The sequence below is a fragment of the Toxotes jaculatrix genome, chromosome 21 (genome assembly GCF_017976425.1).
Source record: "Toxotes jaculatrix isolate fToxJac2 chromosome 21, fToxJac2.pri, whole genome shotgun sequence".
Lineage (NCBI taxonomy): Eukaryota > Metazoa > Chordata > Actinopteri > Toxotidae > Toxotes > Toxotes jaculatrix.
In genome coordinates, this window is record NC_054414.1 from 14201881 (window position 1) to 14341929 (window position 140049).

At 40.5% G+C, this 140049-nt stretch overlaps 14 protein-coding genes across 20 annotated transcripts; 9 read left to right on the forward strand and 5 right to left on the reverse strand.

Moving 5' to 3' along the window:
- Positions 1-1061: 1061 nt before the first annotated feature.
- On the reverse strand, positions 1062-3370 carry LOC121175459 (leucine-rich repeat, immunoglobulin-like domain and transmembrane domain-containing protein 2). The gene is made up of 3 exons (XM_041029225.1): positions 3261-3370; positions 2280-3061; positions 1062-1849 (listed from the first exon to the last, which is right to left on the reverse strand). Exons 1-3 carry the CDS (start codon positions 3368-3370, stop codon positions 1062-1064), a joined length of 1680 nt encoding a protein of 559 aa, XP_040885159.1.
- Positions 3371-4788: 1418 nt separating this feature from the next.
- Positions 4789-8087, reverse strand: lrit1b (leucine-rich repeat, immunoglobulin-like and transmembrane domains 1b). The gene is made up of 4 exons (XM_041066737.1): positions 7966-8087; positions 7177-7637; positions 6521-6826; positions 4789-6387 (listed from the first exon to the last, which is right to left on the reverse strand). The coding sequence occupies exons 1-4, from the start codon at positions 8085-8087 to the stop codon at positions 5318-5320; spliced, it is 1959 nt and encodes a 652-aa protein (XP_040922671.1). The 3' UTR covers positions 4789-5317.
- Positions 7981-65633, reverse strand: LOC121201093 (poly(ADP-ribose) glycohydrolase). 5 transcript variants are annotated; one of them, XM_041066730.1, is made up of 24 exons: positions 65121-65633; positions 64936-65024; positions 64098-64852; positions 63608-63730; positions 62958-63044; positions 62645-62719; positions 59650-59742; positions 58436-58590; positions 56107-56186; positions 55930-55990; positions 55729-55804; positions 54299-54446; positions 51071-51149; positions 50604-50712; positions 49454-49559; positions 48216-48344; positions 47829-47929; positions 46553-46624; positions 45311-46217; positions 36509-36634; positions 26172-26277; positions 25002-25109; positions 8177-8244; positions 7982-8047 (listed from the first exon to the last, which is right to left on the reverse strand). In XM_041066730.1, the coding sequence occupies exons 1-18, from the start codon at positions 65225-65227 to the stop codon at positions 46574-46576; spliced, it is 2424 nt and encodes an 807-aa protein (XP_040922664.1). In that variant the 5' UTR covers positions 65228-65633; the 3' UTR covers positions 7982-8047; positions 8177-8244; positions 25002-25109; positions 26172-26277; positions 36509-36634; positions 45311-46217; positions 46553-46573. The 5 variants fall into 5 exon arrangements, with proteins under 5 accessions (XP_040922663.1, XP_040922664.1, XP_040922665.1 ...); XM_041066729.1 differs by having other exon boundaries at positions 7981-8047; positions 45311-46624; XM_041066731.1 differs by lacking the exons at positions 7982-8047; positions 8177-8244; positions 25002-25109; ... (2 more) ...; positions 45311-46217; positions 46553-46624 and having other exon boundaries at positions 46927-47929; positions 65165-65633.
- On the forward strand, positions 11452-15020 carry rgrb (retinal G protein coupled receptor b). Its single transcript, XM_041066736.1, has 7 exons — positions 11452-11925; positions 12345-12501; positions 12863-12984; positions 13079-13232; positions 13443-13560; positions 14159-14272; positions 14603-15020. Exons 1-7 carry the CDS (start codon positions 11850-11852, stop codon positions 14738-14740), a joined length of 879 nt encoding a protein of 292 aa, XP_040922670.1. The 5' UTR covers positions 11452-11849; the 3' UTR covers positions 14741-15020.
- On the forward strand, positions 19776-22374 carry slc18a3b (solute carrier family 18 member 3b). The gene has a single exon (XM_041066735.1). It carries the CDS (start codon positions 20279-20281, stop codon positions 21845-21847), a length of 1569 nt encoding a protein of 522 aa, XP_040922669.1. The 5' UTR covers positions 19776-20278; the 3' UTR covers positions 21848-22374.
- LOC121201095 (choline O-acetyltransferase-like) lies at positions 23412-33061 on the forward strand. Its single transcript, XM_041066734.1, has 15 exons — positions 23412-23526; positions 24088-24203; positions 24948-25142; positions 25827-25945; positions 27025-27078; positions 27262-27442; positions 28823-29000; positions 29117-29286; positions 29363-29463; positions 29572-29700; positions 29789-29911; positions 30001-30142; positions 30400-30462; positions 31211-31348; positions 32795-33061. The coding sequence occupies exons 2-15, from the start codon at positions 24159-24161 to the stop codon at positions 33059-33061; spliced, it is 1905 nt and encodes a 634-aa protein (XP_040922668.1). The 5' UTR covers positions 23412-23526; positions 24088-24158.
- Positions 65634-66115: 482 nt separating the features above from the next.
- Positions 66116-73868, forward strand: zgc:174164 (uncharacterized protein LOC570656 homolog). Its single transcript, XM_041029624.1, has 22 exons — positions 66116-66255; positions 66555-66661; positions 66749-66825; positions 66917-66995; positions 67082-67158; positions 67653-67845; positions 67973-68035; positions 68265-68336; positions 68453-68622; positions 68809-68896; positions 69345-69475; positions 69810-69981; positions 70323-70412; positions 70559-70754; positions 70903-71014; positions 71322-71502; positions 71657-71743; positions 71831-71936; positions 72519-72648; positions 72779-72863; positions 73048-73085; positions 73210-73868. Exons 1-22 carry the CDS (start codon positions 66189-66191, stop codon positions 73331-73333), a joined length of 2445 nt encoding a protein of 814 aa, XP_040885558.1. The 5' UTR covers positions 66116-66188; the 3' UTR covers positions 73334-73868.
- A 191-nt stretch (positions 73869-74059) lies between these two features.
- LOC121175659 (L-seryl-tRNA(Sec) kinase) lies at positions 74060-76086 on the forward strand. Its single transcript, XM_041029468.1, has 6 exons — positions 74060-74357; positions 74629-74884; positions 75132-75333; positions 75441-75516; positions 75626-75719; positions 75793-76086. The coding sequence occupies exons 1-6, from the start codon at positions 74139-74141 to the stop codon at positions 76005-76007; spliced, it is 1062 nt and encodes a 353-aa protein (XP_040885402.1). The 5' UTR covers positions 74060-74138; the 3' UTR covers positions 76008-76086.
- A 19-nt stretch (positions 76087-76105) lies between these two features.
- On the reverse strand, positions 76106-79354 carry LOC121175660 (zinc finger protein Pegasus-like). Its single transcript, XM_041029469.1, has 4 exons — positions 79302-79354; positions 78843-78998; positions 78566-78754; positions 76106-78343 (listed from the first exon to the last, which is right to left on the reverse strand). The coding sequence occupies exons 1-4, from the start codon at positions 79327-79329 to the stop codon at positions 77403-77405; spliced, it is 1314 nt and encodes a 437-aa protein (XP_040885403.1). The 5' UTR covers positions 79330-79354; the 3' UTR covers positions 76106-77402.
- Positions 79355-80018: 664 nt separating this feature from the next.
- On the forward strand, positions 80019-85733 carry acadsb (acyl-CoA dehydrogenase short/branched chain). Its single transcript, XM_041066431.1, has 11 exons — positions 80019-80101; positions 80406-80568; positions 80652-80752; positions 80855-81061; positions 81235-81405; positions 81825-81950; positions 82036-82128; positions 82245-82334; positions 82444-82581; positions 82930-83029; positions 83530-85733. Exons 1-11 carry the CDS (start codon positions 80069-80071, stop codon positions 83604-83606), a joined length of 1299 nt encoding a protein of 432 aa, XP_040922365.1. The 5' UTR covers positions 80019-80068; the 3' UTR covers positions 83607-85733.
- Positions 85734-86816: 1083 nt separating this feature from the next.
- LOC121175401 (homeobox protein HMX3-B) lies at positions 86817-88367 on the forward strand. The gene is made up of 2 exons (XM_041029165.1): positions 86817-87112; positions 87492-88367. The coding sequence occupies exons 1-2, from the start codon at positions 86836-86838 to the stop codon at positions 88079-88081; spliced, it is 867 nt and encodes a 288-aa protein (XP_040885099.1). The 5' UTR covers positions 86817-86835; the 3' UTR covers positions 88082-88367.
- Positions 88368-89859: 1492 nt separating this feature from the next.
- On the forward strand, positions 89860-94590 carry bub3 (BUB3 mitotic checkpoint protein). Of its 2 annotated transcripts, XM_041066424.1 has the most exons (8): positions 89860-90016; positions 91044-91238; positions 91336-91405; positions 91532-91683; positions 92256-92414; positions 92616-92793; positions 93011-93227; positions 94203-94590. In XM_041066424.1, exons 2-8 carry the CDS (start codon positions 91044-91046, stop codon positions 94210-94212), a joined length of 981 nt encoding a protein of 326 aa, XP_040922358.1. In that variant the 5' UTR covers positions 89860-90016; the 3' UTR covers positions 94213-94590. The 2 variants fall into 2 exon arrangements, with proteins under 2 accessions (XP_040922358.1, XP_040922359.1); XM_041066425.1 differs by lacking the exon at positions 94203-94590 and having other exon boundaries at positions 93011-93231.
- Positions 94591-103152: 8562 nt separating this feature from the next.
- Positions 103153-118146, reverse strand: si:zfos-911d5.4. Of its 2 annotated transcripts, none has more exons than XM_041066449.1 (7): positions 117996-118120; positions 117463-117593; positions 116933-117033; positions 116423-116571; positions 115492-115720; positions 115014-115234; positions 103153-104650 (listed from the first exon to the last, which is right to left on the reverse strand). In XM_041066449.1, the coding sequence occupies exons 2-7, from the start codon at positions 117579-117581 to the stop codon at positions 104483-104485; spliced, it is 987 nt and encodes a 328-aa protein (XP_040922383.1). In that variant the 5' UTR covers positions 117582-117593; positions 117996-118120; the 3' UTR covers positions 103153-104482. The 2 variants fall into 2 exon arrangements, with proteins under 2 accessions (XP_040922383.1, XP_040922384.1); XM_041066450.1 differs by having other exon boundaries at positions 103154-104650; positions 118024-118146.
- Positions 118147-132459: 14313 nt separating this feature from the next.
- LOC121175427 (G-protein coupled receptor 26-like) lies at positions 132460-136684 on the forward strand. The gene is made up of 3 exons (XM_041029195.1): positions 132460-133127; positions 134033-134146; positions 136456-136684. The coding sequence occupies exons 1-3, from the start codon at positions 132460-132462 to the stop codon at positions 136682-136684; spliced, it is 1011 nt and encodes a 336-aa protein (XP_040885129.1).
- Positions 136685-140049: the final 3365 nt, after the last annotated feature.

Below are 140049 nucleotides of genomic sequence, written 5' to 3' on the forward strand. Positions count from 1 at the left end.
GGTACTCACACAGTGGGTTGTCTCAGTGTCGGGCTTGTTTTTTTTTTTTTGTTTTTTTTTAATTATTGATCCGTCCTGGGGAAATCACTCTCTGCATTTTACCCACACCAAGTGAACGAAACACACACACAAGCATGCGCATGCACTAGAGACGCTGGGGGCAGGGGGCTGCCTAGTGAGGCACCCGGGGAGCTGGGGTGAATTGGTGCCTTGCTCAGGGGCACCACAGCCATGGTCGCAGAGGCAGGGGAGGCACATCTCCTTCACCACCACCGTATCCGTTTTTTGCGCTTGGTTGAAGGATCGAACCCACGACCCTCCGATCTCAGGCCGGTCCAAAGTCTAAAGCTGCACTCTTAACATACTGCGCCCCCAAATTTTGATAAAGAATGTAGATATACTGATTTATGCCTCTGCCTATGTCACTGCTCACAAACAACTATACAATACCTGCTTAAATACGGCCAAAGATGGCTGTCTAATTCTGAGCTGGAGGGCTCAGGCTCACGCTCAGCCGACGTTGGCTCTGGGTTCATGTTGATGTTGCATGTCATTTCTTCTCGCTAGAATCAGGCCAGTCCACTAGCTCGTGCTGCTACCAAATGCGCGCTCTGCCATCATTGGAGGTAATAGAGCCACCTGATTAGTTGGCAATGGCAACCAACGCCTCAATGCAATCAGTCTATTTTTTTCATGCAAGATTTTGAGGAAATTATGTTCATAACGTAACGAGTAACGGCATAAATTGTAGAAATGTAGTGGAGTAGAAAGTACAGATAATTGCTGCAAAATGCAATGGAGTAAAAATCAAAAGTATGCATTATTATTTTTACTTAAATAAAGTACAGATAGGTAAAAAAAATACTTAAGTACAGTAAGAAAGTACAAATACTTTGTTACATTCCACCACTGGTCAGACATGACATATGTCCTTGCTCAGTTTGTGCAGCTTGAAATACATTTAAAGAACTCACTATTACCAGTATTTCTCTGTACTGATGTTGCTTTCTAGGCACAAACTGGGGCTATACTTAAAGGTATACATTTACCTGAATTTAATTCTAGTACAGATAAGCTGCACTCCCTCCTTTGGGCCGATCCTCAGATTTCCTTTTCTTTTTGGGCTTTTCCTCCGAGTTCTTGCACAGGCCTTCATCACTAGTCGCCTGTAGGCTGTCAAAGGTGCCCTGCCTTTCCATCCCCTGCAGGTTCTCTCTGTGCAGCCTGCGCTTCTTGCACAGATCCATGCAGCGCTCCACACAACTGAACCTGGCCTCCGTGGTGCAGGCGTACATGCTGGCTGGCACTGCCAACACCATGGCACACACAAGGACTATGATGTGGATAAGCCTCTCTCTTTGCTCCAGCTCACTGATGTCACTTCCTGTCACAAACACGATGCACTGGCCTTCCCTTGGTGGATGGTTCTTCAGGGTCACACAGACTTCATATTTGGTGACAGGAAGTAGGTCACTGACTGAGTAGCTGTTGATGCCAGGGCCAATGTAGATCATCTCCTTTTTAGGTGAATCATATTTGCCAAAGTGGATAGTGAACCAGGTCTCTGCAGGGTTGTCTGTCGCTGCATACCACTCAAGGGTGATACCGTAAACTGTCTGCTTGGCAATGCGGATGTCAATGTAATCATTAGCATCAGACGACAACATGGGGACAGGTGGAGGGAGAGGAGCAGAGGTGTTGGAGGCGCTGATGTTCACCATGATGCCGACAGAGGAGTTGCCAATGAAGTTGTTGGCCACGCAGGTGTAGAGTCCTCGGTCTGCCAGGTGAAGAGAGGGGATCACCAACTGGGAGGTGACAGTGTCTGAGTCCACTATAGTCTCTGTAGCTACAAGGAGAAAACAGAGCATGACTGTACTACTTTTAAATAAGAGGCTTGTTTACATTTGATAACAACATCCAATACAAAGTAACCCTCTAGAGCAGACTGGGGCAAACAATGCCTGCATCCATACGTAAAACGTCACGCTTTTGGCTTTTCAAAATAAAAGCATCACAGTTGTATTGCATGCAGGGCATGAATATTTTTTCATTTATATTCTAATTTATGGTTGGCTTCACTCGGGCTGGACAGGGACGCACAAATTGCCGGATGTGGCCCGTGGGCTGTAGTTTGCCCAGGTCTGCTCCAGAGGGTATTGTTGCCACATCTTTTCATAAAGCAGATGCAGGCTGAAGGTTCAAGATATACCTCACTAAGTGCTCCCACAGCAGGTTCACAACAGTTTAATGGATGGTAGTAATAAAAAAAATCTTACCAGCAAATCCTCTTATAATCTTCAGACTGTACATCCACTGAATGGTCGGGCCTGGCCTGGCCTTGACTAAGCATATGAGTGTTGCATTTGCTCCAAGAGGTAAAGTGATGTTAGTCTCTGGGGCAGATGCCACTGGCTTCATGCATGTTTTTAACTGGATCTCATGGAAAAACTTGTCAGCTTTGGAGATGGGGCCTGAGCACTTCAAATAAGAGTTCATCAGAATGATGGGAGGGCTGACTGCCCTGATGAATTCAACAAAGCCTTTGAGGCGACAATCGCACAGCCAGGGGTTGTCATGCAGCGCCAAAACCACATTGGAGACCAGCCCTTCTTTCCCCCATGCTTTCTCTGCTGTTTGGTAAAGAGGCCAATTGATGAAGACGTCTTTTGATATGACACTAAGCTGATTGAAGGATAAATCTAAGTAGGTGAGGGCAGGTAAGTGTCGCAGAGCGTGTTCAGGTAGGACGTCCAGTCGATTGTGCTTCAAATCCAAAATCTTGAGTTTGGGTGTGTCCTGAAATGCTGTCCACGGGACTGAAGTCAGCTTGTTCCCTTGTAGCCTCAGCTCTGTCAGGTTGGCAAGCCCCTCCAGGCTTTTAATGTTCATCAGGGTGATCTCATTGAAATTCAGCCAGAGGAACTCCAAGGCACCAACTTTAGAGAAAGATCCTTGCGGTAACTCAGTCAGGTGGCAGTTTTCAATTCGGATTTTGGTGAAATCATGAGGAATATCCTCTGGGATGTGTCCCATGGAGGTTTCCATACACAGTAAAGACCTGGAATGGTAAGACGGAATATGTTGGCAAGTGTATATTTCATCTTCACAGCTAATTTTCACATGGCATTTACACAAATTTATGGAAAGCGTTTGCACATTTTATCAGGTAACATTAAAGACAACATTCATGTATATAAAAGGGGGGTTACAGCTAACACATAACCTACTTTTAAGAGTTTGTATGAGTGGCAACTTACCTTCCCAAGTTATCATTTGTGCAGGAGCAGCCAATTGGACAAGTTGACAATCCAGGGGTGATGAGATAAAATACCAAAGAGATATGTAATGCGACATAAAAGGCGTCCATATTCCTGGAGGAGCATGTGAAATAGGCCTGTGAGGGCAAGACATGCCCATGGCTGCATGGAAGAAAGCCTATTACCTTAATCCCCCTTGACGTAACACTTAAGACACCAAATGACATTTGAGACACACAGGAAAGGTGTATTTATAGTAATGGTCCACTTTGTCTATATAAAATATTGTCTGATTTGCTCGGAAGCATGAAAACAATCTTCACAAATGTCGTTCAATCCAGATTCAGTAGGTTATGTTTGATTGTACTGCTCTACTTTCAGGTATGACCCCAAAATACTTTGCATCAGTCTAATTTAATTTATTTGTCCCCCACCAAAGCACAGGCATTGACATGACAGGAGGCCCATCTGCATTAAGTGGGCCGGAGCCAGGCTTAGCAGCCTAGAGAGGGAGGGCTGCTGAGAGACAGAGAGACAGATGTCTGGAGAGGACTGTAACCTGACCTCAATAATCTGAACACTGGTCGTCTCTCAGGTTGTTAAAGGCCAAATCAGCATTCAAAGTAATTGTGAAAACAGACAGTGTCTGCAGCACTCTAGCAGCACTCAATCTCTAACACACAGTTTTCCTTTATTGCCCAAGCCTTTTATAGGAACACCTTCTAGTTTAACAAGCAAAAAGATTAATCAGATGCTCCGTAAAATAGACAACCTCCCAGCTGATAGAAGACTCAAATTAAGGATTTCATATTTGGTGATTCCTTATTGTTTATCTCCTTTCATTACATATCAACTTAAGACATTTGCCAAGAAGTCTTTATAAATGTCTTTTTTAATGGTATTATTTTCATCTGCTTCAATACCAGATGCCTGTTTTATCTCAAAGGACAGAACGTTTGTTGTTGACAGATATACATGTGGATTACTCACTATACGCACGTATGTATACTAGGTTCTCAAAAGTTTCATTAAATCATGTGCATTACTGATGCTGCTTTATGTGTTAACAAGACCTTAGAGTCTAAATGCTCGCAGCACTGTGAGGTAGAGTGAAATGCTAATGGCAATCCATTTAATCATTGATGATATAGATCAGTCTTGACCAAGGTGGTGGACTGACCATCTAAAAGATAACGTTGCAATCCATGAAGCCACCCCGCTACCATGGCAAATAATGAAAATTTAATATTATGGTAAGAAGATCTTCACTGACACTGTTTCTGTGAATTAGCAGTCTACATGATGTTTACCTTCATTAAATAACACCTTTTAATACACGTAACAGGCTAATTTCTGCTTCAGCCAAGATGAATATTGATCTCTTAAAAACTATTTAAAAAAATAAAATTCTGAGATGCAAGAAAAAAGCTTGTAAGCATTTTTCAATATAAAAAATATTTATTTTTATACAGTACATTCATACATACACATATATTTCAGGTCACAAATATTTACGCATTATAAAATGTACTGTATTTTAGGTTTTTGACCCAACAATAAACCTGGCACATTAACATCATACTGACATACAAAATAGACTAATAACTGCTGGTTCATTCCTCTAAATACTTCAGGCTATGTTTTAAATAAAGATTAAAGATTTTAACACAATGCAGAGGTTACATCTTGGAAAAACATGTATTGGGTTTTAGACAGTTTAGGGCAACATTTCAAGACATTTCTCTCTGCAAAACATCAACTTTAAAAGTGCATGATCAATAAAAAAAAATTATACACATTTACACCACATGTAAATATTGAAACCATTGTTGCGTATATTCCCTTTTTTGCTGGCCACCAAATGAATGGTGGTTTTTATTCCCACAAGGCTGTAAAATAATGTAGTACATCCAATGCTGACAGAGCTATCAGTGAAGACCCTTGAAAGAGGATCATTTGAGTCTTTTGAGTCTCTGAGCACTGCGGCTTATCTATTCACATCACAGGCTGTTAGAAAACAAAGTGCATCCTCTGGAAGTTGAGGCATACCTTTGGTTTTAGCAGAAGTACTCGTTTGGTGGCCCCTCAGTCCTGGCTGTGGCCTCTGAGTCAACACTGGACCTTGCTGAGAGCAGCCTGTTGGATTCATCAGGGTTTAGCCTGGTCAGATACTCGCCCTCCATCCCTTTAGCTTTGGTCCCAGGGCCGAGGGTCTCAAACGTGACATAGGAGTCCTGCATCTCCTTGGACTGCCGCCCAAGCAGCTTTTGGCAGCGTTTCTTTATGGCCCCGCAACACACAATCAGTGTCAGGGGGACAGCAATCACGCATGCCACCGTTATCACCACCACATTAATAAGCTTCTGAGTGCCACTGGCACTGGCTGCCTCGTCTGTTGAGAAGATTACACACTGCTCCTTTTTTGGGATCAGGCCTTTGACGCAAACACAAGCGATGTACTTTGTTTTTGGCACAAGGCCGTCAATGGTGATTCGGTTTTTTCCGGCACCCACGTTGATCCGACGCATGTCTCTCTCACCAAATATAGCATATAGGACACTGAATTCTGTGGTGTTTGTGGCTGTGGGGGCTCGCCAGTTCAGGGAGACAGTATGGTCGGTGTCGCCAATCACCTTCACTGAGCGCACTACCCTTTTCTCTGGAGCTTGCTGCAAGGACGAGGCATTGGCTGCCAAGTTACCCAAAGCATCCTGCTCCACCTCCACTGACTTCTGGGGGTCTGAAACCTTGCCTCGTCCCTGAGAAGCACCGTCAGAGATGCTGTAGCTCTCAATCTCATACTTCCCAGTCACGCCTTTGCCATTGAGAGGTTCGATAATGGGCTGTCCAGCTGTGGTTGTTGGTGGAGGAACATATCTGGCAATTAGTTTCTCCTGGTATGCTGCTCTTCCAATGCTACCAGGTTTCTTCCCCCTGTTCCTCTTAGAAACGCCACCACCTGTCTCCTCTGACCGAAAGGAATCTGTGATCACCAAGGAGATGATGGCATCAGCAGTGCCCACAAAATTGGTTGCTTTGCACACATATTTCCCAGAGTCACGGTAGGAGACTGCAGGCACACTCAGGATTGACCAAATGATGCCCTCCTTTGAAATCTCTTCCTGAACTGAAAAATAAAAAGGCAGAAGTTAAGCAGATTAGTACAAAAAGAGTAACTTTATTCTCATTGACACCTTGACTTGGACAAAAATAGATAGTTCTAATCTAAGCATATCAAGAATTAGTTCAGCAGACCTCACCAGTGCCATTTATTTTCTTGCCATCAGCCCGGCTCCAGGACAGCTCGGGGATGGGGACTCCAACTGTGCCACAGCGGAGCAAAACATTGTTGCCCAGTGAGCTCCGAACACGAGCCACGGCTGTGTGCACCCGAGGGCCCTGGCACCTCTGCAGCTCTGCCTCAGTGAAAAGAACCCCTGACAAGCTCTCCGGATCAGCGCACCTAAGTCTGGTGTCGATTAGGGCCACGGATGATGATGGGGACTTCTGAAATTGAACCAGATCATACAGCCGGCAGTCGCACAGCCACGGATTGTCATGGAGGCCTGTAGAGGAAACAAAATGTGACAAAGGGCTGTCAGTGAAAAGACAAAAACCTGTTTTTTTTTTCTTTTTTCAACTCAGCATCCTCATATCAACTGCCGTCACTATGTCTGCCCTTAATATTGTCCTTTACACAACACCAGCAAGTCATCTTAAGACTAAGACCATGTGGCTGTAAGTTGCAATAAATAGAATTAGTCTGACAACTTGACACACTGCACACAATAACTATAATTAGACTAATCCCTAACTCAGCTTTAAATGTTTCTGTTGTCAAAGAAGTGGTCAGCATGCAAGGCAGCTTAAAAGGAATACTTTTCAGTATCCTAATATGTCACAGGCTGATCCTCACCAAGAATTAGTTTGGAGGAATCACTGTCCTGGGATGGCTTCACACTCAGCCACATTGTGAGAACTTCAGCAGGAACTGTTGTCAGACTGTTGCTGGATAAGTCAAGATAGGTGATATTCTTAATATACACAGTGGCTTCAACAGGGATGGTGGAAATCTTGTTGTTGTGCAAGTCGAGGAGCCTCAAGTTTGGCATATCAGTCAGAGACTCCCAGGGGAAGGAGGTGAGAGTGTTTCCGTCCAGCCTGAGCTCATCCAGGTTATAAAGACCCCGGAAACTGTCAACATTCAGTGAATTCAGTGAATTGAAAGACATCCAGAGGAACTCCAGGTTATTGAGGTAGTGGAAGTTGTCGCTAGAAATCCTTGTGATTGCTGTTTTCTCGATACGAAGCTTTGATGTGTCAGTGGGGAAATTTGGGGGGACCACTGTGATTTCTGGATCATTACAAAGCACACTCCTGCAAGAAAAAAAATAGACATTATTATTGCTTATTATTAATAAGCACAATATTACGGCTACTTTCAAATTGTATGGGTTTGTAGAAGTGAATTTAGTAACAAAAATAACATATTTATATATTTTCTCCCTCGGTTTAATAAAAAATTACAGTTCAGCCTTTTAAAACATAGTAACCTATTGTTCAGTAACAAGCAAAGGAGATTAAAGAGCAACCTCCAAGTTAATCCTCTATTATATAGTGACTGAACAGAAGAAAGCTACAGTAAAAATAAAAAGCATGTATAGAATAAAATTCAAACAATAGAACGAGTATTTGCTGCACTTGCCTCGCTTTGGACCCGTCGCTTAATTTGTGGAAGAAGCAGCTGCATTGTGCAGGACATGAACTTCCCAACAGAGGAAGAAAAACTAAAGCCAAACAAAAAGCAGCAGTTAAATGTCGACTCATTTTTTCTGCCGCAGGATACTAAACGCTATGCAACTAAACTACAATTTAAAAAAAAAAAAAAAAGAAAAGAAAAAAAAACTCGATCTAACCGGACATCGGATTCATCGTGGTTGTTCTGCAGGCTCCCAGCTCCATACTGCTCCGACTGGTCTGAATCCTGAGATAAAAAGGATAGGCAGGGATTAGAGAAGGACTTGGGTTATTTTCATTCACACGATTAGGCTATTGCTTCCTGGAAGCTGATAGGCTGCATAGTTTTCACTTTCATTCTCATGGAAGTTCTCTCCAGTAGTTGATTGGATGGTTAATTATGGACACAATAAACTGTACACTACATCACCTAAATACAAGTAGACACAACAGACCTACACGCAGGATAGAAAGACAAAATCTACCTAACTGTAGCCAACAATCGTGCATAGTTATTATTTTTTTCTTTTCTTAGAGAAAGATTTTAAATTGAGGAATTTTGTGACAGCTGTAAATAACTTTAGATTTTCATGCTGCCATTTCTATGGATGTCATACAGTTGCAGGTCCTTTTAACATAGTTCTGGACTCCTCGAGTACTGGTCGACGTGGTCCATGAAATGCTCAATACACTGGCGTACTGTGGTTTGCACGACGGCTATAACTTTGTTTCGAATGACCACTAGATGGCAGTGAAGAGTTACTAAGTGTACTGGGTTAGTCACCTTCTTGTTATCAGATCCAAACTTCAAACCAGATAAATGACCGTGGACAGGACCAGGCCATCCAACCCAGGTGATCCTCGGGTTTAAATACTTTTTTTTTTTTTTTTTACCATTTGTCTTCCTCTTATGTTTATAATTTCAAATTTACACGGAAAGCATAAATTCACGTTTCACAAAGAAAATTAAAATAAGCCTTGGACGTAATCAAATCCTATAAACACTCACGCATTGTTTTCTCATTCACAGACACAAAGTCCAAGAATTATGAAAGAATAAACTTCAGTTTTTAAGATCATTACTATACTACTTTTACAATATTATGTGGCAATACATTACACATTGATATTTTGCATAAAACTGCATGTTTAAGTGTGACACACTTTGTGGCTGACAGACATGTTGTCACAGTCTCTGAGGGTTTTTCACAGGTGCGGGGGTTTAGAGACGGGGCTGTCCGGCGGGATTTCAAATCCTTTAATCCAGTCATCTCTCTGTCTCTTATTAATACATCTTTGTTCCATTTCTTTCAGGAGGGTTGTCCCAGGCAGGACCAGAGCAAGAACTACAACCCTGCACGTCTCACTGCCTCCCTCTCCCCATTTGACCTCCAGTGAGACAAATCTTGGATCAGGGATGGGGAAGGAGCTGATATATTGTCTCAAGGCGTTAGATTAAAATAGGTGTTTTTAGAAAAAGTAAAATTGTATTTGCAACAGTAAATGTTCTCCTAACGGAGAATGGCCCCAGTTTTAAATTACGTATGTATAGGTGAGTGAAGGTATTCAAATATTTCTCCAGATTTTTTTTTTATCACTTGGTGCTTTAAAAGGAATAAACCAAAACTTTCTGTGGGTGCAGATGCACTTTCAACAGTGAAACCTTTGTTTCATTGCAACATTAGCAGATTAACTATTTGCCAATGTGCCAATGTACAACCACTCCAAAGGTGTGAGCACTTTGGAGAAAATATTACAGCCAGGTCAGTTTCAGCCATGGGTTTTATTCTCAAATTTTCATTCCCAGCTAAACAAGATGAGGAGACTCCCACTGTTGTGACATCAGTCAATCCTGATGTCTTACAATAAGTCAAGGTTGGACTGTACTGGCGTTTGCAAAGGACATTTTTCAAGTAAACCTTCCAAGAGACTACATAGTGCAGAAAGAGAGTAGAAATATGTTGCACAGTGATTTTCAACTAGAAAATGTTGTAAATTTGTGACTTTAGCATTTTGTTAAAAATTGAGTTTTTAAAAATACAAATCAAACTTCTTCAGGGTTAGATTATAATTCCACAAGTTGATCAATCCACTGCATTCACGTTTTCTGTGGCGCTGGTTCAGCCTGGCTCTTATTTCGTCACGCTCAGCTGCAGTAGATTAAAAGAATGTTTTATCAAATCTTTTGCATTGTGAAATTGGCACGCTGCTGCTTTATGTTCCCACCTGGCCTCACTCTGCTCCCTCAGCTCCTGACAAACACTTTTACAGGCAGTAGAAAAACATGCTGATATACAATTCAGATGTTTATTTATTTATTTTTCTGAAAGTGAGGAAGCCTGGATGGGATGCTGAGCTTTTAGTCAGGACAATATGGGCAGTTTGAGAAAAGGGTATTATAAGTCCATTGGGACACATCATTACTTCATAGTTAATGAGTTTGTGGTAATCTGTGGACAGATTAGTGGTGCAATCAGACTCTGCCCAAATGTTACATTTTAAAAGCTTCAGGCTGCTGCGAGAGCCAAAGGTCACTTTTCCAGTGTCCTCGTTTTTAAGGGTTATTTTGGTCAGCAGTTCAAAATAGATAAATGAGTAAATGAATAAAGTCCTGAGGCTTTCATGGACTATATTTGACCTTTTACACATAAAACAAAAAACATACTGAGTTAAAACAAACTGGGTAAGAAAAGAATGTAGTGCACGTGCCATGTGTTAGACTGCACAGTTCTTTGCTGCTTGTTTATAATATTAATGGCAGTTGGAATAAATTTTGGAGTAAATAAATGATATTGGAAGGGATGTGGAGGGTCCTGTATAGTGATGTATGTTTTCAGTGTAACTGACTTGGCAAAAGGATCTGAATGGTTGATGATCCAAGGGAGTTTTGGTTTGTTTTTGAGAAGTTGTAATTTTTAAAGGTAGAAGTACTGACTGTGTAAACTGTTACAAAAACTGACTTTAAAAGTCTTGAGTTTCATGAGCAGAAACAGACACTGCCCTGACGTCTTGTGCACAAAGTCACTGTGTTGAGAAAAAGACAGGAGTCTGTCTGTTGCAGTGTAGATGAAGCTGCCTCCCACCTGCTTGACACCCTGGCTTTTTGGTACATGAATTCAGAGTCAACTGGATTAAGTTTCTGTGGAAACATGTCCTAAACTTGAGCAATTTTTAAATAAAAAATCACAACACTCACGTGTGTGTACTAATAATAGTGAAGCAGTGGAGTAATAATTCCATCACCATCTTATTATTTCAGACATAATAAGCGACACATCTTCTTTTGGAAAAAAAAAAAAAAAGAAATTTAGAATAAAGCTAAATAACCTCTGGACAGTGATTTCCCCCTGTAGGCAGAGTGATTAAGGGTTAACACTGTGATTTGCTTTGGACTGGTTTTCTGGCTCCTTCTGAACAACAGATGAACTGGCTGCGTTACCCCACCTGAGACTGTCCAGCCCATCCACCAACTTGAAAGACAACATTTCCCATGTTTCCTTTCTCTTTTCTTATCAGCCACAACAGTTGCAACTAGTGAACTAGTAGAAGGAAAGTTCGTCTCTGCACCGAAGATTTTCTGCAGTAAAGTTTCAAATTCATAGATCAGAGAGTTGCGCAGTAAAGGCGCAAACTTTTTCGATCACAAACTTTCCTGAAGTTTGTAGGTCGTCTGCTCGTTAGGACATTCTTCGGGGGATTGCAAAAGGGGGTTTACCAAGATTAGTCTCTTTATGCTTTTTCACGTGAAAGAGCCTTTATAAAGGCGTCATTTTGTTGGAGACGGTGCTGGGCTACACAACCGGAATAAGGACTTGTCTTTTTTTGTGCAAAGTGTAATTTGTGCATTTCAACATGGCAGCGTATACATTACCGGAGGGATTCACGGAGTTTGATATGTTTACATTTGGCACAGCGCTTCTTGTTGGGGGTAAGTGGACCGATCAAACAGGAAGACATGTTTATACAAGAATTAAAGGGACAGTACACTCTGAAAGCGTTTGTTTATATAGGAAAAGTATCATGAGAATCCAGACTTTCCATTTCTTTTTATTTGTCTCACTATGTTTAAAAACTCAAGTATTGTCTTAGAGTACAAGTTTACAGTCTCCCAACCAAAATCATGCAAAGGTCCAGTACTTGGTTTTAGAAAACTCTACCTTTAACTGTTCCTAATAAAGCTGTACTAAATATATCCTGTTTCAAGGCCTTGATGTTTGCAGACTTTTAAGTTTAGGGTAAGATCAGGGTTATAAGACTGTGCGGATAAATTCAAACTGACAAGTGGGGTTAAACTTCAGTTGGCTGTTGAAAAGTAAATACGGATCTCGCTTTCTTTTTCACATTCAGGCCTGCTTGGATTCTTCCTCAATGCCATCAGCATCCTGTCTTTCCTCACAGTGAAGGAGATGCGGACTCCCAGTAACTTCTTTGTGTTCAATCTTGCTGTGGCTGACATCTTTCTGAATATTAATGGACTCACAGCTGCCTATGCGAGCTACCTCAGGTATCATTTTCCTTTCACAGGCACTTTTTTATCATTGTGGTAGTACTGCTACATTTCTACATACTACATTTCTTTTGACAACCCCCTCCCCCACCTCTAAAAAAAGGCTGAGTATTTGATGTTACCCATGGGGTATCACACGCTGAATAAGCCTCTGAGTTTCATAATCCGATCCACAATCCACTTCATTGAGTGTGTAAAGTTCACATTTTGCAGCCGACTTGTTGGAAGTTACCTAACAAGTTTTTACTGACTGGAAAACAAATGACAAATGAAGAAGAATAAAGCAACAATTACATAAAGTTTTTGGTTCCTGTTTAAACATGATGGAGTATGACTGAAGTTTTGTTGTCTTCTCTAGATATTGGCCATTCGGTCAAGATGGATGTGGCTATCACGGTTTCCAGGGGATGATAGCTGTCCTGGCCTCCATCAGTTTCATGGCTACCATCGCTTGGGACAGATATCACCAGTACTGCACCAGTGAGTACAACAAATCACCCGTACTGCACATTCAGTTCACTCTGAAGACGTGTGTGGAAAATACATGAACGTTATGAACGTTTTAATTCTGTAGGACAGAAGCTTTTCTGGAGCACAACTCTGACAATGAGCAGCATAATCTGGATTCTTTCCATCTTCTGGGCTGCTGTTCCTCTAATGGGATGGGGCGTCTATGACTTTGAGCCCATGAGGACTTGCTGCACGCTGGACTACACCAGAGGGGACAGGTAGAGTTATAGAAGTATGGGAATGATACTAAAACTTGAATCTTGGCTTGGACAAATGACCAATTTGCTGTTGCTTTGTTTCTCTGTTGTTCTCTCTATTGTAATGTTTTTGGTCAATTCTGATTACTTACAGTGTAAAAATACTCTCGGAAACAGCAGCTACATGGAGCGTTTTGACAGATATTTTTCCTGTTTATCTCTTTTCGACAGGGACTATGTGACCTACATGCTAACCCTGGTGCTGCTGTACCTGATGTTCCCAGCTTTCACCATGCTGTCATGTTACGATGCCATCCACAAACACTTCAAGAAGATCCATCACTACAGGGTAAATGTGCCACAAAGAAAAGGCATTTTCGGCTTTACCTGACCTGGATTGAGATGTTTGAGCTGTGGTCTTAGTACACAGAGTCCTTTGTGATTATTATATTTGGGAAAACAGAAACAGAAGTCTTCTTTGATTACCAGACAAATGTACAAAAGACTAAACAGTGACCAATTTGGGGGAAAAAAAAGCATCTTGAAAATTATGATGGGAATACAGTTATCCACTTTCTTGCTGAGAGTTATAAACTCTACATTGTTTCCCATGGCTACAGATGACTGGCTAAGAAAATACCAGAAGTGCATAGCTACTCCACTTGACTGCCCTGTGTGCCCTGAAGCTTGATTCAGGGCACACAGGGCATGAAATCTGCACTGTCTGATATCTGCGCCTGAGTGGCCAGATAATGTACAGAACTCACATATTACAGACAAACACATTATTAGGCTAAACTTTCATTGTTTCATCTTGTTCTTTTCAGTCTCCAGGAATGAGATTTTGTTTGTCCTTATTTGAAGCTGCATTGTCTCATCTGCAAGTTCTAAATCCCCTAAACTGCATGCATAATATCTACACTAATATACCAAATTTTGTTTTCTAGTTTAACACCAGTTTGCCCTTGAGGGTCATGCTGATGTGCTGGGGCCCCTATGTCCTCATGTGCATCTACGCCTGCTTCGAGAATGTGAAGGTCGTGTCTCCAAAGCTGCGAATGGTGAGTTCTTATTTTAATTCAGTCTAACAGTTTGAGGGAACATACAATCAACATAGTGAAGAAAGACAGAAGGAAGGAACCTCCAGCTGCTGACCAGGGTAATTCTGGTTTACTAAAAACCTCTGACGTCTCATGTGTCTTGCTCTGCTGAGACTTCATTGTAGCGATGTTGCCATGTTCCTGTAGTAGCAATTACTTTGTTGAGAACAATGTTTTCTTAGCCAACAGAACCAATGATGGCCAGAACTATAAAAATAAGACCCAGGTTGTAATAAATCAGAGCTATAGCTATACTAATTCATGTCTCTAAGTACTTGTTTCCTCTCTCAGGTGCTTCCAGTTGTTGCAAAGACAAATCCTATCTTCAACGCTCTCCTCTACTCATTTGGAAATGAGTTCTACCGAGGTGGCGTGTGGCACTTCCTCACAGGACAAAAGATTGTTGATCCCGTTCTTAAGTCAAAATAAAAGGAAACTCATAATCTTCTGTTAAAAATCCAAGACCATCATTTGCTCTTATGATAGGTTCTTCTTATTTCTGGTAGGGTGTGGTAAACTAAACATCACTGAGCCATTTAGAAGTCTGTACAGTCTCTACATTTGGAGCTGCCACTGTAGCCTTACGTTGGATCTGTGTTAATTTATCTATTTTCAAATTATTGCATTCTTTCTACAGCAATGTGTCTTTAACCTTCCCTGCTCCTCCGTCTCTGTTAAACAACTAACAATAAAAACATTGTGTTGCTGCTCTTTGGCTATACGTGCCATCTATTTTCAAAAGGTTTTCAACTTGCATAACTGAGCTGCTTTAAGTAAGGAGCCTAATTTCTACAGTTGAACAGCATCCTTAGATGCCCTCTCAGTACACGGCTGTCTAAAGCATGTTCTAAGAAGATTAATGCATTGTGTTTTTGTAAGGAAGACTGTTAGAGGTGATGTAACTTCTATACTTAGTAAGGAAGCATTCACTGTGTTAAGACTCTATTATGCAATTATGCTGTTGTCAATACCTGAGACATACTGAACTTAATCCCATTTGTCGGTAGCTGATTATTTAGGTCCATAAACTTATAAATAAATAGATAAATGTAGCTAAATTAGATAGAGTATTCCTTCACATAAAGAAGTCATTGTACAACTGTTTACCACAGGAACTACATATCAAACCTATAAGACCTAAACATGAAAATAAAAGGTAGTTTGAATGATAGATAGGAAGTTATGCAGGTAGACCAAGAAATTTGAGGAATTAAATCCCTGTTGACACTGATTAATCAGGGCAGCAACATTAATGACGCCAGCATTAAAATGTATTTTGCTCTGTTGTACCCATTTCCTTGGATTTCATGCACGCCATTTTGTCTTCTCTAAATGTGAGCCAAGTGTTACAGCGTCAGCAGAGAAGAAGAGACTGCAGCTCTCTGATCTCTGAGCTGCTAAATACATGCACTCCAGAAATAAGCCACAGTGAGACAAAGTCTTTGTCACACTAACCTCAGAGGTGAGTGACGCTCTTGCCAGGCAGTCGTCAGCAAGTGAAATCCTCTCACCGTCAATGGCTGCCTGTCTTAACAGAGGAGGAGTCGTCATTAATGAGCAACAATCAGGCAGATTCCGACTCCGGAAATAGTCCTGTTGACTGCTTAAATTAGAATAAGAATCAAATTTGCATAATAATACATTTTAAGTCTCCAATTATAGAGTTACCAGCATGTAGCAGGAATGATACTTTGCCTAATGAAGGCATCACTTTATAAATTATCAGTGCCAGAAGGGAAAGCAGCAAGGGATGGTATTTTTTTGTTTGTTTTTTTTTAAATAACAGAGATAGAAACACAAGACTTGAACCAACCCAAAATCAAAGTATAAAAAACAGTATTCAGTAAAACTACAAATTAATTAATTTAAATGTAAAACATGCTTTAGTAACCTCTGTGCCTAAGTACAGCCTCACAGAGTCATTAGCGTGACAATAGACACTTTGTGACTTCAGGAATTCTGTTATGCAGCTGACTCTTCAGTGTTAGATGTTCTTCCAACACATGCACGAGGCTTTGCTCATTAGCAGGTATTAAATGCTGGACATAATCGTGTACTTCCTCATAAAGTCTACTGCTCTGCGTCCACCTGGGACGATCAGGGTATTTCTCAGGGAAGACTGAGGAATCCGACAGATTAGCATCAGTTTCTTGGAAAGAAACGTTCCTTTGACTGATGGCTGATTACAAGACAGTGTGTGGACTAGTGATCTAATTCAGTCAGGGCTGTAGATAGAAGCAGCAGTAAGAGCAACAAGTGCACAGGAAGAAAGCAGAACGGCTTGTCACAGGCAGATATAGCCTCTCTGAGCTTTCATCCAAAACGTTGTTCAAATAAATAAATCTGATCGCCGCAGTTTTCATTTCAGTCGAGTCAGGATTTAAATTGCCATTCACCCGCAAGGTGAGGTGAAGGTGTTCCTGGGTGGGCTTGAATGTTACAGTAAGTGTGTTAAATCTAATGCTATTCAGACAGATGGTGTTTTTAAAAAAAAAAAAAAACATCTGTCCTTACACAGCAGAAAAAGCAGCCCCACTCCACATGGATCCACACGTGACATGTTCAGAGAGATTTAGTTTATCAGGGTCAGATTTTGACCTTAAGAACTCATGGACACCAGAACCATAGTCAGAAATTTAGAGATACTGAGGCTGTTAGTTCCCCTGGTGCAACCACATCCCACTCTGTTTAAGTGCACAAGACAGCTGCTGAGTTACGGTTTGGGAAAGAAAAAAATCAACAGAACATAACAGACTTTACTGAGTAGAAGTGGAAGCACAAAGGTCATTTGAAGGAAAGAAGTTAAAAGTTAATGATCAACAATGTTTTTGGTCCAGTAAGCACAGTGGTGGATGTTTATGCTGAATAAACATTAAATAATCATGATGAGTATTTCATCTCATTCTTGTGTAAAAGACAAACCAGGTCAGAAGTGAGAAACTACTCATTTCTGACTTATCTGTTTTTTTAGAAAAGAAAACCAAAGGTCAGAGTAAATCCTACATTAAACATTACAGTATACAGGCCAGGGGTCACATTAGATGACACAATGGAAGGAGACATGTCACATGACAATAACAAAGCTCTTACATAACAATGCATGTGTCTGTTCCTAAACCCTAATGGTTTCTCATTCACCTGACATTTTGATTTGATGTATTACAGCACAATCTGTGTCAAAGAGGTGACATACAGTCCCTTTGTTGCTGACGCTCTGCCAAGTTACTAGAATGAGTTTGTGGAGATTATCCATGTAGTCACGTCTCTGCGCCGTCACTCGCATGAAATCTGTATTTAGAAAAGCTGTAGTGGGCCTGTGGTATAAGGGTATAATATAAACAGTGTTTATCTTAACCCGCTGCCACCACGACCCGGCGACCGATAAGCAGCAAAAATGGATGGATGGATGGATGTTTATCTAACAGCTGCTGCTGTGCCAAGCCTCTCTCATTAGTGAAATTGGGCAGTTATTTCCTGTGGTGTGTTAATCCTCCCGTTGGTGTATTAATGTTGCCTTTTCTGCATCAAATCATCCACTGACCACACTGGAGACTCCACTCCACTCCACTGCTGACTGAGACCATCGTCCAATCTACGGTTTTACATAACAGCAATCATCATAAGTGTTTATCTCAACAACTAGAAAATAAGATGCCGTCTTGGCTGTGGTTATTACCCATAATAACATCTGTAACAGAGGTACTGTAACACAAGTCACGTTTGGTTAAGGTAAATGTAAATATAAATATATACTGTCACATTAAGTATGTAAATATGCAAATAGCAAGTGGGAAATAATTTATCTTAATAATATAGTTAATAATAATATACACTTGTGTGTTTTAATTGATTTTATTGCTTGTATTCTGGGATTGTTTTTAATGTGTGTGTGCTTGTTTGTGGACTGAATGTCTTGTCCCTTGAGGGAGGAATAAAGCATTTTGAATCTTGAATCACATAGATTCATTTAAAGAGTTTTACAGTCAGATCATGAATTACACATTTTTTATCATTTGCAAGTTTTCACTGCCCTCTACTGGCAAATGATAATATATCTAATTAAGAAGATAGATATACTAAATTAAAATATTAATATAATAAAAAATAAAACCCAAATCTTTTATCCTTTTAACATGATGCAGAAAATTAAAATTAGGTTTTTTACACTAGGGTAAAATAACCAGTTACACTTTAAGCCCATCTATTTTGCATTTATAGGCTCTATTCAAACATTTAATAAAAGTTTAGAACACCATAAGGCAGTAATACGAATATTTTAAGTTCTTATTAATGTACAGTATTTGTCACTAATTATAAACTCTCACATTAAGACATTTTTACAACAGTGTTTTACTATGTTGTCTTTTATTATCTCCCTCCATTATCTGCTTCTACAGGAGTGGCAAAGGGCCAAACGTACACTGATACTAAACATGTGCACAATTCATTTATTTTAAAACTGAAGAGGACGGTATTACTCCGCTGAGGTACTGGGATGATTTTTCATGGGCGTTGGTGTGTACTTGTAAATTTTCACCACAAGGTGTCGCCGGTGTCTTGTGCTAAATTAAAAAGGATCTCCACATGGTCCGTACCGTGGTTGGCACGATTCCATCTCAGGACATGAAAGCTGCGGGCAGTAGTCTTTATGTGAACACACCGTTTTATTAGTGTTGTCATTAACATGAATCGGTTCCCTGGCTACATTTTAACTAAGCAATAAACAGGTAAGGTGTGGACAAGCTGCGCAGGTGTTTCCCACGTTTGTCCCCGGTGACGGGAGCTGTCCACAGCCGCGTGGTGTTGAAATCTCTGCTGCAGTGGGTCTTCTATGAGTTCATGGCAGACTGACAGCCTTTTTCAAAACCTTCTTATATTTAACTACAAACTTTTCCTTAAGACGTCAGTGAATTCATTCACTTGGACATTTTATTTAGTTTTAACGTTGTGTCAGTAACGCTTGACTTCCCCAAATAATATTTAAAGAGAGAGATTTATTATCTAGTGTAGTTATTTTTTATGATGGTTTGTAGTGTTCTTTAGTCTCCTGAAGACGTTTCTCTTATGGTTTAGGGACTTGTACCCATTGTGGGCGTGTATATGCGCACGCTGTTATTTGAATCTTGAGATTAATATCGGGCTGTTTTCTTTAGTAAAGATTTATCTGATGCCTCAGCTCCGCGTGCGCATAGCCTATACTGCAATACATTAATATGAAACATTATATTTTTCCGTAACATTAAACTCCAGAGTGACACACTGGACATTAGGAATAAGAAAGCCTCTTTTTTTCCCTCCCTGCTGTTGTAGAGGGGTCGTGATGTGGTGCTCATTGGCTCTTATTGGTTGAAGTGATTGCTGCCATGGTTGGAAATTAACATAAAGGAGGCAAGTGACGAAGGGATCCACTTGGGGGCAAGCTGGTGATGCGTCATAGCTCTCGGTGAAAAGGGGAGACAAAAAAAGGACTAAAATAGCGCCGAACCTGCGGGTTAATGTGCACCAATGGCCACGAAGTCACTCGTGGTCTCAGAGCTGAGCGCAAAAGTGCCACAGGTGATAAGAGGTATGAACACAGAGATGAGAGACTCGGAGCGTCTTCGGTGCCGCAAATAAGTAACAAAATCGCTCCAAACAAACTTTGCCATGTAAGATTAGCGGCCGAAAGCTCTGCACGGTGCAGAAAACCTGCGATTTCACCACGTCACTTCTCGGGAGATCATGAAACAACATCGGATGTGGCTGAGGCGAGGACAAGTTGAGGCAGCTGAAGAAAGCCATCTTCACCGATGAAGCAGCCAAGTTCCTCTGCGCCTCTCCCTTTACGCACAGGCGAGGTGAGGACGGAGAGCATCACATCAATGTAGAGAAAACACCAATGAGTCATCCGAGGTGCTGAAAGATCGGCAGCAGACGGGAGAAGCACAACTAACATTCTGAACCGAAAAACATCAAAAAAAGCACACTATGGATGGAGAAGGGGGATCCTCCGGGCTGGCTAAATCGGCCGCCGTAAAACTGTCCGAGATGGGCGAAAGAACCAAGCAGTTAGGCACCGCGATGAGGGATCCTCACCAGCAAAGACGGATCATATTAGTGATAGTCTGCGTGGCTCTCCTGCTGGACAATATGCTCTACATGGTAATCGTGCCAATTATTCCAGACTATCTTGCTGATCTGGAGAGTGAGCAGTCAGAGCACGTCCACGTAGTGATGCACCCCAACACTTCAGCCAACAGCACAAGCCAAGACAAAAGCAACAAGGACAATTTAGATATCCAGATAGGAGTACTTTTTGCATCTAAAGCCATCCTGCAGCTGTTAGTTAACCCGCTGTCGGGAACTTTCATAGACCGGGTTGGATATGACATTCCACTGTTAATTGGACTGACTGTTATGTTCGTATCCACCTGTATATTTGCGTTTGGGGAGAACTATGCGACGCTCTTTGTGGCAAGAAGTTTGCAGGGTCTGGGGTCTGCTTTTGCGGACACCTCTGGAATCGCGATGATAGCTGACAAATACACGGAGGAGGCAGAGAGAAGCAGGGCGCTCGGCATCGCTCTGGCGTTTATTTCTTTCGGGAGTCTGGTGGCGCCTCCCTTCGGGGGCGTCCTGTACGAGTTTGCGGGCAAGAGAGTGCCCTTCATCGTGCTCGCCTGTATCTGCCTGGCGGACGGCTTTCTGATGCTGACTGTGATCAAACCGTTCTCCAACAGGACTAGAGAGAACATGCCAGTCGGCACCCCCATATACAGACTCATGATCGACCCGTACATAGCTGTGGTAGCCGGGGCGCTGACAGTGTGCAACATCCCCCTGGCATTTCTAGAGCCCACCATAGCCAACTGGATGGAGACCACCATGCACTCCACTCAGTGGGAAATGGGACTCACATGGCTCCCAGCCTTCTTCCCTCACGTCCTAGGTGTGTACATTACAGTTAAATTGGCAGCACAGCATCCAAATTTGCAGTGGTTCTACGGAGCTTTAGGCATGGTTATCATAGGAGCGAGCTCCTGCACAGTCCCCGCATGCAAAACTTTTGGACAGCTCATCGCCCCGTTGTGCGGCATTTGTTTTGGCATTGCACTTGTAGACACTGCCCTGCTTCCCACACTTGCGTTTTTAGTTGACGTGCGTCATGTTTCTGTGTATGGTAGTGTTTATGCTATAGCAGATATTTCCTATTCTGTCGCATATGCTATGGGTCCTATAGTCGCCGGGCAGATAGTGCACAATCTCGGGTTTGTACAACTTAATTTGGGTATGGGTCTCGTCAATGTGCTTTACGCACCAGCCCTGCTGCTGCTGCGCAACGTATGCCGAATGAAACCGTCCTACTCAGAGCGAGATAACCTGTTAGAAGAGGCTCCGCAGGGGCTGTACGATACTATCAAGATGGAGGAGAGGAGAGCTAAAAAGAAGGGCTACAGTTCGGCAGGGAACTGCCTGCCAGTAGATGAAAATGGGTTTGACCCATTTGGAGCACAGCGGTCCTTGTCAGAAGAGTCGTCCGGTCCGGAGTACACTTAGACCGGCCACACTCTGACCCCCCCCCGAAACATTCCCCTAAAAAGATTTGAGGCCGGCAGGCTATAATCTAGTATTTTAAACTTTTCTGTAAGTACCGATGTGCAATATAAACACCCAATCACCAAAATCATGATTGTGTGACCCGTTTTCCAAAGTTTATATTTTCTTTTTTTGACTGTGATTTCATTGTGTCGAACAAGTCTATGTAGCGTTTGTCATGGACGTATAACTGGAGTTTTGTGAGAGATCTATCAGCTACTGTTGAATTCGTGTGTATCACTGAGTATTGTAAAAAGATATAAATAGATAAATGTGCGTACAAGATTATACGGGACCAACTATAAGCAGCACATTTCCCCCCTCACACAAAAATAGCCTATATTTTTAGTCTCTAAGGAAACTTTTTTTACTTGCACATCAAAGGCCTCATTTTCTTGATTTTGTTGTTGAAAAATTCGTGAATCTTAATTTTTCTAAAAAAAAAAAAAAAAAAAAGTGGGTCTGTTTGTTATTATTTTGATTTCAGAGATGTTTTTGTTGTTGCTGTTCGAAAATAAATGTATAATAATAAATGGATTTTGTACATATGTGGATATATGCACAATGTAAATTGTTAAAAAATATATATATACGTGGACCTCTACAAAGTGAGTGTCTGTGCGCGCGTGCGTGTATGTATGAAAATTTTTGTCAAGACGTAGCCAATGAAGTCAGTCTCCTTCAGATGAACAAATATGTATTCATTTACCAGTTGTCGTTTTAATAAATCTCTGTTTGGATCTGTGACAGTGGTGATTTCATTACTATTTAAAGCTTCACACGAATATAATAACAACATAACTGTGGGACGTTTTTCGTTAGAAACATGATGAATTTAGACTAAAAAAGCGATTAAAATAGTTATTTTGCTACTTAAGAAGCATTAAAATACTCATAGTATCAGTTGAATTTTGTTCTGCATGAAAGGTGAAAAACAACACGGAATTTTGTTAAATTAATGAAAGATTACGATGAAAAGTTTCATTAAGACATCGGATTCCTACAAGTTCCACTCTCTCTGACACAACCAAAAACTAAAAGGACAGAGGGAGCGAACACTGGTTGCAATTTGAAAACCAAAAAATACATAAATGAACAGATCCAAGTGCGCAATAGTTTATGAAACTGGCCTTCAGCCGCAGAGCAGATTTATTTTCCGCACAAGCGCAGCCCGTAAAATATAAAATCAGACTGACAAACTCTGCAGACTTAAATCTAAACAGAAAGGGCACCACACAATAGCTGCCATCTCTGTCCACCCGCACGGCCATCACAGGACCCATGAATGACAAACCAAAAACTGACTCTCACTGCTTTTTTTTAATCTATTAAAATTATTATCGGATGTGGGCAGGAGGGGGTGGGGGGAGAGCAAGCAGTCAGATAATATGTTCCTCGAATAGATTTCGATGGGAGGAGTTTCGTGCCTCAAGGGAGTAGGTAGACGCAAACACCTTCAGCATCTTTTCCAAGGCGCGCTTTAATGTGGAATCACAGCCTTATGGCGAGGCGTGGGGACGGGGGAGCGGTTCAGCGCCGGAACGGAGCTTTACTCTAATATGGAATTTCACGGCATGGACGTGGGAGGCGATGTGAACTTATGCACACTTCTCTGACCTCCTAGGTAACACACCGATCAGGTAAACTTTACTCTCTCTCTCTCTCTAAACTAACAATAAAGGAGATTTTGTGTCAATTAAAAACTTATTGTCACTGTATGAGCCTTTTTGGCGCACAGCGAGGAAGTTATCTTAAAAACTCTTCTTAAAAGTCAACTTTGCTCTGACAACGAATTCAGCAGTTTTCTGATCGTTTTCAGTCAAACCAACCTGCACCCAGTAATACAAAATTATAATTTCACATTTATTTTTTGCCTTTAAAAAGTTAAACTACGTCAAATAGGTACAAATGTTCTTGGTTTATTGGCTAAGATTTTCTTTAGGAAAAAAAGGCTTTTAATACTGAAATAGAGATGAACTGAGTTTTTAAGATGCATATCTCTTTACAGTGGTGAGCTATGAGGTGCAGCTGGAATTCAAGGACAAGCAGCAAATTGCATTAGGCTGCAAAATGATGAAGAATGAAAGCCTGCTGGTTCACTTTCAGACAGCAGCACTATGTAGCTCCCTTTCTCAGCGGGCCTAATTGTATTTACTTTCCTGTTCTCTCTTTTATCAAATGTCTTAACATGCTTCGTGCAGGGGAGGCAGAACTCAAACCACCTCTAGAGGGTTTCCACATTATTTTCCCTTGAGCGGACTGGAATGCAAAGATGCCAGTCTTGGAGAAAGAGACGGCCAGAGACCGAGACAGCCAAGTATGAAAACATGCTGTTGCTTCTAAGTGTTTTTTTTTTCCTCACATCAACACTCATTCCGTATCTTCCACATCCCATAAAGTTTTCACACTGTGCGATGTCGCTGTCCACGGTGCTGAAGCCGGCAAACTAACGGTGCTGGATTTCAGCACCAGAGACAGCGTCACTTACGTTAATTGACCGCTAGGGGCCAAAATTGTATAGCAGGTATCCATCAGAGGTGAAAAACATGATTCTAAACACTGATACAGAGCATCATTTAATCAACACTGAGGCAGTGGTGGTCTATATTATAGTGGAATTTGCATTCTGATTATTGTGGTTTGATTGAATTGTTTGTTTTTTAATTTGTTCATTTTATGCGTGTCTGCTGAAATTTCTACACAGTCCTCATTTCAGGGAACCCACAGTTACAACCTATTTTACAATTACAATGTACCGGTCACTATTAACGTGTTGGGTTAACTACAATATCCAGTACGCTGATGATCAAACATCAGACAGAAAATATAATTAGTTTGCATTTTACAGTAATTTACATTTTTTAAAGTCCCATGAGGCTGTGGAATTTATTCTCAAACAGGTCCTGAGGCATTTAAGATGAATTATTAACTCTGGTTCTAATAATAAAAGCTTAGATGTGAGAGAATTCTTTCTTTAACAAAAGATAAGAAATGCTGAGCGACTGCTGTCCTTTCATTACTCTTTATGAATATTTACACCAATTTGTTGTTTTTATGGCAGCAGGTGTTGCAAAAGGTCCCTGTGCCCCCACTGAAACAAACCCTTGACACGTACTTGAAGTGCGTCCAGCACCTGGTGAAGGCGGAGCAGTTTCAGAAAACAAAGGCCATCGTGGAGAAGTTTGGGGCTCCTGGAGGTGTCGGAGAGGTTCTCCAGAAGAAGCTGTTAGAGAGGAGGGACAAGACGACCAACTGGGTAAACGCTCAGATCACAAAAAATAAAAAAATTCAACAAAATAAATAAATAAAATACTACTCGGCTTCCTTTCCCATATCAATAAAGATTTTGGGTTTTATTAGCCTTTAAGAGTAGATATCTATGTTTCTCTTTTGTACCTTCTTCTGGTTCATTAAACTTTAATTTAAAAGATTCCATACTGAATATACTGAATTTCACCTTTTATAAAAGAGTATTTTTAATTAGCGTGAGCTATGATTATGGGGTTTTTGTATTAATAAGGTATTGAACTATGAATTTGCTCTATTTAGTTTGAAAATAAAAATGAAAGTTGTCTCAGATTTTGTCTCCAGTATGAGTTCTATAATAATATATAACCCATTCATAAAAGAGCGAAAATGGTGAAACACCGGGTGATAAAGATTTATCGGAGCCTCTGCTGGTCCTTTGTTGCTTCAATCTCTCCTCCTGCATCTGGGTGATCGGTCAGTCCACAACTCATCCAGCTCGGTGAAATCTATCACGCTCCCACTCTCACACTGACGCACTCTCCCACTCTCCTTTTCATCTGGCAGTGATACACTGTAATGGTTTTTTACTCCACTGCCCACAGGTCTCAACTCTGAAAGTAATAACTTGAGTCCAAAACGTTTAACGACGCAGCATTTCTCAAAAAAAAACGCCCCCTGTGTTTTTATTTAGGTCTATGACTACTGGCTGGACGACATGTACTTGAACAACAGGTTGGCCCTACCGGTCAACTCCAGTCCGGTCATGGTGTTTCCTAAGCAGACGTTCAGAGATCATAAAGATGCCCTCAGGTATGTGCCAGACTTTTGCTTCTGCTTTTGTTCAGACTATATAATGTTTACATGTGGTGAGTTTTTAAACTTTTATTAACTGTGACACACCAGAGACACAGATGAAGGTGAGACCCTCTTTCTCTGCTATTACAACCTATACAAGCCTATCTGGGAAATGTAGTAAATTCAGTCTGAAACAGAGGTACATATATGCACCATCACCACCACCAAAAAAGTAACTCACGTTAGATTGCTTAAGAATATCTGATAGTCAGTTCGATGGTTTTAGAGATTTGGAAGTTGGTTGTGTCAGCTCAGCTCAGCGTGTGCCCTCTCGGTTCTATAAGGCACTGAAAAAAAAAGTGAAAACAGACACCAGATAGCAAAGGTTAACAAGACTGAACACTGCAAACCATCACCAACAATACAAAATATGCATATCATTCTGCTCTGTGGACGCTGACAGGGTTTATGATCTTCTCAGCAGACTCAGATTAAGATCTGAAACACAGACATGGAGAGAATCACTGGCATCATCTCTTGGCCAAATCTCTGCCCATTATTAAATGAGCCGTGGTCAACCAGACATTACACCAGTCCGTCAAGTCCTATAACTCAGCATTAGCTTTTGTCAGCTCGTGCAGCACTAAGTGAATATTTCCAGAGCACCCCAAGCAGCTGGTAATCTACTGACACAGCCACTTATTAAATTGGGAGTGACAGGGCCAAGCTCTCCGCAGAGACTGCTAGTCAGGCCTCATTTCGGGGTGTGGTGCACTGTAGCCGCCTCCTTTGTATTGATCTAGCTTTGAACATAATAACAACAAGACAAATGACATACAACATAAGACCTGACAGGGCTCTGTGTTTTCCCTATTTGCCCACACCGCCCACTCACACATACAAGACTGCCTTACTCACACACACACACAGCTCGTTCACTGTATCCTAGTAATTTACCATAATGTGATTACTGAGTCCTTTGAGAGATGAGAGTATATTCAATTATAATCGCCGGCCAGTCCGCTGTATGTGTTCAGTGTTTTACAGAAAACACCTGGCTTTCTTTTAATTTCATCCTTTTTCATTCTTTTTAGATTTGCAGCTCGTCTCATCAGAGGAGTGTTGGAGTATAAGCGACTCATTGACGAGTAAGTTTAACCTCTAATAGATTACCTGTCACCCTGTACCCTGAGAGCTCTACATCTCATCCACGTTACCTTCCCAAAGTAAAGTCAGTCAAATGAAGATGAAAATAAAATGAAATGACTCAATGATGAGTCGTGAAGTCAGAGTCCTCGGAGGTAATCTGATTTGTGTGATGTGTTTCTCAGGCGAGCACTACCATTGGATTTTGCTCGAGGCCAGTTAGCTGGAACCCCTCTGTGCATGGAGCAGTACTACCGCCTCTTCACCTCCTACCGCTACCCGGGGCTAAAGACAGACACGCTGAAGGTCCAGATGAATGCAGCCTCCTCAGCACAGGAGCACATTATTGTGGCGTGCAAGAACCAGGTCAGGACCCCAGCCTCTGGGGACACTTTTCACTCTCAATCGCACTTCTAACTGAAGACAGTCCTCAGTTCATTTGAGAGAAAATATAAGTAAATGTTAAGGATGTTTTAATGCAGCATTCAGTTTTATCAATAGATGCTTAAAAAGCAGAGTTGTTCTCAGTACGTCACATCAGACATGAGCCAGAACTTTCTTTTCCTTTGACTTCCCTTTTCTTATCATCAGAGATGTGGTAGATATCTCACTTCATGAGAAACAGACTTCATGAGAAGTGAGATATCTACTGGCCCAGAGCACAGATAAACTAATCCTTCAGTAGACCGCAGAAGAAGCATACAAACATCTAAACTGGCCACAAAAGATATAATGATCTGCTCTGTCAAGAGTGCCATCTCTGAATATCACACGTAACATAGGAGCACTAGCATTTGTACCCAACTGAAAAAGTCAGAACCTTCCACCACATCAGCCTCTAAAGGTGACTTTTTATCCAATTGTCACAGTAGACCGGGCAGACTAACAATATCACTTCTATTGCAATGGTGAACGGGCACTCATTTGACTGTTTATATCTATGATTTACATTTCTAAAAGGATAGGAGAACCAGGCCTGGGTATGAAAAGCTGCATTTCATAGCTTCACTTTGAAAACATAGAACCTTTATAAAATTGCTTGGGGTAATGTTTTTATAAGGATGTTAAAGTGTCTATTTGACTATTTAAACTGGTGAGAATTATTTCCGCATTAAAGTGTACAGATATCTACAGAATGCAAACACTGACAGCTACATTGATCTCTGGGGCCTGACTGATCAGGAAGTGGTAGACAGAAAATGTTATCACAGATAGCACGGCATGGTCATGTTTGTAACTCATCCAGCTTTCTGGGCCATAGCCAGTCTTCTCTCACATCCCCAAGTGTCCTGTGCATTTTTTAAAAGGAAGATTTTCTATTCATAAGAGTTGTTTTGTTTTGTGTGTTTCTCATATATAAACTGATTGTGCTTTTAAATTACCACAGAACAAGGCACAGTGGGCGCTCTCACCTGGAAATGGGTCTGGGAACTATCAATCTGCGGCACATAACGGCCTGTCCCTATGCAGATACAGGCAGTTAACTAAATTACTGTTGACTGAGTCTGCCACTTCCCTAAGAGCATCTTTAACCGATCGCAGCTGAGGAGCCATACTTTCAATAGCCCTTGGCCATTTTTTGTCCCTGCCATTGTTAATAGTATCCTAGTTATCTCAGCTACACAAATATTGCACCACACTAACAATATGTGGACGGAACGATGATTACGTATCTTCCAGGTAATAGTGTGCATGATGGAATAGTTAAGAAACACGTGATTTCTGTAATCTGTTTTTCCTTGCTAGTTTTTCGTGTTGGATGTAGTCGCAAAGAGCAAGCACCTCAACGAGACGGAGATCTTATCCCAGCTGGAGAAGATCATGAAAATGGCAGAAAACGCTGAAGAGAGACTCCCTCCTTTTGGTATCCTGACGTCCGATGGGAGAACAGAATGGGCACAAGCCAGAGATGCGCTAACAAAAGGTCTCAGCTCAAACATGTCTCTAATTTTTTATCACGTTTATGATCCCAAAAGTCTTGATCAACCATAAACCATTACTAGATGGATAATCCAGAACATGCGTCCCTCCTCCACACAGATCAAACTAACAGGGACTCTCTGGCCCTGATTGAGAGCTGTCTGTGTGTGGTGTGTCTGGATGAACCCAGCGGTCTGGTGCCCAGTGATACCAACAGGGCCCTGCTGATGCTCCATGGTGGCGGTCGAGACAAGAACGGGGCAAACCGCTGGTATGACAAGTCAATGCAGGTAGGACCACGTTCAAGGCACTTCAATCCTCCACAAGTAAAGACTTTGTTCCATTTGTTAATCCAGCTTCTCTCAGTTTGTTGTAGGAATGGACGGGATATGTGGAGTCGTGTGCGAACATTCGCCATTTGAAGGAATAGTTCTGGTGCAGTGCTCTGAATACTTGATGAAATATATGTAAGTCGGTCCGCTGCAGCAAGACATGACCAAAAATCTGAGAACTTATCTCAGTGAACGCTGCAGAGGTTGACACGTAGGAGGCTTAAGTGTTGTTGTTCTAAACAGAACGGGGAGTCCCTCCAAGATGGCAAGTACATCCAGCATCAGAGAGCTCCCCCCTCCAAGAAGACTGCTCTGGAAATGCAACCCGCACATTCAGGGACTCCTAGCAGCATCTGGAGACAGACTCCAGAGGCAAGACCAACACAAAGCCACATCCACAAATATTTCCAAGTTCTTCTACAGACACAAGGTTTCATATCCTTTGTGCGTTCTCTTTCAGGCTGGTGAATAATCTTGACATGGATGTTTTCAAGTTTAAAGATTATGGAAAAGAATTCATCAAAAAGCAGAAGATGAGTCCAGATGCATTTATACAAGTTGCCTTACAACTTGCATTTTACAAGTAAAGAAACTTTATTACTTCTGTGTTTAAATTTTATGAAAGGTCTCTTGGCCAAATACACTGATATTGCCATGATGTCATCTACTCAGATGCAATAGAAGGCTCGTATCCACTTATGAAAGCGCGTCCATTCGGCGCTTCCAAGAGGGTCGGGTGGATAACATTCGCTCTGCCACCGCTGAGGCCTTGGCCTTCGTGATGTCCATGACAGATGAGAGGGCCACTTTCACTGTGAGTCATTTTTCTCACTATGACCCAAATTACTCAGTAACTCCCATGTCACCGCTCATCACGCCTGATTAAACGAAACAGGTGCAACCGGCCACCTCAGCACGCCAGTCCCAGTCTCCCTGTTCAACAGATGATCTCCCTGCAGGTTCAATGGATCTATTAAAAAAATTACTAGATGCTCTGCTCTCTTTTTGTGCAATGTGAAAAATGCCCTGTACTTACTTTTTTCTCTAAATAATTATTTACTTCTCCAACAGGACTCAGAAAAAACAAAACGACTGAGGGATGCAATTAATGCCCAGACAAATTACACAGTTGCAGTAAGTACTTTAAACCAGTTTTAAACATTTAAGCTAAAGGACTAATTATATTACAGTGTTGCTCCATCCAAAATTTATCACTCGCTCCCTGGAGGTTTTAAAGAAATAGCTTGATGTGTTGGATAATGTACTTACAGGCTTTCTTGCCAAAAGTTAAATCCAACATGAAGCTACGACAAACAGACAGATTAGCTTAGCACTGGGAGCAGGAGGAAACAGTTCGCCTGGCTCTGAAAAAAAAAGAAAAATCTGCTTACCGTCACCTTTAAAGCTCACTAACTGACACATTATATTTCAGTTCTTTAATCCATGCATAAACTGCAGTGTAAAAATGACAGTCTGCGGTTTTATACAGGACTAACTCTTTGCCGAGCACAGTGACTTCCTCAAGTGCAGGAAAGACTCTGAGGAGTCACTGCACCCAGCAGTTTACACACATATTAACCAAACAAGAGTTAACGTATTAATTAGTGAGTATTAAAGGACAGAAACACACGAGGGAACGGAGCTATAGTTTGAAATTTTTAAAGGCAGAGCCCACAAGTGGAGTGGAGCACACTTTTTATCTCAGCTGTCACATTCCACATGATTTGTGATCCAACTGCAAGTTGGGTAGTTCACTAAACATCTGCAATCTTCTATGTTGCGACCATTATGGTGGAAATGTACTGTATACCAAACAAGGACTGGGCCTGTGAAGCCCATCTCTGCTCATGGGGCTCTAATTGAAAAGACTTTATTCTTTCAGGCTATTACAGGAATGGCAATAGACAATCATCTCCTTGGGCTTCTGAGGATTTCAAAGGAGCTCAACATGGAGAAGCCAGAGATCTTCTGTGATGAGACGTATCTGGCCAGCAACCAGTTCATCCTCTCTACCAGTCAGGTAACATGAAATCCCATTATATTCTAACACTTAACATTTTCTTGCATAATATTTTCCATGCTTATGCTTATGCTTGCCAACAGAGAGGAAATACAGTATACGTACTTCCCCAGAAGCCTGACTCATCTAATTCCACATACGCAGGAGATGCTGTTGCAAAAAAAAAAAAATGATGATGTTTTGCTGCTTTACATATCATATCTGCCCTGGCAGGTGAAGATCTCCACCACCACCACTTTCTCTTGAAAGGCTACACTGACTTTTAAACTATTCTAATTTTATCTTTATGGAAAGATAACCTGACAGCCATCTACAAATTTCTTGCCACCTGAAGTCAATCCTGCTAATCCTCACTGAGGGATCTGTGATTGCTGATGCAGTCTTTTTAATTGGAGACCGTGTCAGACTCACCTACTGCCTGCGACACTGAGTTTATCCACTTAGACCATCTGTGTATTTAGGTGTAGCTGATAGTACTTGAACCTCGCTTAAAATAAATATTATTTTTTAATATACATTGCTTGAGGATGCCACATGCCTCAGCTACATGAAATACATGCACTCTCTGAGCTATACATTCATAAGTGCTAACAGTTGCATTGTTATTCAAGTGAGTGAGAGGTGCTTGAACAAATGCGTGTGAAATGACTATGGGATGACTCCTCAGCTTTGGTTTCCTTTTCCATTTCTGTTAACAACACAAAGACCATCTGCTGTTTATACTCAGCAGTGACTTGTCAAATTCACATTGTTAATACGTAATCATTAGTAATCATGATATTTTGAGCGAAATGAATGTGCATTTTTTTTTTTACTCTCTGTCACCAGTTAGTGAACTCCAAAAGTGATTCAGCCCAAGTCATGTTCACTGAAACTTTGTCACTGTAATTTCATCTGTCAGCAAACTCTGTCGTACAAGTGACGCACTTTAGATTTGCAAGGAACACTGCCTACAAAAAGTTTTCCAAGCGCTAAGCATTCACAATGTCAAAGGAAAATCTATTGAAAGTGTTGACATCAATTAGATCGGGTGAAAGATTTCCACCTCTGTAACGTATGCAGGGTTACAGCAGTCATCACTGGCAATGGTGGGATGTAAACTGATTCCAGAACAATATTAACGGTCTCATTTAGAGCTCAGTTAATTAATTAATCAACAGAAAATGTATCACCAACTATTTCAATTACTGATTCATTATAAATATATATAAGATATATTATAAATGAAATATCTTTGTGTTTTGGACTGCTGGTTGGACCACATAAGCTATCAGAAGATGTCAGCTTGGACTCTGGAAACTTTTAATGAGCATTTTTCTCTGTTTCTGGCAGTTTATAGACTAAATGATCATTAGTTGCAGCCCTTATCTGATTAATTTTCGTCAGACACTAAACATTCTTTCTAGCTAAACTGGTCTAACCCAGGCTGTATCCTCCTGTCTCCAGGTTCCTACCACAGTGGAAATGTTCTGTTGCTACGGCCCAGTGGTACCCAACGGCTACGGCGCCTGCTACAACCCGCAGTCAGACCACATCATCTTCTGCGTGTCTAGTTTCTGGGAGAACACAGAAACGAGCTCGGCCGTTTTCGTCAAAGCCCTGAACGAGGGCCTGCTGGAAATCAGGGACCTGTGCAATAGAAGCAGCGCTGCAGCTACCAAACTGGCTGATAGCAGCCAGGGAGCCAGCCAGCCTCATAAATCAGGGAAGTAAGCCATACTGAGAGAGCACGCCCACTCAGCTGCTCCTATCTTCACTCTTAGACTTAGATTTTAGCTTTAGCCTCAGTAGTCGAGATGCCTTCATGTGTCTTTGTTGTCTGTGCAATAGTGTTCCCTTCACAACAAAATGCAAAGCCTTAAAAATTTGTATATAGTGTGTAAATATTAAAAAAAAAAAAAAAAGTGAACAAAAACTAACTGGAAAACAAGTTTTCTTTTGAATTTGTATAGACATCAGAATGATTTCGGGTCCAATAATGACCCTGCTTGACTCGGCAGACTGAGATTAACTGGTCTGCTGCCTTTAGGAAACTAAAGCCATGTCTGCTTTGTAGAGTTGATGTGAGGGGAAGCTCCTCTATCAGAGAGTGAATAAACTGAGGGATCCCAATATATATCTCACAAACCTGTAGAGTAGTAACGTAATAAACATGTCAGAATTATGTTTAAAAAAAAATGTGTGCCATTATGTTAACAATAAACTGGATCAGTGGTACTGTTAGACCCATTTTAATGTGCTAAAGTTATTTTTACTCTGGTATGTAAGCTGTTTGTTTCTACTGCCACCATAGGGTCGCCAAAGAGGCTGTGCGTATGTGAAGTCTGTCTGACAAGGCACTTTAAGATATTTATATAAAGATATGAATGAATATCTGTAAACAGAGAGGACTGGTTATAAATAATGTGTGCAGAGGGAAAATATGTGTGGTATGGTTTCATTGGCACATCTGAAGTTGTCTAGTCTCGTCTGTATGTGTTCTATATTATAGCAATAGTTAACAACTGTAAAGTGTAATGACCAGTGCTACTTTATAAGCAAGATACAGTCCAGTGGTGACTAGGCGAGGCAAACCACTGTGTTCATGTGTATATAAGTGCTTTTTATTTGCACTTAGAGGTAGAATGAGGGTAGTGATGTATTGTCGTACTGTAGGTACTTCGTGCAATAAAACAATAATAGAAAGTCCAGTGAGGGTATATGTGCAATTTACCAAATCAACTCATTAGATGCATGGAGCTTATGTAATATGAAATTAACTATCATTGCTATTTTTGATATTCAAAAATAACATTAGTAACTAGTAATTAGAATGCATTATGGCAATCTACATCATGCATGCTGTTTTGGTCATTCAAAGTGAACTGTGACTTGGGTTGTGGGTCTTGTTTCAATCTCTGGTGGTTCATGTTGCAGCAAATCGAATCAGTGGTCCTCAGTGGTGAAAATGTGAGAATTTGTTGTCCTGTGTCCAGATGATACTTGCTGTTCGTTTGTTACGTATCTGTGTATCATCAGCGAAAGTGAATGTGAACCATGTAGACAGTTTCCAAATCCACCTCAAGAAAGGACACACATGCATGTTTATTCTTACATACTAACTGTATTTTTATATGTCCACATGAAGAGCCTATGTAATGATATAGTAAAATATGAATAAAGGGTAAATGTGAGTAACAGAAATGCCTTAAGGTAAAGAAATGCAAACTGTTTTCCATCATTCCTGACAGATGTAATATTAACTATAAATGTTTAATGTGTTACCTCAGATGTTAATTTGATCTACTCTGTGTTTGCTGTCTAATCTGACTGATACATGTAAAAGAATGTAATATTTGTCATGTGTTACTCAGTGGATTTTCCCTTTCTCTTGTTCATGAAAAATAACTAATAATCGCTGTGAGTAAATCAGGCTGCTATATTTATTGCGCCACAGTATAGAATTAATGTGGTGATACATTAATGTTACACTCATCCATGATACTCATCCATATTTTTGTCAATGGCAACTAATGTGTAACGCATAATTGACAGGGAGAACATAGTGTTTTATTAAGCCATTTAAAATTCAATGAATGTTCAATGAAAACATTCATATTTAACATATTTTTTTTAAGGCTACAACACTTTTTTGTGGAAAGAAGACATTGCCAGTTTAAGCTGGAATAACACTGTTGTGTAGCCAAAAGCTGATACTCAATTCCAGAAATAAAATTAACTTCAAACAATTACATCTAGCACTGTCAATGTTTTCTTAAAACTGAAGCGTTGTATGACTATCACAGTAAACCCAGTGACACACACTACATACTCTAGCTAACATTGTGTTAAATAACCCCATCCACGATGATTGCTCTCAAGAACAACTGTAACTGGAGAAACAACTGGACTCGTTTTTGCATAGCTGACTGTTTGCAGCATGGCCACATCACTAGCACACTCCCAACAGATGGCCTCGTTCCATTGCCATCTGATTAGGTCTTCGGGGAGAGACCCAAATTTAATTCTCCATTGGTTAAACCACTGAACCAGGTCGGCCAAGAGTCCAAAAAACATTAAACATTTTAGTCAAGCTTCCATGAATTGGTCCAATTAAATATGAAATACAAACTAGGCTGAAAATAAATCATTCAGACTCAGAAGGATTAGAACAAATTAGAATAAACAGTTCAGTGTGTCAGTGGTAACAAACACAAAACGTTCCAGTTCTACAATACTACATTTTCTCACTCCTATTCTATACTCAGCGTCTGTGTTTTGTTACATTATCACTGCTGACCAAATAGGCCGGTTTAACTAAATTTGCATAAATGTGATTTGCATTAAAGCTCACAATCTGATAACACGCTGCAATATTTCAGCAAATTCATTTAGACATGGCCTCAAAAAAGTTCACAGGAAAGCATCTTCTAAAAGGCACCCTCATCAGATATCTGATCTACAGTATGATGCTCACCCTGTCCCTAACAGTAAGGAGGACATTGATGCCACTGGATTCAGTCTTTCATATGAAAGGTAACAGAAATAGTTGCTTTAAGAATGTAAAAAGAGCTGGAGAGCGGGGGGGAGTCAAACTCAAGCTGCTTCCACACCTGAGTGGCATGTGGTGGAGGTAAGGGACCAGAGAACCCAACATAACTACATCACTGGGAAAAATTTAGAGGAGCACTCCCAATGCCCACTGTCAGCCCTGCTTTACTTATACAAGAACACAGTGGAATGGATGGTGGCAACAGCCCCTGCATCTCATATTCCCCACAGACAGATTTAACCCATTTCACTGTATTACAGGAGTCCATGCTAACTGACAGAGATTGGAGGTCAACATCCCAAGCTTCATAAACCTCAACGCTCTATTCTGTTTTTCCAGGCTGAATTTAGGTATTGAAGACCACTGTGAGGAAAAACATCTCACACTGCTGTGCCAGTCACCTCACAGGTCTAATGCTGGCTGTCCAGCCACGAGACTATTGACAGAACATTAAGCTGGGACATCTAAAACCAGTGCCGGAGGCGACCAGTGCTTTCACTGCGTGAGGAGCAGCAAGTGACAAGCCTTGGCGTCGAGATCAATGGCGGAAGCCCACCTGGAGATGGATGATGGGAGAGCATTACCACTAATAAGTGTCTGCCACACTGCAGACAGAGACAGAGCCTTACCTGCTGGCTGATATCGACTGGAGAGGGGAGCAGAGCGGTCCATCCAAGTTCCCTCCTTCCTGCTTAGGGGCCTGCTAAAGTCCAAGGGAAATGGAAGGGGCCACTGAAGCTGGGCTTCTACCTAAACTGAGAATGGAAAAAGCAAAGCACAGGCTGTGTCTATGCACAATAACAGTACATTCATAGAAACTTTCCCCTCTAGGTAGGATGGCTAGGGTGAGTTACAAAGAGATCCATCAAACAATGAAAAACTGAAGATCTTAGCAGGAACTGGTAGGAAATGATTAGTAGCCTCAAGGCTGCGATTTGAGTTTGTGCGCACAAGTGCAATTTAATACTAAAAATCATGAAATGCAGAAGTAAGCTTTCTGTCCAGCTGACCAGTGGACACGCTCCAAACCCATAAGCATGTCAGCTCTCACAAATCATGTGCTGTAATCACTCATCAGCATGTAGTCTTAATGAGCCTCTGTAATTGAACATGTGCGCATGAATCAAAAATAACAGCTGCGAGATTACAATCTGACTCCATTCAACAGCCAATTAGTTACACTGAACCTGTCATCCAAATGTGTTCCCCACACTATTAATATCTTAGGTAATTCAGAAGCCACATGCAATGATGCAGCCATCTTGGAAAACGAAACTGAGGTTGACATTTTCCCTCCAAAATGGAATAGGAAAAAAAAAGCAGTCCCCTCTGTCTTGTGTTTCAGATATTGACATTTAAGAAGAAATTCAAAGATAGTACCACTGACATTCCTACAAGCTTTCAATTAAGGCTGAATCTATATTATACCTGTCTGTTTTCACTCACAAAGGAATTCTGATAATGGCCATTCTGGCATTTATGAGAGAACTGCTCCCAGGGCAGAAGCTACATTTACACACCGTCTTGGAGCCTAATTGGGCAAGAAGTGAAGCCCCATTAAATAATACGCCACAATATAGTATATGACAAGAGCTGAAATGAAGTACTTCCATGGATCCCGTCCCATTTCAGTTAGATGTAGATAAGAGAACTGATTCTGCTGTGACAGAAACCTGTGTATTTCAGCTTCATATAGTGACTGAGTGGCTTCCATAGCAGTTCTATAAACAGGGAAAGAATCTGAATTAAGAGGTATGCAAATAAATTGTTTTCATCACATAAAAGAACATTTGCCAAAATACAGCAGTTCAATTTTTTTAAAGGACTGCAGTATAATAATATCAAAGGCAAAGCAATTAATCCTGAAAGAAAATATTAAAATGACGGCAGTCATAATCACACATTGTTGCATATCACCACAGTACAAAAGCCAACTTCAAGCTCTTCACTTCAGCAACTGTCAACAGCGTCTTCAGCTGTTTTGATATGTTATAATGAGGCTCTGCTGGATGACAACATGATACCTATTCATCTCAAGTAGACTGCTTCAAATTTCTTTGCCTATTTACTCCCCGTTCAGTGCAGGTACTTGTTTTCTCATGGTTCCTAAACAATAATCCATCCCCAGGCTGCATATCAGCCATAACACAAGCCACGCTACTGTAAACGTAGTACCTAAACAGTGTTGGCAACGTATGATTCATTTTGTGATTGGAAGATCAATAACCAATTTGAAGATGACCTGGTGGAGAGGCTCCAGATTGCAGGGCTGTGCTTCGATGTGCAGCGTAAATCTCGGGTGGTGGATGTGCATCTAGGCCTGCCACAGCTCCTGCTCTGGGGAATGATTTATGCCTCGGTCCTGCGACATGTCCTGTAGCTGTTGGGCTCTCATCGAACGGCCGGGGCTAATTTGAGTGGCCTCAGTGAAAGAGGTTGGTGAGTGAATAGTGGGGATGGTAAGCGAAAGGGTCAGGGTGTTACAGTAATAGAAAGTGCAGAAAGTTGAGAATGGTGTGGAGGAAAAAACCTCAACAGTCATTAATCATTAGCTTTATTAACAAAATTATTATCATAAGAACATTGTGCAGCTTACAGGAGCATAAATGACTTCTCTCCAGCACACACATGCAAGATCTGAGCAGAAATATAAAAAAAAGAGAGATGGAAAGTGAGATTTCATGACTGGATGTGAGTTAAGACTCTGGAAGGTAAATGGTTGTGCCAGGCCATCATCTTGAGACCAGAGTCAATCATCCACAAAAGCGCTGCAAAGAGACAATTGCTTAAATGCCCTCCTCACATCGGAGTAACAACCGTTTGTCCGCCTGCGTGGCCTCCCAGTTCGGGATGAAAGCCAGTTGCATAAGAGCCAAATATGAATAGATCCAAGAAGACAGGAGGGAGACAAGTTAGATGGAAGGAGCTCATTAGGAGCGCTGTATTCTCCTCACACAGCCCATCTCGGTAATGCAGAGGAATTTGTGAACTGGCCATGAGTTCTGAAGGATATCTCTTAATGCTTAAAGAGTGAAAACCACCACCAGGCAGCTAATAGCTATACTGTCATGAAGGCAAATAAAAAGGCATGAGCTTGCATGCAAGGCTTTGTGGCTCTGTTCAATTCCCTCACTGCCTTAGTTCCCCAACAGATCTGTTCTGCTGCCTGGCCAGATGTGAGATGGAGGGACTGTTGGCGTTAGGAAAAGGGGTTGATTGAGGAGAAGAGGAGTAAAAAAAAAAAAAAAAAAAAGGTGTGCTTCATTAAGTGCTCAGCTCCCAGGTGGCCATTTGTCCCAGTAATATCATCCCTGTGGAGCAAAGCTGTGTGAGGGGGAGAGGAGATGAACAGAGGCCCATAGCGAGCAGCGGCGGCAGCAGCAGCAGCAGCAGTTTCCTCGAGCCCACAGCTGCCAGTGGCTCCATCACTCTCAGGACTCCAGTAACTAAACCACACGCCATGGAGCGGCGCCCGCTTCCTGACTCCGCCAATTACAGTGACCCATTACGAGGAACGAAGGCAGCTTCAACAGATGGGTAAACGGAGGTGTGTTCATTTGCTTGTTGGGCAAATGAAAAGACAAAGCCTGTCTTGATGCTAATGCACTTCCTGTCTCTGGTCTAAAGGGACAAAAACACTTTTTAAAACTTCCATAATGAACCATTCTTATTTTTATGTGGCATATGGTTAGTTTGCCAAAGTCATGACATATTTAGGTACTTTAAAGAAGAAATCTAATGGACAAAATGTTGCTGATGTTTGCACATTTGACCTTATTCTAAATCTGTGCAGCCAACACAGATTTCACTATCAAAAATGATACACAACAAACTAAACAAGGAGAGATGAACAGGTTCCCTGACTATTCTGCTCCGACTGGTGAAGCAAACAACACAGCTGAAATACAAACAGCACCATTGGGGATGCACACACTATGATCAGCAAACACATTATGCTGCATAGTTCACAGGGGAGTTCCCTCTCAAATAAACTTAATCCTACCACAAAGAGATATTATGAGAAATAAGATCAGAGACATTAGGAACTTAATGTGCCGCATAGCTGTGAAGTTATACTGTGCGGCCACCTTTCACACTCAGGTTTGGCTTTCTGTACATTTTAGAGCTCATTTGTGTTTATCTACATCTAGGGTGCCGTGGAGGTGGATGAAGGAACAGCAGAGAGAAGCGAGCCGGAGCTGTAAAGTAATGGTTCCATTTCTAATGAGCGGCTGGGGACCGCAATATCTGGTGACAGAGAGGGCCCCTCTGCCGAGTCTCTGTCACAGTGAAAAGGCTCATCCTAAATCTCGCTCTTATTGCTTGGACCGGCGTGACAATATCTCACTGCGGAGACAGAACTTCAGGTTTTTATGGGTGCTTGGGTAATTGAACAGCAAGAGGTAAAAAGGTCTAATCCAGTTACCCGTAAAGGAAGTGTATCCAAAATAAATGACTTGTGAATTGATATTGGTATTCTCTTAAACCCCTCTCTGTTGCCTTGCACTCATAGTAGTTTGTCAGTGAGATATGTTTGTGAACTAGCAGCGTTTGGAACTGGAGCGATGGTATCATCTAGGCTACATGTGTCCTGGTGTAAATAAGCCTGTCAGTTTAGCCACTAGTTCATATGTAACAGAGGACAGGACTGAGGGATGGTGGCAGTGCCGCTTTATGGCCCCTAAAACCACACTTGTCAGGGAAACTGGCTCCACAAGACAGCTCGGATGGGTACGACAAATAGGCTTTGTCTCTGTAGTTTACAATTACCCAACACAGAGACAGGCTATATAGCATTTTCAGTCTCTGACCTGACTTAGAGAAATATCAGCTGACACAGACTCACTGTCGCTTTTGCCAGTGTGAAAGCGAGCTTTAAGTAAGGCTTTCACTTCCACGCTCAAACAAAATACTGACTAGTGTAAAAAGCACCAAAGTGGTTCAAATGTGAGGGACCCCAATATGACGTCGAGCTGCTTGGGCCACAATATGATACTACTGGACATCTTGAAGTTTTGCCCACATAGCAGAATATGAGCAATTGTTCATCTGCAACCAGAAAAGAACAAAAATGCTTTCCAAAGGAGGTGCAAAAACAAATCAGCTACATATGTAAATGCAAGTATTTTCACATAGGCCCTGGCATCAAATCACTTACTCTTTTTTTTCCTTTTGATGTTCTTTAATATATTGTCTTAAACTCAAATTAAGTATTTGATCGTGAATAAGATGTTAAGCAGAGTGCAAAGATAAAAGAATCTATCTGTGCACTTTTCATCTTAATTAGAAGTCATAACCCCCCCAGAGTAATGATACTTGCAATCACTTTAGTATGTCTCATTTATGTTTTGATTAAAAAGGATGTCTCTGTAAGGACTGGAGGGCTTTCACAGATGAAATCCAATTAACATTCAGTAAAAAGGCCCAGCAGGGATTCACTTTCTAACCAGGAAATCCTCAACCCCCTGTGCAGTCTTGTGTTCGAAAAACTGTGCTTTCAAAACACTGTATTTACAGCTTTGTCACCAAAAAGACAAATACTGAGAGTTTGGTTCTTGGTTCTTTGTCAATGAAGCACAAACGGAGGTCCAAACAGAACTCACTTTCTTGTGCCTTTCTTTTACATCCCTGTCCAGCGTACAGGAAAGAAAAGCCGTTGCATTGTGTGCTGCCACCCTTACAGTGACAGCTCCATAACAAGCCCAGTGCATGGCAGAGCCTAGAGGTCCACTCTGCCAACGCTGCTGTGAAAGGCACTAAAGGCACATGCAGACAGCTTCCCCACTCTCTACGGGCAGTCAACCTGTGACATGTGACAGGCCCTCGCCTCAAGTCGCTCTGCTCTGCTGTTCCCCACAGTCCACTGTCACAGACACCTCACATACATGCAGCAAACGACATATCAAGCACCCCGATATGTTCGGAAAAGCTTCCAGTCGAGGTTCTGGAAGCACTAATTGTAAAATCAAAGGGCTGCAGTTAATGATCAGCTACATTATTGATTAATCTCTTTTTTTAAAGATTAATCAATTAGTCATGTGTCAAATTAATGTCAGCATCATGAAAACAACTCCCAGAGCCCAAGGCGATATCTTTGCATTGCTGGTTTGTTTGCTTAATTTACAATGAGATAAAACAGGAAAGCCACAAATCCTCACATTTGAGAAGCTGGAAACACCTACTGCTTGAGATTTCAGGGTAATAAATGTTTTAAGCGATTCTTCCACGTTCAAATTGGTTGCTGATTAATTTTCAGACGAATCAATTAGTCGACCAGTCATTTCAGGAGCTACATCTACAAACGAAAAATACATTCAACTTTATTTGCCTTGTTTTTCTACCAGACTGTTGCCATGAGTTGGAATCTAATCATATCCTGAAAATGATCAAGGCCAAAAGTCGGTCTCCTTTGAAATGTGCACGAAGCATCTGTTTCTGGCACCTTTGAAACCAAGAGAGAGAGAGAGAAATCTGTCTGATGTGGGAACATGCCCAAAGTACCCTACTACCAACATACATGAATTAATCTATACATCTCGTTCTAACACACCACCCTCTCCAAATCATGTTATAGTTTTAAATATTTTTTAAGCAAAAATAAAAGTTGTGTTGCGTATTCCCAAATAAGCTTCCGGTAGCACTTTGAAATCTTTGCCAGGGAACGGAATATATTTTTCTCTTTTTGAAATTATGATTGGTCTTGTGCGGACAGGGAACAGATGGTGTTATCTGCCTCGTGGGTGGAAGGAGCAACAAGTGTGCAATTAAAGGCCTGAAGAGATGCCTTCAGTTCAAAAGAGATAAACTCAGGAAAGTAAACCAATTCAGCCACATACCGCAAAATTAATAGTTCGTACCTGGTACCTTCAGAGCGTTAAATTTGATGTCTAGAATTCTAATATATGGTAAAATGAAATCAGCAAGCATATTTCAAAGCTAATGAAGGGTTCATGCAATTTTAAGTGGTCAGCAATATGTGGACTGTCCCTAAATTAACAGCGTTTGAAAACACACTTGGAAGTAATCATCCTTCCACAATTGCCTGTCCAGCAGGTTTTTTTTTTTCCACTAAAATGGAAACATGCTGAGTTTGTAACTTTTATAAAGACAAATGTATGGAGTAAGAACTCAGACACTGGATTTCAAAAAAGTTTAAATGAGAAATGGTGCAACACGAGTAGTTAGCAGTTCACTAGCACATTTTTCTACCATATATCCTTCAAGGGCCTCTTCCTCACAAGGTGCTATGGCGATCAGGCTACTCCTTACTCTTGCGTGCGAGCAGAGATGGCCTTGCTCCATCTTTCATTCAGGCTGAGTCAGTATCAATCACATGATACTCGAATGATAGATAGGCAATCTAATAACACTAGGAGCAAAAATAACTTCACTCACTCAATCCTTGACCTTACGGAGCGAGCAGTCAGTTTGGTTAAAAGCTACAGCTATCGCATAAAAATGGATTTTTCTTTTGGATCAATTGCTGTGGAAACATTTGAACTAAAATGGCCATAAAAAACTGTCACTAATAAATAATTGCTGTTGTTATGGATTTATACACCGCCTCCGCCTCCTCTATAGCAGGCCATATTTAAGAGTGTTTTTGACTGCAAGCTATTTAGACTGAATAAAAAATAAAAAAAAACAACGCAAGCAGGTTTTAGGAGCAGTGAAGGAACTGCCTTTGGATGAGGAACCATCTCAGCATGTGTAGAGCCGGAGGAGAGACACAATTACCATCAAACGATAGCGACTTTGCCACTGCTGAGGCACCACACAGGACACAGAGGAAGTGGTGAAACATTTAGGTCATGCCGAGTTCACAGATACAGCAGTGTGAGTTAAGGACATTTACAGAGGATACAGGCTTTTTTTTTTTTTAATTGTGATGGCACAAATTTGATTTAACAGAAGAGCAATGTTTACATTTCAAGAAAATGAGCATTACAAGGCAAACATCCTGTCTGCATAGAAATATGCTTCATTAATGGTTTATTAAACTTGCTGATGGCTGGGAGAAAATACTGATGGGTGTGGCTGTAATTTGTTCCAAGATAACAATCGTTATTGCAGTTTGGACTCTGCAACTGTTTTTCCTTACCAAAACTTTGAAACCCATTTGGTTTTATGTGCCTTGCTAAAGTGTATAACAACAAATTATACTCTCAGATTCAATGTTAAGCTCGGTTGACAGTGTCCCACTCCCGTAACCTAGCCACTGTAACAAGATGCACCTGTGCAGAGGGTCTTGCCAGAAAAACATTTCTTAATAAATCCCTTTGAAAACTGCAAGTGCATAGATTAATTAGAGTAGGCAAGAAATATAACCACCTTCGAGTGAACTCTTTGATGTCTAAAACGTAATTTTTAATTCCAAACAGGTGACTCCTGGAATATCATGGTCATACTGCAAAGGTTTTAAAAATTAACTTGAAAAAAAATACGTCACCAGCTTGAGGGATGATCTAATCCCTACCCACGTTATTTTTTTTATTTTATTTTTTTTTGTCTATTTAGGTGCTATCAGTGAGGACCACTTCAACAGTTCAACCATCTCTGCTAGAAGCAATACACTGTCATAATAATTCAGGACTAATGTTCCAAGATTAGAATCAATGCCAAATTAGCTGCACCCCACAAGTACCATGCTGCCCCAGGTGTATGTGCAGCATCTATCTTTTCTTTTTTCATAAAATAAGAATTTTATCATGGAAAGGACAGTATGAATAATGAGCAAAAAGAGAGCTCATGACAGCGAATCCTATTTTTGTCTTACGTCCTCAGTCCAAACAAATGTAAGCCGCAGCTCCCAGGGTTTCATCAAACATATCAATATTCAGCTGATAATGCCTTTAATCTGTGGCCAAGAGAACCTCGTATAACTCTTCCAAACACAACAGGGAATTTCCACTAATGATTAAAAATGACAAGGAAATACGAAGTAAATAGCTGATAATGAATTTAAATAGGCCTCCCCATTTATAATACAGCACCCTACATTATCAGAGCTGACCTTCTTAGATGGAAACAAAGCAGAAGTAGAAAAAATAGGTGGTAATGTCATTCCAGCTTCAAAAAGAATCTAATGATGAACTGTTTGATCCATTTCACTTGCTCTCTGAGGTCCATTGATAATTCATACAGTAGACCAAAAGAAAACTTGGCAATACTGTAGTGCTGTACTGTGCATGATCACTCAGTTCCAATGTATGAGCACACTGTATCTGTTAAAGGCTGTTTGATCCTAATATTCCACGCAGCACTCAACTCAAAACCAAATTTGCCACCTCAGCTGTGAACAGCTGACCGTTGCACTTCCTCCATGCTTCAACACACTTGCCCCGGATGCAGAAATTTAACAATACTAAGTAGATTTCTCTTTGCTACACCTGAGGCAAAGCATTTATCAGTTGGGTTATTGTTTTGCATACCTTCATCCATTAGTAACGGAGTAAAATCACAAAGTTTCCACTCTCTGCTGAGGTACTAGCCGAGCAAGCTATCCAATAGCTGAGGAGACATTTAACAAAAAAACACAAATGTTAATCACTAACAGTCTGTAGGACTCGTCTTCTTGGAATCATTAAAGACTGGGCAAAACTTGGGCCAGTCCATTAACCAGAAGCTGAGGTATTTCACTGAATAAATTAAAACTTTAACCTGCTGGTAGTGCCAGGGGAAAGGTCAGGGGCTCACTGAAGTCAGCAGAAGGATTTCATGACAATACCATGGTTCATGTTTCAGTCTGATTTGACTGACTAAACAAGAGGCATTGCCATCCCTAGCGCCACACCTCCAACACTGCTAAAAACAACAGGAATTTCAGTCATGCATTAACAATATAATTGGGAGGGGTATGTTGATTCTCTGTGAAGAAACAGAATACTGACAGAATGAGATCCTCAAAACTAAACAGGAGTTAGATTATAAATCAAAATAAAAATAAATAAGTATTTTTATACTTTTTTTTGCATCTACCAATTTACTCAGCTTCTCTGCTTTACTAAACTGTGGTAGAGTGATTATGTTGGACTACAGTGTAAAAGACTAAACACTGTTCGTGTTCATGACTTTATGACAGATGGTAGCCAAAAGGTCAAAGACACACATGAGGCTTACTGTAGAGGGATCAATCCAGTAGGATACCCCTGTGTGTCTATGGTAGATCCCCTTGAGAGAGATGCCACCAAAGGCTTTTTTTGAACTCAGCAAGCTACAAAGAGAGACCCCCTACTTCAGGTCCTGATTCCATGAGGGCAGACAGCACCAGGCTTACAGACACCTACACCTCATTCATTCACTTACAGGTTCCCAGGAGTCCATTCAGCAGCGCACGCTCTGGCGACAAAACAAATTTAACATTCAGCTAAAAATATTAAGTCAATAAACTCCTGCTGGCTGGCTAATCTGTACTCTGACAGATAAAAGCTCATCAGGCATGTAAGCAGGTAATCACACAGAGAAAAAGTCAAAACATACATCACTGTAATACTAAGTATGTGTCTACAATCATCTAATCAAACAGTAAGAATCTATTAAACAGGGTGTTACATTTTTGTTATATGGTTTTAGTATATATATCAACTTCAACTTGTGTTTCAAACATTTTTACATGCCTGTAAAAAAACACAAAAGATGTATGCTGCTTAAAAATTTGTCAAATGTCATCAAACCTGAATACAAGGTGTCAAAGGTCAAACCTCTGAGACGTCTGTCAGGCAGCTTCTTCTGATGCAAATGAAGCTCTGTTTTGTCAAACAGACAGAGAAATCACACAGGAGCCCCACTGCTTGGCTCTCGCCTCTGACTGGATGTTCTATGATCTACTCTTTACTTAATGAGGTGTCATGTACAGTTTATATAAAAGGTATGACCTTATTAAACTGTGAGTGAAAGGGTGAAGCAAGAATAGCTGGGGAAAGATAAATGGCAAGGCTGTATGGAAACTCATTTAGCCTGTAACATCCATGGGATAAAGAAGCCATCATTCTGATTGTTCAGAGATGTATTACTGACATTTGTGGCTCCATTCAAATGGTGCTACAGAATAAAATATACTCAATATTAAAAATTTGAACATCACATTAACTTGAAACCCATCCATTTTTATTAAGGTGGTTTGAAAAAAAAATTGTCAGTAAGATTCCTTAATTTTCCCTTCAAGTGTACCTATTAGCAACAGATTTACTCTGAAATCAGTTGTAAAATAGAACAGAAACAAATTAATATTTTAAGTGCAACTGAGTTCTTTGCAATGTTTATAACATAAAACAAAGAACCCCAAAAAATGTATTCATGGACCCATTATTATAACGAATATTTTGCTATAAAGGCGGGAGGTAAGATTATTCAGGAAGAGCCAGGCCGTTTTATAAATGAAACCGTTTTCCAGAGACCGCTTCAAGCTTTCCAAACCCTGTTCTTGTTATTCTTCTCCTTTAACTTGATTTCTGACAGCCAATTCAATTAGGCTGGATATGTGTGGGTGTAAAAAAGGCAACATGACAAACTCAGAAGATGGATGGCAACCTTTGCTTCACCATTAAAATCACAATTGCATCGTATTGAAGCTCAATCCATCGGTGTAATACCAGCAGCAGCAAAATGAACAAGGCTTGGACTGCAGCGACAGATAGGGTCATAACTAATCACCTCCTGCTATTCTGCAGTTTTTTTAAACAGATCTGATGCCAGATTTTCACTTTAGGCTGCCAGCGGTGGAGGCCACATTTGGTACCGTTAATTTAAAGTTTGTCTAACAGAAAAATTAAGATAAAAAAAAAAATTTAAGCTAAAGGTTGACTGAGAATTTTTAATTCGGTAAGTGTTCCGTTTTATGAAGATAAGGCACGGTGACTCATCAGCCACCTGACCTTAATGGCAGTCTGTGGGGACATGTTGTCTGGCCGAGCGCCTGTCGGACTCATCGGGCGCCAGGGAGGAGCTGACCTGTTGGTAGATGAAGGAGTAGAGGCTGACGTCAGGGCGCCGACTGAGGCAGCTCTTGCACACCGAGCTGTAGTACTGCCCCAGGAGATCATACACCTCCCCTGCGACAGAGACAAGGAGATTGTGTATGTTGTCTAGACGCCATAGTTCACTGATATCACAGCAACAAAAACGCGGACAATTCTTTAGGATGAATAATTAGCCATTTCATTGTGTCATGAGTTCACATCATTTACAACAAGATCAAAAGAGAAAATACTATTCCAATATAAAAAAAAGAATCACACGTTGTATTATTTCATGCATCACACCTTTGGCAGTGCAATCAACAAAACATAACACAGCGGCATATAAACAAGAAGCAGCCAGGACAGTTGTTTGCCTTACCGACACCGATGTTCCTCTGAGTGAGGAAAGAGTGCATGTTGTGGACATCTGTCATGAGCTGGCTGTCACCAAAGGTGAAATAGGCTACATCTCGGCCCGCCTCAGCAGCTGCCAGCATCTGGAGCAGAGCTGGAAGAAAATAAGCCCGTGTTAAACCTCAACAGTGAGTGACACAAAACCTGTTTCGATGCAGTAGAGGGACTGGCCTTTACTGCACTGAAACATGGCTTATATTTTTCAGATTTGTGCACACACTTTAATCTTCTTACTTGTGAAAAGCACAGCAAAGGTTAAATAAACGGAGGTTTGAAGACTCATCCAGTAGCTGATGTTACAATTAAAAGAGCAGTATTAGCCTCTATGGCAAGTACAGTAAAAGGTAAATAATCGGGGGAATAGGTCTCACCCCCACTGAGAACTCTGGATTAGTTACAAAGAGAGGCCAGGTCTGGCCCCAGAGAGCTGTGAATATTTTAAGAGACTGGAAATATGTCTGCTGATTAATGAAGGTTGGGACAGTGGCAAGTTAATGAGCAAAACTGAATCAACATTTTAAGGAGAGGGCTAAGCTGAATATGTCTGCACTTCAGCAATTTCTGTCCGCTGTTCCGTTGCAACTGCTTTCTTCAAAAATAATCCGACAATTAAAAAATAGGTGGCTATGTGAGGCCACACAAGGTAAACCCAGGAGGAGAACAGCATCTGAATTACGATGCTGTTCCCGGGAGGCATGTCATTAAGCAGACAGTAGGTGATTGTGCCTACAGAGGGCTGTACCTTGCTTCAGCTAATTAACAAATATGCATGGATGTATGTACAGTTTGCAAGCACAAGGACTCGACAGTAAGTCAGGTAGAAAGTGAGAAGCAGAGCTACTACTGCAAACGGTTAGCATAAAACTCTCCTTAAGCTCCCAGCTCAGTGACAGTGATACAAGGCTCAGACAAAGTGCTGTAACAGATTGATGGACTCAAGCAGGCGATCAATTTCACTATTAATGAAACATATTAACTTTGTCATTTGATCAATAGAAGGAAGGCAACGAATAGGCCTTAAGTAAATGAATGCATTCCTGGAAGACAAATGGATGCCCACACTGATCTGCTGGAGCTTTTCAATCTGAAATTTATTCAGTAATAACCAGGAAGACAGTCAGCTTAGACTGCTAAATGCACAAAGATGATCCGAGCACACTTCCCCAGAAGATCTACTGACGGCAGTATTACATCAACGCTTACCTTTAAGACGTGAGTCACCTCCAAAAACCCCACAGCCCCAGTTCCCTGTTGCCACTGCGGCAAGGTTTTCACTTTGTTCCTCAGGGCGAGCAAAGCCACAGTAAGCCTAAATGATGACAGAACAAAGGGATGTGTTATGTCTTTTGGTACATAAAGCCAGAATAAGCTCAGATAAGCCCCAGGTCTTGGGATCGCCCCACTGTTCCAGATCACTAGTGTGTTTCATAAGAATCAGGCCTACAGAATATCTAAATACCGTCAAATGTAAATTAAATATAGAAAGAAAGCAATAAGGTAATTCCATTTGACTGCAGGCCTGTGATTGACACATCATTCAGTGAATGACCACATATGTTGACTGGCCTGTCATTTGGCAACTTCACACCTTCCCCTCACCGTCATGGGCACTAGTGTGAAATTTGTGTGGGTTTCACATATTTATACTTGCACACAAGAACATTTCACATGACATGTCAAGTGGGTTATATGTTACGTATGTCAGATAATTTCAAAGAGAAGCACATGTTAAATAAAAGACCCGAAGGGGCTCTGGACATTAGTTTTCACATCGGAGATGAAGTGAATTGTGAAAATGAATTGTAAGAGCCCATCCTCACCCTGACCAGTCATAAATTCTTCCTGTGAAAGGGCAGATATGACAGTTAGCTAAACAATATTTGAAACAGGATTGATCTTCATGTTGGTGCATTCTTCACACCCCTGTCAGAGCTGTCAAACTCCTCCATGCTTTCTGACGGCAGACTTGACAACATTAACATCTTGATTTTCTATTACGAATGAGCATCTCTGACAGAGAAAACTGCACATATGGAGGGATTTCTATTTTTTTTAATCTGTGATGTAATTTTAATAATTGTGATTAATCACCCTGAGGTCAATTATGTTCATTAAAATTCATTCTAAGGACCTAATGGACAGTTTAATGAAAAAGGTTAAGCTTACTTTCAACATATATCACAATCCATCACTTTGATACTTATCTTTAATTCAAATAGTTACCCTGAGAAAAGGAAACGAGTCAGTGTCATCTCAGCTGACATTTTGATGAGACAGACAAAAGAAAGAAACAAAAGCACTTTTCAAAAAAATCAGTCAGGAAATACAGTTGACAGGGAAAATAAAATATAACCTTGTTGAGTTCTCGGTTGAATTTCTCTGGGCTAAACTGTTCCAGAAAGTTCCTGAAATGCAGCGCATCGATGGCCACAATCTCTGTGCATCTTCTCTGCCAGCCATCTCTGAAGCAAGAGATAGTTTTGCGTTATTAATGCAAATAGATCCATAATTTGTCATAGAAACATCCATGTCAGAAACAGGAAGCTGCACAGAAAGTCAATGAATCCTGATAAAACCAAGCTTTGGGATGTTAAAAGTCATGTCTCAATTTAGCATAAGTTTACCATTTTCTAAAAGAAAATTCACATAATTAAAGCTTTAAATGAACATTCATACAATGAAAAGCTGCAGAGATTATGAACATTTTCATATGGTGAGGCTGTATCTAGACACAGTAGTGCTTAAATACTAACATGAGCATAATAACATGTTTATTATGACAAAGGTAACATGCTGAGGATTAACAGGTGCCATAAATACCTTGGAGTTGTGTCCTGGTGGCTGCCACTGAATTGGTAGGTCTGAGCGTAGCCTGTATATTTACTGTACTGCTGTGTGCCTGTCGATAACAAATAGGAATATTAGCCACACACCACTGCAAAGAATTAACATTTTCATCTTGATTTTTTGAAACATGGTCAGAATTAAAAAAAAACAAAACATCCTGCTGTATTTGTGTAAAAAAGCTGAAAAGGAAGGTGTAACAACACTTGTGTAACTTAAATCAACGTGTAATGTAAAATGTACTTTTACGCCAAACAACCACCTAAATATATTTTAAAACTGATACAGTCACATAAATAAAAAGCAATGACACACAGCAAGAGAATCAACCAAAAGAGTCAACCTTTGAAAAATTTTAATAGACATCCAACAACAGATTTCTTTAAAAATTCACTGTAATAACAAACAGCTTTCAGGGGGTGTGTCAGTAGTGATTCAGCCTGATGTGATCAGATGAAACAGGAGCAGCTGTCTTCTGACAAGAGGAAGGTCAAGTTATTGACCCCCTCAAAACGATGTGAGAAGCAGCGACTGACCGCCGGCCCACAGGGGAACACTCAACACCTGTAAAAGGGGAGCAGGGGGTGGGGAGGCAACAGCACAGTCAAACAATCGTGGCCACCAATTAACTTCCCATTCATTAGCGCTCATTAGTACCAGGCTGTCGAGAGCACTCGCTGAGATGCTTCACGCTGCAAAGTGAATAAACCAAGTGATTAGTAGTGGGGTCTTGGTCAGCAGGTATTAGGAGGTGCACATGGGGGGAGGGAATCTCTACAGCACACTCCACTTGACATGGATTTTACTAATAATCAGCCTCCCTCTCACTTTTTTATAAAGTAAAAAAGCCAAATTACTGCCTGAGTAAGACACTGAAGCACCTAATCTAGTTCACCAGTATGCTTCAGTCCCCACTGAAGCTTACGGATTTAGAGGTGCAGACTTTATCCCGGCTAAAGAGCCAATGTAACTTTGTGGTTGATGCCTCAGAAGCCTGACAACTGTGACACTGTGAGAGAAAACTGCCGGGCTGCATTTGAACATTTGAATTTGGCCTTGTGTTGACTATGCATACAACTGACCTTTACTGGTTCTCCAAAAATATCAAACTCTGCATCTGAAAGGAACAACCTTCAGGAACAATGTAAATAATGCTTTTGATTTTTTATGCAACTCATTTGTCATTTGGGAAGCAGATCAATCCTGGCCAGGAAAAGATGTTTCTGCTTATTAGAAATAATTTATAAATAACAAATAGGCTGCATAATGATCAGTAGGTATGATTCAAGATGTTCCTGGAGGTTGTTCCATTCATGTGTAAATACGTCAAAACAATGCATCTCATATTTGCGGTGGACCAGAGACTGTAAAAGGTCAGAAGCGCAACTCATTGCCATGTCGAGGTAAAACGAAGCAAATGAAGAAATTTTACTACTGTATTATTGCCAGGGTATTATTGTGAGGGTAACAGTGCTTCTAAACCTAAAAGCTGTAAAACCACTGTTCCTGCTGGTAAATAAGACGAAACAAGATTTTGTGCAGCATCAAGCAAAATGTCCCTGTGCAACTATTTCCTGCTTGTGTTAAGCTTGCACCGTATTTTCTGGTCAGCACTGCCATCAATGAATCATATGACTTCTCCTTGATACTATTTATACTTTTGACCGCCCCAACAGCAGCCAGATACCTAGCAATCAAGGAAAATTCAATTAGGCCTGGGCACTTTTGCAAATTTCAGTGCAGAGGTAAAATCCATTAGCCTCCCTACTGTATGCCAAAACGTATCACAGGGGAATATGATTTACCACATGGCCACAATGCAGCAAAGACTTGGACTTTTACAACGGGGGACAAGAGATACAGGCTGGGTTTAATAAAGATGATGGAATGGAAGAGTCCATTAGTGGAGCAGGTCTTGGGCAGGTCTTCCAGCTATAATTAATTCTGGGCTCCAGTAATAAAGTTAAGTGGCGTAAGTGGAGACGAGGGAGAGATGGCCAGCAAGAAGTCTGAAGGTGACTCTGCCAAAGCGAGAAGACCCGATGCAGTGGTATGATTGGTGATGAGGAGGGCGGAGGTTCTGTCTTCTCACTTCCTCCCCTAAACCGTTCATCGATTTATGGGTGATGGGCATTTGCTACGTAACAGTGGATCAAGTCATGGACTTGCATAACATGATATTACGTAACAATGTAACAGGGAACTGGAAATCCATATTGCCACACTGATATTAGCCTGCGACAAAGACCATTAAACCACCAGTAAACCATTAATCCTGTATAAAAAGCTTTTTTGGGCACTGAGGAAAGAATCTTGATCCATTGTTAGCATAAAATATTGATGACAGCTGCTTTAGGGCAACACCAGACCACAATGAGATGGTAACTCAAGTGTATTTTTACACTTTAGGCTTAAATGTGATGTAAGGCAAAGGGCTATAATTTTCTCTTGCACAAATCCATTTAATACATGTCAGCTATAACATGTTTTCAGACATGGCATACTGGTAATCCAGCTGTAAAATCCACACATCACTGATTTAAATGGGTTTTTTTTATTGTTAAACAGTGACAACTGGATTTGCGTAGGCTTCCTTCACTTTTGACAAGCTATTACTGAATTACATAACACTGGTTTTCTAGCAATCAAGCAGCCACAATAGTATAGACAAACACTGTTGGATAAAAAAAAAAAAAAAGAAAGAAAACAGACAGGCGCCATCAGCCCCCTGCTGTGGCTCCTTAAGACTAGCTCTTGTTAGTGGGTCTGCTGGCCTGTCCCAACCTTGTCTGTTGCAACCACTCAATACTGAAGTAAAGTCTGCGGGAATTACTCAACATAGAGACTCAACAGAGCAATCAGGAGAGCCCACTCTCCAACTCCCGACTGATGCTACTTTTCCCTTTACAGCCAATCAAAAGGACAGACAGAAAACAGAGCAATTGCCACAAACATCCCTTTGCCTCTTGCTGAGCCAGGATGGGGTAAATTGAAGGAGTGCGATGTGCACTCCATGCTGTGTGCGACTACAAACACTCACTATGTTGCTTCTGTCAAATTATAGGTCAAGCATGAGAAAAGTGAACCCAGGGCATTATTGATCTTATCTGGATCAACGAACTAAATCATGAATAATTGAAGAGTAGGATTCCTTCAGCGGAAATTATGGTTTAACAAGGTGTGGGAGGATTTCTGATCACTGACCTGTGATGATCAAACATTCATTATGGTCCAGGGCTTCAGTGAAGAGCCGAGAAACAATAAGCTCAGGGTTGATCAGAAAACGGATTTCCTCTTGAACTAGACCTGAACTGGTGACTCCTCCTCCAACAAACCGATTGGCAAAATCCACCTGCAAATCAAGACAGATGGATGAGAGTGAAAATATGAATGAATATGAATATGGACTCTTATATAACAAAACCATAAACAACCTAATCTTGATGAAATAAGCTAAACATTTTCTTTGACTGTGAAATGTGTAGCTTCCCAAACTTGGACAACAGGAGGAAAACACCTCATGAAAGGGTATAAGCCCTTTTTCTTTTGTGACAGAATACCAGACAAGCTGACTGGGAAAGTAACCTGAGGTGTTCACATTACTCAGATATCTGTCCCCCCATGCCAAAACAAGCTCTCCCCAGGAGCACCACTTCAGTGTGCTGCTGCCAGTAGCAAATATCAAAACAAGAGCACAGGCCTACAGTCCAAAGTAAACATCTTCCTCCAGTCATAACACCCATCACACCCATGTGTTATGACTGCTAAATTGACTGCTGACTGATGCCTGTGATATCTTCTGCTGCCTGTGTTCTTTCAGGTTTGTGCACAGATCTGTGGATGACACTGATTTACTTGTTTATTTTGGTCTGTTTATGATTCAAAAGAAAATACGCATCTCATCGCTTCAGCTCAGACACAGACATGAGAACTCATTGTTTTAGTCAGAAAGCAGCCATGTGGAGCATACATATAATTCAATTTCAGGACTGACAGTTGCTGCTCACTGGCCTGTAGAAGAACCCAGACCAACCCCGTCACAACCTCAGGAAGAGGCTGCAAAGGGGTGAGCCGCAGTCTGAGAGCAGATCTCCCCAAACTGGTCACTCAACTCTGGGACAGCAAGCCAGCCTCCAAAGTCTGCTTTGACAGGCTGTCAGCACCCCCCCACCCCAGCAGAGCATCCATCAATCCGGACCGCAGCGTGCCCCAGAGCTGGTCATGTGTGCACATCAACTGTCAGCTTGTGGCAACTGGAGGCAAACAAAAGGTGAAAGGCAAAGCGGGCCATCCTGACAGTGCACAGAAAGCATGGCCGACACATTGAGCAGAGGAGGCTCAGAGGTCTCGACCCCAGTCCCAGCTCACACTCCCTCTGACGTGTCACAGGCTCCCTCATAGGCCTTTTCAGCAGTAGTAAGCAATCTGGGTGAAGGAGTCCAGAATGAGGTGGCTCAGTGACTGACTACAACGGGGGAAAAGAGGAAAGGAACCAAGCACTAGGAGGAGTATGTCTCCAACTCCTTTGAGCAAAAAACAGGATTCTGCATATTTAAGGCCCTCTAAACCACACTACTATGTTGTCTTTCCACAAGTAAATACTACTGGGACATTTCTCCTCTTCTGTATCTTACCTGAAGCATACCATCACCATCGTCCTCAATAGTTCCTTCATAAGTAATGTGGAGCTTTGTGAGCCGAGTCCGTGAGCTGAAACAAAGAATGAACTGTTTTCCAGTTACTGATTACGGGTGAGATGACGGATCTTTAATTGCTTCCAAACAGCCTACTGGATTTAGCCTACTACAGAAATAATCACCATCAACATACTATACCTTTTCCAATCAAGGGGTTTGTCCAAACTTTTTCGTGTGAATGTTACAAGTCCGGTAGGCACTGAAAAGCAAACAAAAAAAAAGCAAATATACAAAATTGCATCTTACTTTACATCAATAAGAGTGTATTTCTGAAAAAATTTAAATTACTCACGAAAACAAAATCCAAACACCTACTTTGCTCAGTGACACTTGTGAAATAGCACATCAGAGTCTTCAGTTTCTCAGTCTTCTTTGAAGAAGACCCTTCAAACAGCCTGAAGACAAAGAGAAATTATGAATTTCATTAAATTCTTGTTCAAACCAGACTAAATGTATGCTATATTATGCTCCTTTCATTTTTAAACAAGTGGATTATACATGGCATCCTTGCCAACCACAAACTCTTACAATCAAAAAGCTACAGACCTGGAAAAATGACACTCTGTATAACCAGTGCCATAGAGACACAAGACCTCCACTTTGGCCATGTGAGTTCAGTCATGCTTTAACTTTTGATATGAATTAGTTCATCTCTCACTCAGCTTCTCTTTCAGTCACTAGCCAATTATGTAGGAGCTCCTTCGCTGTTACGACAGTGGAGTCGCCCCAGGCTTACCATCACAGAGTCACACTCATGTGCCACTTCACAGCACTCACATAAAAAAGGAACAGAGAGGGAAACAGGGCTCCCTCCTTGGGGATACATTAAGAAGCCCTGTGTCCCTTTTAAAGAACAGAGTCCTCAGGAGGCAAAAGGTCAGTCCCCCTGAAAAGTAACACACAATCGCGCACACAAAGCTGCTGGTAGGGAGTTGCAGTTGGCGGGTTTGAATGCACTTTCAGCATTAAGCCCACCATCTCCCTCTCGAGCAAACTCTAAAAAGAGCCCCACAGCCCACCTCACCAGCCACAATAAAGAGAAAGTAATTTCATGTGAGTGAAAGGAAATAATGATAAAAGCTTGATGCACTGAGGGCCCTTCAGGGGCTGAGAAACTCATTCATCGAAGTCAACTCCTGCATTCATTTCTGCTTTTTGTCAACGTGGCCCCTAGAAACAATCATACATCGTGTAGTCCTCAGGGCAAATGCCTTTGACATAAACTAGCCACTAGTGAGAGCAGGCTTTTAGTATCAAATCGCAATAGGGTCTTTGGGGAAATACAGAATTAATACACAATTATATAACATCAATATACCCCCCACAGATGTACAGAAAGCTATGATGTAAGTCAGGAAAAGGGTAGAAAAGACTACAGTAGTTATAACAGCTGGGTTTCTGTATCATCAGCACAAGAAAACAGAGCTAATGGTATTTCATGGCAAAATAAGAAATAAAGCTTGCCGAGGAATACTTTGAATGACTGAGCCAACAAGGAAGCATAAGAGCCTTTGTAGTCAGTTTTATCTCAATGCAAATCAGAAATCTTCTTTTATCTCTTCTGAGATGAAAGTGATCGGTGACCGGCAGGCTAAAAAGGTGACTGGCTTTTCTTTCAAATCTCAGCAAAACCTTTATGTGAATGAAATACTGATGCAACTGAACTCTGTTACAGCCTTCTGCAAAACAGCCAATGGCCTTCTCCATTGTCAAAAGCAGCCATCTGAGTCAATGTTAATCTAATTCCCTCCTCCATTTAGGTAATTACACTGCGATGCCAACAGAGATGGGGGACATGACTGAGAGGCAGTCTGCAGACTGATTTTGCATTACACCACCAAGACGATCTCTCTCCGGTGAAAGTTTGCAGGGATTCAAATAGATACCCTCCTGCTTGTCATATTTAATAATATTGAAAGAAAAGATTTGCCTGTTACCTACACATAAGGAAAGATTCTGTTAAAACTCATTAGTGCAGTTAAAACACCAGCTTGTTCAGTAAGATGTTTGATAAAAGGGTCGACTCCCACGCGAACCTTCTACTCCGTGTAACCTTTACTGTCTTGTCATTCATACATTCTCAGTTAACCATTTTAAAAGTCAAAATCTCAGCCTTGAACTTAAACAATGATATAATGTTCATTTTGCCTTTTTCTCAATAAGCTGTACAAAAGTGTACAAGGGTGTACACAAGACAAGCTGCACAGATGTGGTTAATAATTTCTTCTGTAATCATTGGTGTGGTAGGTAGAGTAGGCTAATTAGGCTTATTAGGCCCTGTGCATAATAAGAAGATTGCACAATAAACAAACACGGTGACTTTAAAAAATTCCCCCAATGAACAGTGACTGATGTGGTCAATGTCTTTTTTTTTTTTTAAAGGTAAAATCTTTCAGATCAGTGTGTACGGAAGTCAGACTGATCGCTGTCTGATCAATACGCTCTCGTGATAAGATAGCGTTTGCTCATCTGTAATTAAAACTACATGCAATGTAGTTGTAACACCCAGCCAGAAGATAAAATGATTAGTGAGGAAAGCATATACAGTAGTGCCCCCTCATGGAAATTAAGCTAGTTGTCACAGCAGTATCATTTAGATTATGTAACTTTAAGCATCGTGAGAAGTACCACATCCCTACATCACCTGACAAAGTTGATGTCTGGGTAGTTGCAGTACTCAGATTTTCTAGAGTTGCGTCGTGGGAAGGTGCAGAAGAAGGCGTTGGCGAGGAGACATGCCACCTGCTCCTGAGACATAGTGATGGAGTGGTTCATGCCTCTCTTGAGGAGGGGTATCGGCTGGAGGAGGAACAGAGGTACAACTGTAGAAGGTCAAAATCATTTGTTTTGTCAATTTGCCAAATGAGACGTTGAAGTATGTTGCATTAATGGACTAATTTTGAACCACTCTGTGCTTCTTGAATCAGCCATCATAATTACAATCAAGGCCCATTCATGCTCACACGAGATCCATTCCCCCAATAAAAGATTGAGAATTTATAAATAAACAATGCATCTGTGTAAGCAAATCTGTAAAGACAATGGATTGAGCTTGCTGCTTTAAAACTACAGACCAACAAGAAAAATGGCTTTGTTTGGATACAAGATGCACGGTCAAAATGTTGGAAAATGATCAATTTAGGAACAAGACAGAAATCATGATGGCTAATTCTCATTTTAAGTTCTCCAATAAAACATATTTAATTCAATTAGCAAACTATTAGTTTTCTCTTCATCTCGTGCCTCAAACAAAGAGCAGTTTTCAACACAATCAATGGAATTTTCAATAGACTTATTTTAGACTAGCTACTCAGTCTTATATCTATTAAAATAGATTTTATTTATTAGAAAATAATTCATTACAAAAAAATATATATATATAGGTGACAACAATGAACTCAACACAACTTTCTACTGCATGCTACACACTGAGGTGTTATTTTGATGGTCTACAAGCTTACCAAATGCATCCATGAATAATGTTTTAGCACAAATCTGTTTGCTTGGGAAATGTTTTTAATTGTGTGGGTCACTTTGAGTTTTAATTAATCAAACTAAAAACAAATTTAACGCACATATATAAAATTAAAATTCAATGACTGTGGCCAGATGAACACACAAAAATCTTTTAATGACACTTTTTGAGCTACATCTACATGCCAAATAACCACATGACCACAAGGACTATAAAGCATCTGACAAATGACCATCAATGGCTACGTGCCTTGACCTCACCATTTTTACTACCATTTCACTAGATTATTTGACATGTTGTGACCTTTGGGATTAACCTGCTGCAGTGATCTACTATGTCGCAGACCAGTGAGTCAGTGTCCACTGGTTAGTGATGGCTGTTACCTTGGTACAGAGCTCAGATGCTCTCAGTGCTAATTGCACCATGTCTGGCAGCAGGGAGTCAAACAGATGTTCAGCAGCATCAGGCTCCAGAACCTTGGAGAGAGCAAGAGATCTGTTTATGTTTGTTGTTTTGCCACAAAACTCAGCTGTGACATTATTAGCTGTTTGGGCTGAATAGTTTGAGATGGACAGATACAATTAACAGCTCTGGTGTATTTCAAAATATTTGAGACCTTATGCACAATTTAAGAGAAACAAATATTAATGAAATATAAGGACCTTTAAAAGTGGATGTGAAAGATATGGCTTCATATTAAAATAGATTTAGCTTAAGTTGGACTGTTCATCTATAATAATATCACCAGAACCAAATATTAAAGTAAAATACCAAGCAGCCATGACTCCACAACACTGCACTAACATATCTTAGATAATATACTATACTCCCTGTATTTACACCCATATTGGCTGCAAAATGTCAGAATGATCAATCACAAAGCAATTTCATCAAGGTTGCAGGACGATGCCAGCTGATTAAACAGTCTTCCTGGAACAGATGCAAATGACCGAGGATTGGAATAGAAAGGACAGTGTGTTCCCAGGACAAGGAGCCTTGACTGGTGATTTAGCCCAGAACATTTATATTATGGCAAAAGAAGCCTGACTAAACACTGTCATAAGTAATGACCTGGTTGACATCATAAACCGCTCCTATGGGCGTAATAAATGAAGGCAGTTGACAGGGCGAGACGGAGGATATAGCTGAGGTAGTATAAGCCAAACTCTTTAAATCAGCAGAAGACAGTGCATCAAATCAACTGAACTAACTCTCTGTTTGACATGATACAGGTCTGTACATCACACCAAACTGACAAAGTAATCAAGCAAGATATGGGGATTTCAGGCAGTAAGAAACCAGAGCTCCCATATATATTTAACACAACGCCTAACGCTCCTGTTCCTGTTCTCCACAGGTCCGAGCAATAAAGCAATCTGCCTCACTGCATCTGTGGACGTGTGACCATGTAAAAATAAAACACATGCATGCTCATAACCGTAAATACAGCACTGGCTTGGCTGGAGAAAGGGATGTAAACAAAAGTGATGCTGTCCATCAACAGTTTCTCAGTTATTCATAAGGTGTGAGTGCTGAGATGAATATTCGATGAAGGTGCCCAGCCCGTCACTCTATGCCATTCATGTCTACTTTTCTCTGACACTCAAAAATCATCCTGCTACAGTCTCTCCATTCTGGCATCCACAGTTCTAAGTAACAAAGAGAAAAATGGAGCGCGTTACATAGCATTGTTTGCCACTTGCCCATTTTACTTTTCTGTTGCACTGGAAATAAATCAAACATATAAGATCAATCCTGTGCGTGATAAAATGTTTGATGTAATTAGATACAATTTACTGACACCTCACTTTAAATTCAACTCTGTTTCTGTTTGATGGTACCTGACACTTTGCAGTCCGAAAAAAAATCTAAATTTTAGTCCTGACACAATCCAAATCCATCTTAACAACAAAACTTGACCTATCTTAACATGTTCAGATTTTATCCAATAAAACTCCCATTCTAACATGATTTATGACATACATACAGCACACAATTGATTCAACAGCATAAGGCTGGAGCAGAGCATTCTCCAGGATATAATGCCAGCCATATTCATTTCTGACAAGTCACAAATTGTGACCTTTTGGCGAAAGATTAAATTATTTCTGTAGACTTCCACTTTGCCTCTGAAGGGCTGCAACATTCACCTGCGCAAAATCCATTACTGTTCTTGTGAAAACAATGACAGAAACACATTTGACATACTGGAATTGCATGTACTTTTTTCCTGAAATGTAAGATATCATAAAACATGTGGCCAAGCTCAGAGTGGATGAGTGCTCCCTTACTATGAGGAAAGTAAAGCCTATTATTTGTCTTGTCTTACGGGCTCAGGATATCTTATATCAAACACTCATGTCATAACATGGCTCTCATCTCCCCAAATGGAATATTCCCATCCCCTTCATGATCCAGACAATAGTACAGCCCTCCCTGATTCTCTACACAAGATGACGCAGAATGCATCAAGAGAACAGATGATGGATGGCCTCTAAACGAGGCTGGAGAAGACACTGACAACTCTGAGCAATGACCAATGAACTAGCGGTGCTCTAGCCATCATGATGCAACTCAGAACAAAACACATAAAAATTCCACCTTTAAATTTCAGCTTGATAATCTGAGTCTGAATCCCAATCAATTAACTATGATCAAGTCTCAGGAATTTGTAATATATTTATGTAACACAGCAAAAAACATAACATAAACATGACAAAACACATACACAAAATTGAGAATGCCATGTAATAATACAGAACAAATATTTTCACAAAATATATTAAAATTTACTTCCATACAAGTAGTTAAAAATAAGTATTTCTGACTCTACGTAACAGGTCCATTATACTGTTGTACTGTTTGAATTCATGACTGGATTTACAAGCAGTAGGAAAACCAATATGACCAAAATGTCTGCGTCACTAATTTCTGCACATGGAGCTATGAAGATATCAGGCCTATCTATTAATACACAATGCCAATTAAATAGTGTTTATATCAAACTAAATTTAATCTTGTGTCAAATGAGACATTCACATCACTACATCTCTTGCAAACTTATCATCACTAACTAATGAGCCATCTGCACCTTCTTTGACCTGAGCTCTGTAAGAAGCACAAACACTGGTTTATAATGCCTTCTGCTGGGCAGTTAAGAGCAATGATTGGACAGCTGATGTTTCATTAGTCTACAGTTAATCCTTTAACATCTTCAATATGTGTTCCCATCTGTGTTTACATGTCTGTATGCCAGTATTGATTCAATGACTCTTCCAAAGACGTCATTTTTGAGACCAGAAGAAACTTAATTCACTTCTGGATTCAGTGAAATTCATAAGAGGATCAGTAATCATAACAGATATTTATATTGCTTACCTCAGTGCAGTACAAACGTAATGCTGTGAAGTCCCATTTCTTTGCGTGTGAGGCACTGTATTTCAAAACTGCATCCTGTACCAAGCAAATTCCATTATCATATTAAAGCGACAAGCAAAATTAAACACTTTAAGTCAGAATTACTATATTCATGTATGAAAAGAAATTCTGAGAGACTGTATAGTGCCTCACAGTTCCTGGGCTCATTGTGCCATCTTGTGGCATAGTTTGGTCACAACAACTACAGTGCCTGGGGCATGAAATGAAATAAATTAGGTCCTGCCAGTAAAAAAAACACATACATGAAACTTACCTTCAAATCAAGTGGACTTGTAAATGTCTTGTTTAAAGTTTCCTTGATCAACTCCCACCGACTCTTATTTTGCAGTTGTTGTGTTTCCTGTGGAGGTGCAACTTTTGTTAGGTCTCTGCAGGGTGAATAAAGTTCAGATTTAAAAATGCAAAGAATAATAATTCTGTGTTGCTGTGCCTATTTCTTGCACTGATTTCATACCTTCATTTAATAAGTACTGTGCCCAAACATTTCTATACCATCATTTGCTCCCCACTGTGTGTTTCATTTACGCACATGTAAATTTGAGAAATGACTAGCTGCTCTGAAAAATTATAACCTCAGTCTGAATGGATGAGCACTGTGACTTCTAGGATCTTCTGGCAGAAATGATGTTTTAACACTCTCAAAAAAAAACTAATTACAATTAAATATCACAGTGCTCATCCTATTACCTTCATTGGTAACAACAATAAACTGAATATATATTCAGTGAGTCATATAATGGGATTGCACTGTTTACATGACCTATATTAAATCGCTAGTGTTAATCTGTGTAATTAAAAGCAGTCTATCAAATATTTGAATATGCTATTTATGTATCTTTATAATATAATCCATGACTGCAACTGTTTTCATACTGACAGGTCTACAAACATGTGAACCATTACCTCATCCTCCACAGGAAACAGGTTACTACTGGAACAAGGCATCTTGACATGGACATCGTCCCAGGTGTCCTTAAACCTAGTAGGATATGGAACAGGAATTGTACCTTTCTGTAGAAGGTCTGTCTGTCAATGGGCGTGGATGAAAAAATGGCATTAATACATGCTATATCTGTATGTAAACCAAACAGTCGTATTAACAATTGTGTTTCATTACCCTACTCCATTTTGGATCAGGTTTTAAGATTATAAAATACTGATTTGATAAGATGCCACTCTACACCAACCCTGGACATGTTAATATTTTAAAAAGACTTTGAAGGGCTAAACTGCACTTAACATACTAATATTACTGTTGCCATTTGATATATACAAGATTCTGAATGACTTATAATCATAATGAAATTACTGTATGTTTCTATGATATAACCAACCAAAGTGCTGTGAATAATTAAAAAATAATAATTAAGAAAATAGAAAGAACTGCTCAAACCCTTATCATCACAGTGTGCTGGCCAGGGACATCCTTGAGTGGAGGAAGCAGTCTGCCACATCCAGGCATTCTCTTAAGTTCACTGATTGGAGTCCCCAGCCATTTGACTTCAGGCTTGACATCAGCAGATGTATTTTCCTTATCTGCATCTTGTTTATCTGAAGACTTATCTGGTCTGCCCCATCTCACAGGTGCATGTGGAGATGAGGTCCCTGAAAAGAAATCTGTTATTTTGGTGTTGTGTTTGACAGAGCCCTCTGAGCTTGCTGAGCATGCTTCCATTTCTTGTTTTCCAAATCCACCATCATTGTGGGACAATGTCTGCACAAGCCCACTCCCTGCTGAGTCCTTGGAAGATGGTGACACCGGACTGTCTTGCTCCAGGTCTTGTGACGTCAAGGGTTGGGTTTCTTCATCCATGTCAGAGACTACAGGTTCTTCAGCATTTTGGCAGTCCAGAGACTGAGTTGAAGTGCTTTGAGAGCTACCGTCATCTGTAATATCTGCATCTTGGGTTTGGCACAATTCAGCTGTATTTGGGTTTTTTCTGGGTTTAATCAACCACTGCTCAAGAGTATTTCTGAGCTTCTGTTGGTGTTTGGGGCCAGTTCTTTGATGAGAAACCTTTGTCTTTATGCGTCGCAAACCACCTGCTTCAGTCTTCGGCTGTATATCCATTTTCACTGCTGTGTTGCTTTTCCTCTTTTCTTCAACTATCGTCTCATCTTCTTTGCTCTTGCTACATAAGGATGGGACTGCAGAAAAAAGAAAAAAACACTGTTTTACAAAAGAAGGAAATACTAAACACAGCCGGGAAAATATTATATAACAAAGTTACCTTGGAGGGAAGATGAAGCAGAATTTGGGGCACTAGTTTCAACCCTGAATCTCTTTGCTAAAGGTTCAAAGTCTGTCAGTTCAGTCATTCTGAATAAAAGAAAGAATGACTCACATGAGAAACGTCCATATTGAGACAGACGTCTTGGCAGTTTAAGCATGAAAAGACACAACATGTGAACTCACAATACAACGGGAGCTGACACCACCAATGAGGCGTTTGTCCAGACCTGTCTGTTAGGCAGTCCTTTCTTCAATAATTGAGCAAATCTTGAAGTATAATATGCAGCCATATATGACACAGTGTACTTAAAGAAAGAACATGTCGGTGCTTCAGTCAGGGACGAATTTTTCCCTGTTCCTAAATGCGGACTGACCAAGTGACGTTAACTTTTAAGCGTTAGCGAAATACTTAACGATGCACGAAAATGCTGCTTTGTATTTTAATAACTTTCCGACTTTAAACGACTGTTAGCCAAACATAGCTTATTAGCTTACATGCTAACTAGCTTATTGACTACACCGGGTTGTTAAAACTACTGATAAACAACCTGTTTCAGATAAGCGCTTGAGCAGGCACCGTGTAGAGTGACAGCTTTCTATTACAAAAAGCTTCAAAGTGCCCTCTACGAAACTTTGTTAACCTTTAGTTAACGTTAAAACGCACACCTGTACTTTGCTGCTGTTACTTGATTTTGCTAAAATTCAACAGTGCCGCTGCGTCAAAAGACTTCCGAGGAGCGCGTGACGTAACAACAACTAAAATATCGCGATATTTCCAAATCTGCCCTCACCGTTCATACATAGACTGTATGCGTTCATATTATTTTCTCTGTAGTAAACAATGGTTAAATTTTCATTCAGACACCATCGAAACAAAGCTCGATTTTATTACATATTTACAGTGCCTTTATATATAAAAATGCTAATGAAAGGAAAAATGTCAGAAGGCAGAACTGCACCCACTTGGGTCAGTTAGTGTTGATACAGCATTGTTAAACCGTCAGTTAAGAATAGCCTAAGTATGTTATAACTGTCTGAGAAAGCTATTCACAAATATTTGCAGTCTTGTAAACCTACCTTTGCCCCTTGTTTGTTTTCTTACGCATCCTGCAGGGTAACCTGTCTACCACTTAGCCACACCCATCATCAGAACGCACCTGACCAGCAGGAAGCGAAAGCACAAACCTTGAACTCATTGCAGGCATAGCATAGGTCTATTGAGGGCATAAGCTAAATACTTTAACCGGGATCATGGTCAGAAAATACATCGTTCTTGTTGGTCTCTTACTTTGTTGCTTTTCTGGGATTTACAGCAAAGGTGAGGCACGGCTGATACAGGTTATATGTCGTGTAGTCCTTCGATGGAGCAGAAAAAGGAGCTTGTTCTTCTTCTTTTGTACATGACTGTACAAAAGAAGAAGAACGAGGTGGATTTTTTCCTGATTCGTTTTATGATTTTATTATTTTAAAGGGCACAATTCATTCAGAAGAAAGAGGCCGAAATATTTTTCTATTCATTTTCCTGTTTTGTGTTATGGTTGAATTATTTGTGCTTGTGTCCTGAAAAGAAATTGCATTTGAGAACAAGAATAACTTTTGCTGTCTATTTTCTTCCAGACATTTTAAATGGATTTACATCAAAACTTTCCAAGTACTCAATAGTAAATCCCCAGGTGATTCACAGATGGACAAGGAGTGTCAACAGACCACCACAGTCAAAGGAGGTAGGTAACAATCCTGATTAAATCATCTTTTTATCTGACATGTTAATGTGACACCATTGAGAATGTTTTTTTTTTAACCAATTTCAGGACTTTGGAGAGGACACAATATCATATGTGCTCAACATAAACAACAGAAAGCACCTCCTTCATCTAAAACGTAACAGGTATCCACCCAAAGTTATTTCACACTGACAATATTGTAATTTGTTAGTGCTTCAGATCAAATATCTCATGATTTTTTTCTCCCCTTGCCAGAGACTTTTTACACCCAAACTTTGTTAAGTATTTACTTGACGCAACTGGTAACCACAACTCATCATATCCTAAACTACATGTGAGTCATACACTTCACTTCGCATCTGATACATAAGCCTGATTTTACAATCAAACCTTAACCCGCTTTTACTTTCCTTCTCCCAGGTGCATTGCTATTACCATGGAGAGGTAGAGGGATATGAGAATTCAGTGGTGGCGCTCAGCACATGCTCTGGTCTCAGGTCTGTTGCTGGTTTTAGTTCCTCCCTTGAGTGATAAATTGGGCTAGAGCTTGGCTCTGATCCTACATTAACATTTACTGACTTTCAGTGGATCAGTATTATGATTTATTTATGAGTTATCATTTCACTATATTTTGTTGACTAAATTAATAATTCAGGGCGACAGAATCACTACATTGACGTTTTGAACACAATAGTGTCTTTTTATATATATATATATATATATATATTTATAGAGAGAGAGAGAGAGAAATATTCTCTTAAAGATGTGATACTGATTTTAGCCATTTTACAGAGCCACAATAATCAGCTCAGACAATTTTTTTCCACTTATTACAATTGATACAAAGGTTCTACACAAATCTATTTGTGTCCCCATGCTTTTCCATAAGTATATCATGCCAGGTAATGTCACAATGTAGGATTGCAGCGCCACACCCTGGCTTTGACACAGACTAAAAGTGGTGTGTCTGCTATGCACTATTTCTCTTTAGGGGTGTGATCATCTTTGGAAATGAGAGTTACGGTCTTGAGCCTTTGCCACAGTCTGCCACCAGTGAGCACCTTCTGTACCTACTGAAGGACGTCCAGACTGAGCCTGTCGTCTGTGGGGTCGTCAGTGAGGCTGCATCAACACAAAGCCATGAACCCTTTGAACCTGGCCAATCGCTGACTTCACTGCTGCGGGTTAGGATGCTCTCTGCATTCACTTCAACATATTTTCATAATGTGAACAAGTTTTAAAATGGATGGCTGAAGGTTTAAGTGACTGCTTTTCCTTATTTTCTGTTTGTCCTGTTTGTCGTTTTAACAGAGGAAGCGCAATTTACCACAGACCAGTTATGTGGAGTTGGTGCTGGTTGTCGATAATCTCAGGGTGCGTGTGTACATCTGTCTATGAAATCACTATTTCGTAAGCGAGAAGGAATTGCTCAGATGCAAGTCAGTAAGCATGACTTGTAAAGCTTTTGCCTTACTCTGACTCATCAGCCTCCTATTGTTTAGCAAGTAGTATGTTTTTCCCCCACAAATGTTGCAGTGCTTTTCGTATGCTGTGCATTATATTGTCAAAAGTATTAACCAGACTATTCTAACTGTATTTACAGTATAACTTTAAGAAAAGAAATGAGACTGCAGTACGAGATGAGATGGTGGAAATGGCTAATCTACTGGATGGGGTGAGATTTTAAGTTGTTTGTAAAAGAAACTATTCCAACTTGAATTACTTCTAATGCTGTTTTTGTATCAATGCAGTGCTATTCTTTAAAATCTTTTATTTTCTGTTCTGTTCTAGTATTACAAACAACTGAATATCCGTGTCGTGCTAGTGGGCCTGGAGATTTTTAAGGACAGTAATCCTTTTGATGTGGATGGCTCTGCAGGAGATGTGTTGGGGAGGTTTGTTAAGTGGAGGAAGGAGACTCTTGTACCAAAGATCAAGCATGACGTTGGTCAACTTATTGTGTGAGTAATACCTGTTCTTTGTATGTATGTATGTATGTATGTATGTATGTATGTATGTATGTATTTATTTATTTATGAGTAATTTAATGCCATCAGATGACATTAATTGATACAAGCTACAGTCTCATTTTTTCTGAAATGTAGAGTCAAATTTGTGACTTATCTCTTGGTCCACTTGTTTCTCAGTGGTCGACCCAGTGCATATGGAGGTGTGTTAGGCATGGCCTTCGTGGGCACTGTCTGCTCTGTAGCGACCTCTGGAGGAATCAACGTGGTTAGTTCAACTCCTGTTTAACTTCTAACACCAGCTGACACCATGGTGGTTTGCCAGCTTGAGCTTTTGTGTAGAAACTGACACTGTCTGCATTATTCATTTATAAGTGCAGCTCACTTTCAAAGGCTCTGAATAACACAGGAGTCAAACAGGTTAGACTTGCACACAGTCTTAAGAAGCTCCATGACGAGGCACTTTTTTGTATTATTGGATTCCTTAGATTCTTTTGCTTCATGTTTTATTCCTTTTACCATCACACTGAAGGGAAAAATGACTTCCTGTTCTACTAAAAATAATAACACCTGTGCCCAAAATCTAATTAAATAACATGATGGAACTTCCCATCTTTCATCTTTTCCCATCAAATAAAACAACATTTCTTCATGTAACTCATATCATAAAGGTTTTAAAAAGATCCCCACTGAATGTACTTGGTGTGTTTTTACAGTTCAGCGATAACAACCTGCCATATGTCTCCACTGTTGTGGCGCATGAGATGGGGCATAACCTGGGCATGAGTCATGACAGTGACCGATGCAGCTGTAATGGAGGAAGCTGCATCATGGCAGCCAGTGCTAGGTAAAACATTTCCTATAAAATATTTCTTAACTACATGGCATGAAATGAAAAAAAAACAGTAGTTAAAATCCTATAACACATAAATACCATACAAAGTATATCTTGTGCCTTTGTGCGTATTACTGAATATCAGCTCTTTTATTAACCTGTCAATCGTGGTATTCTTCTGCATAATGTAACCTCTCTTGGAGGTACTTCATATTGAACTGACAACTACAGTTGCATATACACTCAAACGGAAACACACAGTATAATCTTGTCAAAAAAAATTTTAGTAGTGTGAAGCCTGTCCAAATGGACATTTCCATTAATGGTTTATCCTGTTACTCTGTAGTGGTTCCACCACTTTCAGCCGCTGCAGTGGAGAAGACTTCGAGACGCTGATCCTTCGAGGAGGAGGTGTGTGTCTGAGAAACCAGCCCTCCCCATCAGATGTGGTTGGTACTGCTGAATGTGGCAATGGTCGCTTGGACAAAGGAGAGCAGTGTGACTGTGGCAAACCAGAGGTAGAGTACTGCCTTCCAGATAAATTCATACTCTCAAGAAGTTTCAGAACTGAACACATGTTATGTACTGTGTAAGGTTTTTTTTAAATACATTTTTAAATACATGATTATCATGTATAATACAACTAATGACAATTTTTTAAAAAGCACTTGAAATTTTTATGCAAGCATTTTTGTTTGTAAATCAAGAAGAAGCTTTTGCTGTAACACAAATGGAGTCTACGGTTCACAACCTCAGGGATCTTAGAATAGAAATATTCAGACTGCATTAAATTCTTGCACATATTTCTGTCTTTTCTGTGTGGTGGTAACCATAGTTTTGCTGTTTCCATTTCATACAGGAATGCAATAATAATTGCTGCGATGCTGCCACCTGCAGATTTACACGTGGGGCCGCCTGTGCTCAGGGGAGCTGCTGTGACGACTGTCAGGTCAGCGTTGTGCAGGACTTCAGGCTGGAGTTATGTAGTTTAGGCCAGCACTGAATAGAGGCAGTCAGTTGTATTCGTGAAAAATTTTTTTGAACTTAAAAAAATATATAGTTTCTGTTGCTGTACGTGATGGGTTTTTGTTTTAGATCAGAGTTTCTGGAACGCCATGCAGAGAGTCTGTCAACACCTGTGATCTTCCTGAATACTGTGATGGCAAGAGTGAGTTCTGTCCCAGGGACTTCTACATCATGGACGGCCTCCCTTGTCAAAACAATGCTGCATATTGCTATGACGGCAGATGCCAGACGTATGATTTCCAGTGCAAACATCTCTTTGCACCAGGTACATTCCTTAATGGCTGATATGGATAATTCAGTGAATAATGCATTACTCCAAAGTTTACCAGGAGGCAGTGGTCACCTGGCAAGATATAAGTTAACTTCTCTTGTCGGCAATATTTTATCTTGGCCATTATATCTCTCTTGTGCAGATCCTGCAACAAAGGCAGCAGATATTTGTTTTCAATATGCAAATACTAAGGGAAACTTATTTGGAAACTGTGGCATCACCAGCAATGGACAATACATCAAATGTCCTGTAGCGTAAGTACTCTGGTTTTTAATCACTGAAGAATGCAGCAGCAGTCATGCCATAGATAGGATCATTTATTTCAAGACACAGCAACACAAAACCCACCGACTGGCCTTAGTGTACTCTGGTGGATATGACTGTGCTGTGTTTCATCACTGTTGCCATGTACTTCGGATGATCATTTTAATCAAAATAGTGTAGTGCAGCACTGAATAACAGCACTTATTCAGAGCTGTTAATTTACAGCACTAAATAACAGCACTGCTGTACTGTACAGCACTTGGGAACTAAACGTTTTCTCTTGAACCTGAACTGCAGAGACGCCATGTGTGGAAAGGTGCAGTGTACCAACGTGGATGTCAACACCCCCCCTCCTGGTGCCCATGTCAGTATCCAAATTGTTGAAGGGTCAACTTGTGTTAATGCAGACTTCAACCTTGGCACAGATGTGCGAGATCCTGCCTATGTTAACCCTGGCAGCCCTTGTGATAAAGGAAAGGTAAGCGGACTTTGACAACTATAAAGAACACGAGAGAGAATGTAACCAGGAACCTTTGTGATATGACTTGTTCAAGGACACTGCTGCCATTGTGAAAGCGACATATAATAACTCATTTTGATCGCATGAACAAGTTATAACTCTTCTCTTTCAGACCTGCCTGGACTTTAAGTGTGTAAACGCTTCTGTTCTGTTGCCCAACTTGGACTGTCATGCTGAGACCACCTGCAACGGCCGAGGGGTAAAACGGCATTTTCGTTACTTTCTTTACTCAGTTACCAGCCACTAATAGCAAGTCTGACTTTGCTTTTATAATGTTTTTTTTCAGGTGTGTAATGACCAAGGACACTGTCACTGTCAAAACGGGTGGGCTCCACCCAACTGTAACACCGCAGGGCGAGGTGGCAGCATAGACAGTGGTCCAGCTCAGATAGGTGGGTTCAAATTGATGCTATCAATTTGCTTTTCAAGACAAAATAAGTTCTCACTGCATCATTGGTTATGCAGTAATCTAATACAAGATTGTGTAGTAGACCTTATAGTAGTCCTACATCAAGGCTTCATATTACTCATATATTAATCATTCATTGCTGGCGTGACCGTGGTAACAGTGGTTCCTGTTTACATCTGTTGTTGAAGCACTCAGATGTCAATGTGTTTTGGCCTTAGGTCATTTTAATAAAATTGATGGTTCAGAAACCACAAATACTGTTTTCATTCATCGTTAATTGTCCTCTGAGCCTGGGATCCATCTCAGCCAAGAGCATGATAAACTAGAAGGAACCAATCTGGTTCTTAAACTACCATTAACGAGTCTGAGTTGTCATGTATGTTATGTTGGTCATGTCATTGAAAATGGGAAATAAAAACTTTACTTGCAGAAGTAAAGTGCACTGCAAAATCGGCAAACCATTGATATAATAGGGAATCTGCTCGGAGTGCCTGTTGACAGTGTTGTGTAATTAATGGAGATAAATAAACTGTTCCTTTTTCACATCTGACCATGTCTACCTCAGACTACTCCCTCAGGAACGGCCTGTTGATCTTCTTCCTGTTGGTGGTTCCTCTTCTGGTCCTTCTCATTCTGGTGCTGCTCTACATCTTCAGGAGAGATTCCCTGGACCCCTGCCTGAAAAGAAGTCGCAAGTAAACATCAACTCACATTATACAAAATATATTGATAGATATTTTTAGGCTCCAGTTGTAATGTTTTTCTATTTTCTTGAAAAGATTATTGCCTTTCATGCGTTTCTTTTTGTTGTTTTTGCTTTTACAGGTCACGTAATGCTCAAAATGGAAATTCAAATGGACAGCCAAACAGAAATGTTCAGACAAGTGCCACAACCCAGCCCCCAGAGCGGGTAAATATTTGAGTTTTTGTTGATCATTGCTGCAGGGAAGGCAGGTGTTTATTTTTGCAGCACAAAAATCAGGCTTGCATTTCCTGAAAATTTAGTCACAAAATAAAACAGGTATCATTTGTTTTATTTTCAGTACATCTTTAAAGACTGACTGATTAGAAGTTATTTTTTGTTCTTATTCTAGCCTGGAAATCCACCAGCTACCTCATCTCAAATTCCTGGGTATGAACTTATTTAACTTTCTTTATTTCACTCAATCCCTATTTCCCTCACATATTCAGAGGAATCAGAGCTTATAAGCAAACCTGCGTAACCGGTTGAACTGAATTTCTGCATAAATACTCAGTTTCAGGTTTGGAGAACTGGATTATTGGAATACAGAACCAACAACTGCACCAGCACGGCCACCACCTCCTAAGCAGGGTCCCGGAGTGCCCAAACCAATCCCGCCCAAACAGCTGCCGAACTGATTCTCTTTTTATGCAAAATCTTTTCAATAGTATTGTGAATGAATGGACACTCGCTGTATGAAGAGACAATTTTAAAACACTGTGATGATAATAGAATCACTGTAACTTTTTGCCAGCACCTTTATAAGGTCGACTGTAGTAACGTGGTGGTAGATGAGGCAGGTAAATGTGTAAATATTTAAAGGTATATATCTGTTTTATTAGATTCCTGTTAATTACTCAGTGCAAATATGTGAACATAAAATGTATAAAAAAAACTTTTGTATTTTTAATTTGTATTGTGTTTTTGTTTCCCCTAAAAAGAGTATTTTAAGGATTTTGTGTTTGTTGATTTCATGGATGTTGATTGTAATTAAAAACAAATTTATCAGTAAGTTTTATTTAAAGCTTTTTTAATGTAAGAGTTTCTTGGAACTGTACTGTAGGCTGTAACACTAGTTTATTTTATTCTTTAATGTATTGGTAACAGAGGAGAAGCATAAATGGAATTATGTAGGTATCAGAAATAAGCATGGAGTAAAAAAAATTTTTTGGCAGTGGCTTTGCTTTTTGTTTTATGATTTTACTTTTTCAGTTTTTCCTCGTTAATTCAAAGCGCTTCGGTATTTTCCCACTTCTACCGTGCATCTGACTTCTTTTACCTGCCTCGCTTCACTTTTGTGGGCTTTTATTCTGAAATGATTATGACCGAAAGTCACATGTTTTCCTCCTGGTTCGACACCGGAAGTCAGCTGTCAAAAGCAACCGTCCATGGGCTCTAACGCTATGTAGAATGCTGGGTTTTAAAGCGGCTCTCTGGTAGCGCATGGCAGCAGAGGGGGATGCAGGTGTCGGTTGGGCTCCGGCCTGTCTGTGTGTCCTCTGCGGGCTACCTGCAACTGGGAAGTCCACTCTGGCCCGCACGGTCCTCAGCACCGCTGCGCAGCGCGGATGGAGAGCCACTGTGGTGCCGTATGACGACCTGATCCCCGAGCACGCTTTTCAGACCAGGGCGGTGGAGGACAGTGTCAAACTTCAAGAAACGGTAAAGACAACTGATCTAAATTGGGAGATTTTTACTGTGAGTTCAGGGTTCAAATTGATCATTCGTAGGCTTTCCCTAATCTAGTAATTCCGAACCCATAACAGTAAGAGGAAAAGTACAATAAGAGCTGAAGTTTTCTCTTTAAGTATCAGACATTGCAAGTCATTGTCCTCATTTAGGTTTCTGTGTTGCTATATTAATTCATTCATATTTTCAGCATCCATTAAAAGGTTTTATTGACCGGAGATCTTTTTTTTTTTTCACTTTCCAGCACACTGAATGGAAGTTACACAGACAGGCAGTGTTGCAGTGCATTGAACAGTTCTTGCAGAAACCTGAAGTGTTGCCAGAACTGCCAAGTAGCTGTCAGATTAACTGTGATGCATGGGAACAATGCATTCGTTCTCTGCTGCAGCCTGAAGCTTTGGACCGCTCTCAGGCTGACCGGGCACCACTTCTCTTTCTACTGGATGACAACTTCTACTATCCAAGCATGAGATACGAAGTGTACCAACTTGCAAGAAAGTGTAAGCACTCTGTTTTTTGGGAACAGCATCAGCAATATATTTCAAAAGCCATCATCTTGCAGCAGAAATTTGATGTTAATAAATTTGGTGCATTGAAAGGCAACTACATGTTTACTGTGATGAATTAGTTATTCCATACACTATGGAAAACTAGAGAATTTCTTATGTTCTAAAACATGCAAAACCACCATTATGTAGTAGAAATAGTGTCCCTTTAGTTGAATTAATTTGTCAGTTGTCTTTCCAGATTCACTGGGGTTCTGCCAGGTGTTTCTACACTGTGATTTAGAGTCCTGTATCAGCAGAAACCAGAGCAGGTCTGAGCCCATTCCCACTAAGGTGATACAGGAGATGGTGAAGCGTTTGGAGTCTCCAAATCCACTGAAAAACTCATGGGAGACAAAAAGCATTTTGCTCAACACTACAGACAGTCTGTCCAAATGTGACATGTAAGACAGCACAATAAGCAGTTAATAACACTTTTTGCTGAAGGACATTTATCAGGCATTAATTTGCTGCCTCTGTCTGTTTCACCTCCTGTGTGGCTTGTCCTCAGACAGAAGGTGATGGAGTTGATCTCCTCTGCATTGAGCAACCCACTGAGCCCAGTGGAGGACAACACTGAACAAAAGGTGTGCCAAGCTACCCCCTCTCCCCTATTTAAAACTGTTAACAGTGAATTTTAAATGTGCAACAGTAGCAGTGGAGAATTTAGCTGCCATGTTGTCTCATACCGTGCAGGAAGCTGACCGCCTGAAATGTGCCTCCAGCGTGGTTCACCAGGCTGACCAGGCCTGTCGGCGCCTGATCTCTGAGGCCATAAAGACTGCAAGGGGTCAGTTGAGAGCTTCATTATTACACATTTGGCTTTTTACTGCATTATGATAATTTTGTCGCCTTAATTTCAGAAAATCGGGTGTCCTCTGAACACATGAGGTCTTTGGCCACTCAGCTGAATGAATCCAAAGCAACATTTCTTCACAACCTGCGAAAACAGCTGCTTCAGGAAACGTCTTTCACTCAAGAGGACATTGATGTGGAACGTGTGGTGAAAAGAGCAGTGGATGTTTTTGACCATGAGAAAACGGAAATCTTATTAAGAATTATGAATGACTGTAAATGACTTTTTCACGCAGCCAGATTTAAGTGCACAAATGAACGTGTGTAATTTGTATTTAATTAAATGTAAATAAAAAGTACTTTTGCTGGACACTTGCTCTTCAGTTTGTGGACCATTGTGGCACTAAGTGAAACAATTTTCATGAAAAAACATAATAAACCACCATGTAGTGGCCATGTACACAGTTTCAGCAAATATGGTATGAAATCTTGATCAGATAACATTTTAATCTTGTTTATCAGGATACACATCATACATATAAGATTAAAGGGATAAGAGCCCATTAATCTCAAAATTCCTGTCTTCTGTCCATAATAACATGATCACATTCAAACAAGTTAATCAGGCGAATAAGTCTTTATACCAAGATTCCCTCAAAATCAAAAATTACTACTAAAAGTAAAATTACTTCACATTACATTTTAGAGTCATAGGTTTAACCTGAATCTTTAAAGTCCTTCAAAATCAGCTACTACATAAGAAGTGGCTACAGTGAATTTTGATTTTTTGTTAAAAACAGATATATGTACAGTACCACAAAACTACAAGACAATTTATAAATATTCATAGAAAAAGCTCTTCAACAGTATAAATTAATAATAATTAAAAAAAAGGGAAAACTACTTAAGTCTATCTAAAAATACTACTGACTAATTTGGTTGGATACCTTCTACTGCCTATGGTGTGAGGTATAAATAAATATCAGAACAGCAAGCAGGATTATAATGAGCCTGGCTTGACACAATTTTGAACAGAAAATGAGACTATTAGGCTGCCAGTCTCTGAACATCCCTCTACACAGTGAAATATGCCCTGCTAATTTAACTGAAATAGAAACTTTGGTGTATAATTAGCTTAAAAAGCAATATACAGATGTTGGACAAAATGACAGTTTAACAGCACTGCAGTGAATACTGAGCTGGTGGAGCTCTTTAAATATTCATGTTTAAATACTGTTAATTGGTCTTTCATTTAAAATGTCTTATATGGAGCTGCCCGCGTAATTTGTGATTTGCTGAAAGAGCTGAGTGAAACCCTGGTGACTCACTGAAAAGAGATGAGAGACAACAAATCCACAAAATCACAATGACATTTAAAACATAAGCAGCTGCATTAGCAAATAAGGACAATGGTCAGAAGGCCTTACCTAACACTGACTGTGTAACGCAAGATGTTTCTGTGGGTTTGTCCATTCTGAACAAATATGAAAAGATCAAAGTTGGGAGCAATGAGGAACTGCAATACCCCAAAGATATAGTGCAGTTTTTGAGTGTAAAACATATTGTAAAATGTACATAACAAAAATATTTACCAGTGTCACCATGTTTTAAGGATGTACAAGCAATATATGGAAAATACAAGGATCTGAGACTCCATTTGCTTTTGTGTTGCAAAGAATCACTTTCTATGCTGGCCACGGGCAAAATGGCATGCAAAGTCATATTTGTCTGTGCACATGTGTCCACAGTTGTTGCACTGGAAAGGATGTTCGTAGCCATGACAGCCCATGTGAATGGTGTAGAGGATATTGTCAGAAAAGTGAATATCACAATGCTGGCATTTGTGGAAGAGCTGTTGATCCAGTGTGGTCAGGACAGGAGTGGGTGTGCTCGGCTGGCTGTTGCTAACACTCGCAGTAAGAGTGTTGGTGTTGTTCTCAAAACCAAGGCCAGGAACAGGACTGCAACTCCCGTGGCCTGAGGTGGGAGATTCTTTTTTGGGTGGTGACGTCTGCACTGCATTTGAACACACTGCAACCTGTTCACTAGAGATCTGATGTATGAGGATGGGCTTCTCGTCTTTTAAAGACTCCCTGTCTGGGGATGCTGGAGTGTGAGACTCAGAGTGAAGGTCGGTTGCCAACTGGCCAGCAAGTGTAGACAGCTGGTCCAGTGGGTTGTTAAATGTCAAACCATTAGTGCCCCTGTTGCGACTATCACTCTCATCCTCCTTGGGAAGATTCTTATACTCATTGCTGTTCAAATGGTGGTGGAGCTTGTGAGACAAGTCATTCAGATAATCAGACTTTGGTCCTCCATTGATCATGGGGGGAGGGTTGAAATTGATGAGCAGTCGCCTGCTGAAGCCCAGCGAGCCCGTCCTCTTCTGCAAGGCACTCAGCATTCTCTTGTTGGAGAAAGGAGAGCGAACGACCCTCGTGGGCAGGAGTTTGTGGCGGCGGCGACGGTGGTGTGACAGGTTGCTGCGGTCACTACAGCGGAAGGCGCAGAGGTCACACTTGTACGGCTTCTCTCCAGTGTGTGAGCGCATGTGGGCTTCCAAATGGCGCTCATAAGCAGAAGCAAAAGGGCACAGCTGGCAGCGGTGAGGCTTTTCTCCTGGGTGACAATCAGGAGAGGATATAATTGAAGTCAACGGATAATAAATATTTTACATTGTGGTAAGTCAAATTATATTTATAATCCTAAATTTGTTCCAAGGCACTTAACAATCTGTATATGTATAACAGCTCCTCAGCGGTGTGTCTAGATTACCTGCAGTGTTTCTACTGTAAGCTTTCGGGCACGGTGTAAGTGAAATAATGCAGTGGAAACACTGACCTGTGTGGATGCGGATGTGCTCTATTAAGCGAGCCATGCCCTTGTTGGCATAGCTGCAGTAGCTACACTTGTACTTCCCATCGCAGGTCCTCTCCAGGCCGTCCATCTGCACATCTGACCCATCCTCCATTGACAGGCTCACCTCCACAGACGGAGGATCCAGACCATTCTGCTCACTCCTGGATGCAGCTAAAAACAAACACACCATGACCTTAACATCTTACTCTGTACTTAACAAAGAAACAGTGTTTTGTGATATATTGTGAGTCCTTCCCACCGGCTTGAAACGCCTCCACCGACTCCTTTTCTCCACACACAGAGCCTGAGATCATGTTTACATGCTGGGTTTGCTGGGTCAGGTACTCCTGAAATTCCTTCACAAAATCGACAGGCTCGGTCTTTATCTCTTCCATTTCTTTCTTCTGTGTTGAACCTGAAAGGATCCAGAGGACATGAGTCGAAAGTCAGACGTGTGAATACTGTGCTTTCACATTTCACAGCTAATAACCAACAGAAGCTAATATAACTAGCCGTTTGTAAAACACGCTAGCTTTTATTCCGGAGATATACTACGGAACGCCTTTTAAGCCAAAACGTCTAGTTTCCGCCTCTCACTTGTTTGCCTTAACTCGACAGGAGATACCCTGTCAACCTGTCAACACGTAGGTTTTTTTTTTAACGCCTTAAGGCGTTTGGACCATTAAAGCTTCTGTGCTATTGGTTGGCGTCAACATACCGAATGCTTTTTGACTTAAAAACGGCATATGATATCGACGATGGTACTTCTTCTTCTTTGGTCTGGCAGACTGGACGCAGCAACTGCGCGTTGCTGCCCCCCTCAGTCTGGACAACACAAGTGGTACAAATCCAAATACCAGTAGTACAAACCAGTAGTATGGAGGATTTCCAGTAGTTTTTTTGGTTTTCTCAGGGACGTCTAGACAAAGTGTGGATGTGAAATTAAAGACACTTCCCATCAGGATGCTTTTTCACCATGGCCAGGCGACTCTTAAGCCCACAATGGCCAAACCTCAGTCTCAAGTATTTAACTACCCTTCCTTATTTGATAATCCATGAAATATGCCCCAAAGGATACTTTCCCAGTGGTTTCATCTCTAGAACTATTAGCAAATACAGATGGTGCTGCAGAACCAAAAGCCAAATACCCGTATTCATTTCATTTACTGTATATAAAAAGATTCAGTTCTGATACTCCTGTGTTCCCTGTGCGCCAAAAACGCACCTGTTGCCTTCATGAACCGTCGGAAAAAAGAAACACAGATCAGACACATACATACAAACGAGTCTTAAGAATGCTTCTCACAGCAGTGGTGAATATTTCCTATGTATCCTGGTTATGTTTGTTCAAAACCACTGTTATCATTAATAATAGGGATAATGGTGATAGTCACTGTTTATCGTTATCAGGGAACCACAAATTCCGAGTGTCTGACTCTTACAAGAGGCACTTAAAGGCAGCATACAAACATTTTGTAACAAGTCATGGCTGCACCGTTGGTCAGGACTTTCTTAAAGGTGAGACTGAATATTATGATCATATTTTTTTTACATTTGCAGGGTTTGTGCAGTGATTTCAATACATTGTCCACGGTGTTAGTCTTTTATCCTGGAGGTTACCTGTCTGGCTCTTGCGTACGTGACGTCGTTAGCTAGCAGTCGGCTAACACTAGCAAACAAACGCACAAACTAAACAGTGACTGCTCTCTCCATAAAGAGACGGTTCGTTTATGAAATTGTGGTGTGGCATTAGTGGTGAGTGGAAACCGGCACGGTTGTCTAATGCTCTTGTTCAAACTTGATCTCTGTTCTGCTTTTTTAGTCTTGCAGACAGATCTCTCGACCATGGGGGACGTGCCAGACTGGATGGAGGAGCCTATCCACCAGATCTGCCCCAGATGTGGCTTCAGACCAGGCAGCAGGGGTGGTCTCCTTTCCTCCCCTTCAGACATATTCAGAGGAGGAGAGCATGATGAAGGAAGCAGGTGAGCTGGGCATCTGGTAACGTGTGTTACTGCTGCCGAAAGAAATTTCTAAAACACTAAACATCTGTCTTGTTGGTTGACAGTGAAAAAATATGCACAAGAGCGCATCGCACCATTTGTGTCAAAGATGGATGAAAATTCTGCCATGGACGAGGAAGTGATCAAATCTCTCTTTGAACAGGGTGTATGTAACTTTTGTAATCACGAACTGATATTTTATTACATTAAAGTTGTCCCCAGTCTTTTTTTTTTCCCATCCAGTGACTCTCATATTGAACTTTCACAGCTCATGGGCATTGAGATCGACCCAGAGTATGGTGGCACCGGCTCTTCGTTCTTCTCCAGCATTCTGGTCATTGAGGAGCTGGCAAAGGTGGATCCCTCTGTGGCCGTGCTCTGTGACATCCAGAACACGCTGATCAACACACTGTTTTCCAAACTGGGTACGCCAGCTCAGAAAGAGAAGTACCTCAGCCGACTGTCAACGGACATGGTGAGCAATTTGACATTCTGTCTCTAAGTATAAGCATAAAATACTACATTTATATTGGTCGTTAGGAGACCAACAACAATTGAACAATTGTAATGATTACTCAACTCGATGTGCCCTACATTCCCTGGAATGTCTTCATGCACTTCCTTATGTGCCTGCGTCATGTCCCACAGATTGGAAGCTTCTGCCTCTCTGAAGCAGAGTCGGGGAGTGATGCCTTTTCTCTGAAGACAAGTGCTGAAAAACACAAGGACTATTACATCATCAATGGATCCAAGATGTGGATCAGTAATGCAGAGCATGCAGGTGTATTCCTGGTGATGGCCAATGTGGATCACTCTGCTGTGAGTAACTGCCCGGTTTATTACTTGTTTTCAGCCAAAATGTGATGCACAATCTACTCGTTTGTTTTTTATATTTCTCAAGGAAAGATCTTAATAGAAATTTACTCCATCTCATTAGCTGAGAGAGTTATTTTCATTATGGAATAATCTCCAATTATTTACTTAATAAATGTTTTGACTGAAAAATGTAAGAAAATATTAATTGCTTAGAATCCAAGGTGATGTCTTCATGTCTTGATTTGTCTGAATAATGTTCCAAAACCCAAAGATATTTAGCTAACAGTGATATAAAACACAGGAAAAAAAACACCTCACATTTGATGAGATGAACTCAGAGAATGTTTGGCATTTGCACTTGATAAACAATTGAAATGAATAAACAAAATGTGCCATTGTAATGATTTTTTCGTGATTGACAGGGATACAGAGGCATCACCTGCTTCATCGTAGACCGGGACACTGAGGGGCTTGAGATTTGCAAAAAGGAGAATAAGCTTGGCCTGCGTGCGTCCTCCACCTGCCCGCTTAACTTTGACAATGTCAAGGTACTACGAAAACATTGTACTGTAACATACTAATGTGAAACAAATACAGCTGTGACTTATCTGAACTTTCTGCTCTCCATTGGAGGTACCAGAGAAGAACATTTTGGGACAAATTGGTCATGGGTACAAGTATGCCATCGGAATGCTGAACGAGGGTCGGATTGGCATTGCCAGTCAGGTAAAGCATTGGACTTTTTTTTTAATTTAAAACAAGCTAAATGTGCTCTATTCAAGATGACAACACACAAAATGTAAATGTTGCATGAGCTAACTTTGTCTGTCTCTGTATTTCAGATGCTTGGACTGGCACAGGGTTGCTTTGACCACACCATTCCTTACACCAGACAGAGGGTGCAGTTCGGAAAACGTATCTTTGACTTCCAGGTTAAGATCTCCATTATTTTCCATAACATGTTTATCATTCACATTATTCTTGTGCTCAGTGTATTGTTCAGTGAGTACTTACATTGTTGTGATACTCTTTGTATTCCAGGGCATGCAACACCAAATTGCACACGTAGCAACACAGATTGAAGCTGCCCGGCTGCTAACGTATAACGCTGCTCGTCTGAAAGAGGCTGGGAGGCCTTTCATTAAGGAGGCCTGCATGGCCAAATACTTCACTGCAGAGGTGAGCTTCCTGATTCACTGACTACCACTGAGAGTTTTGGAAATATTTATGTGTATTCTAGGATATATTGTGATCATCAGAGTTATCTGGTTTATGATTCTATACATCAATCATATTTATTTTTAGACATTGTTTCCTTGTAGTAGCACTTAGCTGTTTTATCAGGTTTACATTATTCTTCTGATCTTATCTTTGTTGCTGAACCTTGATTATTCTCTTCATAATTCCTCTTTTTTTCTGTTACATGTTTTCAGATCTCTGTGTTAGATGTTCTATGTTGGTCAGGAAACTTTTTCGAAAGAATCTTCCTCATTAAAGTAATGATCTGTTATCTTTTATCTTCTTCAGGTTGCAACTCTAACCACATCTAAGTGCATTGAATGGATGGGAGGGGTAGGCTTCACCAAAGACTACCCCATAGAGAAATACTACAGAGACTGTAAAATTGGTGAGCATGACTTGACAAATACGCACCACTAGACAAATATCGACTTGTGTTTTCAGACTATTTGTGAAATTACTGGTTAGATTGGAGGTGGTTTCGGTAGCTGGCACTAAAGCCACAATGTGGAAAGGACACAGCCCTCAAGGGCTGTGGGAAGGTCAGGTGTAGCTGTTTGTGATTGGACCACAGTGGGGCGGAGAGAAGGGCTGATAGCAGTGGCTGTAATCAGACTCCGTAGGAATTCCCCTCTCAGAGTGTCATTATACCAACACACAGCCAAGGAAGCTGCCAGGGCAAAATGTCACTTTTCCTTTCATCACCTCCATTTGGGCTCCCCAGTTCTCCAGCTGGAGCGCCGGCAGACTGAGCTGCATAATAAGCCCCCCTGTCTCCTGATAGTGAAAGCTGAGGATTTGTGTACTGTGCAGGGCAATTTGACAAAATTGACCTTGTTTTGTTCAGCAGGAATTTATTCTAATGTTTTGATTTCTCTTCATGTGCAGGCACCATTTATGAGGGCACGACAAATATCCAGCTAAGCAGTATGGCCAAGTTCATTGATAAGGAGTATGACCACTGAAACCATCTGACCGGTGCCTGATAGATTTCACTCTGCTGTGTTACACTCCGTATGTTTTTTTCTAAATGACTTTATTGGGATTAATGCAGCTGCGATGCATTACTTTCATGTTTCTGGGGTTTTGTTGTAGTTTCAACTTGTAAACTTGTAAAGTAGTTCCCACTACCAATGTTACTGATGTAGTTACAGTTCCTCAGCTTTGGGGTTAAAGTTAGTCAGGTTTAATGATTAAAAAAAAAAAATTCATTCACTTTTGAAAGTCCTCTGTGACTGAGATCAGTGAGTTCATTGTGTTTTTTTCTTTACTGGATCCTGTAAAACAGGTGCATTGTAACACGTCCCTCACATGCTCCATAAATACTGTACAGTTCCTTGTTGGGAAAATTTGACAAAGCAAATTCATATCATGACAAGAAATTATCTGTAAAGAATGATCTGTCAATAACTGACCTAATCAATAAATGTGAAGTATGCCCTGGCGCAATCAACCATCCTCTTTGTTCAGGATGGAGGCGTTGCTTGTTTGCAGATTAATACCAAGTCCTGTCACTAGATGGGAGCATTCTCCAGAGAGGCAACGTCGCTCTGAGAGGAGGCTGCTTCTCACTGAAAGAGCAGTCAATTACCGTGTCTTATAACAGCCTGTCACCTCTAATGATATTTTATATCAGTTTAATTATGCTGGTGCTTCAGATGAAAAGAGCCTGCCTTGCATAATTGCCTCACTGATAATTTTTCAAATTATATTGATTACATTTTCGTGTCCTACATGCTGCTTAAAATGAGGTTTATTGTTTTACACAAAACAGACAAGCTGTGTCCAAATATACAGACACCTAATAGCTATTACCCATGACCCCTTGAAAGAAATGTATATTTATTTATTTGCAAGGAATCTGTTTAACAACAAGAAAGCCACCAGTTTACTGACAGTGCTTACCAGTATTAACAGGGATGGAAAAAAAATCAGGTTCATAATTGCTGCAATGGTACAGATTGGCAGTATGTATGTTCAAATTCCCATGAAGTTAATGGATAACAGTATAAACATACATTAGTCTGACAAAGCATTCTCTATTCTCTTCACATTTTATTAATCATCCCTATTACTGAACATGGTATGAAAAAAATGAATCTCAATTTTGGAAGAGAATTACCTCAAATTTAATGTTACAATTATAAGATTACATTTACTGATTAATTTATGATAATTATTTAGTGTCATCTGTTGACACCTGATCAAAGAGCAGTTTTTGAGTGTTTTTTCCACATATGAAATTAGATTCTTGTCCTCTTGAAAACCTTGGGTTAAATGTGTCTTTCTGTTACTCCAAAGTGAACATGACAGGTTGAAAATGATTGCTCAAACAGACATATCATTTCCTGTCTAATTAATAATATCAGCTCCGTATTTGCCCGGACATTTCCAAAATCACTTAAACGACAAAGCTGAAAGGGGGAAACACAGGCCTGTGTTTGCATCATTGATCGAGTGTACTCTGTTTTCCCCTCTGATCCACTCGGACTCGTTCTGTCTGTTCAACGAGCCCCTGTTTGATGAACATAATCTGATGAAAACACAGCTATCTGCTTTTCACTTTGAATTGGCAAACGCAGCTCGACTGGCCTCTTTCTCCGCCCCCATCTTTAACACAGCTATGAGACCTCTAATTATGCAGGGATTCAAGTAGCTTTTCACAAAACACAGTGTTGTCCTTTAGAGCTGGAGAGCGCTCCACGAGCTAAAAGGACATGCTGCATGTTTGTAGGTTGAGCAAATTCAATTTGTTTGATTAGTTCACTGCATCTGCTTCAAGTTTGGTTTAAATGATGAATCTTAAATGCACCCAGAGTTGAGATTTTTCGTACATTTTCTTTATTTTTAAGGTGAACTTTCACCTTAAATTATCCTAAAGATGTCTACATAAATACTGAGGGGCCTTCTCATCATTGGCCAGGACTGACAGACATGATTTCTGTGTTTGGGGTTTTATCACTGACAGATTTGTGTATTGATGCAAAGCACATTGTGGGGGCCATTTGTTTGATTCAACCCAGCAAGATGGCCTCTCAATCTTTAATTTTACTTTGGTCCTCAGTCTCAGTCTGAAAGCAGAAACAAATACAAGGGATATCTCTCTGCTGCTTTTTTGGTGTCTTTATTTTCTTCTAATCATCATCTAATCTGATCACACTCCACCATATGAATGTTCCATTACACATAGAAGTATAATCTGGATCCAAGCACCGGTATTATTATAATATGTGACAGGAACAAGCCTTGTTGTTTCATGCATTACACCACCTGCTGCCTTTGTGGGTCTGCAGGCTTTTGTACAAAGCTGATTTGAAAAGCCTTTATCACAATGGTACGCATTCAGTTTGATGTCTGCCTGTAGCACTTCCTGACTAATAAAATTACACCGAAGTCAATGAGCTCCGGTCCAGGTGAAATGCACAGCGCATATTGCTTTCCTGATGCACAAAGGTGGAACAGTGGATACTTGAAATACAACAGATGAATGACAGGTTGATCCTCAGCAGGTCAACAGCTTCAACACAAACAGTGTATAAAAAAAATATAAACCACCTTTCTTTTGCTATAACAAATTCATATAACACTACCTTTCTCTCTTAATTTTTCTTTTATATTAACTGTCGTTTACATTGAAAATCTATGCGTAATTTGCATGATATTTGTGGCAAGCCAAGCTGCTCAGCTCTGCCCTGAAGTGTGAAAATCTCTGGACCATTTATTCAATTTACTGACCGGTGATTGCGGCAAGCGCACGACCCAAAAACCTTGAGACATTTTCCTCTTTAATCTAATTGGATGATAAGTGTGTGCCTACCGTTGAGCCCGAAGCCAAAACGCTTGCGCGGCCTTTTCCTTTTGAGTCTATTCTCGTCACAGCCCCCCGCGGATTCATCTCAAAGCCCATTTGCTATTTTACCTGCCCAATAGCAGAGACCGAGCGCGTTTTAACTCGGATGGCATTTTTTTTTATTTCCATCATTACAATCCAGCTCAAGTTTGCCGCAGTGATCTCTGCGCTCTCACTCTGACCATCCTCAGGAGGTGGACGCAGCTTCATGCGACTTTCTGTTTTGACTTTCTCTCCTTTTCCTATGATTTTAACATAATCCACATACCAAGAAAATCTTTTTTGGGGTGTTTTCTTCCCCTGATAAGTTTTTGATGGTGATCCACATCGGACAGTAAACGGTGATGGCAGACTCTGATGCGCAAGAGACTCGCCAGCCCGCAAAGGACTCGCCGTTCTCCATAAAGAACCTGCTGAACATTGAAGACAAACCCACGAAGCCGAAAAGCTTCCTCGGCTCGTCCAAAGTGTTTGAAGGCAGCTTCTTCTCGCGGCTCGGTGACTTATCTTTCCCTCGATTTGAGTTGCCCACACAAAGAATTGGACTATCTGGGCAGTATCTGGAAAGAGCGTCTACCTGGTGGTATCCATACACGCTTGGGGCTCATCTGAGGACTGCGGGTAAATATTGTTATTAACTTTAACTCTGCACATAAGGAAATTGCAGTTTTTCTTCTGAAAAAAACCCCCCCAAAAAACTGAATTTAGAGTTTTACGGCAAAATTTTACAGCAAAAGTCCTATTGACACATTTTATGTGATGAAGGGATATGAGAAATTTTTATAATTAGAATTTTAAAAAGTTGCTTGATTACATGGAATCTTGTCCATTAAATCTCGATTAAATATCGACATTTTAACAAAAGGAAAAAACCTATATTCCACTGGTAAACTGCATATTTAGAACGAACTGAAAATGATTGCAATTGCAGATCACACGCTTAATGGGGGTCAAATTTGAATAATGTTTTTTTTTCCTCCTTTTTCTTTTTTTCCTGAAGGGTCTGAGAAGGCCAGTCTAAGGGAGGCATCACCGGCACCGGACAGGCGCTCCCCGGACCTCCAGAAAAGTGACCAAGATGTCAAAGAGGAAAGCGCCGACGACGACATCGCGCTGGATGAAAGTGATGCGGAAGAGCCAAAGAAAGAAATAGACCAGGGGGACGACTGGAGGAGAAAAACGGACGAACTGGACCCAGAGAAGAAGCCCTGCCGGAAGAAGAAGACGCGCACGGTGTTTTCCAGGAGCCAGGTTTTCCAGCTGGAGTCCACCTTCGACATCAAGCGCTACCTGAGCAGCTCGGAGAGGGCCGGCCTGGCCGCGTCCCTGCACCTGACAGAGACGCAGGTCAAAATCTGGTTTCAGAACCGGAGGAATAAGTGGAAACGGCAGCTGGCCGCGGAGCTGGAGGCGGCCAACCTGAGCCATGCGGCGGCGCAGAGGATTGTGCGGGTTCCCATACTTTACCATGAGAACGGAGCCCCAGAAACGACTGGGGGCTCCGCTGCAAACTCACCGGGCAGCCACCACATGGCTTTTCCCCACCACATGTACTATTCCCACTCGGTCCCTCTGCTGAGGCCTGTTTAACACTGACTGTGTCATTATGAGCTGTAAATATGTTTTTAAATGACAGTGACCTTCACTGAAAAAAAAATACATTTTTGTATATTTTGTAGATTCAACGGACACAATGTTAGGTCTTATTATTATTACAATTATTATTATTATTTGTAATCATCACTTATCCTGCTTAAGGGTCCTTGAGCAAGACACAGAGTCCCTATTACAGCCCCCAAAGGTGTTGCAGAGGGAATTTCAAAATTTATTATTATTATTATTATTATTATTGGTTAGATCATTACATTCAAAAGTTGGTGAATATATTTTAACGTATTGAAAAAAGAACTTGTTTTGAACAGGGTTAACTGTCCATATGTATTTTACAGAGATTTGTGTCAGTGTTTGTAGCTAAAATTGTGGAATTTAATATTTTGATATTTTTCAATATTGTGCAATACTGTTGGCTTCACATTAGGCTACCAGCCTTTGTCACCTATAGTTCACTTCTTTTACAGAAAAAAACTATCCTTTTCTCTTTGTAATGGTGAGGACAATCATGCGATCCTTAAAAAAAATCCTCGAGAAACTGCAGGGGATAGGCAATTGTTTTAATGACGCAATGTTTTGCCGGTAATTTTAAAGCCATGAAAGAGCCAAAAATAGCCTCTGTTTTTGTGTATGGTTTTCCTCTGATATTGTTATTGAAATTCTGTATATTATATGGTCTTACACTCAGTAAAGATTTCATTCCAAAAAGAAATGTATGTATCCTTAATATAATGGTGGTGGTGATCATGTCGTACAAATCTTGGTTTTCAGGCATTCGTGAGGATGGAGTGATCTCTGTGATCTCTTTTTTTTTTTAATATCAAAGACGAAGCATGAAGGCACAGGTTTTGCTCTCCAAAATAAAATATCACAGATGAATCATTTTAACAGAGGCATAATGATTGCCATCTTTTTTTGATCTGATGACTTGAGAATGTTTGAGCTTCATTTCAAATAGAACCATTTTCGCTAAACTGTTAGACCTACCGTACATTTTCACTTTTACACACTAACACTGATCTCTTGCTGCATGGTTGTTGTTTTGCTACACAGTTTGTGTTTTCTTTAACAAGAAATTATTCTTTGGAAAACAAAAGGCTATGATGGCTACAATGGCCTATAAATTAAGATGGCCGTCTGAAAATTAAAAGGCGAATTCAGAGAATTAAAGAGCCAGTCGTTGTTAATATTTCATGAATTTAACAATTTAATTTTTTTTTCTTTTAGAAGCCTGAGTTATTTATCATTTTTGTTGGCGTTTGAGGAGAGGACTGCAATAACCTATTACAGGACCTGTTGGCATATAGGAGACTGTTATTGTTAGACTAGACCTATTTAGGCTAGGCTATCCTCAAATCACAAAAAAGAAAGAAAATTAAGTAACAGGCTCTACAGTTAGAATATCATAGGCCTAGGCCATACGTATGTGCTCACAGTGACTCTAAAAAAGGTACCGTAGGCTGTTATTCTTTTTACTATTGTCCATGATCGTGTTTATTTTATATTTGTACTGTATTTCTTTTAATGAACGCGATAATTACTCAGAAAACGCATCCCATGTGTCAGTGAGAGAGAGAGAGAGAGAGAGAGAGAGAGAGAGAGAGAGAGAGAGAGAGGAAGAGAGAGCAGTCCTCTGTCATGTGATCTGTACTGAGACAACGGAAATAAACGTCGAGGTTAAATAAACCAATCATATCGCAGGCGGGAGTTTGAACATTCGTTTCAGCCAATCAGCGTCCTCTGGAGTATTCGGAAGCGCCTGCTTAGAAGGGAGTTAGCATCACGCAGCTAGCTTTGCTGTCCAGTAATTTCCACGTTATATTTTGTTGGCGTTTCGTCGTAAAACCACTGCATAAAGATTAGGATCGTCAATAATAAGAATCGTTTTTGTCTGAGCGCCACCAAACTGAAGCGGTAAGTGGAGTGAAACGGCTATTACCAGAGCTTGTAGTCCGCGTTGTCCTCACCGTTAGCAAACACCGGTGGCAGTAGATGTGGGCTTGGTGTAATTGCTGGATGTAACGGAACAATCTGTGTTGGTTTTGTGAAATAAAAAACAAAGGCCATGAAAAAACCACGAAGTAACTGTGCTTCAAGTTGCCGCAACACCATACGTTGTTATGTAGCTTAAATGCTGCAAGCTATATGCTCAGTGCAGCTTAGTAGCTAAATTCACAGCCACTGTCTGTTGGCTTGGTTAACAACAAGCAGAAAAGCCATTCATCCACAAGTTAGCTAGTAGGCTAGTAGGTTACTCCTAGTCATTCTATCGAAAAAGGAAATTAAAACGTTTTCATTTTGAGAATCACAAGGGCACAAATGTATGCTTTACAACTCCTTTGCCAGCAGTATTGAATGATTCATTTCCATTTCCAGCAAGCCAAGCTGCGGTGGAAACGGCAACTTAAGTTTTCTTTCTGGTAGAAAATGGCAAATCAATAAGGGCTTGCTATTTTATTTATTTTTTAGTAGCTCAATTAAATGAGCTAATGCTGTTATGAAAAGTCACGGAACATATTTCTTCTCATCACAACCACCACTACATGCCTGCTGATGGTCAAAACGTGAAACAGATGGTTTTCAAAATATAGATTTTAATGTTTTTCTTTTCATTCACTGTAAATGTCTAAGTGATTGATCAGCTAAATCTAGAAGTCTTAATCACAACCAGTCTGTTTAGCAAGAATGACAGCTATGCTTTCATCTTATCTGGTTTGGATGGTGTGTTACCAGTAGTTGTTCAACACAAAAACACAAATATCAGTCCAATATAATAAAGCTAAATACAAACCAAGACCAAATAGCAAATACGACAACTGTGAAGCTTACCAAGCTTTGTAAAGTTTCAGTTTGTGGTGTTTAATCCAATTGAATTGGATACCCCTGTATATTGTCTGTTAGTCTTGATTTTACAGTTTGTGGTTATTTGGCTCTTTTGCAGATGACAGGCTCAAACGAGTACAAGCTGAACCAGGGACCAGAGGACGGCATCTCTGCTGTCAAATTCAGCCCCAGCACAGCTCAGTTCCTGCTGGTTTCCTCATGGGACTGCACTGTACGTCTCTATGATGTCGGAGGCAACACCATGCGGATGAAGTACCAGCATACAGCTCCAGTTCTTGACTGTGCTTTTTATGTAGGTTACAGATTTTTGTGTGTGTTTAGATTCCTTATTGTTCTGTAAAAACCCAGAAGTCTGACACACACAGGTAATATTCACCTTTTGCTTGCAGGACCCAACACATTCTTGGAGTGGAGGTTTAGATGCACAGTTAAAAACTCATGATCTGAACACAGACCAAGGTATGTTGCAAACCTGTTAAATACAAAAAAGAGCTTTCAGACAGTATCACAGATTTTCATAGCTATGAGTTGAATGTGCTGAATTTGTTTATTTATGTTCTATTGTTTAATCTTCTCCTTAAACAGATACAATAGTTGGAACACATGATGCCCCTATTCGTTGTGTGGAGTACTGCCCAGAGGTTAACGTCATGGTAACGGGCAGCTGGGACAGATCAGTTCGACTATGGGACCCAAGGACGCCCTGCAATGCTGGCACCTTTACTCAACCTGAAAAGGTAGAGCAAAAGAGGCACGATAGTGTTTAAGCAAATTGTTTGTAAGAAAGTTATTTCAGTGCAATTTTTAAAATAATTTTGTAAGGTCAGAATCTTAAGTCATGTTAGGTATAGTATAGCACAACAAGAACTGTGAATGTGCAAAATTTTATGATTGCCCTTTTATGATATAAATTACCCACAGCCTGCTACTTATCTTTCCCTTTTTTGGCTCAGGGTTCCCTTCTAAATCTAAATGAGATGGTGTTAAAGTCACAATGACATGACATTTTTAGGGTGTCCTGCCAAATCGGTTTGAGCTTAGTTGGGTGGCGAAATGCTTTTATTTACTTTAATGCTTTTATTATAGAATTTTCATGAACATGTACCACTGGTACACCATGAGAACTTACATTAAATCAGATATTGATGCTATTCCATGATGTTATAGGTACTTTATAATTATTTGTTTTGAAAACACTGAATACTGCATTTTGACTGAGAAAACACAGAAACCCGATTGCGATTCCCGTGTTTGTGTGGGTATTAAGTGAGACTTAATTCTTTCTATCTATTCTGTATCTATTTGAAAGGTGTATACCCTGTCTGTGGCCGGAGACAGGCTAATTGTTGGCACAGCTGGAAGACGAGTCCTGGTTTGGGATTTGAGGAACATGGGCTACGTACAGCAAAGAAGAGAGTCCAGTCTCAAGTATCAAACTCGCTGCATTAGAGCCTTCCCGAACAAGCAGGTACACGTTAAATTACTTTGAATTACATTCAGCTTTTTAGTTGAATGTAATTTGTTTACACAGTTCTAATGAAAGATACAGACAACAGGTAAAACCTGACAGATAACTTACTCTGAATTTAGTATCATGTTACAGATACCAATTCCTGTGAAAATGTGAAGAAGTTGAATAGTATTTTCATATTTTCTGTTTTGGCTCAAGGGCTATGTCTTGAGTTCAATCGAGGGACGTGTAGCTGTGGAGTACCTGGACCCCAGCCAGGAGGTTCAGAAGAAGAAGTACGCCTTCAAGTGCCACAGGCTGAAGGAGGATGGAATTGAGCATGTTTACCCTGTCAATGCAATCTCATTTCACAGTGTTCATAACACCTTTGCCACAGGTATGACTGGCTAGTTAGTACTTGATAAACGCAAGTTTTTAGTTTGTTTCTCCAATGGGGCAATTTCTTATTAAAAAAGCTCATAAATTTACCTGTGACCTTTAGCTTTGAGCTTCTAAGGTTGCACGTGGAACACACTGTTATTATAGATCTATATCTCAGCAGTAACACGGTTTAAATCTCTTGAGGGTTGACCTTGAGCCTCTCCTTCTACCAGGTGGCTCAGACGGCTTTGTGAACATCTGGGACCCATTCAACAAGAAGCGCCTGTGTCAGTTCCACCGGTACCCGACCAGCATCGCCTCGCTTGCCTTCAATAATGATGGCACCATGCTTGCCATCGCCGCCTCCTACATGCATGAGAAGGGAGACATCAGCCACCCAGAGGACGCCATCTTCATCCGCCAAGTCACAGATGCCGAGACCAAGCCCAAGTGAGTCACCCGCGTGGTCCCCAGTACTGCATAGCATGGCAGTTTGCTGCTCACTGAATCAGTGAGCAGCTGCATTTACAAGGAGCACGTCCAGCTGCAGCATATGCTGATCCATATCTCTGTCCGTCCACTTTTCAATATCCGACAGTTGAAAGATACACAGATGAAAACTTGAAAATCCTCGCACCAGTCTGTGTATCTGTGCTGTTGTTAGTGTCCAGGCAAACAGAAACCTGCTGTACAGTGTGATGCAATCCATTTTGATAGCCCTGAAATAATACTACGTTTGTGAAGCTAGAAACATAATTTATTTGTTTAAACTTGTAGCAGTCAGGTGGAAATATGTGAGGCTGTTTGTGATGGTCACTGTGGCTGTAGCATTTTTAATTGTTTAGTCTGTGAAATGAAAAGGTATCTTTGCTTTCAAAGTAAATCAGTAGTTCAGACATACTATATATACAGTATACAGACACTGTTTTTATAATAAGCTATAATTAGTTAGCAGTTAGCAGATGTGTGCAGCAATATTCATGTTCTGTATGTATGCAACATATGGTAAGAAATGTTTGACTTGAACATTAACAACATGGAAGCAGAAATACAGGCCTGGACACAGGTACAACTACACCAGAAAATGTGGTTTGTTTTCCCCTTTGAAGGTTAAATGCTTTTCCCTCAGAGGAAATTTTGGGGAATCAACTGACAAGTTTCCAAGAATGTTTTAGTGAAAAAGACCAAGGGCAAAATTTGTTGTCATGTCAGTACAAAATGCTCCCACTGTTGTCACACAGTAGCATCTTTGGAATATTTGACCTCTTCCCATTGTTGATCCAAGTGTAATAAACATCTGTTTGTCACAGGGATGGGTGGTTTTGCAAACCTCTGCTGTATTCATTGAGTAGGATATCACTTTCCTCCATGCATTGGTTCAGTGAGCGCTCTTGAGTTGATTTAATCTCTGTTTTTGGTTCACAGGTCAACCTAAGGCTACCTTGGAATTGTTCCATCTGCGTATGAAGTCTTTATCACATTTGGATTATCTGCTGGCATCCAGTGTACCCTTACCATACTGTTTCCTGTCATTTATTCCCCTTCTAGTACAACTTTTCTTTCTTGTAACTAATGTTTGTTAAAAGCTTCTTTTCTTTTCTGGCTCTTGTTAAATATGTAATTGTTAATTTTTTTTTGGACATTTTTTGCTTGGTCATTTTGGAGTCACCAAACATGAATTAATTTTATCATCATTTTTGTTGACTCTTGAGATTGAGTTGCATTTTAACATGACACTGAAGCTCTCCTTGGATCAGTCTTTTAACACTGATATGAGCTTCATGAGTACAATAAAAACAACGTTTGACCAACAGCACAAAGTCAGTTCAACATTTGTCACATTTTACAACTTGCAAAAGAAAACCTGAGAATTGGCAGGAATGTGTAAGGGCAGAAGAAGAAGGTTGTTTTCTGAGGGAAAGTGATGATCCACTCATCTTGCCGCAGGCTCCACTTGCCCCCAGACAGTGACCCGTGCTGATAGACATCAGAGGTCTGCGGCCTAAACCAGATCCGGCTTTATTACTGGGAAAAATTGGGAGAAAACCACTAAACTGGATGACCTGGCTATATCTGGCAGTTTTTAACACCTTTATTGAGAAATATATACAGACAGAAAAAATACTATCATGACACATTCTAATAATTGTATTGATATAGAATATAAGAGATAATAGTAGAGGTGTTTGGTATGTTTCCATCATTATCGCTGAATTTATCTGCTGCAGTTTTGCAAGTTGTTACACTGGTGACAGAGACGGATGCAACACAGACCTTTTTAATGCAGAATTCTGTGTCAAATGAATGGGAACACTGAACACAGAGCAGTGCCCTGCAAAAGTCTAAGTGGTGTCTTTTTCCCTCAGTTCAGATTTTCAATTGCAACTAATGCAATTTCTTAAGCCCTTCAGCCAAAGCAGCAGGGAAGATATAGATGTCAATTATTCTGTTTAAGAGCTACAATTTTTTTCTAATGGCCCTATCTGCTTCTGCGGTATCCTGGAAATTATTAGTTCGGTTTTGTTAAATGATGTAACTAATTCCCATGATTGTCAATAATGAGTCTGTCTTTGACGTTGGATTATGGCTGCAGCTTAATATGAAATGGCGTTCATTCTGAGACGTAATTACTGCTCATGAAACAGGCATAGAATGGGCAGGGGTTTGTTGTTAGGGCTACAGCAAATTACCTTGTTTCCTGTCATCTTTGGCTTCCGCTAAATTGGAAAATTGAGTTCTTTGAGTGTGCATTAAAACTGTTAAGGTTTTCTTGCCTGTATTGGTTAGCTCCTTTATAGGGAAGAAGTAATTTAGCTGCCAAATTGTCAAGTGCATTAAAGCAATTAGTATTTCTGCAACCTTGACACAGTTTGTAAACAATCATAAATGTATTTTATTCAGAACCTTCAAGGATTTTTTAAGGTCTGTAATTTAACAAATTGCAGCATCTGTTGCATTATCTATCAGCATCTTCCTCCAAGCCTGTCTCCACAGAGCTTTCTCCAGGGTTTTATTTTATTTTATTTTATTCTTTTTTTGCTCTTTCAGCAAAGATCCAGTTAACCACATCTGTGGTTGTGTGGCCAGGCTCTGGTTTCCAACCGCTGAAGTGTTGCAGACAGTTTGGCTCTACATGAAACCGTTACATGACAATTAAAATGGGTGATTGTGCTCCAACAGCCTGTCAGGTGCATTTAACCCAACCACAAAAGGCTCTTATGTTCACTCAAGAGGGCACGGGTGACCTTCAACCAGACACCTTATCTCTCAAGACCGGTTTCTAATATTATATCAAGCTGATGATACCATCCTTCATGGGCTGTGGAGAAATGGGGAAATCACATGATGCATCAGGAAAAATATTGACAGCATTCTGTATTCTGGTTTGTCTTCTGTTTCACTGCCACATATTGCAGACAAGAGATGAAGACAGTGACATCATGCCATGATGAAGTTTCTTCCCTAAACAGAAAATTTAACAATTTCAAGTCACGAAGATGAAGCATTTAAATAGTTTTTAATATAAGCATACACCACCTTTTTTTTGTTGTTTTATAAGTACAGCTAATGTCCAACCACAGGAACATGCAAATAGGAATTAAGATTTGGCAAGAGAAGATGAAGAATGAAGATCCTGGTCCTGTCCAGTGGAGAGTTGGCGTCCTGTTGCCAGTACATCCCAGCTGAGGAATGAAACCTGAGCCTTTTACTTGGACGTGGCTGTGGCCTGCCACGGCACCTCACTCCAAGCTGCCCCTGCCCCGGGGAGGCTTTTAAAGAGCTTTGGTGGGCAAGACAGCATCTCCTCGAGAGCATTGTAGTTACATTAGAGTCTAATTAGACGGTAACGCTCAAGGCCATGTAACCTACTGCTAGGTTTCACACTCGCAGCCATCCATCTATTTACAGGCCAGGCAGGCAGGCAGCATGGGGCTGACTGGTGAAGGAGACTCTCACCTGGGAGCTTGGCTGTAGTAAATCAAAAATCTCTGAGTGTGACAAGAGGGTCACAGATTTTGGGCTTGAGGTCCCCTTTTCGGCTCCTAGGCTTTTTGCCACATATTAATCATTTGATAATGAAGGTGGCATTGGTCTTTTGGAATCAGGCCTGCAAACCTATGATTAAATTTGTCATTGTTATTTGAGACTTTGTATGAACGAATGTGACAGCAAACATTCACCTAAATGGTAAATTGCGGAAATTGGTGCTTTAGAGGCGGAAAAAAAAGTGTAGAAGTCAAATGAGCTTTCATGTCACCTGTCAAACTGATGAATGTATGTATAAAGAAGACGGGGGCAGTCGGTGCATCTGGGGTCATGTTTGAAAATGTATGGCCAGGGGGCACCAGAGCTGCTGAGATGAAAGGTGAAAGCACACAAAACTGAACTCTTGTTTGTCCAGAAAATTAAGCAGCTTGGTCCTAAACAGGTGATTTTTTTATTTTTTTTTTAGGTTTCTTCATTGATTTGTTCAGGTTGCATTTGACTATCCAGGCGTTTTAAGATGTTACCTGCAAGAACAGAGAGACAATATTAGAGGGTTCCTACTGATGAGGGACACTTTTCCATGTATAGGGTGTCACATTATACCATGACTGGGTTGTCAATTTCCTCCAGGGGTGAAACCACAAGCACTTAAACATAACTGATACATGTCTTATAAAGAGGCACCTGTCAGGCTCTGTGAGAACTGAGGGCAAGTTCGGTGGATCACACAACATATTCCACTTGAATACATAGAACCTGTTGCATTGTCCTGATGATTTGCGGTCAGCTTTGGAGTGACAGCCAGTTTTCTTTATACAGTCAAAAAAAACTGCGAGGGCAGATCCCAAGGGGGGCTTTGGAAAACAGTAACTTGTTATCCCCCTTTAAACCGAAATCAGATTGCAGGCCTTTTCAGGCCAGCCTCTTTGTATGCTGCCTGTGTCTATGAAACCCTCTGTGCTGTTTAATGGGTTCATGGCCACAGGGCAAGGGTTACAGTTTGTCCTTCCTGCAATTAGCATTCACGGTTAGCTTAGCAGAACTAATGCACCACATCTTTGAGGCTCAAGTTCCCTGTGTGCCTCTGAGTGACTGCGGGCAAGATTTAACTGACTCCTTGTATCCATTTCAACCTGCTTTATTAGATGTTATTGGCAAAATCCCCCGAAGATTATCATTTCAAGCCAACTATTATCAGCCAGTTAAGTGTCTGTGTCACATTGTTGCTCTTAGAAAAAAAATGCTAACACAGGAGGTGGAGGATGGACTTGTGCATACCCTGATCTGATACACAGTATAGCTCCGAGTTATATAATTACAAGAATATTAGAACAAGGGTCTGAACTATCAGTGGCAGGCAGAGTCACGTCTCCTGTCGTGCTCATTTTCGCATCACAAATCAATATGGGCCATTTCTGCTCCATTATCAGTTTGTATCTTTTGCTCATTTTAGTTGTCACATTTCTGCATCATTAAAAAAAGAAAATATAGCCTCTAGTTTGTCTTCACTTGCTTGGTTTGCCCTGTGACATTTAGGTCAAGACACTGTGATCTCATGGCAGTTTTCAGTACACAGGGACATTTACACCAAAGCTATTGTGGAAGCAGTAGTGGGCCGTGGGGATCTCATGGGTCTTAAGTGACACCACAGCTATAACGAAGCAGCTTGGAGCTGTTTACTGCTATTGGCTTTCTCTGTGTTGTGTAACATTACATAGTTTATGTATGAATCTGTGGACGTTTATGTAGGTTGGCTGTAGTATTGTTTGAGAACTATAGCAAATATGTAGGCTGTAATGAGGGCTGTGGGGACTTTCAGAGAGCAATTGAATGCATCTTTTGAAATTATGGGAGAAAAATGACAACAGATATGACAGAACAACCAAACACTGCTCTCAAAGCCTCTTGAGTTAATAATAACTGTAATTATATAGAGCTTCTCAAACAAGTTACAAATTGCTTTACCAAAAGACATAAAACCACGAGGATGCACAGATCTGAGCAAAATAAAACATTACTTAATAAATTAAAGTACATTTGCTGGGGGAAAAAAAATCTATGTTATTGAATATAAAATACATTTGTCACTTCCTAAGTGCATTCTGCCTGAGTGATCAGTGTCTACAGTGCATTATGGAGCCAAATCAATGACACAAAAAGGAGGTGCTTTCATAAACAGTTTTTGATTATTGGACATTATTAACTTTTCTGAATTCACTGAAGTGAAACTGTGTGTTGTCCCATCGACTCAAATGCAGATTAAGCAAACTAATGTGAATACAGAGATCAATTCTCATTCATCCAGTGATGTTTCTGCCCTTAGAACGGCAAAGCACTGAGAAGTCTGGCTCTAATTCATCATCGTCCACACATTATATTATTATTGATGGCTCTTGCCTCGGGCTGGTCCATTTGTTTTTCAGATTTGTGACAGGCAGCAGAATGCTGGATGGAGGTTTATTCTGCAGCAATGCCAGCAGCGTTGCACACAACTCTCTCTTATTTATCTATTGATCATCATACCTTCCAATAATCTGCCGCCTGACACATTTGACAACATTATGTGGAACAGGTCAGAGGACAGCGCTAATGAAACGGAGTGATGGATGTTATCCGCAGCATTAACCTTGCTAATAGTCGTTCAAGGCAACCCAGAGCAGCCTGCTGGGATTGCCATAAAAATAGAGACTTTAGCATTCAATGAGATGGTCCAGAGGCTTGTGTGCATTTAAAAAAAGAATACAATAAAACATCGCATAGTGTTGCAGCTTAGGAGGCTTCAGCAGGTCAGCATTTAAATGGCCGTATTTCACTGTGAAGCAGGTTCTGACTACAAGTTGTAATTGTGACGGCCCCTGCCTTATTATGTGAACGCCAGCCAAATTTGTGGCACCTGGGCTGAGTTGGACCCAGGGTATAAAAACCCAGCCCACAGCGACTTCACGGCTCTCCACAGCTGTTATCAGTCAACATTGGTACACCGTTTCTCCGAGTCTTATTGTTTGGTCCGGAGTGCTTGTGGAGAGCGTTTTGTTTGTGCTGATACTGGGTGGCTGAGGTGACACGCGGATGTTGCCCGATGCGTAACTGTTGTACAAAGGTGCGGAGTTTTCCCTTGTAGGCTGTAGCGACGTTCCCCTTTGGGTTCGTTGAGCTGGTTTTCGTAGTGTTGTGGCGAACGTGGTTAAAGCTTTGCTTGGGAGCACGTCCGTGGTTTCGGGGGAATGGCTAGCCTGCTAGTCGCTCCTCTGTTCCATCGGTCTAAAGTGCATAAATACCCACCACAATTAGCTGCATGAAGACTAGGGGCTGAGTTTAGTTAGCTGGGTTGGGTGATAGATAGCAGGGGAAACTCCAAACCGAGTGGAGGACTTGTCCTCTTCGTAATGGAAAGGTGTGGTGAGCGCCAGCCAAATTTGTGGCACCTGGGATGGGTGGACCCAGGGTATAAAAACCCAGCTCACACCGACTTCACGGCTCTTTTTTTCCCCCTCTCCACAGCTGATATCGGCCAGCAGTGGTACACTTTTTCTTTTCTTTTGTGACCTGAACACCCCACCCCATATTTGTAGCTATTTCCTTTATTGTTTATTTGGTTTAGTATAATACATTTACATTTATATTATTTATTGGGTGTCCTTTCCAATTTTGTCATGGCCTAAGAGCCAGGTTATGACAAAATATAGTCACTGAAATACAACGGTTATATGTAACTTAGGAAAGAGAGAAAAGAGATTGTTTGGGGGAAGAAAAGACAAACCGGACCGCTTGGTGTAAACACAGGCTCACCACATCCTTTGGAGACCAGTTCTATGACTGCAGACCTGCAGGTGTATTTTAACTCTAGTAAATACTCAACAAAATAGAATTCAAGTCAGCACAAGAAGAAATTAAATCACACATGAATTTCACCACTATTTTTTCATTGATTTCATACCAACAAGATTTAAAAAAAAGTCTTAGGAGGTAAAAAAAAAAAAAAAAACATAATAAAAATCACATTCTGTGCAAGCGAGTAGTGTGAGTGAAGTCATAAGAGAGGTCTGCAACACCAGGGGTGAAGTGAGCTGTATGACTGCAAAAGCTCCGCTCTGCTCCTCTCCACTCCATCCATCCCGCATGGCTAATGTATCCCTCTCAATAGCCGGGGACAAGAGGAGAGAAGACTGCTTGTGTGAAGCACAAAAAGCCCCAGCGCAGCCATGTTCGCAACAGTAATTGGCAAGGAAGCTTCATTTCATTCACTCCTGTATGTCTTTTGTTGTCCTGTAGGTTTTTACAAGTGTGATGCTTTTGAGAGTTGTTTAAAAACTGGCTAATTTCTGCAGCCCCCTGCCTGCTGTTGCCCATGTGCCCATTTAATTATTTTTTCCCCCCCTGAATACACAAAAGATTCTTCCTTTATTTCTGTGGATACTGAAGTGTATTAATAACTAAACATTTAGTAGTGTCTTGATGATACTTCTGAGTGCCCTGCTTGATTTTGAACATCTGCAAGAAGTGGAAAAACATTTAATCTCTTATGAGTCCCGCTGCTTTCACACTCTGAAAGCTTTGTTGCTGTTCTGTAAAGTAGCGATCACAGAATAGAGGTTGGTGGGCATTAGAGGGAGGACCTGTCTCCTTTCATCATCACATTTCAGTAGTTGTATAAAAGCCTTCAAAATGTAGCTCATAGTTATATTTTCACTACAATTACACTTTATCCTGTTGTAGAATGCTTTAAAAGATTTTTCACAATGTCACATTGATGCATTTTTTCCCCTCATGAGCACTCTTAACCCTCAGATACACCAGTTTTATATAAATATGGCTGCAAAGAAAGGTCTTTGGGGAATATCAGTTCAGTTACTGTTTGTATTTTTCAGCATTGTTTTGTAAGTTTCTTTCTTGTTTTGTGTGTTTACATGTTCACAGCAATTTTTTTTTTTTAATTTGGGTGAACTGACCCTTTAAGCTGCAATCATGGATTATGACGTTAAAGTCCTATTCAGGAGAAATACTTTTGTAAAACTGATGGTTTTAAAGCTGAGACATCCACCATGATTATAGGTAGATAAGAGATTTAAAGCAAAGTGATGTTCAGAATTGTTAACTTCTAAATGTTAATGTACTGACAGTTTCAGCGCATTTTGGTGTTCACTTTGTGTTTATATTGTGGCACAATCAGAGCCAAGAGTCTTTTCTAACCATTTCCCCACTTACAGTAAACACAGCTTTTCCCGTGGGGTTAGACTCTTAGTACAACACAATCTCATCTCTAGGGCCCTTTACAGATGAAACAGCTTTGCATCTCAGAAAATATTACAGTTAAAAAGAGGTTTGTTGACCTCCGCCTGATCAGAACCTTTGAGCTAGTCAAGCTGAAGCAGCAAAATCACAGAAGATTGGGGGGGTCACATTATGGGGTCAAACTGTTTGTCTAATGTTGACATCCGGCTGTCAAACTGCATCTGTGTTCAAGTAGGTGAAAGGAAGTGTTCCAAACATTTTGGAGAGGGAAAACAGTTAAGGTCCTGACCCATTTGAATACAGTGCCGTGGTGCAGGATTTCCAGCTGAATGGCAGAGACAGCGGCTCATTCCTTCGCATATGTCATTCGAAAGCGATCTGTCCCTTCATGTCCAGGCTGCTCTACACTTCCATGTTCTTTACAAAGGAAAGGTCAGACCAGTCACCTGACCAGACAACCCTGGGGACTGTGCTGAATGGCAGGAGGCCAGAGTTGGACACCTGGCCTTGTTGCAGGGTCAAGACGTCTAGTTATTCACTTACTGGATGTACCAGCTCACCAAGTCTTTATATGTGTCAAAATATGCAACTTACAGAGGAGTGGAACATTTATCTATGGGTTACATGATGTACATGTTTACTGCAAAAGAAACCAACTGCATAATTACAGCTGAATGTATTTTACTATAGATTCACTTAAACTCGATATCCGGGAGGATTTCCATTTTAACAGAACCCTCATTGATTCAGTTTTCAGAGGAATTGCAGCCTGGATCAGTTTACCTTGTTACCTTGTCACACTATGTTCTGGTCTGATCTCCATGTCCATTTCCGCTCAGCTCCCCCGCTTCACCCCAGTCGCCACTACGCCGCCCAACAGAGCTCGCTTTGTCCCTGTGGCCAGTCATCCATCCCTAATCTCCAGTCTCTTACCGCAGACGGAGACGTGCTGCATGCTTTCAAAGAGCAGAGTGAGCTGTTGATGCACGCCCTCCATCTCCTAAATGAAGCTCCCAAGAAACCTTGTGACCCAGCAGTGACAAATGACTGAATATTATGGAGGACGCCATCAGGTGAAAGAAGGCCACCTTATCCGAAACTCATTATGCAAATCATTATGAGAGGCACTGAATCATTAAATCTGTTTATTATGACACCATATAGTACAAATAGATGTAAACTTAAAAACACAATGACAAAAAAAAAAAAAAACACACACCAATGAATAAAACCATCATGCTTATATCAATCAACTGAAGAGTATGGTTAGCAATCATGCTTCTTGAGTTGGCTTGATGCTGAAAGTGCGTTTAAAAAAAAAACAATCAATCAATCAATTTTAATATATTCCATAATGAAAAATACAGTAAAACCTGCATGCACCTACCACTTATCAGAATTACATATAGTAATTTCCTTCTAATCCCAGATCATCTAATATTGTTTGTCAAGTGCTGTGGAGAGAACTGTTCCTGAGGAACTCTTTAGTATTGAAGTTTAAATATACAATGACAATGAATTAATCAAAATGCTTACAAATTCAAGCAATGTTGACTGACAACCAGAGTCTAAAAAATGTGCACCTGCCAGTGCAAACAACACAACGCTGTTTGTACAACTACCAATGATCTGTCCCTCAGGTAAAACAGTAAACAGACATTTGAAAAAGTGAGGAGCTTGAGTACAGTGTAATGATGTTTCAGGTAGAGAGATGCCATGCAAAGAGATACCATCAACACAGAGAGCTCCCTCTATTGCATTAGCTAAAGGCACTGATATCTTGATGGAAATAACTTCATTTTGGCCACTACCAGGCCCAGTAAATACAATTGCTAGCTGTTAGCGCAGCTGTGTAAGCCAGGGTAACTGATGGAAAGTGACTCAGACACAGTTATGAATGGTGCTGGTGGCTGCGCCTGTGCGCTCTTGAATACGTTATCGTCTCCTCTGTGCAGTAGAGCATATTAATAAAGCACCTTACAGTTACACCGTCTAAACAGACCGTAAATCACTTCCCATTAAACCCACAGACGCAGTAACATGCTCGGCCCTCATCGTACCAGAGGCCACCAGTTTTTAACTGCCACAATTAACACATTAAACACTTCAATCCTGAACTGATGTGACACAATCAGCTAACATAATGATTAATTAATGGCTAGTGTAAAGTGTGGGCTAGCCCTAGAAATTCAAAACAAGAGAAAGTTAATCAGGCTAATTGTCGGAAACCATCTTCATTAACATAATATTGCCACCAGGGATCAGAGGATAGGGAAAACTGGCGAATGGGGCTTTTTCTTTTTTTCAATAAATGTTCACATAAAGACATTCAGAAATTTTTCTTAGTTCAATATGACAAAATACAAACACTGCATAGTAAAAGGCACTCAGTAAAAATGTGATTGGGTTTGAGTTAATAAAGAGTTTGGTTTTTTCATCTGCACATTTGCTGTGATGGCTATCCTCTTTATTGATGATGAACACAGTCATATGCTGAGTGTGATGCTGTGAATGGTGTTTGCTGGGATTTTGGCATCTGCTTCCTCCCCACTGATTCTGAAGATCACAAAGGTGTTGGATGGGATGGTGGTAGTGGCGCTCAGGGACTTACCCAGCCAGCCGTGAGATCCACGCTTATACATTTTAACTGTTACCTGCAGAGTAGGAAAGAGGAAAGTAAACAGGAAATACAGATTATTAAGGTTAAAAAGTGAGAATTTAAAAAAGCTTTGCTCTTCATAAGGCTGAAAACAAGGTGCTTTTCTTGGACTTTCAGGACTTTTCCTGGGGTCATGACCCTGACTCAGACCTCCTGACCTCTGGTTAGAGCAAAGCAGACACTCATGACTTTCACCTTTGACCACTACATATTCAAGCTGTTGCTTAGTCAGTGACTGGCAAACATGAAGTCCATTTTGACCCAGAAAGAATAGATTTGGTGATTTGGTATTTAGGGCAAAACAGGTCTAAATTTGATTGTTACTGGACTCTAGATTACATGTAATTCGCAAATAATATTTTCATTATTTTCAATCTCCTTATTATTTTCCCAATGAATTCATTGATTGAAAAGTCTAAAAAAATGTCAATTTTCTGTCATCAGTCAATCGATTAACAGATTTTTTTCCTTCTATACCATGCTTATTGGGAAGGTCCCTCGTAGTTTCAAGACATCAGTAGTTTTCTATTTGGTATTACATGATAAAACAAATCAGTTCTCCTTTTATTTGAAAATAATACTTAGATACTCTTTAGGGAATCAATTACTTGTTCAATTAAATGGCTTTCCAGAAAATCAACTGTCACATTTTCCTTAACACTGCAAAAATATTGTGCAATTCTGTTGGAAAAGTGATCCAACCGCAGTCTGAAACAGAATAAATATTAAATTAACCTTGTTCTCACTGTCAGCTTTTTTAATTCCCCTCCACATCTTGAATGGAGTCATACCTCTCTTGATTTTATGTAGGTTGTAGGGCATAATACGCTTTAACACTACATCAAAACTGCCTGTTATGTTTGAGCCTGACAATGGAAGCCTTAACTAGATTTAGACATGCAGGTAACTGAACCACATCCATTTCAAAAAGAATGCCTCACTGCATCTCTTGTTTGGCTGCATTTACAGGGGATAACAGAATATTACAGTGCCTTTTCACAGTTCCATTTTCTTTCACTTTAGCATTAGGCAATTTTTCAATTATTATTTTTTTCCATGTTCTTTCATCCCCGGCTCTCCATAATGTCTGGGCCTTTTAGTTAATGGTAGCGACAGTCAGAACCCAGTATATCGGCCCTTGTCCATTTTGCAGGTCATTGTGGAAGCCCAATAGGCCTTTTATTACACCGACATCAAAAGGCAGATAAGCATTAGAGGTGGGGAAAATACCCTGCACTAGATATGTTCCCTCTTTCCTTTGTCTGCTATTGAAAGTGATCATTTTAATAGTGAAGAGGTTGGTGAGCTTTGGGACTGATGGGAAGTGCGACACCCCTGACAGCCTACGAATATGAGCAAGTCGATAACACAACACAAGCACACAGCACACCCTCAACACCTGCACACTCTGGCTGCTAACCTAATTATCTGCAACAAAGGCCACTGCGATTTCAGACACACATCTTTCCACCATTTACTTACTTATTACTGTGCATTAAAACAGGGAGAAAGAGAGAAAAAAACTAAACAATTGTGTCTTATATTGCAGCCCTGGCCGAATGCCACATGGCTCATATTACAATAGCATCAGACACTTCAGAGTGAGTGAGTGTCTATTAATTTGGGATGCATGAAAAAATAGCTTCATGACAGCTGGTGGCAGAGAGGCGTATAAACCAACACAAAACCATCAGAGAGGGATTATTCCAACAAATCACAGCCAAACGTAATAGTTGGCAATTAAATAATTTAATGGAACTAAAGTTGAGTACTTCCATCTTTGTGGCGCTGCAGAGGCACAAACACAATACCGGTTCTGCATCATATTCAAGCCCGGACAGAAGCAGAAAAACTATTCACTTCATATAGCAAGAGCAGCATGAGAGACTATGAAACACACACCACTGCAGATGCGGGGAAAGCAGCTAAAGAGCATTTACCTCCATCAAGGAGGCACAATCCTCAAAATGTTCTTTTAATAACAGAAAATGTTCAGAAATTTGCCACAGGATCCAGGTCTACATCAACATCTACATAGAAGACAATCATTCTAACTGAATTACTACCTGCATTCAATAATCTGGAACCTGATTATAAGAAAATGGTATGGAATTTATTAAAAAAAAAAAAAAAAGATTTTTTCTTCCAAAAATATTATTGGGAATGTACCAATGAAATTTGTAAAGGGGCAACTAACAATTCATGATAGCAGAGGAGGATTTAAGCTAAAATGGACGTAGAAAATTTTCACAGTATGATTTGAAATCGAGAGCACCAAAAGCAGTCTGATATACATCAACCTTGGTCACCTTCCTTCCTGTATGGCATATACAGGAAGGATGCTACCAACTCTGGCATCAAATCAAAGAGGGGGGTTCTGTGTGGTCTAGACTTCCTGCCTGCCAGGTGTTGTCCTATAGAGATGATATGTCAGGTACAAGAACTGTTACTACATGTTACCCTTTCAGCCACTTGAGGCAAGTGTCTGAGGGTAAAGACGATACGGTGTCTTATTAACAGAAGACCAAAGTGTAAAAGAGCTGCTGACATAAAAATATGTTATTTAAAGTGCAGTCTGCATCCTACATTTAAGATGAAAAGCAGCATGTCACAGCTGCACAACCTTCAACAAGCCGAGCTGAACGGATGAATAGTTACTAACGATGTCTCACTTTTGACCGTGAATTGTCAACAAGTGTACGAGAATCATTACTATTTCAAGCACAGACAGGCCTTAATGTGTGTGTATGTGTCTGTATAACACTTCATGCCCAGGATAGGACCCTTGGGGCTAAGGTTGGGTGTCACACAAAGGGCTCAGAGCTCACCTAACAGTGTCTACCCCTGATCAGCCTCTCACTTTCGGTGTCGGGGGAGTCGTGTGAATGACATCACTCCTCACATTTCAACAAGACAAACTCCATCTTCTTATTTACCGTCTGCTCACAATCATAAATCCTGTCTCTGGTTCACTGTTCACCTTTTACCCTCTTAAACCTAAGACAACAGCTCATTCTACATTCCCCCCAAAAAAGAAACAAATAGCTGATAGCAGTCTCCACTGGTTTCCTTGTCTTCTACCTGTAGGGATGTTTATGGCACAGATTCTCATCTGGCGTAGTTACAGTCCTGAAATCTCAAATTACCTCTCAAACAAAACAAATAAACATGCATCGTAAACTTTGCACTGTGGACCAACTAATTGTTTCAGTATAAATTGTGCCATCACTTGCCATTGAGGGTCTGACAGGTCTGATGAATGCTAATAATGTGAGGAACTGTGTAACTGGGTAGGGACGTGTCACCACCTGCGTGTATTGCCATTCACAAAGTTCAGATTCTTTCCCTGATAAAGTCAAAGAATCCCAGTAGGGTATCAGTCAGCAGGGGCTGTTACCTGGAGCCATGGGTGCAGTGTTTCAGGTGAACTCTGAGTGAGCGTAACGCCACACCAGCTTCAGACGACGGCCTCTTTGTTCCGCGCCGTGTCTCACCAGACACAGATGGGGAGGAACACTGAGTAGCACACCTCTGGCGCACCAAACGTCTTTGTCGACAAGCCAAACGAGATGGAACTAGACCAGAAGTGTTTCTTTATCATTTCAGCTGGATGTAACAAGGCAATTAGGTAAACACTGTGTGGTTTGGCTCACTAGACGAATATTAATGACCTGCTAAGAGGGTGCGAATCAGTAGATTATCAGTGATTTGATTCAATTCAAATCTTGAACTTGGTGGTTTGATGTTTTTTTTTTATGTTTGATGTTTGAAGTTTTTTTCAGTTTGATTGTAGATTGGATTTATTGACTCATTAACATTTCAGAAATAAGAAGAAAATTATGATAATTATATTTTTGACATTACTCTAAAATAAAATATATGCAATAATTGTAATAAGAGTTAAAATATGACACCAAACACTGAAATAACTTTTCTATTTCCATCTTTTAAACAAAATAAAAACAAATTAAACTTGTACCAAGAACTGTTCAGCCAAAGGGAACCTCACTCTATTTGGAACTTTCATAGACTTGTGGAACAAATCAACTAATCAGTACACCGACTATAACATGTAGTGTAGGTATCCTTAGATTAGACTTTCATCTTTTCGGTCATTGTGGTCCTTTTCAAAAAGAACGCCCTGTCCTAAAATTATTACACGTACAATTCACAGGGAAAGTATCTACAGTATCTGACACCTTACAAATATGGTGTCTCCCTTCCCTCAAAACAGCCCGGCAATTCAAAACTATACTAAAAAAAAAAACATGATGTTGAAAATAAATCCATCACAAGGCTCTAGAGATCATAAATAATCCTTTTGTTATAATTCAGATGAATCTCTATGAGAGTAGGATGAATAGCAAATGGTTCAACAAGTTAAACAATTTCTGCCATTTTCAAATATCTGTTTACTGTGGCCTGAGCACACATTTCACTCTCAGCAGTGTAGCAGCAGTAGAGGTAATTAATTAATTAAAGTTTTAATTAAATGACAGTGAGAGCACTATCTACAAGTACAGGTAAACCTGACAGAGGAGGGAGTCCTGTTGATTAGTGAGATTGCTGTGATTTTAAAGTGTAGATTTTTTGCTGAAACCTGAGCAATCTGAGTTGCTTTATTTCTTTGCTTTTACTAGATTGATGGATTAAATTTGCTAACTGATACATCAACACAAAGAATTAGTCTTTGCATCAGTATCTACTTGAATGAGGAGACCAGGTTTGAAACAATTTCTTTTTCTGATACTGGTTAATAGAATAGAGACAAGTAGGGAATCCTCATAACTGAGAAGCTGGAACCCGGGGAATGTTTTCCCTCAATAACTGACCAAAACAATTAGCTGTTAAACAATACTTTGCTAATTGATTAATTGATTAATTGTTTCAGTACTGGAGGAGAGTAAATTAACCCCCAGAATTGCATCAGGCCAATAACTGTTTGTTTGAAGCATCAACACAATACTTTCTGCATGAAATACTCAAACATCATAACTGAACTCTTATGTGCTCCAGTTATGCACCACCCATTAAGATGCCTAAACTTTGGTTTGGTGACATTACCGTCTACGTCCATAACTGCATTTGTCTGAGGCCACAAATGCAAAAAAATGACTGGTTAAGTTCTGAATAGCTACGTCTCTGCTTCCAAACAACCTGCCTTAGCTAACAGGAAGCCATTAGACTCTCGGCAATAACCATTTACATCCATTCACCCGGCTCTGACTTTATTTCCATCCACATAAGTGCATTTTCTGCGAGAGGTTAAAATATGAATCCCCCTCCTTTTTCTCCTCAATGGGTCTGGTTGTCTGGCTAACTTGAGAGGGCACAATCTATGACTGATTTAATTTGCTCTTTATGAACATCTCTAACAGCATTACCCCCAGAGCATACACTGACTGCCCCCATCTGACTCCATTAACTCCCAAATCAGGTTTAAAGACCATATTGATGCCGTCCGTTATTAAGGGTGATTATCAAAACAACAGACAATGGGCCAAAGTGTCTGTTAACTAGTTTATCCATAATTTCACGTAACTGTAACAGATGGCAGGGCTGTCAATTATGTACTGTATCTGCTGCACACAGTGGCCACACACTGTCTGCATATGCAGCAAATTAGCCTTTACATTAAAAGAACGATAGTCTGCTCACAGGTGGTCGGAGGAAATGGACTGAGCACACAAAATAAACTATGATATTAGATTCCAAACTCAGAAATTCATCAGTTGGAGAAAACAGTGAGAACACACCAATTATCAGCTGGTGTTTTTTTTCGGGGGGGGTCTCTTGCTGTGTAATAATAATAACAGAAAAACAGAAAGTCACAGATAAAAATTCTAAATGTTGCCATTCAGTCCACTTCACCACCTTTATTCTCCTCAATTAACGAGAATGGCTTTTGAAACTGTAATTAAGTGTCTCTGCTCCACTCGGCCTCTTCATTATTCATGAATCCCTATTGATCATATCGCACAGCCCATACTGTGGGGATCACTGTAATATCCTGAATCCCCAAAAACAAATAGCTGAGCTTACTGAGATAAAATTAACATTTTGGCCAGTGACCAAAGAAAAGTTTCCATTAGATACTAAATCCAGCATCTGACGCCAAATTGGACAATGTCAGAAACCCAGTGATAAGAAAATCCTGTATGAACCCTATATGGTCTTGTTAGATATGCCATTGTATAGGGCTGGGAAATTATTCAATAATATTGTTCATTGACTTTGAATATGATCACATCATTAGGGCTGTAACTAATGATTATTTTTATTACTGAATGTGCAGATTATTTTCTTGATTAATTGTGATGTCTATAAAATGTCAGAAAAAAATCCCAGGGCCAAAAGTGATGTTTTCACATTTCTTGTTTTATCCAACTATATTTTTTACCACGTCGTCCAGTTTTGCTGTGATTTTTTTTTTTTTTTGCAATGAGTATACAATACAGTATATGTATACAATAGTTTTAATATTATTACCTGCTGTGTGTCTTGCAAAACTGCTGCTCATTCCACATTCAAAGAAATTATTTTGTAATGAATATTAATGGATTGGAGCTTTATTTTAAACATGTATTCAAATTTACTCAAACTCAATTTCCACCTGTGTTAAGTAGGAATGTGTAAAACATGAACTCTAGCGGTTGATGTTTAACTAAATTAACAAAAGAGCGCTTGAAGAGCCCTCTAAAATGACTGGTATTGCATGCTGGGTGATGAATTTGGAGGAAACACATTGAGTCATCTTCAAACTGACAGATGCAGAATCTCTCCACGGGACTCTTCACTGTGGTTTAGTGCTCGAGTGAAAAAATAGATTTTACCAAGTTTAATCACACGCTATTACAAGGTAGCTTTTATCATTGCCTTCCACTGTGTAAGTGCTGGTGTCTTCACTAGTTCATTACAGACACTTGTGATGCTGCAGCACTCTTCTCATGTGTAATTGCATGGTTAGCTTTCCTCTGTAGCTTCCTACACACACTCCGGTGCAAATTATTTCCAATTCCAGTTTCCTTTTCGAGAGCGATGCTGCAATTACAGAACATCCTGGTAATTTCCCCACAATTTTCATTTTTGTTGAAAAATGCTGTGCAGCTAATAGATCTTTTTCTCTGTGAAATTCTTCAAAAAACTTTTCTTTTAAACTTTTCTTTAGTACAGACATCATCCTTCCACCGGGTTTAACTGAGTATTTGATGAACCCGATGAACAGTGAGCTCTACAGGACTGACAATTTGATAAATTGCACTTTTAGTGAAACAACTTTTAAGTACACTTTTCTTGGTTCATGTCTGGTAACTGAAAATATATATACCTGTCTTGTTTCTGTGGTAAAGAAATATCCATTTACACGTACTCAGGCATTCAGAGAAATTACAGGCACATAGATTTTTTTTGTTTATACTCCAAACATAGTTTTTGTCATATATTATAATTATAAACTATTTATAATTAATAGAAATGGGTACTGCATATGTTTTCTTCAAATGGCTAAATATTCTTTTTTTTCTCTACATAAAAAGACCAAAAAGCCACGGCGGCTGACAATATTATCTATTTAGGCTGCAGAATTTGCAGGCTTTGTAAATGGCCAGCTCCTGGTCTTTTGTGTGCCTCCATTCATTATCACCACAAAGCGGTTGATGTCTCCCCTCTCTGCCTTTTCTGTGCTAAGCACGGAGTGCACCAGCCTGTCCATTACAGGCCTGTGACGCGTGCAGCCTGGGAGATGGCCAAACAGAGAGGAATGTCAGCATGGAGTTAAATTAACAAGCTACATCTGTGTGGAATCTGTAGCCGGTCAGAGAGACGAGATGTATCTCTGGCAAACGAGGCCTGATTATTTGTTAGCTGAGATGTTGTCAGTGAATTTGCGGCTTTTCGCTTGGTGGCTTTGCTTCTGTTAATCAGCTGACAGGGTGGTGTAGTCAAGTTACGGTCGAAGGAACTCAATTGTTGTTTCTCAGCTATGCAATTAGTAGATGCTCTATACGCTGACAATGAGTTAGGACTTTTAATCGCAGGGGCTCCATTACTGCACCTCCTGAATAAACCGGATCATATAAACTTGTACAAAGGCTTCATGAAACAGTCAAATTTCAGAATAGGAGACGACATGAAGATGAACAACATAAGTAACCTGCACTTTAAATCATGACATGAATGGATCTTAAGCTCTTTCTCTCTCTCCCTAACACACACACACACACACACACACACACACACACACACACACACACACACACACACACACACTGTAATTACCCCTCAATCCATACAAATTGAATGAAGCCAGAACCGTGGTCTAAGAATATAGACTATAATTAATAAATTACAGCCACTCTACTCAATCATTCTCCACTTTGGGGACATGTAGACATCCCATTCTCCACAGAGTAATTGACTGAGCCCACAGAAAACACACCTAGTGCCTCCACGGTGGCTTTGTGGATACATCTGGTGCCACTTCTTACAACCAAACAGATGCCTGAGTGAAACTGTAGGTCATATCGCAGATCTTCCAGCCTGTGTTTACAAGTAACAAATCAAAAGCATGCATTATTTCTGGGCTCTGAAAATACGCCTGGGGGAGCTATCAGGTTTCTTTGCCGCCCCCCAGCATCCCCTCACAGCTGCTACACACAAGCAAGGATCTTTTTTTTTCGAAAGAACAAGGGTTGACACAGTCATGAAGTCCAAAGGAGCAGAATCTTAATCTGTTTTACTTAAGCTGATTGCACAAATCCAGATGCAAAATCTACTTGTTAGATTTTGGTTACTGCAGCTGAATATTTGGAATCTGATGATGTAAAACAAATATATATACATATATATATATTTGTGTATTTGAACATACCAAGTGGGGTAGGACAGACAGAGAAATAGGATATTTACCATATATTTTCTAAGTCACACATCTCTGGGAAATATGGGTTGAAAATGTGCCGCACACTGCCTCCATTTAGGAACATTTCTTCGAAAATAATAGATTTCGTTGTCGTCGTGTGTGTCCCCTTGGGCTAGAAAAGGGCCCGCTGAAGACTGTCTAATGATTGTTGGGTCATGTATCAAATGCACAGCAGCTGGAGGCGAGAGGGGAGAATACATACAGTCTGGGTGCTTGGGGTAGGAGGTGGGGGGTAGGGGCGCAAAATAAAGCCTGAGTGGAGTCTGTAAGGAAAGCCCAGGCTGAGTGTTTGGGTGCTGAGAGTGGGTGTGAATCTGTAATGGCTGCTGAGCAGGGGTGATCCTCACAGGACCTTAAGAGCTCTGACCTTTGTCTGTCTTACATTATGTTCATTCAACAAATTCATTCAACAAGCAGGACTGAAGCACGACGGCACAAATAATAATTCAATACTTCTATGCTTGTGAATGTTTTTAAGTAAAAAAGTCACAAAACAACTATTATTTTGTGTGAATATCATAACCACTCGGATTCAACTACTGCACCTCTATATTCACTGCCATGGTGACAGTTCAGATTTCCTTTCATGCCACCTGGAGAGACAACATTTAAGTAATTAGCCACATCCATTCACTACCTTGCAATAACATAGACAACAATAATCCGAAATATCAACTGATCTGAGAACATGAATAGGCTCAGATGATGCTTTTTAGATGGTGCAATTGCCATGATATTACATTCAATCACCAGCTAATGAGGTGCCTTGCAGGCAAGCAGAATGACTTGCCTCAGTATAAACTGAGGAGTTAAGACAGTAATTAACACCAGGAGTGTTAATGTAAATGATCTGAGAGAGTCAAACAGGTTTAAAAGAAGCCTCATTCAGCTTTTGTGAAATAAATATTCACATGTGAAATAACTATTTTTTAAATGGAAAAAGGATCACTATGACACTATAATGGCTTTACGTCTAAATAAATAAAACCTATAATTAGTTGAACTTAGCTTGATAATTATAAACGATCTCTCTATGGTGTGGTGAAAAACAGCTGTAAAATCTCTTCTTTTTTCTTTAACTGAATGGCTCTTGGCCAAAACTGCATTGTAATCACTTAATTAGATATTCACACAGCAATGTGGTAACATTTTTAAATTACAAACGATCCTAATTGTTCTAAAATAACTGTAAAATTGCTCTGATGTTCTGCGGTCTTCAACCTAAAACCTGTGTTTTTCCAGTTCCCTGGACATGAGAGGAATGACTGAAAACTGAATGAGATAGTCATAAAGTACTACTGCCACCTGCTGGTCTTCTGATTCATGTTGGACTTCATGCTTCACATTATTATTTAGAGCCACTGACACAGCTTTCAACCCTAATTTACAGACAGTACCTGGTCCTGGTAGCTCATCAGAGCCACTGCAGTGGACTGACCTGAGGAACATGTCCCAGCAGGGCCCACAGTGAATCAGCTGACAGGGTCCTGACTCTGGAAAACTCAAGCGTGTCCGTCTCCTGTCGGTTCAGAGCGATGTACTGGCAGCCCTGGTAGTCTCCTTTCAGCTGCTCGCCACAGTGCAGCCGCACCAGATCCCATGTTCCCACCCTCCTCAGGACCTCCCGCACTGACTCCATCTGCCTGTACGACAGATGACCTGCAGGACAAAACACACAAGTTGACCTGGTAACATTCCTGCCAGAAGCCTACTTAATTTAATTATATTCTATGGTGGAATTCATTGCGCTGTTAAAAAAAAAGTGGATGCATTTTGGAAACAGGTTGATTTTTTTTTTTTACTGTCATTTTTCCTGATTCTTTCACAGCTCTCTGTTTTATTCTGTCAATTTCTGAAATAAGCTCATTTGGAAACATCAAGATGTATTAATGAACATGTTTTAAGGATCCACGCACCAGAGAGCCAGGAGGGCGTCAGTGCATCTGATATCCAGGCCATGTAGCCCTCCGTGAAAGATCTGAGGAAGTCATCTATCTGGCTGTGGGAGACCAGCTCCCTCTTCTTCCTCAGCTCCTCCTCCAGCTCGCAGTTGGGGGAGAGGAAGATGACCCTGGGGAAGAAAAGGTTTTGGCGCACAGACACTCCACTCCTCTTCAAATGGCCACATAAGTTAGCAGTCTTGGTCTAGAGGAGAAGACAGTTAAATCTATGGTTACTTTCATTTGTATCTCATTTATTGATAAAATGCATGGAAGCAGTGAAACTGGCCTGTGCTGACAAACATTCACGCAGGATGTCACTGTATTTAACAGTCCTGTTTACAGTTCTGACCTTGAAGACACACAAACTCAGATTTAAAATATTTAACCTCTAATAGGATCCATTTTAAGAAATTATATATCCTTAAATTAGCCCAGACGGTCGAGCTGTATCCGCTTTGTGTAGATTAATGAAGTTAATAGATCCAATTCAAGCAGAACTGTTGCAATAAAGCAGTGTGTTTGCCATCAGACTCTTCCGTCAAGCTCCCAGTCCAAATTGAGCATCTATAGAGATGGAAATGAATGACTCCAAACAGACCCAGGCACATAAGGTGACAGCTGTGTTTAGGCACCTGCCTGCTTTCACCCCCCTCCTCCTATGAACATAATTATGGCCTTTCAAATGAAGAGCACCCACTTAGGAAGTTTAGGAAGCCCCACTGTAGTGTTTGAAATTTCCATATAAATTGTTATGGTGACTCATAATCTCTTAACACGGCTGGGTTTTGGCTGAAAACAATGTACTGGACAATTGATTGGACCTTGGACTAAAATGTGCCAGACAGTTTGACATTTAGGTTTTCATGGTGCTGTTTTGACATTTCAGCTAAACGCGTCTTTTTACCATGATAGCTTTAAGGGGATCTTCAATCTGCTCAATGCAGGTATTGGTAAAGTTTTGGTCCTCTTCTCTCACTTGCACATGCCAGTTTTGGTTGTGAGTGGACACTGTGCCTCTCCAGGGTTTTACATCAATGCAGAAGATCCCATGGCCTACGTTAAAAAAATAAATAAATAAATAAATAAAAAGGGGATAAAATCTTCTATCATGGAATGTAATGCCACATTACAATATATGTTGTGATTTAAAACATTTTCTGAAAATTCACCTGAGAAACTATGACTAAGGCATGATATGAATAGTATTAACCAACTCAAATATATTCATATGATACACTTAAAGAAATACCTTAACACTGAATATGGCGTAGTGATTAATATTGGTGCTTAAAGAAGCACTATCTAAATCATTTGTCAATAAAATGTATTCTAATATTCTATATCACAGTGAGAATATCATATTGATGAACTGCTCAGCACTATAATGAAATACTATTTCATTACAGATACCAACCTGTGAGGATAACAATGTTGATGTCATCTTTGGTAGTCTGAAACTGGTTGGGGATACGCAGATTGCAGTAAACATCTTCCTTTCTTAGCCCGGTGAGTTTCCTACAGTGGAAGTTCAAAATTACTGTTTATGAGCACAATTTGGGGTTTTGGCCATTTGGGATCAGTGGATCAAGCTGTAAACACAACTTTGACATATTATGATCTTAAAAAGTTGTCGTAGCAAATGTGCTGGCAAACAATTGCAGCATTTGTCTGTCTGCTGTTTGATGCTTGGCAGGTAACACACACTGGGTTTATCAAAGCCTTTTCAGTGAAAACAGTGTGAGAGTGGTGCGTGTGAACCAAAACAGTACAGTTGCAGGGCGTAAAACCAAAACAATGAGTTTAGAGACACTAAAATGCTCCGCCAAGCTGAGTTCCAATTCTCTGCAGATCTGTCACTATGAGTGATTCCTTTCACTTTAAACACATCCATCCACTGTTATCATAAAAATACTGCCTACAATTTTAAGTGAACTCAATACTTACCTAACATGTTGTAAAAATTCAGGTAGCGTATGTGTGAATGGTTGGTTCTGGCCTTGGGCACTTTCTGAGGCTTTGGAGCTGAGATGAAAGTGGGTAAACAAGTTTCCAAGCTGAAGCATTTTAGTCTTTATCTGGGGAAAAAAAACAATTATCACTTAAGGGACAAGGCAGACATCATGTGGTGTAAACAATAATTTGTAATTAGATACATGCATAGCTTTAGATGTTTGACTTTATTAGTTACGTACTGTCAAAATGATGCTAACATATGTAAACTGTATTATACACGTTCAAGCCAAATCAAACATGTTGGTGTATATGTTTAGCTAAATCCAATGTGTTAAGTATAAATTTCAGCTAAACAGATTCAGCGGAAAACAGTATTTGCATTGCTTCACGGGCATCCTGAAAGCAAGCTAACGGCTGCATGCAGGGTTAACAGCTTTGTTGACGATACTTGGTCGGTTGAACCTGAACTTCAGGACCCTGTGGAGAGAACAAAGAGCAAAGACAAGAGCGCACGCTGAACTCACACAAGCTCCGAAACAAAACAACACGTACAGCAGAGGTCTCGCGCTGTTTTAAGAGCCTTTGAAGAGGGGAAAATGAGGGAATTCAGTTCGGCATTTTCCCGGTGTTGACGCCGGTCTACGGTTTTTTTTTTCCAAATGCTGAGCAATGTAACTCTATCCAGGAAAGCTGTTTCACAATTTCACCGCCCCCCTCGCCCCCGTCCCCTCCTCCAGCACTTCCAGCGTTCCTGGAAGAAGTAAACAACAGACCACGTGCACCACCTGCCGCATCGTATTTCACCCCCCGAGACATGACGTCAGAGCACGTCACTCAGTCCTGCAGTGCTTTGCGTGCTGCGTTCAGGGAACAGCTCCTGCTATTTCCACGTGTTGTTCAGCTGATGCTATGGACTGAGGATCTGTTCTCAGTGCTGTAAGTAGAACACCAATTTCAACACCAGTGAGCGGATTATGGCACAATCCGTCTGGCCCTTAAAGAGAAATATGTATTACTTCAGAGAGCTATATAGCTGCTTCAATTTTAATTATATGTAGGCTACAATCCAATAAATTCTAAGGCATATGATTAATTTTATGACGTAACTGTGTAAGATTAAAATTATCTTAGGTGACCCTTGAGAGTATAAAAAACAAACTTTTCATGTTGATGTGGAGAAGCTAAACCTAGAGCTGCCTGAAAATAATGTGGAGAAGCTAAACCTAGAGTTGCCTGAAAATAATACAATTTTACATTTCATAGCATAGGGGACGGCACTGATGAAATATATATTGTATTTTTTCCCCCTGAACTCATAGATAATCTACTAAGGATTTTCTTGCACATTCAACAGGATTCTCACATCCTGCTTGAGCCCACAGAGAGGATATTACAAAAGTGATGAGGAATATTTAATTCAGCAGTAAATACACACTGAAAATCTCAATGTGGTGATAAACAATATCCGGATAGCACAAAATACTATGAAAGAGCTTAATATCAAGAGCAGATAGCCAAATCAGCTCATATGGGCTCAATGGAAGCCAATAAACAGAGGCACTCTGCCCCTCCTGACCTTCACTTCTGGTTTAGATCGGGGCGATAAAGCAGGCGCAACCTCAATAAAACCCATACAATGGAGTAAAATAAATAGATATTAAATTAAAGCAGAGGCAATACTGGCTGAACTGCTGCAGGATTTCGAGAACAAAAGCTTCTTTGTGCAGTTTAATATTGTCTACAATCACCACCTCATGATACATTTCCAATCATTTTCATCTCTTGCCTTGACGTATCAACACATATAATCATCTTGTATTGGAACTTGCAAATGTGTGTGTGAGCAGCCATGTTTATATATTAAATGTGCTTCATGCTCCGAGTTTGGCCTTTTCGGTTGGAGCTAATATCAAATTCACTATCTGTCACATCTCTGAATGTCCACCAAGGAGGAGTTCATGGTGTCAAACATTGTCATGAGGGCATGTTTGTCTTGCATAAACTTTACCCTGCTACACTATTACAAATGTTTAGCCAAATTAATCAGCCAATGTTAATCACTACGCCGTATACACCGTATTCAGGTTTTTTAATTACATATAAGATTTCCATTCATTTGGTTTACACAGATTTAACATAAACTAATAAATACACATAACATGAATCTCATATTCTCTAAACATGTTTTAATTCTACATTTGATTTGGTTTTTGCCACCAAATACCAAAAAGAAACATTTAGCTGAGGAATTAGAAACTGGTTATGTTGGTGTCATTATACATACTGCTGCTGTAAGACCCGTGTTGTTGTCTTCAGCCTTTTGTCATGGACTGAAATACAGGCCCTCTTCAGGTCCGCTGCATGCTTCAAGTGGTTCCTGAAGCCTTGTGTCTACTATTGTGAGCGTTAATGTCATTTTCACCTAATGCACCTGAAGAGCTCCACTGTGCATGTGAGGAGTCACTGAGGGTTTTCAGGTCCCCTCTAAAGTCTAATTAGGCAACAGAGTTCATACCTGGGGGCTTAGCTATGATTGCATAGAGGGCTTAGTGAACTTACAAGAAAGAAACGAGCATAATCTGGAGAATGATAATGGTATGAATTTCATGTATTTGTCCGACATTTGTCTGACTGCCATGCACAAGCAGATGATATTCAGTTTCCTACTGTACAAAAAAGAGCGATCATTTTTCATGATTTGACGATTTTTCCATTTTCAGTCTTTCAAATCAAATACCTCATTTGCAGAAGTAATGGCTGCACGACATCGCTGATGCTCTGCTCACTAATTTTTGCTCATTTCCTTTGAATTATTAATATGAGAGATTCTCCATATGCTCTCTGAGGATTCTCGTCCATTCGTTTGGGAGAGAATTAGCATTTTAGAGTGAAGAGTATAAAGAGCTTAACTGCCCCAATCAAATAGTGTGATTTAAATCCTGTCTAATCAAGATGTTTAATAGGGGTTGCAGCTGAATGACCTGAAGTAAATGGTCTCAAAATGTTCCTGGGTCTCAATGACCTGTATAATAAGGGCCATTTCACCTGAAAAAAAGCCAGGGTACTGGAATGAGGTTTGCAAAATAGGTGAAATAACCCTTTAAGGGGAGTTTTTGGCTAATGTGCTGAATGCCAAATTACTAACAAAACAGACAACTAATAGTCCCCCTGCTGTAATAAACCCAGTTAAACCTGGCCTCAAAAATGAAGCGTGAAAGTGTGAAAAACAGTTCTGGTATCGACCCCAGAGAACCTTCTTTGTGACTGGCCTGCCTCAGTAATTAGTTATGCCATATGAAGAGGTAATTTGTATGCTAAAGTTTAATTGTTCAATTATCACTGGATGTGAGAGGAGGCCTTGATGCCATTTCATCATGTTTGAAAATAGTGTTGAACTCCTCATGCCGCACATTGTAATAGTTGGCAATTACAGAGAGAGCCCTCTCGCTAAGTTGACTGATGCAGGCTGGCCCCGCTGAAAAGCATTTGCTACCTGCCTGGTACAGTCGTTGGCAGTGAAGAGAGGGTCCATTCAGCCTGCAGAGCTGAACCAGCCAAGCTCTCACAGTGGAAAAGGCCTCAACTAGCTGCTGACAGACAGCACAAACACCAACTATATAAGTATCTTCTGAGGACAACATGTTAAAACAACATTATTACAGAGTAAACAAGGCAGGATTAGTTGAATGTTCCTTGTTTTCACCTTCAGGTTATAAACAGGAGGTGAAATAAGTTCACTTGAACAAGGATCATCAGAAGTTTTCAACATTTTAGCTTTCTAGTTCTCAACTTTGGTTATTGTTACTTTTATATCTTTACTTCTATTGATTCTGCAGGAAATAAGTAAGTAAACATGACACTAATGTGTGTTTCCTGCAATGTTCTTCATTTTCTGGGAGTTTTGGAGGTATGTGTGACACAGAAATTTATTCTATAATTACAGTTACACAGTCAGTTGCCGATGACCTGAGATGATGACCACTGATTACAGTCCATTTCATGCTTTTCAGGGGCCCAGATGGGAATCCAGGAGACAAAAGATGCCCCGTCATTTTCACCCGGCAGCTTTTCAAGAGTCTCATTAGCGCTCTAAATTGAACCACATGTGTCCAATTTGTAATTAGGTCCTAAAGGATATGAGGTTACATCTTTGATAAAGAAAAGGTCTGCTCTATTAAACACACTGTGTCCTCAACAACACAGGAAGAGTGATATGATTTGGGCTTTTTTAAAAAATAAAAATACAGACAGAACTGTGAAGTCAAGCCAATTCAACTCATAAAGCAGGAGAACAAAAAGCTGTCTTTAAAGCTTAAAGCTTAGTGCAGATGTGCAGAGGTTGTAGTACTTCAAGACTGTGTCAAAAACCAGTGCAGGTTTACACATTCAGTAACTGCACTGAACTATATTCAGTTTATGTGGTACAGAGGACCAACTGAACCACATGAACCCTTCCTGCTTTAGTTTACACAATTCCTCCTTTTGACAGAGAAAACAAGCTGACTAATGTGCCTCTTATCCTGTGGGTTTAGTTCATGGAGCTCAGGTGACTCATTGTATGTTCTTTAAAATTAAAGAACCCCTCATTTTGGCACAGCTAGACAAAGTTTTTTTTTCTCTTTCGGGTGACTCTGTTGACTTTAAGTTTAAAGGACATTATCTCTCATCAGTCCATCTAGTGGTGTTTGCATCCTGCCCTCAAGCTCTTGGCTAGAGCCATCATAAACAGAAATGTGATCTGCATACAGAAAAACTATTTCTACATCTTTTGTGTCTTATTAAAAATAATCTAGATTGGTGAATATAAATGCGTGACCCCCTAAGTCAGGGTTATATGACATTGTTTCATTTTCATTTAGGCAATGAAATGCTATGGACATTCTTCTTTACTTGAACAACATGCAGCAGCGACAGACACAGTCCCTTTGATGAGTGATTTGTAAAACCAGAGGTACAACAACAGGTATGTTCAGCTCCCCCTAAACAGAAAGGGAGGCTTTCATGTTCCTCAAACTTGGTACTCACAACCTGAAACAAGGGTGCAATTGTCGTTGTCACCAAACAATGACATTTTTTCTCTCTTTCACTCTTTAAATTCCCCATATCATCTCTACACAGATGAGCAATTTGTCTGTCATGAGGTCTGGGGCATCGGCCCACTCCAGGCCTATTTCACTGACAACACTGTTATTAGCTGTAAGCCGAGCCAGTGGCCAATGAATCTGCCCACTGTTCAGGGGGCCAGGGCTCTTTTCAGCGATTAATTTGATAAATATATTAATTATGAATCTGGATGACAGTACAATCAGATTGTCAGGCTTCCAGGCTTGGCCTTTGTGACAAGTCAGCTTTGAGATTGGGGCTCCTCGGGTTTCAGGAGCTGTCATCCCCAGGGCTCAGCCTCTTATCAGCGCCTGACCCATTCACTCGGTAATTTCCTGTGTGTTGTAATTAAATGGAGGCTTTCTGATTGTAAGTGACTCTCTTTAAGAGGTGCTTCTTGGGTTTCAGGTGAAAGGGATGCTCAGTGGACTGGCTGTCTCCCCCTGCCCTCTGCAGGGCTCAGTTGGCACTGAATGTCCTATTTATACAGCAGCATGTCCCCATGCTGCTGTATACCAGCTACCAATCTGCTGTATACCAGTTACCAATCAGTTGTCTGCGTATTTTTAAATATAATCTGTATGAACATCTGTTTTATTTGTACACTGGAATCTTTTGGCTACTCCTTAGAAGTTTAGGAAGTCCTCTACTGGCTGCTGACAGTGGGTTATGAACATTTACTGGAGGGGCTCACTCCACCCGTCGGTCTCTGCTTGGATACTGTTACAGAATTGGCAGCCAGACGTCCTGAGCCCAGCGTGGGGGCCTGCAGAAGCAGCAGTCTACCATCAGCATAGTCTGACAAATGGCTACAAGGCAGTAGAATAAAATATTTGCTGGAGGTGCCTCAGCACCAAATACAGAAAAGTCTGTACTTATTTTTCTACTTAAAAGAAACTCAGAGAAGTTTCATTTCAAGTTTCTGTTTCAAACTGTAAAGTCCAGGTCTAAGGTGACAAAAGAACAGATCTTGGATCAATAAATTGTTCATCAGTGTATCACAACCTGCAGGGAACAGCAGCACTGATTGTTGATGTTGTAACGTAAAGAGTGACAAGATATGATGATGGAGGGACAACTCTGATTATTCAAGAGCCAATGTCTATCTGTACTTCTGCTGTATAAAGAAACTATCTTGTCCTTAATGGAAAAAGGAAGACTTCAGAGGGACATTAAATTGACACACATTAACTGTGTATTTTATATTTTTATTCACCAGTAGTAAAACCCTCATGTTCGAGAGTACGATCCAATGAACTCTTGAATTAGCTCAGCTGCTGCCTCTGAAGGCACAAAAGGTTTCCCTGCTGCTCTCTTTCACATCTCTTCTCTGGTATCACCAAGTCCTATAATTAAAATCACTTTTTTTTCATGTGGCTGGTGAGCGCCATTAATTCAGAGAGTGGAGCCATTCTGGAGGTTGTAGCTCCCAGGGCAGCACTGGGAACGAGGTGGGGCAGTGGCTTTTCAACATTAATGGCCCCCATGTGTGGCTGCTATTAATCTCAACAAGGAGTGAAGAGGCTTGATCTCTGCTGCAGGGGCAGGACAACGGCCCCCCAAAAAACTGTAGAGATTGAATGGAGTTTTGTCTTGGGCCCTTTACTCAGACCTTTAACATTTAAATGGGGTCCAACAGTGTGTTCACCTTTACTTGCTATTATTTTGTCAGTGAAATTAGGAAATTGCCTTTTAGCAAAAGCAGCTCTTTAATTTTGTAAAGGAACCAGTGTCTTTGTGCAAGTGCAAATATTTGGACAGAAATAGATATGGTGCCTTGTTATGTCTTTTAGGATTAAACTCTGTAATACAGTTTGACCTTGTCCAACAGCTTTTGGCTGAAAGCCCAATCTGTAGGTCACCTCTTGCTTACTTTCAGATGTGTCAAATAATTCACATATCTACGAGAAGCAGAGCAGGCAATTTACAAATGCCATTGGCAAGATATGGACTATAAATAACAGGAAAATGACAAGGTAGATAAAAAGAGCACTGACCTTGCTTTACCACAAGGAGGAACCACTGATTAAATTTTGCTGCAGCTGTAGTTCATTGCTCCTTCATGGAACAGGGCAACTGAGGCTTTTGAGCCCGTTTGTAATATCGCAGTGCTTCACTAGATGGCAGGAGTGCATGATTTAATAACTGAGCTTGTGTCATCATGACAACAAACTTCAAAGATCATCTCTTTTATGAGCCAACCACCTGAACAAACAGGAGAGTCATAGATCTTGCATCTCCGTCTGGTCAACAGTGGTTGCTAAGCTGTAAAGCTGGTTTCTGTATATAATAATGATTTATAAATAAGGTGGTTGTATTGTTTGTGTGATGATAACCTTCATTACATTCCTATTACATTCCTTCAGAGACTTAACAGAGCTTATCCTTAAGGGATCTGATAAAGTTTCCCTCTGCAGAGTCTCACGTGTTATCACTAAAAAAAAGTGACCTTAATGAGGCAGTAATGAGTCCATCACTGTGTGAGGGCTGCACGCATGGAGAGGGGACACCAGAGGTTAATTGCAGGCTCCTGCAAGCTAGATATGATGGCTCCATGCAAACAGGGAAAAAAACAAATTACGCTCTCATATTCGTGTAATCACGCTGATATGAAATTAATTTTCTGAAGCTGAAATCTGTTGTCATCCCCTTGTTGCATTCTATTCATTCTGGCTACGTTAAGCCAGAAATAAAAGAATAATTACGCATTAGCGTTTCTAATTAAGGTTTCTCTCAAAGGTGAATGGAACACTGATGAAATTTTGAGGGATTTATTAAATTACTGTGAAATCAAATTAGGGGAGCAAATTAATCCGTGCAGTGAATTAGATCAGTGGATGAGAAAATTGACTTTTCAACACTAAGCAGGGGATGAGAAAGCCGGACCGGTATAAAACACAGGCACAGTGCAGGTTGCTGAGCTCAGATGATTATCAAGGATGGATGGTAGCAGCTTTTGTTTAACTGAAGAATGTCCACATGGGCCACATTTACATGTAGGTAGGGGTGGAGCATCCAGAAAACATTCAAAGTAAGAAACTCAATTTCATCTTTTTATTTTTTTTATTTCAGTGGGCCAAGACAAGTGCCCTTGGCTCCTCAGTGCACACAGCTTTTCCTAGATGCTCCTGCACCTTGATTTATCTTCTCTGTGACATGCTGTACAGCGATGCTCTTGCTTCTCCTCACTGCATTTTCCAGACATTCCCACAATGCACTCAGGAAGTCTAACTGTTTTTGTATTGATGTCTGATCCCAGAAAGATCACATTTTGCCCAAACCAGCTTTCTCATAACTATCAATTTTTGCTGATTGACATTTTGAAAACTCACTGTGTATTGGGCACAATGTGAACTAACAACTGCTGCTATATATCACAGTCAATACTTGACCGATTTTCTCTTACCACATGATCTATAAAATGACATAAGAACAAGAGACACAAGCTGGAAACACGTAACATTTTCTGGAAATACGAGGGTTAATTTTTCTTAGGGTCAAATAAAGGTAAGAATTCAAATATTTCCAGGCAGTTGCTCATCTCTTGATGATAGTTGTCAAATGTGCTCTTTAATTTCTCTGTTAGCTTTGGATTGTTTGACTGACACTGATCACTCGACCTAAATAAGATAAGAAGAAATATTTTAATTCACACTCCAGATTTGGAGGATTAGTTGCAGTTGACTTGATCATGTTCAAGCATTAGGAAAAAAATATAGTTTGTGTGTGTACAATGAAAGCTTAAAATATAATCTTCTCTTGCATGTTTGTCTGGATGTTACTGAATCCAAAAACTCTGCAGCTTCACAGCGAGTCTGACACTTGGCACTTTGCTGGAGAATTGCTAATAAGAGGATCAATACATTGCAAATTGTGTTTGCTCTAGCTGTTTGATGTAGCAGAAGCTTCAAAGAACAGCTGATAATGACATTGTGAACTCATCTGTGAAATAGAGATGAAAGACAGATAGCCTCATTTATGAGTTGCTATATGACCTGGATTGACACCTTCAAGGGTGAATGTGCAACAACATCTGTCTTTTATTTTGTAATGTGGCAAATAGCCCACTGGTATCAAACTCAGTTGCACTTTTCCCTCCGTCAACATTAGCCAAAAATACAGTTTATTCCTGCTCTTTTCTCTAAGGTTCAACAGTTTTATGTAATTATGCTATAAATCTGATACCATCCTCCTGCAGCTGGACAGCTAATATTTGCAGAAAACTTTCTAGCTTGAAGATAATAATTGTAGTCCAATGCTGTATGATCAAAATATTAGCAAAGAGGCTATTTGTCAGCACCTCCTGTAAAGCACCATGTTATGCTAAAACCCATCAGTTTTGGCATGTTGTCACTCTGCCAAAATCCTCCTGGATCCATAATAAAAATAAGCTTGCACTCCATCGTCCAAGGCCTGTGTTAACAATGTGCTGATTATAAATTGCTGATGGCGAGCTCAGACTCTGTGCTGGGTTTCCTCGACATCACCACAGCTAATGTGAAAAGACAGGGGCCAAAGACGATCCTGGACAAAAGCCTCTTATCAAAGAGGCTGATGCATTGACATGTCAGTATCATTTTAATATTGTAATTAGTTTTTAATGACTTTATACAATTTTGGGCTGTTTACCATGTTGAAATAAACCAAGTTTTATCAAGCAATCACATGTTTTTAATGTAAAATCTACAAACCTGCAAACAGTAAACAGTAAGCAGCTGCCAGATGGACTGTATGATGTTGAGTGACCGATGCAGCGTTTCCCATTGAAGTGTAGCAAAGTAGAAGGATAAAGCAGCATTAAAGGGAAAAGCTTGAGTGAAAGTATCTCAAAATTACACTTAAGTGCAGAACATACTTTCTACTACTTTCTACCATTATTACACGTTATAGACATAAATTAGGTGCAGACAATGTATGTGTGTATTAAAGAGCATATTTTCAATAACAGTATTTTGCAGAAAGCCAAATTATGTCAGCGCTAACAGGCTTGATCTTCAAAGCGTTGTTAAGCATTGTTAAAACAGAATCTGAACGAGGTTTTATTTTTAGCCTTCCATCTTCCGTTGGTTTTTTCGAACAGCCTCATAAAGCCTGTGGCTGTCAGGATCTCTCACCGACTGAACCATTTACTAATTATAGACCTGTCTGATGAGAACAGGTAGCTCAAGATATGCGAATTGACAAAAGTACTGTTCAGGTTCATCTCAGGAGGCCCTCTGAGCGTTGATGCTTGTCGTCATTAATGGCTATGTTTAAAACGGGCTGAGTGTGAGTGAAACTATTAGAGTGCTGACTGGGGAGTTTCCTGAGGGGAGAGGCAGGATACAGGAGACTGTCCTGATTTAGGAGACGCCTCTTTCAGTCATATCAGAGTGTAGGGAAACACTACCCCTACGTTTCAGAGTGAAATGTCTTGACAGTTAGTGGATGGGTTGCTACGGAATTTTGTAGACACGTTCATGTACCCATCAAGATGATTGGGATCATTTTGGTAATCCTCCATTTTGTGCCATCATGTGGTACAACAATTTCCAACAACCAAATGAGACTTAACATGTTAATTAGTGAGTTTTTTCAATAAAAACTTTGGCAACTACTTTGGCGCTGATTAGGTTTTAACATACTGTTCAGGATGTGCAAGCTCATACAAGCTGTGCCAAACCACTCAATATCAGAGTGGTTGCAGTGGTGATGACTAAGTCAGGGGCTCCCCAGCGTTATTGTTAGCTTTGTCAACTCCTTCCCTTCTCTGTACTTGCAGGTTGGCATTTTATTCTGTTTGTATAAAGCGTCTTGTCTGAGTGAGTGTCCCTCCAGTCTCCACATATGAGACCTTTATGGGCATCATGTTGTCTCAAGTCTGAGTTTTACAAGTTTTCCAAATTGTCACATTTACACGAATTCCACAAACTTTTTTTTTCCTAAAGTAAGTTCCTCCCTCTCAACGTAGAAATCCTGCATCACTAGTTGTGATATGTTGAAAAAATAAGTGACAAGTCTATATTCAAAAGGTGAGTCAGGAAAACGCAGAAGCTAAAGCATACATCTAGCTTTAAAATTTATGCCGGCCTGCCAATCTGAGGGAAGTCAAGTGTGGAATTGGAACTGGCAGCGAATTCAAATCCACACTGTCACAGCAAAAAGGAGGAGTGCTGCAGGCTCTCTCTCATCCTACAGTCTCTCACAGTCAAGTCCCGCACTTGTTAAATCTTCTGACAAGAGGTATTATCTTCAAAGTGCAGATCTGCAGACTTGAGATCTTATCTTACAGTAAACCCAAAGAAAGCCCCCCCCCCCCCCCCCCCCCCACCCATCCACTGCCATCACCAAAAAAATTTCTGATTGCAGCCCATTTTACACACAGTTAAAAAGATAATCAATAATGACAATGTTAAGAGTGTTCCACTTGGATTAAGTACAGCCAGGGGCATGCCGTCTGCACATCCTGTAAGAAAAGCATGCCAGAGAAATGTTATTTAACAAACTGCAAACTTCAGGACATAGACCATATAAAAAAAGAAGAATCGTTTATAAAAAAGCTGGTACATGGGAAAAAAGTCAACTAGTGCTGAAACAGTTAGTTGAATTAATTAATTATTTTGGTAGTAAATAAACGGTCATGACTAGCCCATAAGGGGGCTGTTTTCAGAACCCTTTCGTTATGTTTAAAATTTTTTGTCGACATTTGGACCTTTTTGGACTCTTGTTTAGTTTCTTAAGTTTTGTTAGTAGTTCCTGTTTTATTTTGAAGCCATAGCCCTTGTGTATCTTGTCTTGTTCTACTTCCTGTCTTTGTCTCGTTTCCCGCCATTTGTGATTGTCCGCCCCGCCCTAATTGGCGTCACCTGTTGCCCATTGCCTAGTGTATTTAAGTCTCGTTGTTTGCCAGCCACGTCAAGTCCCTGTGCCTGTGCCTTGCGTTTTCCCCTCATGGACTTACCTTGGTTTCCTCTGTTTTCAAGTAAGGACTTTTATATTTTCGTTTAGTTTTGTTTTTGAGTCTTTTTCTCTTGTGTGGATGATTGTTAGTTGTTTAAGTTTTGTTCCCTGGACTCTTCCAGTGATTTTGGTTTATTAAAAGACTTTTAGTTGACTCATCGGCTGTCTTGGGGGTTTTTGCATTTGAGTCCTCTCTTCCTCGTGTTCCTGGTTGCCTTGGTTGTGACAGTCCATCAAGCCAATTGTTTTGTTGTTCCAGCCTCTTAAATGAGAGAATTTCCTGCTTCTTTCTGCTTTATATCTTTATAAACTGAACATCTGTTGTTCGAACAAAACAAGCAATTTGTAGGCATCTTTTTAGATTGTGTAATTTTTCACTGCCTTTGAATATTATGGATTAAACAATATATTGATAAAAACACATACATGCACAACCTGAAAAAAACTAATTTCTGGTATTTTGGTGGTTTACAAGCTTATAAATCCCTCTGCAACTCATTCATGTTTTGTGATGGGTGGATGTATGATGACATCAGTAAGATAAAATGGCTTTATCTGGCTTGACTTTCAGAGTTCACTTCATGAAAGTATGCAAGTGTCCTTAATATTTTCTGCTTTTATTGGGTTTTGTATATGGCACGATTAACCAGTGAAACTCACTCTATCAACATCAGACAAAGGAGCAGCTGTGTGCTGTTCATTCAAGGTGATATTACCTGAGGCCAGGGGACGTCAAAGCCCATGTGTCCACCTCAAATCAGGCCTCATTTACATAGCTCTGCATAGACATAATGCTCTCCTCACATAATGGCTCTTTCAGGTGAAATGAAAGAGGATATTTTGTAGTTTTGAAAAACAGCATCCATATTTATCAAAAGCTATTCCCATGCACATCTGTCTAATGTGGTGTGATGCTTAATGGGGATGTTTGTGTGGCTTTGTTCTGACTGATTCATCTTTAGCAAAAATCTTAATTGTAGTCACATTTTTTTTTTTTTTTTTTTTTTTAAAGGAAATTTTCCAGTTAGAACAACAGGATCCATCACAAATGCTATTATCCTAATTCATCCCTATCACTCAGCCCCTCAAAGGTAGTTTGTCAGAATGACTTTTTTCACAGGCACGATTGTCTGTGTCGCTGGCATTTAATTATGAAAAGAATAATTAAAGCAATGCCTACAAAAAGCTGCACTTGTGCCTGAGATCAACTGGTGGCTCTGTGCTGATAAGGCCTCTGAACGGACAGGAGAGAGCTACAGAAGCACTTGCATGACAGCACTTGATTGTGCCTCTCTCCACAGGCTGATTGCCCCATGCGACATGTGAGAGTATAATGCTGGAAATGCATCCATCACAGCCAAATCCTTACTCAGGACCAAGATGGGTCTGCATTTCAGCTTAATAACACCCAGCAGCTGGCAGGGTTGTCTGTTCTTCCCCTGCAGCCGCCTTCTCTTTGTATCATGAGCAAACATCATCCCATGTACTCCTCTGACACCATTACAAGATGCCATTTTAATGAGCCTCACATCTAAGTCACATCTCCCTCTTTTTGTCACCTTGGAGAACGTGAAGAGAACACGGTGGCCTGCATTGTATCACATTCCCGCCGCCAAAACACCATGTGCATGTGTGTTGATGCAGTAACAATAACTCTTTCCACCCACACATTCTCACTCAGAGCACCCCCACCCCTTCAACCCCCTACCCTTCCTTATTGCAACCACAACCACCACCTCACCCTGCTCCAGCGCTTTCAGTGGCTCACGTGCTGCAGCACACTCCGATGAGTCCCACGCTTCAGAGGAAAAATTCTCCACACTCCACACAAGTCCAGAGGGGCAGCAGAGTGTGGGGGCGTCATCCGGCTTCCAGAGGAACGGAAGATGTTGCTCCTTATCAATCTGATGGAGCAAACTTAATTAGTAAAGATATTTGAGTAAAGCGTGAGGAGGATGAGATACTGCTGGAATGCAATGGTGCTTGAAGGCAATGAAACCAGACTTGATCACCTTAAACATGAAGTAATTTGTCTTTTATCAGACAGTTTGATTCAGAAGTAAGGTTTGATTAAATGGGCCAGAGTGAAAATGAATCACATGACAGTTGCTTTTACATTTTTTTTTTATGGTTTTATAAGATATTGTGTATGCTTTGTGTGACAGTTTTCTTTACCTAAACATTTTGTCATATGACACAGCTGTCTTCTTGGCCATGTCTCCCTTGAAAAGAAAAGAAAAATGCTCCTTGAATACATCAGACATGGGTGACATCATTTAATATGCGTGATAATTCAGATTTATTATTTATAAATGTAGTCTAGTCCTCAAAGCCCAAGAAAAGAACAAATGAAATCATGTTATACACCATACTTACATATCCATGTTATTAACTGAGAAATCTTTTACATTTTTTTTTCAGCAAAGATGAGTTTGGCTCATGTGAAAGGAAAGAAACTCTCTGAGGAATCAGTGCCATTTTCTGTTTCTGTTAAGAATCCCCACTTATTAATATTCTTTGTCTCTGACTGTTTCTCCGAGGAGAGTGGGGATATCAAGTAGCCCACACACTGTGCAGTGTGTGCGGAGGGGTGATGCCTCAAGAGCGCATCACGGGACGACAAAACCCCACTGCAAGACGCAGTGCCAGAATAGAGCAGCTTTGGCACGGGAGCTTGTTTCTCGTAGTTTATAGGAAAAGGGGGAGATCGACACTACGAATCCCCCCCAAACATACTTCTTGTCATGCCGGAATCCTCCTGATCATCTTCGCTGGCTCGCGCACAGAGAGACAATGTAGTGGAGAGAAAAAGGGGATCTCCACCGGTGGAGAGATCTGGACACGCGTGGACACGGTAATGGGTGATTAATGTCATTTTGCAGCAGCAAAAGCAAGAATGGATATGTGCACAAAAAGTGGGGATAAGTGAGTTTCGGGGCCCACAGGATGGACACTGCGGAGGTAATTCTCTCTGTGTTGGTGGTTGTGATTATTATAGTATCGTTGCTGTCCAACGTCCTGGTGCTGATCTGCTTTCTGTACAACCCGGAGATCCGCAAGCAGGTCCCCGGTCTATTCAATCTCAACCTCACCTTCTGCAACTTGTTGCTGACCGTGTCCAACATGCCGCTCACTTTGGTGGGACTTGTCAGTAAGGCTCAGCCGGGAGGAGACGGCTTCTGTCAGATCGTGGGATTCCTGGAGACCTTCCTGTCCACCAACTCGATGCTGAGCATGGCAGCTCTGAGCATCGACAGGTGGATCGCGGTGGTGTTCCCCCTGAGGTATCACTCCAAAATGCGCCATAAAGACGCGGCTTTTGTGCTCGGGTACACGTGGGTGCACTCCATGTCCTTCTCCACGGTGGCCACCTGTCTCTCCTGGGTGGGATACCACCGGCTTTACGCGTCCTGCACCCTGTCCAACCCCAGGGCGAGCAGTCGGACCCAGTTTGTTATCTTCACCGTCTTTTTCCACTCCTTCACATTTCTCCTGTCTTTTATAGTGTTATGTGTCACATACCTCAAAGTGCTTAAAGTGGCAAGGTTTCACTGTAAGAGGATCGACGTTATTACAATGCAAACTTTGGTGCTGCTGGTGGACATACACCCCAGGTGAGCTCCTTTAACTAATTGTTCCTGTTTGTATTACACATGCACAAGGCACCTCTTACCACTGATCCTAAAGCTTTCTGCAGTGTAGATTCACATTGGAAAAACCTATGGCAAGGCTTTTTCAAGATTCTTCATTTGGAAGAAGAAAAAGAACAAACTGTACAAACCAACCCTCTGATCATAAAGGAGGGGGTTGGGGGGGGGGGGGGGGGGGGGGGGGTTTCTCCCATCGGTGGGAGCAGTGACTCTGGCTGGTGCCATCATTCCTCTTCATGTTGATGTGACAACCTGAAATGACACTGTTCTGTATCTGCGGTCAGGACAAAACTGCAGTTAATGATGCTTTGCACTGACATTTCAATTGGGTCCTCAGTATTCAGAGGGGATACAAAATCTGATTAAACTGAAATGTCACATAGAGTGACTGCTTCGCTCTACATCCACACAGTATGGCTAAAAACACCAATACGTAGTCTGTGTGTGTCAGAGACAGTAGATCACAGCTACTTTCTATTAGGTGCACGCTGGTCTTCTAACTCCTGTCTTTACTCACACTGATGACCTCATTTTCATAGACTGCTGCTTAAAGCAGCGTGCCACCCTGACATCACAGCCATGGTGCATTCAGGTTCACACCTAAAGTCACATTTACACACACAGAAAGCGTTGAGATTGTAATTCTGGGTAGAAGAGATCCTCACTTTGTATTACAAAAGTGTCTTTGGGATAAATCAATTGTTTTTGCTTCAGCCCAGCCTCTGCTGGCTCCTTCTCTGTTTAACCCCTGCACAGCATAAATGGACAGAAGTACACCCACTCCTCGCTGTCTTTTAAAAGATTTCTAGAGACACTCTGTGGTCTTCTTTGAGTGTGTGCCACTAATTATAAACACTCTCTGTTTACAGCGTTCGCCAGCGTTGCCTGGAGGAGCAGAAGAGGCGACGACAGAGAGCAACGAGGAAGATCAGCACCTTCATTGGCACCTTCATGCTCTGCTTCGCTCCCTATGTGATCACAAGGTGAGTGCTGGAGACCATGCTGGCACACACTGCGGCGTTGCAAGCCCTTTTTGTTTTGCTGGTATCCCCCAAGCCTCCCTCCTCTCCTGTCAGCTGCCCCCGCTTCCTCCTCTCTGCCTTGTCTCTGCTTCCTCTCCACACAAGCCAGAGTTGGAAGATGAGATTGGCTGACCTTGTGATAAGTAATATGCCTCTGCTCTGCTGTTGCTGCTGCATTAGCACTTTTCTCCTCAAGTTCGCTGGGTGCATCTCAGTTAGTTAGGTGGAGTCCACTTGCATCAATCACTGGACAAAGTGAAAATGTCAGATGAGACATATAGTAAGTGAGAAACATACGTGTATGTCGTGTAAAAGGATGTGTGAGTTTTATTTGTACAGGTTAAAAATGACATACAAAGGAAATTAGAATATCAAAACCCACAGAGTGTAGGAAGATGAGAGAAACACAAGAATGGCTTATTCATCACATATACAATAGTTGTGTAGAATATATACAAAAAAACAAAAAACAAAAACAAAATTAGAAATAAAAAATACTAAAGTTAACATATTCTCTAGGATAGAACTCTGAAGATTATCTAGAGTAACAGGGACACAGTCTTTGGAAGATGGTGTTGCTGTTGTGTGCTGTGGGTGCCTCAGTCCATTTACCTCCATCTATATATCCATATCTATCTTTGCATCTATAAGTGACAAATTAAGATATACTCAAAACATGTAAATTATTAAATGTACTCTTGATGGGCACTAGACTTCTATAATGCAGAGCCACTATGGAAATGGAGGAGCTGCTCACAGTTAGAAAAAAAAAAAGCTCACTGTGTACGGTAGTGAAACAGCTCAAGGGCCATACCAAGTAACTATTGTAGAAAAAAACACTTTCCTGTCTCATTTTAAGTTTAATTGGCACTGGCCTTGTAAAGTCACAGTTTGAATGACACCTGATGTTAAAAGTGTCACTTTCTGTCAGTGTAATACAGTTAAGTATATTGATTTAGGCAATACTGTAAAGAAGTGGCCCATTAAGACGTCATTTTAAAGAAATGAGAAAAAGGTTCCATAAAATAGTTCTCCCACATCTCATCTCATCTCTCATCACTCATCTCTACCAGAGGGAGGCTTTGTCACTGAGTTTTTCAGCCACTCAGCCCATGAGCAGTAACAGTTTGTTGTGTTCTCAGTAAACTGTCAGTAAAGAATGACCACAGCAGCACTGCACATGCTCTCATTCTGCAAATGGCAGTTTACTAATTACTATCTGAATATATTACGCTAAAAGCTCCTCCACTGCCTCTCCACTGCTCATTTGTTGTCAGGGTCATCATGTGTATAGTAAAAACCCTGCTGTGCGGTGTGGCAGCTGACTTAACCTCCTGTTCACTCTGGTGTTGTGGAGTGTGTGGGCAAATACCAGTGATGGCTACTGGCCCATATAAGCCCAGTGTTAATGTGCTGACAGAGCTCGATTGTGGACAGAGTAATCATACAGAGTGCAAGAATAGAGGATCAGCATTTTTTTTTTTTTTTACACCTTTTATGACACTACATACGGTAAAATATTTCAACACTTGACAGAAATTAGTGTGAAAGCACCAATTTTGTGGTTTTTATGGGAATGACAGAGATGAGCAACTTGGAGATGCAGACAACAGGAAAGGCTGTGAAGCTCATTAGGTAATCAATTAAATCAAACATACTGTATTTTAAGTACACACAATTTTTTTTCCCCACCAGACTGCTGGAAGAACGCACTGTCCTCTGTTCTTTAAGGTTTTCTGCATAGCCTTCAGTCTAATGCTATATTAAATAACATCCAGAGTTAACTGGCTTGTTTCCAGACACTCATTACTGCTTAGACAGGTCTGTTTTATTCTTCCGCTGGCACTGCCTTTGCCTTTTCTGACATGAAATGCTGCTGGCTGCAAATGAGAAACGAGGTGAAAAGTAGCCTCACACTATAAATCCACACACATGAGAGAAAGAGGGGGAAACTCCTCATAGTTTCACTTGACATTTGCCTATATTTTATCTTGTGGGTGACTGCAAACAATAACTTAATACTAGAATACTACCAGAATACTTATAAGGTGACTCTATTCATAAATAAATGCTGGTTCTTTGCATGAATACACAGTAGTAAAGAATCACCCTGCTTCCAAAAAAAGGTGATGTTATGGGTAAAAATGTCTTGCAAATATATTTTTATTTCTGCATAATAAGCTTAGGGCATGCGTGTCTTTTCCAGCATGTTGAGTTGCCTTTCCACTGCTCTCCCTCTCTCACCACCCTCTCTTTATGCCTGCCTGCAGGATCGTAGAGTTATTTCCAGCGGTGCCTATCAATCCTCACTGGGGAATAGTCTCCAAGTGCTTAGCTTATAGCAAGGCGGCCTGTGACCCCTTTGTGTACTCCCTGCTTCGACACCAGTACAAGAAGACGTGCACTGACATCATCAACAGGCTGCTGAAGCGCAGCTCCTTGAACACGTCCGGGCGCGGGCACGAGAACCAAGGCAACAGCATACCGACTGTAGAGTGACGGAGTGTGGACTGATGGGATAAGGTCGCAGGTTTGACCCGGCAACTGTCAGGGAAATATGAAGCTGATTTATCGTCGACGAACAAGAGGACAAATATTGGTTGTTCCTGTCCACGTCTGCTTGAATTTGGTTTAACATGCCAAACAAAAAAACAAAAAAGGAAGAAAAAAAAGAGTCACTACAGACAAGGGCAAATCCCTGCACAGGAATACCACTGTGCTTGCATACTGAGTGCCCAGAACAGCAGATCAGTGCAGTGAACTTGCTGTGAGGACATTAAACAATGGCAGATTTCACATCCACCTGGAGAGACAGATGTGCTCACCCAAGAAGAACGGCCAGTTCATATCCTCATTATTTTAACTAGAGTAGCTTTCAGCCTGACAAGAAGATATATTGATTTTGCAGTATATGTTTGTTTTGACATTACTGTAGTATATATTCATATTATCTTTAAAAAAAGATAGGAATGGCTGTATGTCTGTTTTAGTCTGTGCAAAGTGTTTGCAAGTGACAAGTTGATTCTTTCATACTGTATGTAGCACTGAAAACTAGCCGAACCAAAATTAACTGTATATTGTATCCCCTAATTGTATAACAGATGAAAACATACAGTACAGCAGATAATGCCGCTGCACAGTCCGGCTCAGGTTTGGGGTAAAACACACTCCCAGATACACAAATTCTTAGAGTACTTTTATTTTTTAGCACTCTGCTTTGTAGTGTGAGGGCAAATGGAAGGAAAGAGGAATATTATGTGTTTCATGTGTATAAACACATTGCCATTGTTTGTGCTTTCAGCACCCATTTTGAAGGACTTACTGACCAGGCCAAGCAGAGTTTTAATGGGAAAAATGGGCCTTCAAAACCAGCTGCCTTTGCTGTCATGAGTGACGTGTGCCCCTCAGGTTGTTTAGTCAAGTGGAGCGTGACTGACTGTACTTGCCCGGGTTGTTATTCACAGCGAGGAGTAATCCATAGAGACTGCTTCATGCTTTCTCACACATTTGGGCAAGAAGGACAGGAAAGGGAAATGCGCATGATGGCTTTATTTTTCTTTTAGCAAAGTGATCACATGTAATCTGCAACGACATTTAATGACATCCTGTGATATTCAATAGCAATGACAGCCGTCCACACAAGGATACAAACAGGTCTCACAACAAAGCAGCTTTGGAGGCGTGCTAACACACCTTGAATGTGCAATCACCATATTTATGACGGCAACTTGAAGACAGTATCTAATATTTGTTTGGACAGTCCAGTCCTATTAAAAATAGGTCTGCGCTTGTTTGAATAAATACTGGATCGTTTAATGTGGTATATGCATTTTAAGCAAAGTCTTAAATATTTAATTATCCACAAATCAGGAAATAAATTCAGTCTATGAAACATTTGGAAACACTAAGGTACTGCAGACTGGTTATAGGTCAAGCAGGTTAATTTGATGAACTAAATTTAAATTATTTTGCTTCCACAGCAGCTTTGCCTACATGGAACATTTGAATGACTAAATCTCCAACTTTATAGTCAGACATATCCATGGAAATAAAATGGATGACACTTTTTTTTTTAAGAAAGATACATGGCAACAAACAATCCATATATGTGTTTTCATTGAGATATGCCACTACAGACGGATACCAGTACCATCACTTTACATGCACTTTGAATAGATAGATATTTTTCATATTTATTCAGTCCGATATTTTTTTATTTGACCCAATACCTGTTGTCCCTTCTACGTCCACTTTTTCTGTCTCGGAAGACAGGCAGGTCTGTATCAGAGGGCTTCTGACAAACTGTAGACAAAGGTGCTTCAACGCCTCAGTTCAGAGAACTGAGAGGACAGAATATCGTGAAAGCTTATTCTACACTCATTTGATTTTCAGTTTACGCTCTTCAGATGAGATTTTCAATAAATTCGAACACAGTGCATGTAAACTGGATATGGGGGGTGGGGGGGGGGGGGGGGGGGCATTAGTGAGATAGTGTATGTATCTACAGTTAGAACTCATAGTGCCAAAATTATCAATGATGCCCAGTGAGCCATATGTTAGTAGCTGAAATAGATTTTCTGAAAACACAAGAGAATATCGATTAAAAAAAAAAGTCATTGCTAATTAACATATTTGCTTTTATTTTGTGTCAATGAGTTTAAGAGAAGAAATGGTTGTTTTGGATATGATACATTGTGTTGTACTGTGTGATACTCCAAGTGGTGGTCTAGAGTTTGTCCAGTCACAATGGCATTTGGGTATCTTGAACAATTTAGACAGAATAAATCATTGCCTTATTCACTTAGATTCATTAACATTACCCAGAATCTGCCACTGTATTTCTGTACCTGAATTCAGCTTTCCATAGTAATTTCTTGCTGATGTTTTGCACTGATGTAGAGTTGTTATTTTTCTCATAAACGACGACTATGGTTATTGGTGAAAAACAAGCCGAACATGAAGTGATATGTGTCGACAGGTTTAGATAAATGACAAAGTGAAAAGTATTTTTGTGTCTTTTTGATATACGTACTTGTAATTTATGACGACATTGTATTTGTTCGGTTGTTGCAGAATGAGCTGCTTTCAAATGCAAGTTTTAACTGTTGTTGATAGTTGACAGTGAAGTGAGTGTAATATACCTCATTTTGTTATGGTGACTGACTTGACAGCCTGAAGTGTTTCGTTATGTACCTCCTAATTTATTAAACCGTGGCTCAATACTGCTGCTGCTGCTGCTGCTGCTAAAGATGGCCACAACGACACACCGATGATGATGACAGGTGATGATGATGACGGGTGATGAGGGCAGTTTCTTGTCTGCTGGTGATAAGATGAGAACACCTGGTGTTGATGGTGATTGTAATTGTAACGTTGGAGAAAATGAAGAAGATGACTGTTTCAGATTTTGACCATGATGATTAAAGTAAACTGTAGACTTTACCAAAGTGGTGTGGTACTGTTTTGACAAAAAAAAGAAAAGAAAAAGAAAGCAGGAAAGCCTGCTCTTCTTACAAAAATCAGCCTATCCACAATGGGTTCTGGTGGATTTTCCAAAGGTCTGTTTCAGATTGAGTCTGACAGCTTCTAAAATGCTTCTGGACTGAGCAGTTACATCAGAACAAAGCATGATTTTAACAAGATAAAACAACAATTATTTTCACAGTCTTCACCAGCTACAGTACAGCTTCCATGAAGCTCTGAGTGCTTGACATTGGCTGAAAAAACATGGAAACTGTTGTGAATGAATGCTGACAAAATTAATATTGGTTTACTAAAATGATCAAATAACCACATCAGCCATAATCACATCTTTATATGCATCTATGCATTTTTTTTTTCAAACAAGTCCTTGAGGGGCAGGA

Coding starts and splice junctions, on each gene's coding strand:
- LOC121201093 (XM_041066728.1), bottom strand. CDS start 65,227: ATGGCTGCATATTATACTTCAAGATTTGCTCAATTATTGAAGAAAGGA. Junction 65,025..65,120: donor GTGTCAGCTCCCGTTGTATT/GTGAGTTCACAT, acceptor TCTTTTATTCAG/AATGACTGAACTGACAGACT. Junction 54,447..55,728: donor ATGGTGATGGTATGCTTCAG/GTAAGATACAGA, acceptor CTTGATTTGCAG/GTGGATTTTGCCAATCGGTT.
- acadsb (XM_041066431.1), top strand. CDS start 80,069: ATGGCTGCACCGTTGGTCAGGACTTTCTTAAAG. Junction 80,569..80,651: donor GAGCATGATGAAGGAAGCAG/GTGAGCTGGGCA, acceptor GTTGGTTGACAG/TGAAAAAATATGCACAAGAG. Junction 82,129..82,244: donor GGATTGGCATTGCCAGTCAG/GTAAAGCATTGG, acceptor TCTGTATTTCAG/ATGCTTGGACTGGCACAGGG.
- LOC121175659 (XM_041029468.1), top strand. CDS start 74,139: ATGGCAGCAGAGGGGGATGCAGGTGTCGGTTGGGCTCCGGCCTGTCTG. Junction 74,885..75,131: donor GTACCAACTTGCAAGAAAGT/GTAAGCACTCTG, acceptor TTGTCTTTCCAG/ATTCACTGGGGTTCTGCCAG. Junction 75,334..75,440: donor AGTCTGTCCAAATGTGACAT/GTAAGACAGCAC, acceptor GCTTGTCCTCAG/ACAGAAGGTGATGGAGTTGA.
- si:zfos-911d5.4 (XM_041066449.1), bottom strand. CDS start 117,581: ATGCTTCAGCTTGGAAACTTGTTTACCCACTTTCATCTCAGCTCCAAA. Junction 115,721..116,422: donor ATCCCCTTAAAGCTATCATG/GTAAAAAGACGC, acceptor CTTCTCCTCTAG/ACCAAGACTGCTAACTTATG. Junction 104,651..115,013: donor TGCTGGGACATGTTCCTCAG/GTCAGTCCACTG, acceptor CCTACTCTGCAG/GTAACAGTTAAAATGTATAA.
- rgrb (XM_041066736.1), top strand. CDS start 11,850: ATGGCAGCGTATACATTACCGGAGGGATTCACGGAGTTTGATATGTTT. Junction 12,502..12,862: donor GCCTATGCGAGCTACCTCAG/GTATCATTTTCC, acceptor TGTCTTCTCTAG/ATATTGGCCATTCGGTCAAG. Junction 13,233..13,442: donor GACTACACCAGAGGGGACAG/GTAGAGTTATAG, acceptor TCTTTTCGACAG/GGACTATGTGACCTACATGC.
- zgc:174164 (XM_041029624.1), top strand. CDS start 66,189: ATGGTCAGAAAATACATCGTTCTTGTTGGTCTCTTACTTTGTTGCTTT. Junction 66,826..66,916: donor CTTCATCTAAAACGTAACAG/GTATCCACCCAA, acceptor TCCCCTTGCCAG/AGACTTTTTACACCCAAACT. Junction 68,897..69,344: donor CCTCTGGAGGAATCAACGTG/GTTAGTTCAACT, acceptor GTGTTTTTACAG/TTCAGCGATAACAACCTGCC.
- LOC121175459 (XM_041029225.1), bottom strand. CDS start 3,370: ATGGACGCCTTTTATGTCGCATTACATATCTCTTTGGTATTTTATCTC. Junction 3,062..3,260: donor ACAAATGATAACTTGGGAAG/GTAAGTTGCCAC, acceptor TTACCATTCCAG/GTCTTTACTGTGTATGGAAA. Junction 1,850..2,279: donor GATTATAAGAGGATTTGCTG/GTAAGATTTTTT, acceptor TTCTCCTTGTAG/CTACAGAGACTATAGTGGAC.
- slc18a3b (XM_041066735.1), top strand. CDS start 20,279: ATGGATGGAGAAGGGGGATCCTCCGGGCTGGCTAAATCGGCCGCCGTA.
- LOC121175427 (XM_041029195.1), top strand. CDS start 132,460: ATGGACACTGCGGAGGTAATTCTCTCTGTGTTGGTGGTTGTGATTATT. Junction 133,128..134,032: donor CTGGTGGACATACACCCCAG/GTGAGCTCCTTT, acceptor CTCTGTTTACAG/CGTTCGCCAGCGTTGCCTGG. Junction 134,147..136,455: donor GCTCCCTATGTGATCACAAG/GTGAGTGCTGGA, acceptor GCCTGCCTGCAG/GATCGTAGAGTTATTTCCAG.
- LOC121175401 (XM_041029165.1), top strand. CDS start 86,836: ATGGCAGACTCTGATGCGCAAGAGACTCGCCAGCCCGCAAAGGACTCG. Junction 87,113..87,491: donor GGCTCATCTGAGGACTGCGG/GTAAATATTGTT, acceptor TTTTTCCTGAAG/GGTCTGAGAAGGCCAGTCTA.
- LOC121175660 (XM_041029469.1), bottom strand. CDS start 79,329: ATGCCGTTTTTAAGTCAAAAAGCATTCG. Junction 78,999..79,301: donor TTTAAGTCAAAAAGCATTCG/GTATGTTGACGC, acceptor GGATCCTTTCAG/GTTCAACACAGAAGAAAGAA. Junction 78,344..78,565: donor GCACATCCGCATCCACACAG/GTCAGTGTTTCC, acceptor ATTGTCACCCAG/GAGAAAAGCCTCACCGCTGC.
- bub3 (XM_041066424.1), top strand. CDS start 91,044: ATGACAGGCTCAAACGAGTACAAGCTGAACCAGGGACCAGAGGACGGC. Junction 91,684..92,255: donor CCTTTACTCAACCTGAAAAG/GTAGAGCAAAAG, acceptor TCTATTTGAAAG/GTGTATACCCTGTCTGTGGC. Junction 92,794..93,010: donor TCATAACACCTTTGCCACAG/GTATGACTGGCT, acceptor TCCTTCTACCAG/GTGGCTCAGACGGCTTTGTG.
- lrit1b (XM_041066737.1), bottom strand. CDS start 8,087: ATGAGTCGACATTTAACTGCTGCTTTTTGTTTGGCTTTAGTTTTTCTT. Junction 6,827..7,176: donor TTCCTCCAAACTAATTCTTG/GTGAGGATCAGC, acceptor TTTCCTCTACAG/GCCTCCATGACAATCCGTGG. Junction 6,388..6,520: donor CAAGAAAATAAATGGCACTG/GTGAGGTCTGCT, acceptor TTTATTTTTCAG/TTCAGGAAGAGATTTCAAAG.
- LOC121201095 (XM_041066734.1), top strand. CDS start 24,159: ATGCCAGTCTTGGAGAAAGAGACGGCCAGAGACCGAGACAGCCAA. Junction 27,443..28,822: donor TTGTGGCGTGCAAGAACCAG/GTCAGGACCCCA, acceptor TTTCCTTGCTAG/TTTTTCGTGTTGGATGTAGT. Junction 29,287..29,362: donor GGTATGACAAGTCAATGCAG/GTAGGACCACGT, acceptor AGCTTCTCTCAG/TTTGTTGTAGGAATGGACGG.